This window comes from Numenius arquata, chromosome 10 (genome assembly GCF_964106895.1).
Source record: "Numenius arquata chromosome 10, bNumArq3.hap1.1, whole genome shotgun sequence".
Taxonomy (NCBI): Eukaryota; Metazoa; Chordata; class Aves; order Charadriiformes; family Scolopacidae; genus Numenius; species Numenius arquata.
In genome coordinates this window covers 30,510,706-30,654,884 of record NC_133585.1, presented here as the reverse complement: position 1 = coordinate 30,654,884, position 144,179 = coordinate 30,510,706, and the positions used below count along the sequence as shown (strand labels likewise).

General features: G+C 40.8%; 1 protein-coding gene across 1 annotated transcript; it reads right to left on the bottom strand.

The window, feature by feature from the left end:
* Positions 1–65,981: 65,981 nt before the first annotated feature.
* On the bottom strand, positions 65,982–126,334 carry SLC7A11 (solute carrier family 7 member 11). Its single transcript, XM_074155235.1, has 12 exons — positions 126,058–126,334; positions 122,937–123,063; positions 118,812–118,927; positions 109,394–109,519; positions 107,078–107,177; positions 103,979–104,023; positions 78,644–78,767; positions 77,357–77,460; positions 76,759–76,855; positions 73,498–73,647; positions 71,598–71,775; positions 65,982–66,049 (listed from the first exon to the last, which is right to left on the bottom strand). Exons 1-12 carry the CDS (start codon positions 126,332–126,334, stop codon positions 65,982–65,984), a joined length of 1,512 nt encoding a protein of 503 aa, XP_074011336.1.
* Positions 126,335–144,179: the final 17,845 nt, after the last annotated feature.

The window sequence follows — 144,179 nt, the reverse complement described above, 5'->3', positions numbered from 1 at the left end:
ACCCCATGAGACTTCTATACACCAACACCTGATTCTTCTCAGTTTAGAATCAAAATGGGCACCCCAACAGCTTCTTTGTAAGAGCTTTGAGGCAAGCTAGTTTGACAGCCAGGGCCCTGAAAGTTCGAGCAGTCAAGAAGCTATCACAAGCCTCAGAGACCCAGCACTTGGCAGTACCAGTGGTGGGGGTCTCTGCTAAGTCAGGAACTTAGCACCATAGCACGCAGATGTCTAGAAAAACCCATCTGGACACCACCACAGCTTTACAGAAATTAGACCTACAGAACAGATTGTCTCTGACAACTCAGTAGTTCCCTGGATGAAAAACACTCCAACATAAGATTTAAAGCCAGTCCTTCCTGTTTTATTCCAATAAATCAATGAAGGATTTTAGTGTGAACTTTCAATGACAGGCACTATCCAAAAAAAACCTTACAGACTAAGTTGTATGAGTAGACCTTGATAGAAAAAGCACAAGGCTCAGAAACTGGAGATGCGTTTGAGTTCAGTGATCTCACCATGGGAATGCATCTTTACAGCATGGGAATGGTACGTATTCAAAACTATAGTATATAGTAGTACAAAGTGTGTCAGTGGTCAGTTGTCTTAACTAAATAATGTATGAAGTTTTCACCTAGGTCACTTCTTTCCAAGTAGTTTACTGAACTTGTATCACAACTGTTTTTCACATGCTATGCAAAGGAGCTTATGGAAAATAAACCTGAGGTTTTTAGTGCTGTCATGCTGATTGTAAGGCAGTAACTACAACCTATTATTACATTGATAAATTTTAAAGAATTCACATTCATCAATGTTTAGCTTTAAAAGCAATTTGTACTTCAATTGAAAAACCTTCAAGAAAGTCCCAATTTGACCAAAGTTGATAATTTCAATTAGAGTTTTAAAGAGACCACAACATTTTTGCATCTGCTTCAGAGGTTGGACAAATCACCATGGAAGTAATCTCTATGTTGTTCTTTTTTTAATCATCTAAACCAGCAGCAGGGAGATGCACCACGTACTTAAGAATACCATAGCTGCACAAGGCTGTTAAAAAGTCTCCATACACGGTTCAAATGTCTCCATGCTTCCCTTCCTCTCAAAAGACAGTGGGTGGGATAAAGCAACCTATGAAAGCAATTCTAGAAAGGAAACAAGTTACACCAGACTATAGATAGTCTTGTAAAATCTCCATTTTATACACAGATTAACTGCATAATGGTGGAGAATAAGCCAGCTAACAACCAAAGATAGAAGACTGAGAATTAAATTATTGCATTTATGAGCTACAGGTAGGAAGAAAGTGAACACTGTTTCTGCAGGACAAGGAGTAAGTAATGAGACTGATAAAGACCTGAGCACCACTAAATCATTTGAAAAAAAATCTGGTTAAATAGAATTGCTACCCCTACAAACTAGCAGCCCTTGCAATTAAGCTTCATTTGTCTTAAATTCCCTAGGGTACATCCCAGTTAAACAAACTTCTTGGGCAGATGATAGGCTGCTTATTTCTATGCTCTCAGTTAAGTGAAGCGGCCTTAATTTTGAAAATTCATTTTCATCATTATTTTATTTTAACTGGTTGGAATATTCTGCTATATTTTTGTCATCTAAAGAGAATACAATTGCTAGTCACTCTTCAGTTCTACTTTGTACTATTGGTAAGGAAGAACATCTATATGTTACATGGAATGGAAGATGAGTTAGAGCAAGAGGACAATAAATCTATAGAAAATAATCTACTTTATCCAGCTGAAAGAATATATTAGACCCAGGGGAAAGGAAAATATAGTTAGGGAAAAAAAAGTGTCCTTCAAATGCAAACTTAGAATTTTGTCTCAAAATACACAATCACGTTAGATTAGGAAGTTAATCTTAAAGGGTTAGAGCTAGCCTAACTGAATGAAGCCTTTGTGACCCCCTCCATATGCATACTCAAGTAACTGAGAAGATTCTACCTTCCTAGCTAAGCAGCTATACTGACTCGAGTGCCAGGGTAGCAAGCAGCTAGTTGTGGCACTTGCTCCAAGCCTAAATACATCATCATCCACAGAAAATGAATGCTCCTTAAGGAGTTTTAATAAGCAAGACATCATACAAAACTAGAAAAAAACCAGGGGGGGGTGTTGTTTTTCTTTACCCCCTGAACATCATACCCGTAACTAAAGTACAGGTAATAAATTCTCCTGGCTTTGTAGAACTTTGCTTCATTGAGTTTTGCTGCTCTGGACATCCCTCAGATTTAAACCCCGAGAACAGGACTGAACATGTGAACTTCAGCTCATTATTGAGTACTAAACAAATATTCCCCTTATGAAATCTCCTCAATGTTGTAGGCTTAATATTTTGGCATCAAACTAATTTTACTTCCCAGAATTTTGAAGGGAACAACCTTGTATACAGCTGGAGTTGATGTTCTCCTTTATAACTCATTGGCATTTTTCTGTTCCAGGACTACCCAAACAACATTTTTGTTTCATGAAAAATTTAAGTATTTCCAAATGTGATCTCATCCCAGTGAAAGTGAGATCTTTTGGATTTTCTAAAAGAAAACAAACCGAAAAATAGTCAATTGAGTATGAAGGGAAAATACATTCAGAGTAGACTGCTCCAAATCAAGACAGAAGGAGAAAGAAAACTTGTTCATCCATTTCCCCAGTGACTCCTCCCAGAGCTGAGAAACCCAAAGAAAGTTTTGACTGAAAGTGATAAATATTCTGGTTTTGATGAGTTGGCCACTGGCAAGCTCCCCCAGGAGCTGCTGGCAAAAGATCCCCAAGCTGTTCTTACAAGCGTTAGACACATAATAGCTAGACAGCCTAATACTGGAGTTCATGTCTTGAGAGTGAGTCCTCTGACTTCATAGGTGTGTTGGACCCCTGCAGTTCACATCAAAAGGTAGCTTTATTTTTCCCATGGATTTGAAGTTTTTGGCTGTGCTAACCTTACAAACAAGCCTGGTTATGTAGATTAAAAATTCCTTCTCTCTGCATCTGTTTGAATTCATCAAAGACAAAAGCAAATCTTTACATAAGAACAATATATGGCAAGACTGCAACCTTTGATCCCAATTTCTTTAGTTGATTTTACATTTCAACTCCCAGCTCGCTCTTACTGGAATGAATAGTGTTTATTTTTCTCCGCAAAGCTTACACTGGCATTAAAGATTTGCTTCAAACAAGAAGTGGTAGCTCTCATTTAAGAACCATGTTCGCATACAGTCCACAGTAAGCTTACTGTCCATAAATCCAACTGGTATTTCTCCATAACTCCTCTCTATCTATTCTGCTCTCTCTTCTAATGCAAAGAGGAACTGTCAGACATGTTTATGGGTCAATTTTCAGTTTATTACTTTGGCTGACTAACAGGCTTCCTTGCTAGACCTGACCTATACTTGCCATTGTAAAATAATTAGAAGCGATGCCTCAAAGTATTTACTGCTGTGGGTTTATTTAAATTAAGTTTTCCTCAGGAAAAGCAGCAACATACCTAGCTGAAGATAAAAAAAACCTTCAATGAGGAAAGGAGACTTCCTCAGCTATGGGCTTTCTGCAAGTCATGTCCGTTATTAAACAATAATAAAAAAAAAAGAGTCTGTAAAAATTACATATTAACATTGTTGTCTTTGCTCCCCCTCCTACAAAATCCAAGAGGCAGAATGACAAGTGATGTAAAGGTCTGATATGGCAATATTCAGGGTTACTTGTACTGGCCATTACTCAGATAACACACAAGTCACAAGCCATTGGCAGAAAAATATTGCATTATAAACTGGTCTTTATTTTGTGCAGCTCACTTCACTCCCCAAGTAGCTACAGAAAAGGTGGTAGCATGCGATTAGGTGGTAGCATGCGATTCTTCCTAGTAGCAAAACCTGTGAGGAAGTCTGTGAAACGCTTTCAGTCTAGGTCTCCTAAATAAACTGTGTGACAGAAAAATAAAAGCAGAAGTGGAGAAGGCATCTCAAAGGTTTTGAAAAAATGGTCTTAAATGGAAGATGTTCTGATGCACTTTGAAAAGCCTGAGACAGCGAAAGAGAGCTCTAACATGCGATTGCTTACCAGCAACACAGTTTAATAAGGTAAGAGCATGTTAAACATACCAGAAACCTGCTTGTTGGTTTTGTAACCGTTTTAAAAAGTGATATCGCTTAGAAGGACAAAAAGCTCTTGAACCCGCAGCAAACCTCGAAAACTTCAATAAGAAAAGCACACGTTTATTGAAAGAAAAATATTTATGTGCCTGAAGCTTGCTTTAAAAAAAGAGGTTTTATAAAACACTACAAGTTGGCTCTAGAAATAGATTTATCCAGGATGCATTAGATGGACTTTGACGTGTTTTTAACCTGGTTAGCAATGATTACAGGGCCATCCTTTGCATTGCGTTGCGATTTCACCGAAGTATATCATTTGGAAACATAACTGTCATCTCTGAAGCACTCTTTAGCAGGGACAGTGACAAACATGTACTTAAGCCACTATTTGGCTGTTGCTAATAGATGAATGGGGAGTTTACAGGGTTGAAAGTCAAATGAGGTAGAATAGAAAGCCTGAACTTCTGCCATAGAAAAGAGAAATTGATCATTTCAGAGGTGATAGGGGACACAAAGATGCTTCAAAAAAATAATAATAAATCAGAGATATTTTTCTTCCAATCTCATAGCAGATCTATAACTTTTGCCCCAAAGGGTTTGACTCAAAATTTTAAACCTTTCATTTCACAAGCATGTGACACAAGTGATAGCCAGGTGCTGCCATTGGCCACAGCAACGTGTGAAGACAGCCTTTTAGCATGGCTCTAAGATATTGTCCACAGGGAAGAGAACTCATTTGGCTCAGTTTCATTTTGTAATCCTGCAAAGATATACTGCATTTACAGTCTGAAGGAAGTCTGTGGACCTCTGCAAATGGTCCTAAATTTTTCACCTTCCCATTTAAGGCACGTGAACTAGACTAGCAACAGTCTTTACTGCCTATTCACAGTCAATAAAAAATTAAATTTGCTCTTACCACATCCAGTAAACTGATAATATTTAAATGAATTTAGACATAGACACTAAGTAAATTTGTAAATAATTAGTAACAATGTGTATTGCACCACAGAGCAAAGAGCTGAAGTTGCTTCAGCAGTTAGCCTTTTTAATGCCTTTTCTGATACAAATGAAAAATATCATGTGTTTTAAATAGGCTGATACCAGAAGTTAGGCTTCTACAGGTTTTAGGTACACTCTCTGCCCAGGGAACAAACGTGGAGCAATGGGAACACTACGTACATGAATAGCTCTGGACTGGACTGTTGGGGTCCTGCAGGTCCACCAGTTCTACCACAGCGCTCGGGCTGGCAGCGAGCACAGGGGTAACTCATGGCAGCAAGTAGGGAGCTGAAAAGGGAGAAAAAGAGGAGGCTGGCTGTATTCACCAGTGAGGTCGTTTATACCAAGCCATGCTGATCCAGAATAATACCAAGTCTCATGCCACCAACTTGCTGCTCTTCAGGATGGGAGTGGCTTAGGGGGAACAATAGTGCCAAATAGCTAATTCTTCAAAGGTTGGAAATCTATTCCACAAGGAACTTTCAAATATTTTTTGTTCATTCTCATTTAATTCCTTTTGCCAGCACTAGAGAGCCTGGGAAGCATAGTTCTGCAGCGGATAGTATCTGCAGGGTTCAATCTCACACACAAACTATTTTGTGGAAGTACACGGATTGAAATGTGGAGCATTTGACTGCTGAAATATGAAATTTCATTAAGTGACAGCATGAACAAATTCTTCTCTTAAACATTTGCAGAAATTGAACTAAAAACAGTAGAATAGTTGAATTAATTTCTCTAGAAATTCCCCACAAGCCTACCCAGGAGTGTACGTTACTCAAGTTACATACATAAAATAAAAACACATTTAAAAAAATTTTGTTCTGATTTTCACACACTGATCAAATGCACTGGAAGGCTGAATTCATTTTTTGTTGTTTTCAAAACCAGCACACCATAATAAATATGTAAATGCAGACTAATTAATGAATTACAATTCAAGCTGCAGACAAGCTGTTGCTTTTTAGGTATTGTATTGATTGAATTCTCTGTGTCTTTTTTGTTTTGTTTTAAGTGCACCATTATCCTCCAGCAAAATGTTTGATTTATGATACAGATACAGTGGAAGTTTTAAGTTTTATCCCCAGATGTCTCATAAAAAAATAAAGACAAAGCAAGCATCTAAGTAGGAATGACACCAAATGTCAACATCCCAGCAGTTTATACAAGAAATGTACTCTCACATGGGTAGTGCTGCAGAGGAGCAAAGTAAAACAAAACTGATGGGTCATCCACAGGGGGCAAAAGGCCACTTAGGGATGGTTATATAATGCATTTTTTGTGGAAGCTTAGTCATTCACACATGGCTTATTTTCCAACCAAAATCAACATGTCTTTTCCCCACTTTGATTTGACCTCATTCACTAGCGCACAGCCATCCTGATAAGCAATTCTAAGTCAACAATACAAGTTCCATCATCACCTACATTTTTCAACCAAACAAGACTAATACACAGCCCAAATCTATGCTTGAGACCCTTGTAAACTACAATGATCCTTTTGTACGTGGAGATGCTTGGCAGCAAAGCAGTATCATTTGGGTTGTCAGAATTCACACAGTTAATTTAGTACAAGCATGAACCTGAACTTACAAAATGTCATATCAGAGCTAACAGACACGGCAAATTGTTATTTTAACCTTATAGTTAATAGCATAGTAGTTAAAGTCACTGAATAATTATTCAACGGCCAAGTAACTTTGCCTGGTTACTCAAAAAAAAAAAAAAAGAGGCTTAGCTGGTCACGATGCCCCACACAGTAACAGTCAAACAGAAGCCTGTTGTGCAGGGGTAAGCAATTCTAGCAGACAAGATGCACCTAACCACCGCAAAACCCTCTGCACAAAATGACAAGTACTACGTTTCGGTCCAGCTGCTGTGCATACACTGTCGCACACTGTGCTAGTCACAGAGATGTCACAGCCCATACCCACAAGGAAAATGAGCTCTTCTCTTAAGTCTGTGTGGTGTTTTTGTATTTATAGCTCAGCATAGAGAAACCTGCATAGTCACCACCATAACTCTCGAGGGGACACTACAGTGTCTCTGTAGAGCAGTCTCGTTAATGTTCAGGAAGGTGTTATTTCAACATTGAAGAGCCAGTCTATTAGATTGCCTGCTGATTTTACAGCAGAGAAATATCTAGATGCTCTCTAAAGGGTAAGTTTAGAGTCTTCTTTAATAAAATCTTTTTATTTGCATGGAAATAAACAAAAATTTGATCTCCAAATGGATCTGACAGACATTCTTTTCAGATATCGATGCAAGGAAAAAAGCAGCAGAGACATAATATGGAAAGCTGATCGAACAAAAAATAATCACAACCTAGAAATGTCCCATAAAATTGAATAACTTAAAGTTTGACAAATCTTTATTTTTGAGACAATCAAGAGAAAAAACCCACCAGTGTTATAGTAATGTCACAAAATTCTGTATTGACATTTCCAGAACAAGCATCTCAACATTTTCCCCAAAGTATTTTTTTAAATCCCCTATTACTGTAGAAATAAGTCAACATTAAAATTAAGTAATTCCTAGACCAAAGTTGCTTTTCCACTGGATTTGATTTGGAGGAGAACTTGGAACTCTGTGAGCTAATTTTAGGAGAAAACTAAGTGTTGCATTTTTTGCAAAGCACTTTAATCATACAGTTTAATTTAGATAATACAGCTTAGTAAGAGCCAAAAAGCAAACAGGAAGAAAAAAAAAAAAAACAAAAAACACTACATTGAATTGCTCAGGACAGTTGCTCCAGTGTGGATCCCTGCCTGACAGAGGACACCAAGGGGAAGTTCCAGTCTCAGCACTCTGCTGACCAGAAATTGATGAGGATTCACCACCATTGCCAAGCACAGGAAATTCCCTCCCAGCAGATCTGCAAAGCTCAGAATTCTATTTGCTCTCCACATGTACTCCAACACTTGAAATGTGTCCTTAACTAGACCTTTCCCAATGTTCTGACTGTCATGGACTTCTCAGAAGAGTGCTAATGACTGCATGCCAACCTACAGGGCCAGGCAGGAGAGGGAGCTCTGCTCGTCCAGCAGAGAAGCTGTTCATGGCATCAGTCACAGCCACAACCAGCAAGTGGCACTTGTAGGGTGGCATCTGAAAGGGTAAAAACCCCTTTACACACTAAAGCCGCGGGGAAGCAAGTGCTATAAAGCAGCTTTATAGCCCTGTGGAAAAGGAATGAAGTTCGCCCTTGCCATTGCTGTTTCTCCAAAGGCAAAGCTCCACAGAACAGAGGCTGACTAAACCTCCCAAATTCACTGTGTGGCTACGGGCAAGCTTTTTGGACTGGATTAAGAATCTGAACACACGGCTGTGATCAGAGGCCATGCAGAGGGACTATCTATGCCTCAGGCAGCCCAGTGTACTCCGGGTGAACAAAGAGCAGAGCAGGTTCAGTCTCCGCGCTTCAAATGGTGCAAAGTATGTCCCCACTAATGCTACTCATTCTGGTCCCGAAGCTAATGGCTGAGATTGCTGCTTCTACTTTTTCTGATCTTTGGAAAAGCTTGTGCCACTGAGGATTTTAAACCTCATGCTGAAGTTATGCAGAGATTGAGATTGTACTTAAATACTGCAGGAATAGGTGCAGATGTTAAGTAGCAGTGATTGGTTTGCTGTCACCAGAAAACCCATGTTTAATCTGAGTGCGAACACTCAGTTTTATCAGTAATTCAGTTTAGTTATTCACTTTCCTTCCCACTTTGAGGTAACTCCTTTTAAAAGCAAAAAATATATTATTACAGCTCATAGCAGAAGTGTTGTTCTTTTATCCAGTTTCAAACCGAGGGGCACACCTACCAGAATAAATCAGGAGTTAACTGGGTCCATTGAAAAGAGTGGGTCAAAAGCAAATCCCTGCCTGCTTACATTACTGCTATGTAAAAATGCCCTATAATTAGGTTTGTATATCACAGATACCAAAAAGGGGGTCATTACACCTGTTCCTCCCAAGAAACCTTGGTACTATTCACTAGTTAATTGTTCATTTCTACTTTCCCCAAAATAAAATGGTGGTTATAACAAGTATTTATCCTCAGTCTTTGGCTGCTTGACAAAGATTATTCAATGCTTAAAAATGCAAGGTGAAGTGAATTAACAGTTTAACACCTTTTTTTTAATTATTATTTTTAGTGTTGAAATGTCTGTCTTAAGAGTTCCACGCTTTTTCAGAATAGCCAGATGCATTTTCTTCACCCTGCTTCAGACTTGCAGTGAACAACCTGAGGGGGCAAGAGTGAAGGGATGAGAACTGCCCACACAGCAGGGGGCGGGGGGTGTGTGTGAGCAATTTAATTTCTACTTGCAGACACAAGCTTCTATCTCCTCTGCTAAATACCAGCTTTTACTGTAGAGAGGCAGTGAGCCACATCTATTCTTAAAGGACTTGTTTTGTGGTAGGCAGATGCAGGCTTTAACTTTAAAGAGGGAGAAAGTAATAAATATTTAAAAGCACCCACAGGTAGTCTGTGAATAGTAGTTAACGTCTGTTCAAGCTACAGAGGATGCTTCAGAGAGAGAAGGCCATAGGCAGTTTGCCCTTCACCACTTGCACAACTTTCACTTCAAACACAAGATGCTTCGCTTATTTTCCTGCAGTTACATCTGCCAATATAATTTGTCTGTTTGGAATAGAGAAATGGCCCATCATCAATGCCTCATTAAGTATCAAGAGCTGAAACTTCTGTCATGAACCATTTGAAATGCAATTTCTCCGACTCTGGCAATAAGATTTAGATCTGCAAATTTGATGTCTTAAGATGTTAAAGATTCCCCTACTAATAATATACAGGAACACACCCGAAAATAAGCAAGCCAAAGCCTTTGACATGTTCCAAGTGGCACGCCCTTTCAGGTTTGCCTTATATCCCATTTCTATTCCATGTGACTGAGATAAACATGGGTGAAAATGAGTGGGAGAGCATTGCATCAAGCGCTCTTCAGAATGAGTTTATTTCACTTATACTTTTTTTTTTTAGAGGCAAGATAAATAGTTTATATTTATAGGGCCTAGAAACTTAAGATGGAAATGGCTGAGATTTAGATCTCATCTTGTGACTCTGAATTGATGCTTGAAGACTGACAGTCTGCTAAGAACAGGTAAACATCAGTTTATCTCAGTTGGATTTGGTCACTTAAATGTTTTGGGAATCTGAGTTAGAGATGAGGATTTAACCTGCTCTTGCTCAAGAGAGCAAGTAAGGCAAGAAATATTGCAAACTTTCCCTGAAATGTCACTGGGTTCTCAGAGCTAAATGAATCTCTGAAATGGAAGGGACACACAGACAAGTTACACTGAGGGAAGCTTTAACGCTTTCAGCGGCTACTACAGCACATTTGCAAATGGCAGCTTACAGTCCTGCCACACAGTCCACGGGCCCCTGGCTACTGCTCAGGACCCGAACTCAAGGCAATGGAAGCTACTTGAAAGGTGGAAACTTGTTGTGGATTTAACACCTCTGTGGCTTCTGCAAACTTGCCTGTAAGGCAACATGCACAATTTGAGTTTGCTACAGCCTTTAAACCATTGCTGATGAGTTTTATAGACACAGTGGACTTCCTCAGGGCTATTTAGAGAGCAGAGAAATTTATGTGTGTGATTTGACCCCAGTAACATTCACGGAGTAGAAATATTTCTTTCTAGAGAGACTGAAGTGTGTATGTGTTCTAATACAAAGCTTGGTGAAAAGGAGTCGGTTGACTAGCTATGACCTTGCTTCTGGGTATTGCAGAGCACAAAGAACAATGCTTAAATCAGAGTCCATGATGCCAGGCGTTCACATGAAGAGCATGAAAGAGCCAGTTCTGGTAAAAGAAGCTCTGACACGGCACACACATAAAAGACCAGCCGATATGGTACATGCACTCCCTCGTCAGGAGAGACCACAGGCAAGCTGCGGGTTCCCCATGTCCTCCCTCAGGATGGATCTCCACTCGCTCCTACAGCTATGCTTTCTCCTTTGCACTCGAACCCCTAACTCCTTTTCCACCCACTTGGCATGAAGTCTGCCAGTCCCAAACCGAATAAGAAAACACTTACAAGAGGAAAGCAGAGGACAGCCACTCACCCCACAAAACAACCTGGCCTCAGCCCACAGAACAAGATCATTAAAACAAGAAAGCCCTAAGCCTCCAACCTGGAGCTCCCTACCCCTAACCAAGGCAGCCATTGCACAGAGCCCACCCAGTGCATCTTTGTGCAGCACTCTGTAGAAGGAATTGATGCAAGCAAGATGGACCCAAAAAAAAAACCCCAAAAAACCCTCTTACCCGTTCCTCCACTAGGAGTGTCTGGCTATACCTAAAAGTTTTTCCTGTGTTTGCAAGGCACTAGACATTTCAGAATTAAATATAAGCAATCTAAGAGACTTTGCTGTTTAGGAGATGCAAAATGTGACACAAATTATGAGCCAGTGAAAGGCATGCCTTACCTCTCACAGTTTTATTAAAGCATAGATCAATCTTTTTTGCAACCTAATAATAAAACATTTACTAAGTCTTTATAAGGTATAACATGAGACTACCATTATTCTGGTTGTGATTCATATATCTTGAAAACCTCTTTCAAAACATTGCTATTTTGCCTGTGGACTGCAAGAATCTGTTTTTCCAGTGAAGCATACTAAGATAAGACCGAGGGCTACTCTGGAGCCAGGTTTTCCCTGAAACACGCCAATGCACAGAAGTGGCAGGTATGCTCCTTTCCTTGGAATAAAATAATTTCTGAATTATAGCATACATATTACTAAAAATATAGAAAGATGAAAATTCAGTGACTGACCAACTGCTTTATTCTTCCAAGTCATCACAAGAGCAAAGGAAACTATTCAATGAGTAAGTTTGTCAGTGTACGTCTAAGCTTATTATATCATCTGGCTTTGGTTAAAATCTGATACTTAAACCATCCTGTCATTGCGATGAATAGGTCCCATAGCACAGAAAGATGACTATGGATGTCAGAAGACACTGTGCTATGAATTCATAAGCATCAGCTGGATAATGTACTTCTGAGTGTTGTAGAACAGAAGTGAACACAATATTTTCCAAAAGTTCTTTTCCTTTTGAGGAAGGTTAGAGGAGAGAAATAAGACAACAGTTAAAATGTTTGTCACCTGCATTTAAACGTTTTGCTGTGAAATGATAACATGACATTTTTCTGAAATTTCAAGCTGTGTGCAATAACTTGCTAGAATTATGTGAGAAAATACCTCTAAGGGTTTTTTTCCCCCAAATTATTGTATTTCCTTTATTACAATAAATATGTTTATCTTAATTTTCAGAGCACTGATTTTGAGAAATGAAAAGAGGGAGGGAGGCAGAGAAAAAGAAAAAGCAACCTTGAGTTCACTGCCATCACCAAATGCAGAAAACTTCACATGTTTTTAATCTAATGACAGCTTGCAGTGTAATTGTTGCTTCCACACTGACTACTCACCAGAATGACAGTAAGTGATGTTGACACAAGATAATGAGCCATGGCACAAAGCATCTAACAAACACAGAAAGAAAACCTGGGAAAGGGTGTAATAATGATAGTTCATCATCTTAATTCTGAGACAGCAGAGTTATTTGTGGATGGATCTCCATCTTTCGCCAAGCCACTCTGACTTTTCTTCTTCATTTTTGCTCCCTTCCCTTGATCTTTCACTTGCTCCGAACAAAATAAAGTGCAGACAAAAAGGGCTCCATCAGGAGCTGAATATATTATAAACTTTAGACTTGCCAATGTTAGCACAGACAACCGCTGTAAATGGAAGGCTGCACAGCATCAGAGCTCTTCCAGGGATCCCACGAGTGGTGGGACACAAGGTCAGGACTCCTACCTCCCCACAGAGGCCATCAGCACCAACGGCACACAGCTCTACCTCACTATGACAAGAGCAAGGACAAGGACTCCTTTGCTGAACTCAAGTATTCACAGGGGCTGTGGGCGTTTGTTTGTTGTTATTCTATTATTAATACTAATGACAACAGCATAATTATGTTTGTTTTTTAAAATATAAATGTGGAAATGAGATGCAAGAGCCCAAGTTCAGGTCTTCAAAGACAGCTAACCATATAATTCCATATAACCTGCCTCTGTGAGGCGGGAAACCTGATTTTGAGGAACTGGACCAATAAGGCTTTCACCTGAAGTCAGAGGATAAGCCCCCAAGCGACTTTAAAGCCCTACCAACACCTTAAGACTTTTACTAAAAAGAGGTATTATTTACAAAAAACACCCAAACTCACAAAATAAGTTTGAAAATTTCATAAGAATTAGGGTATTTCCTTAGTTTATTTTTCTCCTGATACCAAAGGAAAAAAAACAACTACACGCTAAAATTCTGAAATACTGCACTTGTAATAGCATGTGTTATCCCAAAGTATTTGAAAAACTAGTATATGCTGCTTCATGAAGATCACAGCTGGTTTTGCACAACACAGCAATACAAAATTAAGAGGACAATTTCAGTTGTAGAGTCTCTTTCCCCAAATGCAAGCAGTCCAGTCTTCAGAGTCTAGACCTACAGAATCCTCTAAAGCTCAAAAATAGTCAGTAACGACTTCATCCAACAAAATTTTAGGCAAAAGGCAAAATAAATGTTGTATCCCCCAGAGCAAAAAAAAAAAAAAATTGCATATGGCTGAAGGAGATGTTTTCAGTACTGTAGACCAAGGACTTCCATACAACCTAGCAACATTTGTTCCTCTACCCTCTACACTGTCTTTGAAGTCTCCCACCCAAGCACAGACCTAGGCAAGCCATGATTACAACAGCTTGTGAAATCTGTCAGATCACAGAACAAGGTGGGAAGGAAGGCTGCACATTTTCCTGACATGAAGCAACTGAGGGCATTAAAGGACGTTTCTGGGGTTCCTGAGAACTCCCACAAGGGCAAAGAGAACCCGCATGGGGACTATGGCTCCCCATCTCCTCAGAGTTAGGTAAATCTAATAGAAAATACAAACCTGAACAAAAAAGAACCACCCCACCCCCAAAAGCAAACCCAGCTGTAATTATGTGCTTGCAGTAAAAATTATCCACACTTATATGCCAGCCAAAGAACTAAAAAAAAAAATCAGGTTGAGATGAAGATGCAAGGTTTCCTCACCACTACACTGTTAGTATAGAAAAATATAATTAAATGCTTTAGACATACACCAAGTCCAATTTGTACTTCTTTCTCAGAAGATTAGAGAAATCGCACTCAAAGCAGCTTGTTAAGCAGTAAGTAACATTTTAAGAAAGGCATTTAACAATCTGTTCCTTATACAAATCCTTTCCAGCCAAATTGCACCTATAAAGTTATAGCAGAACTGCTTTGGAATCAAACATGAGTTGCATATTTTTATTACATGTAAGGTGGTTAGTGTATTACAATTCAATTAGCACATATATACATAGTTTTCTTTTACTGCACTTTATGAGCACTCCAGCAAAACCTTTTTATACACTTAAATGTAATTTCATACTGTAAGTATGAAATGTCCAATGTCAGGGAGTTGACACACACAGAGTAATGAGGTTTGCTTATCTTCTTTGCATTTTCCTGTTCACCTAACCTTCCTACGGGTTTCTGAATGTCCATTTTTAACATTTGCTTTAAGTTTCAAGAGCAATTTTTTTACCATGACAAGTTGGTGATTTCCAAAGCACTGTTACTGGCCCACTTCAATATACCATGGGCAGGCTGGGCTTTACAACAGTATCATCCACCAGCTGAAAGCACCAGGTCCCAGTGACCAAACAGAGAGAGGCAGAAAGTACCACAGCAAGCCCTTCCACTCCAGCATGACAGTTGGCCTGGAAAGGGCAGTGATGACCAGAGAAGCAGGGCTTAGAGCAGCTCTACTGTTCAGTCCCATGCTCAAGCATTTTCCTTAGGGCTCCTGTGGAATTTCTACCTTCAGACCAAAACCTTGCTCGAAGTAGTTCATTCTCTTTTAAAGTGGAATCTACTTACGCAGAGAGAAAAGACCCCAATGGTTCCCACAACTAACAATTCTTACAGTCAATCCCTCATCAACGCATAAAACGCCCAGGCAACCTGTGCCTGGGATTTCATTTACCCAGAGGCAGCACTGAGGTGCACATTTGCATCACTTTGTGCTAAGTTATTAACACTAAATACTGCTGGCTTTTTTCCTTTCATAAAGGGTCACTGGTACCAGTGTAGTGTAGAGAGTCTTTTTGTCTCATGAATAATCAATCAAAAAATCTGTTCTGCCCTTCCACAGACAAAGCACATTACGGATAAAAAAAAAAAATCCTTCCCCCATGTGTGTTTTCAAAACAGTTTTGGGCAAACTTCCCACTGGATCCTGCTTTCCAGTGGGAAACAAACTGTATTTGTGTTTATGTGGACATCTATTTGCACTTATCCATGTCAGGTGGGTGGTTGGAGAAGAACCATGGAATAGATCAGACTACTAAAAGCAAAGTGATCTTTGCAGTACTGAAGCTCGTTGTCACGTACTGATTATCCAGCATAAATTATGAATTGCCATTTCTCAAGCATCAGGTCACTGTTCTCATGCGCTCCCACATTAACTTGCAAGATAACCCTGGATGATCTGAAGACATCAGACATGCTCTTCCTCCATGACCTTGTCCTTCCCTGACACTCAGTATGTGATAGCACAGCTTTTTTCAAAAGTTAGGTAAAAAGAACTCATGGATGTGTGGGCAGAACTACAGGTACTGTCTTCCTGGTCAAGTATAATGTATGCTAATTCCTTGCTTTTGTAATAGAAATGGTCTTTCAGAGTGGGCACCAGCAACATCTTTTTCCCCAAAAATCACAAGGCTCAAAGTATTATGAAAATATATGACTAAGAATGAAACACTAGTCCTTTTCCCTGAAACTTAAGATGCACTCTAAAGCAAAGAAATCTTTTCTACTCTTAAGCCACGTTTGCAAAAGGCTTAGGGAATACAGAGCATTCAGGATCACAGAATAGCTGCATTAGTTCTCTTCATCTAGTTAAGTCATTTTTCAGCCCCTCTCAGCATAGGAATACCAAGCCTGACAGCTGCTCCAGGCAGGGAGATACCTAGCAGTTGAACACAGAAATATATATTCAACTTTGTAAGTGAATTCAGCCTAGGTGAAGTTTAGTTTCCTGGCGTTGTTGGAGGCAAAAGAACTTAATAAGTGTACTTGAGAAAATGAATGGAACATGAAGAAAAGTCTGGGCTTATTACTTCTGCTAAGTTGCTTTTTTTCTCTGAAAGATAATTTGTACTTTTTCAATCCTTTGGCTTGCCAGTTAAGACATGATTGGTCCAATATTAATCCATCATAATTAGCAACACTCATCCTATTGGAGCATTTATTGAATTACAAGTAACAGGAGGAGTCAGTGTATTATTCGTTTTGCTATTAAGAATAAACATAGAAACGCAGAAGTCTGAGAGCCAGAATTTCACTCTTCCACCCTCAGTTGTGGCAATTCATTACAGAAACTCACTTGTGTCAATTATTTCCCTCCCCCTCTCCTTTTTTAAACTATTCAGGGGAAGAGGATGCAACTCTAAGATGAGTTATTTCTGAATAATTTTGGGTCACTCTGATAGAGTTTCACATCTACAAACCAGTAAACACAGTAAATGTCATTAAATATCATTAGACATCTGGTTACGGTAGTAACCAGTGATGTGCATACAGTAAGTGGATTTCTAAGTAGGCAGAACTATGAAATTGCAATTCATACATTTTATAATAATAAAATTACTAATCTTTCTATAGTTTAGAATAGGTAATATCTTCTTAGCTAGCCTACTGTGCATGGTAGAAAGTTAAAATTTGGAGAGAGCTCCCTAGGAGCAATACTTCACATTTTCATCTGTGCTGACATTGTTTTACTGATGAGGGTGAAATCCAGAGAAATAGCAGCAAAAGGAAAGATGCAATGAGTTTTTAAAATCTAGCTGGACATTGAAAAGATAGAGACAGACAGGAAGCCTATCGGTCTGTTTGACATTTACAAATGCCACTAGGCAATATTTTTCTATTTTGTTCTGGAAATAATTTTAAGATTTATGTGTATACTATAATTAATGTCAATTAGTTAATGTTTGTAATCAATATTTTAAGGTTCGTGACTAAAACTACATATTCAATTTCTTAGCTGAAAGTAGAAGCTAAGCTGTATGAGATAAGGGTGTGCAAAGATGATAATTTGACAAAAGCCAATGAAAAACTAAAGGAGATAAACATACCACACAAAAAAGGGGGTGGAGAAAAAGAACCTGTTTTCCTTCACTCCCTGGAAAAAAAAGAAAGGGTTTGTCAGGAAACCAGTCTTTGTGCCCAAGAAACAAATGGAATTCCTTCATTCTCAAGCAGATGTTTCCCTGGGACTGGGTACATGGGAAATACCTCCAACAAACTTCTCCCCTAGCACTCCCATTTCAGGTTCTCTTTCTCTTACACCTCAGCATTCGAGGCAGGGAAAAAAATAAAATAAATCAATCAAAGTCTGGTAAGAGATAAGAGAAGAGAGGACACTGTTCCCCGATCTAGCAGTGTGTATCCTTCTTAATCACATCAGGATGAGTCATTTTTTGATCACTCATTAGCAACAGTGGAGTTTTCAGTACTCCATTACTTAGCAGCACTGCTTTAAAACTCTTTCACCTGTGTAAAGCTTCCCCAGTTTCACGACCCACGGGTCTGAGGATAGGTATCACGCACAAAAATAGTCAGAGATAATCATATATTTGTCTTGATTCAGAAAGCAAGGATATTGCTATAGAATGGGTCGGTGACCTCTCATTCTGCTGTTTGTCCTATTATAATGGCTATCACATACATATGAAATAGCTCTCAAACAAGAGCTGAGAGAAATAGAACTTAAAGAAATACAACCATGTGTCTCAGTAGCGTCATCATTCCGTGTTGCTAGACAACATCCTAATTCATCGGGACATTGAGTACATACTCAAGAACATCCCTACACATCTTAACATTTAAATACATACTTAAACACTACAAAGGACCTTCAGCTGAAGTTTGAAGGTAATACAGATGACAGTTTAGTGCTTTTAAGATGAAAAAACATTATTATATAATCAGAATTATCATAATTCACACCTATAACCTTATACTAGCACCTTCCAAACACTGCCAGTTATGATCCTCCAGAAGTTCCCTATCTTGATTCTCCAAGAGGTTAAAAGGAAGGCAAAGTTCATATACAGATCAATTAACACTGTTGTCTGAAAGTCTATATTAAGCCCAAGATAAGGGCAGTTCAACAGAATGCAACTACTTAAGTGAGCACCAATTTTGTTTTAAATCAATACTCAAATATTTCCTGCAGTCTTAGCCGTTACTTGCTTCACAGTAGAACAAATAACATTCTAACTGCCTATAGGCTGGTAACAAACCTGTTTTCTTATTTTGGAATTGTTTCTCTTCCTGGCACCCTCACACTTCTTCCTTGCTCCTGTCCAAAGACAGTCAAGGAATGAAAGGATTATACAATAATGTACATATAGAGGTAGAAAATGCATGTTTTGACCACAAAAAGCGTACTGGGATAATTAATAGCAAGTAGAGAAAGAATATCTGAGAAAGTGATAACTTTTTATCAAACACCACATATCTAATGGGTTTTGTTCTTTATCTGCAAAAGCATCTCAATCGCTTTTTCAAATTTAGGAAGAAAGTTGCACAGCTTTCATAACCTGCAGATTATTTTTTTTTGCATATTTAAGCTTTTACATATAGTTTAATTACAAACTAAAATATTACAAACTAAATTACAAACTAATTATTTTGAGGTAATTTAAACCTCAAAATATTGAAAGAGGGAATAACAAACATCTACCATCAGCCATAAAGTGAATGTTTTTTATCCAAAATTTCCAATGCCCATATCAGGAAAGAAATTGCTTGTTGGCATATTATTCCTACAACTCACAGAACAGCAGAAGTCAATACACAATGCTGCACTTCATTCACATCACACGAAAAGCATTAAAACATCTGCTCTGCCCTAAATGAAAGGACTCATTTTTCATTTAGAAACTTCATGCTTTCCCCATGTCATTAACATCACCTGTACAAACCTCTGCCATTACTTCATTTCTGCAGAAAACTCGCATCGATGCTTTAATTTCCTCTTTCCCTAAGTGGTGAAATACCTCCTCTGTTGCTTTCTCTACTCCAGCATTCTGCTAGGGCTTCAGAAATACATGGGCTAAAGGACTACATCAGCTCCCACTTTGAAGCAGCTCCGCTGCCCCCTCTTTTGTTGAGATTAGTTTGTTTGCAGGTTGTAAAGCCTGAATAGATTTCTCTGCAAGGACATCAGCTTCTGTGCTTAATTCCTTACCTACCCCACCCTGCCCTGAAAATTTGCATTCATGGCCTTCTCTAACCCTTATCCAGAATAGCCTTTCCACAACTCTTCACTTGACTTAATTACATCAATTGTTGCAAGCTACCTTAAAAAAAAAAACAACAAAAACAACCAAAACAACATACACCGCTGCTGTTTCTTGTCTAATGTAGTCCGTAAAATGTAGCAGGAGATGGATGATTAGGACTGCTGACATGATTCTACATGTAAAAGGGTAACTAACCCTGATAATACAGAGTACAGTAAGCTGCTTAAATTGGTTTTAATTAAAAGCGACAATAAAGGGTAAAACTAATTCACGCAACAAGTTAGGGCCCTTAATCTGATGCTCATGTCCAGGACTTCAACAAGTAAACTGTGACTGATTCTCAGAGTCTCAATGAAGATTGAAAACTCCAAAAACACAGTTTATCCTATTATGTTAATTAAAAATAGACTACAATTTGTCACACTGTTGCAAGTGCAAGTTGCAGCACATATGAGATTCTTATGTCTTCAAGCATTCCTAATTAGGACTTTGCAAAGCTTACCTGCATCTGACATTCTTAAAAAATAGAAGTTCTACGTATCTGCAAAACGTTCGTCCATTAGTAGCCACCAATTTCCACACAAACATCTAATGAGGATGCATCAAGGCTGATCTCAGAGGGATGACCAAACATAACTATTTTTCCAGACCAGCCTAACTTAATTCGCTTAAACTAGTTTTTATACTGTTACCCACTCCTGTCCTGTGCCCTGCCCTAGCCCCAATCACATCCTAGATGAGAAAGAAAGATTTCAGATCAAAAAACACTTGTTGAGAAAACACACATTTTCAGTAACTTCAGAAAAGAGAATTCAAATTTAAATCAGAATCTTTCTCACACCTTCCAAGACTATAAGCAAGCATTCTATTTAACATCTGATCTGTAAAATGCAGCTCTTACCTTCAGCCAACTTTAAAAATACTTATATCAAATAGATATTTTATAGAATTATTTAAGCCATTTCAGAGAATGGAAAAATTGTTTTTAAATTTCCATTATAAGCACATCGTGAACTACACCATTTAAAATAAAAATGACAGCATGACATATAACAAAAGATAAGAATACTACCTAGCACAAAGTGCACAAAAGTTGCTTTAAAAGTAGTTAGAAGTAGGTATTTTGCAAAGATGCTTTACCTTTTCATTTTTAGGGCTATTTTCCAATTATTATGTATGGAAAATATACACAATTTAAAGTTATTTTCATTGACATAGTGTAAAAGAAGAATAATTATAGTAAATCTGGGAAGAGGCTTCTGTATGAAGCAATACAAAAGAGAAAGTTTTACCTGGCATGCTTAAAGAGAAAACAAGGGGTTTAACACAACTTCATAGCTGCAAAGGGAATGCATCCTTCTGTAAGATTTAACTGTTAACGAACAGACATTTTGACTAGAGCTCTCTGAAACCAAACAGTAGGTACAGCTTGGGCAGCAAAAGCTTCCCACCAGCACAATTCAAGCTCCTTCTTGAGGAAGCCCAGAAAACATGCCATATAGGCAGGTCTCTTCAGACTGGAACAGAAGGGCAGATGCTTCTTTCCTCTGGAAGATTATAGATCAAAATGCTTACACAAATACTTCATGTTCCAATGTGATAGAAGTTTGTTTCTGATAATATATGTATAAGTCCAAATAAAGTTAGTTTCCCTCAAAGATTATCAAAATCCATTAAAAAGAATTCTCAATAAGCTGTCATTGAAAACATTTATAAATATCTTCTATGCTCTTTGTTTTGGCGATTGTTAAAAAAGCAAATAATAAATTATATCGCTACCTGGCTATCCTACTGAAGTATTAAGAAGGGAAAGATCAAGCCACTGTGTTTTAATAAGCTTAAAGGAATGCTTCTGACACAGTAAAGCAAATCTAATTATACTGAAGTAAAACTTGAATGCTGGGGGTTTTGTTTGTTTTGGATTTATTACATGGAAAAAAAATTAATCGAAAAATCCTGAAATTAAAGAAAGATGTTTTTCTTACTTTACTCTAAACAAGCATCTTAATTCTCATTGTCAAAACACGTCCTTTCAATACAAACTGCCACAGAAAGCTTAATTTCAGTACTTTCCACATTTTTGTGGTACAGCAGTGCCTCACAGGAGCTGTGGTCTGGAAGCCCTGTGCTTTGCTTGCACCACATCTCCCACAAAACATTTTCTACTTCACCACCCCCATGAAGTAACAGTTTTGCTCTAAGGCCATAGCTGCAATAAAGGGTACAGCTTAGATGATAGGGACCACTTATTTCATCGCAGCGTTAATTTGGACATCAGAGTATAGTTTAACTCTGTTTTGTGGACCTTTTTTCCTGGGGGTGGGGAGGTGGAAATCATTCAAAGTTAAAATTGCCAAGCAAATTTATTCTTACTGCAAACACACTTTTGTTGGCTGAAAAGATATTTGTCATGTGTCACCTGTACTATATTTATGCACTTCTCCCTCAGGATAAACATGCCTGCAGCTTGGACATCATAGCCACCTTGTAAATAATCTCTTCTATTTAAGAGTTACACAAGTGAAAACTTTTCATCGTAAAATAATTTCACCTGTGGTTCTTTAGGACTAGAAGAAAAACATTCTAATTAAATCTTATGCATCACACATGTAGGCTCAAGTATTGCCCAGAAGACAACCTAGATAACTATAAATAATACACGAGCTAAGGCAAAAAGTTTTCTTGATAATCACTGTCCTGGTCCCATTGGCTTTCTCTGACCCTCTACAGTAAGACAAATTAAAATTCCTCTTTGTATAAAAGCTTGTTGGATATCTGTTGGTGTCACATTAGCTCTTCTAGTCTTTCAGATAACCTGTGATAACTTTAGAGATGAGCTTCCTCCACCCTTTGCTACCCCTTCCAGCAAGCTGACCGCATTAATTTAAACGTTTATGCTTTCTCAGAATTTGGTGAATTGTTTCAGTCCATGTCGCCTAGTGTGACATGGACCACATCCATCCGACCTTCCAGCATGCCTGATTGTGTTCAGTGATGGTCCTTAATGATTTGTCTGTCAGTATTGGTTAGCTACATGCTAGATCTTTAGACAACATGCTCATATTGACAGTAGGACACATATACTATCATCGTACATAACACAATGGCTTTTATTGCCAGGACGGAAAGGTGATTTTTCCCAAGAGATTCTCCAGCCCAACACAACTGTCCAGCCCATGCAACTCTGGTCTGCAGCAAGAGTATGGCAGCTCTGCTGTGTATCAGAGAGAAATTACTTCAGTCCTCATGCATGTAATTGAGGGACAACACCCTCTGACCAAGGGCTTGGTTTAATTGCATTTTACAGCAAGTTTTCATAGATATAGGAGTACCAGAATGAAGAAAAATCAGATCCCAGTGGCAGGTGTCTAATGAAAAAAAAAAACTCTAAGCCTGTAAAATATTTTTGCAATACATTTTACCAAGTTAGAACAAATGGATAATAAGAAAAGTTAGGATAGAATTGCCATCAACACCAAGACAAGAACAAGGCATACAATCTTTCTGTTAAGAAACTAGAGTTAAGGGTTTAAAAATCAGCAATGCTTATGCATACTGTAAGGTTTTCTATTTAAATAGCCATTGGACCAATTACAACTTCAAAAGGACCCATTATCACTCTCAACTTCAGAAGGCAAAGCATTTATACAACATAAATTTATACAACATGCTACTCACTGAGATAAATTCATTAGGGAGAAACACCTCCAGTAGCTTTCTAGGTGGTTCCCAAAAGGGACTGCATGCAGTCACACCACGTTAATACAGAGTATGTCCACAAAGCAAAAGCGTCACCATGAACAAGCCAAGCAATCCTTGGAGGTCAACATTCTGGCTGTCTTCACATTGACAGGTCTTAAAAGTCCTTTAGACCATGTCAGTCCTTCTGCCTCATGCTGCACATCATAAACCTCAAAGCCTGCCACCCATAATCAGCTTTGACTCCAGACACTGTAGAATGAGTTGACTAGATCAAATGAAGGTCATATTCACATCTCAACTTCACACAAGTTAATAGCAACAAATAAACACTAAGTTACACAACATATTAAAAGGACTGAAATCAGCGAGGATACTCCCTTTTAAAATCCTGCCCAAGCTTGATACAAAGTACAGCCTTAAGGCACCACCAGCGTGTAATGGTTTCTAAACGGTAGCATATTAAGAGCTTTTCAGCTGTAATCATGCTGGGAAACAGTGACTACATTTACATGGCCCCAGTTTGACACCTAACCTGGTGAACTTCCAAGAACTTGGGAACTCTCTCAAAATAACCCACAATTACCCACTTTCCCTCCTGCTTGCAACACTAGTGAAATCTACCCCAAAACATTACTCACCTCTGCCCACCGTCTTGCTGCATGACCTGGAAATGAGAATCCACTGCTCTCGCATGTTATTCCTTCTGTCTGGAGCACAGACAAACCACCTAAGCAGATGAGCTTCCTCTGAAGCTTTATGAACTCCTTCATTTACATCAACAGCCAGGAACCATCAACCCAGTTTACTGACTGTGTTTCACCTAGCCAATTAAAAAGCAGAGAACATGTACCTATTTAATTACTTAAAGCTGTACAGGTGCACCAGGCTGGTGGATTTAGTCATTTCAGCTGTGGATGGAGGCAGATAATTAGTCTACAGCTAATTAGCAGAGTCCATCACTGCTGCTAGAGAGGACACAGAAGTCATTGATTTAGCTTAATTATTCTAGGAGACTTACTACTGATGGAAAACTTTTACTAAAACTTAAAAAAAAAAAAAAAAAAAAAAAAAAAGGCAGATTTCCATGTTCTATCTGAAATTCTCATCAGCTGTGTTCCTGCTTTTCAAGTAGCAAAATTCAACCAAAGTGTTAAAACACAAAATCACTAATTCCAGCCCTCTATGTCACTGTTCATCCTCACATCTCCATAAAGTTCTGATCAAAAACTTACTGGAAACCAGTGTTTAGCCTGCAGATTGTCCTGGGAAGGTACACACAGAGGAACTGACCTCCTAGGCTGCCTTTAGAGTCATTACCCCTTAAAGCTCACAAGTCTCAGAACATGTTAGCTCTCTCTGGAGTGACAGACAAGCTCTGTCAGGCTGTTGACACCTTGATGTTGCCCACAAACACCTGAGGTTCTGGCTGTCAGTGGTTATTTGTTAGAGCTGGCAGCCATCCTGCAGTTGTTTGGATGGGATATTCTGTTTGGATGCTCTTCTAAGCAACCTTTCACCAGTACATTCACAGTTACTCCCTAGGAAGAGTAGTGGCATCTGCTCCTCACAAAAAGCTAGAGTAGATTGAGCCATGCTGTAAATGCTCAGCAATTTTTTCTTCACCAGTTGCCAAAACAAATTGTTTCAAAAGACAATTTAAAGGTAACAGGAACAAGAATAACTCTTAAAATTGTGGGCACGATGCTACCTTTTCTCTATTCTTTCTTTCACTGCTTTGAAGTTCATTGATTTCACAATTACATGGAGAGTAACTACTGTAACTAAAATAGAGAAAAAAAAAGAACAAGAAAATGAAAAAAGTACAGTTGCCCCCCTTCCATGTGTATATGCTTCACATTTTTAAAATGTTTGTACCATGTCCTTCAAGCTTGAACTTTTCCACTCACGTGGATTTCTTACATAGTTAAATTTCAGGTTACATATATAAGGATAGTTAAGTGTGATCAGTGACCTGTTGGCAAGTAAGTGTCTTGTTCTCGACTGGTGAATGCAACAATCTCAAGACTTGTTTTATTTTTGGAGCATTGATAAACCATTGATTACATTCTCTTTACCTAATCTGAGAAAATCCATCTTTGGTTTCTAGACATGGTGAAGTGAAAGATGACCTTTCTCTTTTCCAAGTATTTTTTTTAATGATAAGAAGCAATCTCCAAATCATTATGGACCCTTTTTCTCCCTTGGAAAAATCTGTTGAGGATGTTCCCATGTTCTTTCTTCTAGATGTCCTATTTGTTCCATTCTGGATGGAAGCCACCTATTCATCAGGACAGTGCTTAGGATCCAGCCACCACTGAACTTTGTTTACCCACAAAAGCATGAGAATAAACTATATATAAATAAATCTAGACTGTATGGTGACAAAAAGCACTCAGTATGGATTAGTTAAGAGCAAATATACCCAAATAAAGGTTAAAATAAATTTTTGCTTGTGAAGAAGCTGCAGACAGCAAATAATAAATGTATCTGGTAGGATGAAAATAAATAAACTTGAGTGGAAGATAATGGGAAGGAAGGTTTTCTACAGGCAGCCTGAGGAATGTTAGTGCCAATAAATAGTAGCATAATTCCATTCTGTAACTTTTATTAATACTCTCCCAGGAAGTTAGGCATGATAAAATAACATTCCCCTTTTCCAGAAAACTCTGAGAGGAATTGGTAAAACTCAAATAATCTGAATCCAGACTCTTTAATTCAAACAGGAACAGTTACACAGTTCCTGTTTGAATTAAAATAAAAAAAAATACTTGTCTGGACTTTTATTAAATGCATTAATACTTTTTGATTTTTTAGGTGATTAGGTCATATGAAAGGATAATAGCTGAGAAATAGAAGGTATATAAAAGAACATAAAAAGAGCATAAAATGATGTTCTATAGCAAAAAGGAACCAAGCAAACCAAAACACAATAAATACAACACAATAAATAAAAAAAAAAACCCAAAACCAAAGTTGTATCACTCTTCATTATGAAAAAGAGTTTTCTAGGATAAAAGGGGACTCTGATTTCTTTGACCATAGAATCATAGGCTTGTCTAGGTTGGAAGGGACCTTTAAGATCATCTAGTCCAACCATCAACCTAACTGATAAAAACCCATCACTAAATCATGTCACTAAGCACTATGTCAACCCATCTTTTAAATACCTCCAGGGACGGTGCCTCAACACTTCCCTGGGCAGCCCATTCCAGTGCTTAATAACCCTTTCAGTGCACAAACTTTTCCTGATATCCAACCTGAACCTCCCCTGGCACAACTTGAGGCCATTTCCTCTTGTCCTATTGCCTGTGACTTGGAAGAAGAGACCGACCCCCACCTCTCTACAACCTCCTTTCAGGTAGTTTGGGTAATTACATACAGCCTTACTATAGCCCCTAGAATCTATATTCACCAGGTGGTCATTCATTTTTGTATTGAAGAGTTGCCATGTTTTATCCTGCAGAAAGCCACATTTCAACAGTTATGAATACTACTTGTGTATTGCTTGCAAAACACTTTGAGTTTTTAAAGCTTCACAGGGCTACTTGGTCATTTGTTCCTTATAAAAGATACAAGGAACATATATAAGGAAAGATATACTTTCTTTGCTCAGGGATCATGTGGGAAATGTCCCTCCATGACAATGACCATTGCTATATAATGGTAAAATAACAAATTAGTTATTCATTCTTATGAAGAACTGATGTTAAAGCTGCCAATTAAACCCTAAAATCCCCCAAATGGGAAAGGTTTGGAAACTGTTCAGTGGTTTTGGGTTTTCATTTCCTCAAAAAACTTTCTAATATAGCTTGTGATAGATTAATACAAATAACATAGCTTTAAGATTCGAGTAGTTTCATAACAGTCGATGCCACGTCAGATCACCTGCAGCAAGAGCAAACACATCATCATGATTTTCTTTTTTTAAATAAGCTCTTGCTGTTCAATAACAAAAACAGCAAAAAATTTTGCTATCCCGTGTTTTGCAGAAAGATCAAATTCTGGTGCTCTGTCTCCTGCCAAGAACTCCTTCCTGCACAAACATTTACTCTGACTTAAATGGGGCTATGCAAATCCTTGAGCCAGCAGGCAAACTTGAACTCTAGCATGTAAAGAAACCCCACTCAAGTCAATTGCCATTCTTAAATGTAAGCATAGGCATAAATTGCTTGTTCAGTTTTGCTTAAGATGATAGTCAGGACTGAAGAAATTCATTAGAAAGTTATTTGGATAAATCTAACAAGCCAGAAGGAAAAAAATCTTACTCTTTAACTGTATTTCAGATTATAAATTTGGTATCCAAAGACAGTGCACCTGCATCTGGTTCTGACAAAATACTGTGATATAGATATGAAACCTATTCCCCGTCTTTTAACTATCCTTTGAAAATATCATTATAATTCCAAATTTAAGTAGTTTCACAAAGTTCTAAAACATAATTCTTTTCCTTAGGACATAACTATGGAGGGGAAAACAGTAAAATAAAAAATTATGAAGATTTCCAAATACTGTTAGTGTAAGTAACACAACTTGAACAATGCATTGATCATACATAATACATAAATAAGTATGAAAAACTCAGAAAAAGTACATGAAAGTAGACACAGTCTTTGTCCCAAAGGCTATTGAACACACGAGCTATACACCATGTAACTTGGTACTAGCAGTATTTCCCTGTACTCCAGATTTCCCATACAAATGTAGCACGGTTGATTTATAACTAGAATTTTCATAGAAAATAGGATGAAGAAAGTGCATTCTCCCTTTCAGACAGGTGCAATGGAGAGGTACCCCCATCACAGCAGCCTTCAGGTCACTGCAGAATGAGAAGGCAGCCTCAGAGCACGTTCTCCTGACTGATCTCAGGCTGAAGGAGCCAGTCTGAAAACATTTTCAAGGTGGGTGAGTCTACATTTGTAAACATCAAAAAAGAATAATGCAACAGGCAACAAGGTTTTTATAAACCAATGTTCATTTTGTGTTGGGTTTTTTTTTTTTTTTTTTTTTTGAGGAAAACACTTGTCTTTTTGCCACAGTGGCATGGTTAATCAATCTAGTCTCTCTCCAGAGCTCCACAAGCCCAAGCCTTCCTTGTCTTGCTCAGTGCAGGGTAGCCTGTACCTCTGCCAAAAGCTGCCACAGGGGATGCAGCAGAGAAATCACAGGCTTGGTGACCATTTCCAGTGTCCCGGGGCACAGCAAGACATGAGGCAGGAGAAATTCAGCCCCTGAATCTCTGGCTAAGTCCCAAAAGAGGCACTTCCAACTACTGCAACTTTTAAAATGAGGCTATCCCATCCTCCGGCCTTGAGACCTAACCCAATGATTTTCCCTTCTCTTCAGCCAGAGCACCCTGCTAATTTCCTTAATGACTTAAATGCTCTCCCAGAAACCAGCATATACTAAAGGGTCCTTAATTTCCACAATGCCTCTACTAGCAGCAATATCAGAACCAAGGATGATAGCATATGTACTCTGTTCCAGAGTCACACGCTGTTTCTTTCTCTGAATTTTGACCTTCAAGCTCCCCATTAAAACTGTTGCTTTTGGCAGAAGCAAAAGCTCTTGACCACAAAATAAGGAGGAGGAGGGAGAGGAGGGAGCAGTGATAAAATGGAAAAAATCAAACATCTGACCAGAATTTAGACTGTTGGAAGAATAATATTTCCAAGTTTTTTTTCCCACCAGAAATAAAGGAGAGAAAGGCCACAATAGATTTTGAAACTGTAAGCTGCAGAAATGGTGGGATTTGTGGTTAAAAAAAAAAAAAAAAAAAGGAATCAGCAGTACTCATATTTCATCCAATGCTTTCTAAACTTTGTATAAAATTGAGAAGTGTTATCACTCCCTTGGGGACACTGAAGGGACAAAGTGATATCATGAAACAAGTCTGCCAGGCGACTTTATGCCTTCCCCTCCTGGACCTGCCACCCACCTCCAGTTCTTGCAGCAGCCAGGTGAGCATCCCCAGAGAGCACGGAGCCAGCCCGGGTCCCTCACCCCTGCACAGTGCCTTCCCTGCTCACTAGGGTTTACCCCAGCAGGAGGACCTTCTGCAAGTAAAATACATAGCTCTAGGTAATGCCTTACTCCAGCCTTGTCGTTTCCTGACTGCACCTGATTCAATGTCTCAAGGATGGTCTTGTAAAGATTGTGTTTTACCTACCATGGCCCAAATACAATGGGGGACATCAGTCAACACCTCATTGTTATAGTCAGATGGGTTTGTATCTCTCAAAGGAGGAAGTTGGGAAAGACGAAGGGAGGGAGAGAATAAAAGCGCGATTTTAAAAGATTGCTGGTTTACCGTTGCAGTCATTAGCCTGTTTTGCTAAGCTCCTTTGACTGCTGCTGCTGCAGGCTTCCAGCCAGTTCTTCTCGGCTTGTGCTCTGCAGGGCACACCTACTGCTTGGGGTGAGGTGTGTGCATGTGTTCCTGTGTGTGTGTGCGTGCATGTAGCTTTGCCTTTGCACCATCGGGGCAAGCCACCATGGCAGAAATCTATTCTCTCATTTTCAAGTGCTGTGGGGCTGGGATACACAGTAAATAATAAAAAACCCAACGTACCAGCTAAGGCGGTGCATCAGAAAGAACAGCTTTGGAAAGGAACGGGCCACGCACTGCTTTGAGTCTGACACTGCCTGAAGTTAACAGCTCACATAAGAAGAATAAACTGGTGGTGCTGTAATTGAATTTTTATGGAAATAAACAGGTGGCAGATTTACTATGGCTACGGGGATAGCAGGGGGTGAAATGCTGCAACCACATTAACCTGTTTAATTTAATAGCCTCTCTACTCCAAGAGAAAAAAAAAAAAAAAAAAGATACTGTGCAGTTAGTTCAGTCAGCTGGATGCCAAATGTAAATAACTACAATTACCCTGCTATGCCCATGTGCTGGATGGGAAAGGGGCTTTGTGCCAACTCTCACTTAGTTGTCATGTTTATTAATTAAGCTCCAGCAAGTTTAAAAAACCCAAAAAGTTTTCATGCAAAAATCAAGACACACAGGAGGGGCATGCATATGGCAGCAAGCGCGGGGTTTACCTGGGTCCTCTCTGCAGTGTCTCCTGCTTAAACCCAGCACCGCAGCCTGACTGTTAGAGAGATGTGACCCAGTCGGTAGCTTCATGCCAGGCTACCGCCTACTGGGCTATTGAAAACTGGTCAGCATTTAATAGCAAACTGTAATGCTCACAGGGAACCTGCATCAAATTAGCACAGGGAATCCAAAACCATTATGTATTTATAATCAAGGTAATTGTATGGGGAGGGCTGGAAATATTAGGTTTAGCTTCTTTCCCCTTAACTGCTGATGCGAAACAAAAATAGGCTGAGGCATTAGTAGGGCTATATTTGCATCCTGGCATGTTAGAGGTATATGAAAGAAATGCTGCAATAATACTTGAAGAGGGCTCCAGGGCAGCCTTATAAAATTACACATTAAGGGAATGGGGAAGCTGCACAGCTAGGCAGCCGCTGGCCAAAAATGGGTTCCAGGGCTCTGCCCCTAGTGCATATGGATGATGATACAGTCTTTAAGTCCATGATCAGTCTTTAATGGTGAAATATAATAAAAACACATTTCCTGGTGTGCTGCTCTCAGTAAATTTGTGTAACCTGCTACACATAGTAGCCATTAAAATATTTTATACATATCACTTCTTTTAATTCAAGCAAATGAATGTACTTTTCCAGAAAACTGCTCTGTTCAAGCAAGAGAGTTACATTCTCTGCTAGTGTGTACTGGCATTGGCCTTAATAAAGCTACAGCAATTTATATGCACTGAAGACCTGGTCCAGGTGATTGAGTAATTAAAGATTGCAATGCAATTGCATCTCATTAGTATGGCTGAGATAGAGCTTTAATTTTGTCACTACCTGCCTTCTGAGCAAAATATCTGGGTTTTTAAACATACTCTCACTGTGAGTCTTTATGTAATTTCCTAGCTATCTTCAGAAAAGTGTAACTGAAAACAAGAAGATCTCATAATTTGAAACACTTCAGCAAGACACAACTGGAAAAATGCACGTTGACCCATATCCATTCACTATGCTCTGCAATATACAGACTGCACGCAGAAGAATCCTTCCTTATTCCTCACTAATCTCCAGTAAATTATTGCCTTTTCTCATTTATTCATGGACAAAAAAACCCCTGCCTTCCCCTCTGAACATTTAACAGTTGCTGCTCAACTTACTAGACATCTTCAAAACCCTTCTCATCATACTGTTTTGCTACACCTGACACTAAATGACCTAAAAAGGTCATGAGGACAGCAAAAATGGAAAGGAGTTTTTTTAAAAAAATGTCTTTTGAAACACAACAGGTAACATTTGGCTTGGAAAACTGAAATTTTTTTTTTTTGGTTTTTTTTTTTTGGGGGGGGGGGTTTGTTTGTTTGTTTTTTTGTTCTAGGTATTCTCTAAATCCAAAGAAGAAATGAAGCTTGAACTCCTGGCTCCATTTTAAAATTGTACTTTCTGAAAGAATACTGATTTTGAGTAGTTATGGTGATAAAAGTACAAAAATAATCCAGAACAAGGGCCAGGTTTTCTGTCCCCAATGATGATTCTAAGCAAACTGTAAATATAAACACCAGTAAGGATTGCATGTTGCAAACTATTAACTGCTAAAATATACCTAATTCTGAGACATTATTAGCGACCCCCCTCTTAGCTGTGATCTACCTTAAACGTTGCAATACACAATTAAGGGGTGCAAAAGATAACAAGGGAATGAATCTGTAAACCAAGGGGAAAAAAAAAAATAAAAATAAAGTCTATTAGATCATTCTTGTCTGCTTTACTTCTCTGAACAGTCTTCAGCCTGATCGGCGTGAAGTCACTGTGGGTGCATCCCTAGTCCTGAGAGTCGGTTCCCCCCCCCCGATAAAAGCCTGTATCACCTTTCATGGTGAGACTCCCTCCCCAGAAGCAGCACGAAGCACGGCAGAACAGAAAGAGCACCGACTCCTTCCACCAAAAAAAAAAAAAAAAAAAAAGGCAAATCGCCACCGCAGCGACATTTCGGAGGCACACCCAGGAATGCCCACGGGAGCTTGAATTTGCAGCTGAGTTGATGCTACCACCTAGTGGGTATTTGTGGGGAAGGAACAGCAGCTCCGATGAGTCCAGCTGAGCAGCAAATCAGCGCAACCCTCTAACAAGCCTGCAATTTGACTGAAACCACAGTGAGAAGGGTAAAAAACAAATGGGCTACAGCTTAGCAGTCTGCAGGTGTTTTCTCCATCTCAGACAGGTCTCCAACCCAGCAGTAAGACTTGCTGGAAGATGTTTTCTTTGAGCAAAAAAATCAAGTCAGGACCCCTAAAAGCAGTCAGTGCTCTGTCATCCACCGATGGCAAAGGATGATCCATGCTCTGTGTCTTTGGACTCATGAGAAACAGCCTCAGGTCTGCAGACAAAACTGAGTATTTCTTGGTATTGAAGCTACCACTAAAATCCGGAAAGGTTACCACTACAATTGCAAATGAAAACAATATAAACTCACCTTATTGGCATCAAATCTGAATTAATTCTAAAAAAAAAAATAAATTAAAACAGTGTCGTGGGTTTTTTGGTTTGGTTTGGTTTTTTTCTTTTCCTGGCATTCTGTTAAACTTCAGGAGGGTTGCTGTTCTGGAAGAAATATCTTCAAGCTCCCCAGGTCCCTCACAACACTAGGATTTAGCACACAAGGCCAAGACGTTTTTATGGTCAAAATATGCAAAATATAGCACTAAGGGGGACCTTCTTCCTCAGAAACTTGTGCCTAAACTGGCCACTACAAGCCATAAATGCAGGAAAATTATGTTGCTCCTCACAATGGTATAGGATAATGGAAGTGTTGAAACTAGAAAAATATGATACAGGTATATAAGTGTCTTGGGAGTCTGAAGATATCATAAACCACTCACTCTTTTCTCTTTTTACTCTCAGAACCCCATAATGCCTACATAGTGTTTTATCACCAGTTTTTCCTCAGTTGGTTCTTTATATGTAATGGATACAAATAACTCTTATAGGTAGTCAAGTACTATTCAGTTATGTAGCACTGGTAACCCAAATACTCTGATTTTATTTCTTCTTCAGGGGAACTGTTTTTTTTAATCCAGGTTACTCTCTGGCACACTTGCGTGAGAAGTTAATATTCCTTTGAATGAACAAAAAAATCAAAGTAAACAAAAAAGCTACTAAAATAAATTTGGAAGGTTTTCCCCCCGATAAGATGAAAAATATTCTAAGGAACCCAGTTCTACATATGTACAGGAATTTTACGGCTGTTCTGATATGCATTCAACAATCTAAGCGTAAAAACCACTGCAAAAACAAAGGCCAAATAATTTTTTTGTGTGTATCTGCTTATCAAATTCCCCAAATCTTTTTGCATCTTTTGTGCTGTTGTCTCATCTCTTTCTGGCTGGCTTTTTTTGTTGTTATTTCTGTATTTGGTTATTGTCACTCAAGCAGCGCATGTTTATTTCCCAGAGCAGTATTTTCAGTCCAGAATAATGTATGCAACTTAAATTTAGATCCTTTGATACTGATTCTTGCTTTATTTTAGGGGGGGGTTAGTTTTTATTTTGTTACTTCCACAATGGAGTCTTTACAGCATTATGCTTCAAAACATGCCATGATCTCATTTTCAGAACTATATCATCCTGTTTACATTTTTATGGGTGCATGAGCTCCATAGAATATTCTTCATTCTTCCATTGCAGGAGTGCTAAAAAGCCTGTGGTTTTGGTTTCACAGATTTTTGGGTTGGTTTCACAGTTCTGTGTAAAATTTTCCTTCATCTCTAATCTGAATGAGCGTGATAGCCTCGATTTTTACTGTTCCCAAGCACGCAAGGGTTCTAACCCTACTGAAACTCTATCTGAACCTGAGTTTAATCTGAATTCACATCACCCCTATCCAAACTACTTTTCTTTTTTTTTTTCCCCAGCTATAGTTGTCCAAATTTTAGGGCCAGAATAAGTCCTATGCCTCTGAAACTTATTTCACAGCCCAAGTCTGAACCATCACAATTGAAGCACCACCACAATTTGCATGTTTTCATTTGTTTGCAAATATATCACACTCTATTAAACCAACCCAGGTGTGTGAATACAAACATGTGAACTCGAAGGGCCCAGAATCCCTGCTTATGAAAATCAGTTGACATCAGTGGAGTTGGTTAATTTACACCATTTAACCATCTGGCCCTCTGGCATTTTCTATCAAATACAGCTAGAATAACAGCCGAGTAGCTAAGCAGAAACTAACAGATAGTGAATGTATGCAAAACAGTTGTACATTTTGTAATTGGAAAGTACGAAGTAGATTTTCGTGATAACACTTAGCTCTCTGTCTGACACTGAAGGTGCCTTCACCTGAAATTTAGATGCTGAAAATAGGAAAATATGAAAATATAATCTGTCTGTTGGTGATACACAGGCTGGACACACACAGACCTACCCAGCATCTGTGCCATGGCAAATCCCATGGCGCATTCACCAGCAGGCGTTTCCCTCACCGCCTAGGGACATGCTGAATTTCTTCTGCTGAAGTGGCTCTGCTTGCAAAAATTGATTCAATATTAAACCAATGAGGAACCCCATCCCTATTTCAGGGAGTTAGCATCTCTCTTTCTCGTGGTGGTGGTAGGAACCAAAATCCCCTCAACGCCTCAGAGAGCTCAGAGTGACACTGGTGGCCTCTCCGATGTTCATTGGACTTCTCTGTTTGTTTGCTTGTTTGGAGGAGGGAGATGTTGACCAGCCTTTGCCCTTACCTCCTTGTCAGCCTTCACAGCTGTGCATCCTGAATGTACACAGAGACCTTTCCCTCCCTCATTTCTAAGCAAGGCACCTAAAACCTTCTCTTCGTTTCTGCTGGTCAGGCTAAACAGCTCCCAGCTCAACGTGATGCCTTTTTCAAACCCCAGTCTTAGTCATTTAAGGTGTGCCTACAAAGCGGTGGTGTTCAAGTCAGTGTGGGTATCAGCAAGGATCCAGCTGCGTCAGCAGAGCCCCCATCGATAACCAGGCTGGGCTGTGTGTGCCCAGGGAGGCTGTTGATCTCTCTCCCTCCACTGCTCCATCCAGCTTGCTGAGCAGGGCAAACTGCCTCTCCCTCTGCATCGCCCCTGGGCCTGCAAGTTTTTTCCGTAGCTAGAACATGCTTATTTGCCTGTTGATGTGGCAGTAAGAAAACTGGAATTTTTTTTTTGTTCTCTTTTGGAAATCTGCATCCAGACTTAAAAACCTTCCTCATGCTCCTATCACCCCCTGAAATCTGTTCCACGTGTCTGCCGAAGCCATTTGTCTCTGCTTCAACAATGACACCAAAATAATGCAGTCGTTGCCCAAATGCCAGTCACTGCCATCTTCTTAGTAGGAAAAAAAAAAGGATCTTTGATCTGAGCTAGTTATTCATCCTGCTCCACACCTACTACTACTGTTAAAAAACATAACACACTGGAGGGAGATTGTGCTATATTTCATGAACATTCATTGCTGGCGCTAAGGGACATACCCATCTGTTATTTGCTCTCAGCTTTGCTTACTGATAAAACAGGAAAGACAGCTTGCTGATGGGCTCTTTGAAGCAAAAGGCTTCTCTCTTTTTTACAATTAAAGTCTATAAATTATTTTTTCAATAGACGGTAAGCAGCCTACCTCAAATCAAAATTACTTCTATTAAAGTAAAATTAAATATTCTGTACATTTTTTTGTATCACATGATTTTTGAGTGATGGAACCTTACAGCAGTGTGACACTCCTTAAAATATATTGTATTGGACTTTTTCCCAGCACAATCTAGCTTTGTGTTAACTGGGTTTCAGACATACCTTCTAGTGTGGTTTGCAGCTATGCTGTCATATAAAAATGTGTGAGGGGGTTCGTGTGTTCTGTCTCAGGGACCCAAAAGGGAATTAAGGGCAGGGGCAGGCAGGAGGACGTAGCTGCCTGTAGGACGGAGGTAATGGCAGATACTGGGTTATGTCCTTTCAGGGGCTCTCTCTGCCCATTTTTATGGCTATCATAGATCCCAAGAACATCCTGGAACTGAAGACAGACAGCCTGCTAACACAGTGAGAGTGACCTTAGCTGTCAGACACATCATACAAATCCCCTCCAGTGGTTACATCATCCACCAGAACCACTGGAAGTCATCCTCCACTTTGGGCTCTCTCAATGCAACCAGGGGCACTGGGGTAGAGAAGGTCCTGTCAGAGCAAGTCTGTGCAGGGACTTGGGTCTTGCCACGATGAGCAGGCACTCCTATCAGTCCGTTTCTAGGCATCTTGCTGACCTTTCCCATGCCAAGTTTCTGCTCGTGACAATCTCTACTGTGCAGACAACAAACATAAAGACATAAAATTGATGCCAAGAATACACATCCCAGGAAAAAACATAAAAACCCACCCTTGTTTTTGTTGTGCTTCTACTCTGCACATGCTCAAAGACTTCAGTTACCTCACACTTTTCCAAAAGAGCAGTATTTATTAAACAGGGATGGTTTTCACCTCCAGGAGCATGTAATCAGGGATAAAGCACACCTTATGCACATGGGAATTGTGTGGGAATTCAGAGAACCAGTCTCTCCTTTTTGTTACTCAGAGTAATCACCACATCGCCAACCACCATCAAGCAGTCCATCAGCTCAGATTTAACATCCAAAAGTATTAGAAGTCGTGTAGAAAGCTTCCAGTTTTGCCAAACAAACCCATAACCTGGCAGCGACCCATCCAACATGTGGTACCTCTGCCACCCTTGAAGGCTTGTTGGTGGACCACTGGCCAGGCACTGTGTTCCTCTTTGCTCAGCACAGGAACATTTGGCAGAGACAGTTCTGAGGAATGGGAGCTGCTCAGTGGAAAGGAACACGAGTGGCAGATGATACACAGTTTCTTTTGATATACAGTTCAAAGCAACATTTAAAGTTTTGTGATGGGAAGTTAATTTTCTGACAGTATAATGCCTGCCAGTATTATACAACCAGGAAGCATAGGAAGAGCGATTCTCTATGATTCAGAGTCCATGAGTTCCGAGCTTTCCATATTTAGATGCACTATCTAATGAAGTGCAACAGTTAACAGCATGCTCTGTGCGCTTCTCAAGATATTTGAGACCAACTCATTGTTCTGACAAGGTCATTTCTACTGCTTGGACCAATTAAACCTCTTAAAGAGAAAAAAATAGATTGCCTGTTAGCACAGAAAATTCAGATGTAGATTCAAGATATTTCAAAACACCTGCATAGTTCAGAATAAAAACCCTTATAACATTGGATCAACTTTGCTAACACACACATCTCTGCACAAACATTTTCATTTTGCTAAATGTGGTGAATCTACAAATGCCTATAATGGAGTCCTTAGAGTGTGCAACCCCTACATACCAGATGATGCCCAAATAACTAGATCAGCAATCTTGTCCCATTCTTCTTCCCCATGTAGCTCCCCATTTTTCACAGCAATCCACAGCATAGGAGGAAAATCTGAGGAGGAGGGTAGACTGGTGAATCCCTATTGCTTTGGAAGGCTGGAGCTCTGCGTAAGCTGACTCACCATGCCACAGGTGCCGTCTTAAAATATCCTAGGAAAATATTCAGGGAGGAATACCGATGCTCTTTGGTTGTACTGCTATTCTACCTTTCCTACACCAGCAAGCCCTCAGAGAAGGCTGACAAGTACTATCTTACTAACACCAGCTGACTGTTTTGAGATTCTCAATGAAAAGCATTGCTGAAGTGCAAGCCTCATCACCAGCGAGAGGTTTGAGGCACTGGAGGCTGGCCACCAGTGCAGCTGAGCAAGCACAGCCCCCCAGCACAGCTGGAATCTATTGAGGAGCTTTGGTGTGCTTCAGGGAGGGGCAGGAGCACAGCTGCAGCAGGCTCACCTGGTTTATGCTTAAAAGGTGATTTAAGATGGAAAGCAAATACCATGCCAAGTGTAATCACCCTCTTTTGTACCTCTGGCTACCTGAAACAAACCTGGTTTGCCTTAAATGCACTGTGCTGGTGGGTCAGCTGGGCTCAGTTGGACTTTGGGGGATCCATCGGTATGTGCAAAGTCAGAGTAACCTCACAGCAGAAAAATCTCAACTGTGTTACTGCTTTGCCTGCAGCAATCATTGTTATCTCCTCTGTAAGCATATCTGTCGTTGATGCAGCTGTACGTAATTACAATAGCAATTTGTCTACCCTTTGAAAAAAATGTATAGTTTGCAATGGTGTGACTCTGCGGTCATGGGCTTTCTTCATTCCATTGTTCTCTTCCAAACAGCATGTTTACCATAGGTTTGTTGTTGTTTTTTTTTCCCTCTTAAGCAGAATAAACAAAAAAAGCACATAACAAAGCCTACACCAGTCCTGAGGCCCTTAATTTTTATTTGGGCAACATGCCTTTAAAGCTCAACTGATATCTGCCTCTCTTCAGAGGAACCAGCCCCAAAGGGGCAGGTCTGGTTTCTCCCCGTAGACTTCCATGTTCAGGCCTTCACCTGGGAGCACTGGAAGAACAGCATGGGTATACTCTCTCGTTATGAAGAAGACTGTCACCGTTGACCAGGACATCTCCTCTCCTGCTCGGGCAATGAGGACCCTCCTCTGGAGACGTTTTGAGGCCACGGTACGCAGTTCCTCTCCCCAGAGGCAGAAAGGGCCATCTCTCTCTCTCACAGTCCCACAGCATTTCTGAGACACCTGAACAGAAAAAGGGCTTAGGAGGCTTCAGGTGTCATGTGGAAAGGGCAATCTCCTATGCCCTTTTCCATGCTTAAGAAAATTAAAGAAGGGAAAGAAGGAAAGGCAGGCACATGCACAATACAAGTGAAAAAGTGTAGATTAAAAAGTAGGCAGAAATACCTATGCTTGTGCATTATTTATGATAGATTAACAAATCTTTTCATCTCTGGCCATCTAATACATCAAATCCTTGAAATACACCTATATGTGTGTACGTGTATATATATTTTTCCTAGCATAATTTGTTCATTTGTTAGCCTGTTTTTATGCTGTCGAGAGCCTTCTGGGAGAAATACTAGGGATTTCGTGGATGGTCTGAACTTTTCATTTCTTCCTTTCACACAAGGTCTATGGATTATTTATCCGTTCCCTTCAAGTGTGAACACATTCTGTCATACATTATTACATGAACCTCTTTAGGGACTATATAATGCAATTAGATCCCCTTCTGTCACCTTTTTTCTAGTCCTGGAGATATTGTACTCTCCAAACCTCTTCTCATACATAACACATTCATTTAATTCCCTGCAGTACACTTTTTGCCCTTCTCTGGACTTCCTACAGTATTTAAGTACCATCTTAAAACTTTTGTTCTGAGACTAGCCAACAAAACAGCACACAGAAATTAGTCCAATTTTTGGAGATGCTGTAGAGATGTTTTCTTTTCTTTGACTCGTAACAGTGCTCTTCCTGATCTTCTGGCAGCTCAATCCTTTGAGAAAAGGAGGCTCAAAAGCAAGCCATTTCTAAAAGAGAGCTACAGCTTGTTGCTTTCTCCAGTGCACTTCAGTCATTTTCAGGGCTGTACTGAGTATCCTGGGTTATATGATTTCCTTTTGCTCAAGCATGTCATCAGCATCTCGAGTCTGTTCTGGTAGTGTTACAGTCAGCATACAAACAGTGCAAGCAATGAATTTCAAAACAGATATGCTGGGAGCTAAAGGGCATTTTCTTAGTTTTAAAAGTGTTGTCACAATGTGCTAAAACCTTGAATACCTATCAGAAAGAATGAAAAGTCTGCTTAGGAAAGAAAGGTTATAATTTGTAACAGCAAGAGTTTCTATTTTAAAAAAAACCCAAAAACAAAAAAAACCTGAGGGAACAAAATACCAATCCCTCATCAGGCGACCTTCTGGAGATATCAGCTATCTCCTTACAAGCAATACCACTTATGAGCAAAGCATTCTCCACTTTTCTTTCTCAAATTAATTCTGTGCTCAATAAAAGCATGAAGGTGTGGTTACATTATGCTTCTTACAGTTGCCAGTGCCTAACTGTATTTAGCCTGCTTCTAAACCCTGTCAAGTTTACATTTTCCCTATTGTTAAACAGGCTATTCTGTGCAGTTTGTTTCTTCTGCACAATAATAGCAGACTGGTATGTGTCACTCCCATACTGTCATTCACAGCAGACTGGAACGAGGCCATACCTTGCTGGAGCAAAGCCAGACCAGAGAAGCGTCTTAATAAACGCCAAAGCTTGTCTGAGAGAATACTCCATACAGAGTGAGCCAGAAAATTTCCAGGAAAACAAGTTTTCATTGAAATGCATCAGGTTCCTCAAACACAAAATACTAAAGAGAAACATGATGATTTCGGTGAGAGGGGCCCTGAGAAGTCTGACTGGCTTCCAATCAGGTGGAGCAACTCTCCAGAACCCAGGATCTGTCCTGGACGTGTCTTTGCTATCAAGAGCCCAGCAGTTACTCCATGATTCAAACCCAGGAGCAGATCCCACTTGCAGGCTGCTACAGGTAAGGGATTCCATTAATTTCTCAAGGAGTTTTTTTTTCCCTAGGTTTCCCTAGTTTTTTCATTGGAAGTTTCAAACATATACTTCTTTTTTCCCTAAAAATAAAAAAAAAATAAAAATAAAAATAAATAAAGATCCAAAGCTCCAGGGCTTCTCAATACCTCAGGACTGTGAAAAGAAATCTCTGGTTTCCACTAGCTCTGTTCTGCAATATTGCCTTCTTTAGAGATCTCACAGTAAGTCTGAAATGTGGGTCTGCACATTGTAACATTCTGTGTGAGCACATACTTTAAAATGTAATTGCTTTGGTTTCCCTACAGGTAGGGGGGAACCACACTCATAATGGTGCGGTGTTGCCCACTCTTAGGTGTTTCTCATATTTCTTTCTCTTTTGGTGGAGTACACTAAGTTTCAAATTTTTCACTGGAGTCATCAGCAACACTGTACAGCCTCATAGCATGGGAAGTAGGGTCCTTGAAGAGTTAGCTTGGATTTAACAGTGGGTTTAATGGTCTAGCTAGTGTGCTTCAGTTCTTAATCCGACTGTCATTACAACTCGCCTGTGTGAAACAACATAAAGATCCAAAACAGATGAATCAGTACTATAGCTGGAGAATGAGTATAGCATTGAACTCTGGTCTTCTCGCTAGTGTAGAGCAGCACGACTGTAGAGATGACTTATGAGGCAATTCTTCTATATTAATTTAGATGACACGCTCTCCCCCTCAAAAATAACTTAGGCGTTCTTCTGCCCATGCCGCAAGTACATTTTGCTGAGTCAGCCTTTAGCTAGCTCTTTATTTCAATGCCATAAATTTCAACAACTACTGATAAAATATATGCTTTTTTCTTGCTGAGGAGTACCAGAAGTTTAAGGTCCACATTTCTCTAACCCTGGAGCTGGGTTTGGTCGTTACGGTGGTGCCTGGGGTTAAAAGTAATTCATTGTTCCTGACCAATACTTTTCCATATAAACTATTCACCAGTTGTATATATAAACATACATGTGCCTGTGTCAGAATAAAGCTCTTAAACAAGGGAAAAATTCAAGAGATGTGAAAAATTGCCCTCTAGTTGGGGGCAGAGGTGGTGCTGCTGACAGAGATATTTACAAATGAAACTATGGGGTTGGGCTTTTTTTTTGTTTTAAGACCCAAATTTTCCTTAACTATTCCATTAGCAGTAGCACCTACTTTTTTTTTTTTTTTTCAGAAGATCACTTTTACATGTCAAATCCTAAAAGTAAGATATTATTTTGCTATTATCCTGAGTCTGATACAGGCCTGGGTTGCTATTTCTGCCATTTTAATCCTCTTATTTGCTGGCCACATTTGCCTGGCATGTGTGGTGTCATGCCACACAGGGGGGAGAGATTTGCTTTCCCCTGGAGTACTGCAAACATCGTCTAAAGGTTCACAGACTCTTAATGGTAATAATTTCTAACGTCCCCGGTTCCCTGTCCTACTCACAGACTCAGTATCAGCCTGTAAGCCAGATTTCATGTCTAGACAGATTTTACATCCTTGGCAAGGACAAAAACATGCAGGTTTTATCTCTCTATTGTGTGGAGTATGAAGTGATCCTCAGGCTCAGATGGGCATTCTACCTAGCAAAATGCTGTGCTGTAGGGACCTAGGACACAGGTGTTTATGTGCACATCCATATATACATGTACATGTACATAGAATCTAATCTCAGTCTTTCTCTGTTTTTGTCTCTGGTTCTCTCCAGTGCCATTTCGTATGCTTCATTATTTTTGCCTTTGATTCACTTACCATAAGTCTTATGTTGATTATTGGGTATCAGAGTGATTTGTGACCTGTGGAGGCCGGTGACAAGTGGAATAGATGTTTTGTAGGCCCTTCAGACATCAATTGTATGGTTGTCTGTGATAGTGATCAGCTGATTCCCGCATTTCTAACATATTTGAGCAAATGTTAAATGCATCCTGCCCCTTCCTTCCCTTTGTTTTTCCTCTTAAAATGTCATTTGTAGAGTTAGAATTGTAAGACAGAAAAATCTGAAAATCTGAAAACATCTGATTTAAGGCTAAATTTACCTTTGCTCATGAATATCTACCCTGCAGAGGAAAGGACTGCAGCACCTTGGAGGAAAGAGAGAGCATCAAAACACACATTTTGAAGAAAATACATACCTAGTTTCACATAAAATATCTGAAGGTGTGGATAAGTATGTTTAATCTCACATTTAACTTAATGGGGAGAGGTTATCTTTGTTTTCTTTGTAAATATAATGAAGAAGCAATCGCAAAGGCATTGATTCAGCTCAAAGGTTGCAAATTTCACTGAATTTCACTGAATTTTTTTAGAGTTGGAAGGGACCATATAGATCATTTAGTCCAACTCCCCTGCTGAAGCAGGATTGCTTAGAGAATGCTACTCAGGACTCTATATTTCATCTCAAGCCCTGTAGGTGCAGTGGCTTGCTTGTTCTGAACCCCACCACTGAGTCAGCAACCTACGGAGCGGCGGACACAGTAAGTCCCTTGACTGGGCACTAGATCGAGGTGGACAGGGGGGTCCTGGAGCCAGGGAAACCAGAGGAAGAGCAGAGAGCTGGCTGACATGGCGAAGGGAGTATGCAGGGATGCAATGAGGAAGGCTAAGGCTCACTTGGAATTAAACCTAGCAAGGGATGTCAAGGACAATTAGTAGGGCTTCTTCAAGTACATTAGCAGTAAAAGGAAGACTAGGGAATATGTGGGCCCACTGCTGAATGAGGTGGGTGCCCTGGTGACAGAGGATGTAGAGAACGCCTTCTTTGCTTCAGTCTTTACTGCTAAAGCTGGCCCTCAAGATCCCCAGACCCTGGAGGTAGGAGAGAGTGCTTCAAGTAAGGAAGACTCTCCCTCGATCTCGGAGGATTGGGTTAAAGATCATTTAAACAAACCTGACACCCACAAATCCATGGACCCCGATGGGTTGCAACTGAGAGTGCTGAGGGAACTGGCAGATGTTATTGCAAAACTGCTCTCCATCATATTTGAAAAGTCATAGAGAATAGGATGTGTGTCTGAGAACTGGAAGAAAGCTGATGTCACACTAGCCTTCAAAAAGGGCAAGAAGGAGGATCCAGGAAACTACAGGCCATTCAGCCTCACCTCCATCCCTGGAAAGGTCATGGAACAGTTCATCTCCAAGCATATAGAAGGAAAAAAGGTTATTGGGAGTGGTCAGCACGGATTTACCCAGGGGAAATCATGCTTGACCAGTCTGATAGCCTTCTATGATAGGATGACTGGCTGGGTGAGCAGTGGATGTTTTCTACCTTGACTTCAGCAAGGCTTTTGACACTGTTTCCCATAACTTCACATAGGTAAGCTTAGGAAGTATGGGTTAGATGCAAGGACAGTGAAGTGGATTGAGGACTGGCTGGGTGGCAAGCTCAGAGGGTTGTGATCAGCGGTGCAGAGTCCAGTTGGAGGCCTGTAACTAGCTGTGTTCCCCAATGGTCAGTACTAGGTCCAATCTTGTTCAATATATTCATCAATGACATGGATGAGAGAACAGAGTGTACCCTCAGCAAGTTTGCTCATGGTACAAAACTGGGAGGAGTGGCTGACACACCAGAAGGCTGTGCTGCCATTCAACAAGACGTAGACAGGCCAGAAAATTGGGTGGAGAGGAATCTAATGAAGTTCAACAAGGGCAAATACAGGGTCCTGCACCTAGGGAGGAATAATCCCATACACTGGTACAGGTTAGGGGCTGACCTGCTGGAAAACAGCTCTGTAGAGAGAGCCTTGGGGTCCCGGTGGACAACAAGTTGACCATGAGGCAGCAATGTGCCCTTGTGGCCAAGAAGGCCAGTGGTCTCCTGGGGTGCATTAAAAAGAACGTGGACAGAAGGTCGAGGGAGGTCATCCTCCCCCTCTACTCTGCCCTGGTGAGGTCACATCTGCAGTACTGTGTCCAGTTCTGGGTCCCCCAGTTCAAGAAGGACAGGGAACTATTGGAAAGAGTCCAGCAGAGGGCTATGAAGACGATGAAGGGAATGAAGCACCTCTCTTGTGAGGAAAGGGTGAGAGACCTGGTTCTGTTTAGCCTGGAGAAGAGAAAACTGAGAGGGGAATTCATAAATGCTTATAAATATCTAAAGGGTGGGTGTTGAGAGGATAGAGTCAGGCTCTTCCCAGTGGTACCTGGTGACAGGACAGGGGGCAACGGGCACAAGCTGTAACACAGGAAGTTCCGTCTGAATATGCACAAAAACTTCTTTAATTTGAGGATGAGAGAGCACTGGAACAGGCTGCCCAGAGAGGTTGTGGAGTCTCCTTCTCTGGAGACATTCAAAACCCTCCTGTTCAGTCTGCTCTAGGTGAACCTGCTTTGGCAGGGGGGTTGGGCTAGATGATCTCTGAAGGTCCCTTCCAGCCCTACAATTCTGTGATTCTGTGAAATGTCCCCTAAGTGTAGAAGTCTATAGTTGGTGTCTAAAGTTAATCTTTACGAGTATTCCAAGGTGTCAGCCTAATGTAGAAACTTCAAACAATTGCAGACAGCTGAAATTAGGATGTTGTACTGGAAACCATTCCTGTGTTCAGCATTGTGTTTCTTCCTCTCTGGTAGTTCCAGTTTAATTTCTCTCTAAAGTATTCACTTCTTCTCTTCAAATGCAAGTTATCAGTATGCTTTTGTGGTGATGAAGGTTGACCACAAACTGGTAACACTGGCGGTAGCAACTCAAGGAAGTGATTATTCTCTTTTTAGCAGTTCTGAGACTGCATCTGGAGTGCTGTGCCCAGTTTTGGGCTCCCCTATACCAGCAGGACATGGACATCCTGAAGCAAGTCCAGCAAAGAGCTACAAAGATGGTTGGGAATCTGTGAGGAGAGGCCAAGGGAGCCACTCAGTGCAGAGAAGGCAAGAAGTCCTCATCTGTCCAGTGAGTGGCTTTACGGAAGAGAAAGCTAGATGCTTCCTGGAAGAAGAACAGTAAAAGGACAAGAGGCAAAAGACCTTGGGTCAAGGAACAGAATTTCACCACTAGGGTGAAACACTGGAGCAGGCTTCCCACAGAGGCTGTGCCTCCTCCATCCTTAGAGGCATCCAAATCTCCGCTGGGCATGGCCCCTAAGCAGCCTAGTGTAGAAGTTGCGCAGCTTAGATAAGGAGGCTGGACCAAGCAGTCTTTAGAGGTCCCTTCCAACCCAATTTTCTTCTGAGGTTCTGGTATGCAAATCTAAAAGTCCTACAAAGAGATGGAGCAACGTGCGAATCAACAGGCAGAAGTATAAAGAAAGAGAGAAAAACATGGCAATTTTAATACTGAGCTGAATTCCTCTGCCATTTGAGACGGTAAATGTTTTCATAAACATAACTAGGAAAATGGCTAGATCCTGAGGCCTATTTATAAAATGCACTGACATTGAAAGAAGTCTTCCAGCGCAACATCCTACCCCCCCTCACAAAATGTGCTTGGATTTTTGATGACATTTCGCAGGGGGACAGCCAGCCCTGAGACAGCTGATTAATTCCACTCCCCGTTCACTGGGGATAGGTTAAAAGCTGGAATGCAGGCATCTAGCCTAGCAATACCAATTATAATAGTAAGATGACTAATGAGATGAGTAATGGAGGATATCATGGCTTAAAATTTCACCTTTCCCAGAGATGAAAGGTTGAGGGAGATAGTTGCATTTATACTCTAATTCCTCCCATATAGGGACCAGATGGCTTTTAGAATTGATTCCATTGATTTTCTTTTTTTTTTTTTTATTTGACATTCCAGCAAGAGAGCTCTTCTTTCATAGCAGCTGTGTGACTTATCTTTGCATAGGCCTACAACAGTTCTTTCTTCCCTTTCCTTTTCCTAATCTGTGCTTTTTTTTAATAACCAAAAAGCCAATCTAGCAAAGTTTAAATGTAGCAGCAGTGCAAGACGGAAACATTATTCTTTTGCTTGTTATTAACATGGTTTGTCACTTATGCTAAACAAAAACTCTGCCCTCAGAAAAAAGGTTACTTGCAAGAGAGATAAATGGTGGCTTACTGTACAGCATGTTAAAATGTTTTGCCTTCTATTAGGCCCACACTTTGTCCAATGTTGTGTGTCTAAGTCACACCTGGGAAAGTACTTAAGCTCATACCTATTTATAGGTGGCAGAAGTAGTTTGCTAACTAGGAATGGACTACTCAGCTGGGGACTGCATTTGCAAATTGCACATTTATCAGCAAATCTGAGTAAGTATTATAAGAGGAACCATCTGAATAGCACTCATATAGTGCACAAATTGCCATGCCACCAGAAAGAAAATATATGGAGTGGTAATGATAATCACTATTATTAGTATTTTAATCAATGGAAATGACGTGTAACTAGTAATGACGTGCCCTACTGTTTTAATTTGAAAGTTTTTTTCTGAGATTAGGAGTTTTACAAAAGTTTGCACTTTAAAAGGCACTATTTTAAGAAGGAAGGCAGGCTTAATGCTGTATTTTAAAAAGCTCTGAATATCAGGATATTTCAACAGTTCAGGTTCATACAAGTATGATTTTGCAGTGCGTCATGAGGTGGCAATGCTAGATCCCATGCCAGGAGGTCCCCTGCTCCTTATGAATCCGTGACCAGTCCCTGCAGCAGTGCTGACTGCGCTCAGCTCTGCTATTCAGGGTCTCTCCAAGTGCAGTGAGGGTTTTGGAAAAGCTCATTATTTCACACTCTGCTTTAGACTTTTCATCCATTGACAGCTATTGAGGTGAATAAGTAGCTTCCAAAGAATTTAGCATCTGCATCAGCATCAGGCTCTCCTGAAAAGGGAGGTTTCCGGATGTTTTTAGAAGCTTTGCAGTGGAGATTGTAGCAGTAAACAAGTTTGTTTCACAAGGAAACTCTGGCCTTTATATCCCCAACTTCCCTCTGACAAGAAGACAGCTTGCAAGACTGTAACATCTGCTACCTCTTAGAAATAGGACGATAATATTAGCTCAGCTGTATTGTGAGGGCAGGATACTTCCATCCATGGAAATGCTGAGAGCTGACCACGGGGAGTGCACTGACCTCCTGAGTCATTTAGAAACTTTTGAGTCTTGCCCGTTGGGTCAGATCCACCATTCCCACCAGTCTTCTTTTGCCTCAGTGGAAACCGTGACAAGCGTGTTCCGAGTTTTTACTTCACAAAGCGAGACAGTGCATGGAGAGTGCCAGTGGTCTTTGCTAGGTGACTCAGAGTCTTCAACCATCTGCTAAGAAGTCTATCTCTCAATTTGGAAGGGTTTTTATGTTTTCAATTTATTACTCTGAGTTACTTTCAGTTAAATGGGAGATAGTTTAATGACCCGAATTTATAGGCCTTCTGCTAATAACTTCATCTGACTATGGAGTGCAAACAACAATGGTAAAGGCACAGAGTAGTCTTATAGCAAAATAGCTTTTGAAAAACTGAAGTGGAATTTATGCTAATATAGCTATAAATAAATGGAACTAGTCTATGACATCTCTACAGAGAAAAATAACACAGCAGGGGTACTTCTTACAGACTTTCTCACACCTCTTTTTGTGATTATTCAATGTCTTCAACTCCATGTACTTTAGAGAAGTGTAGCAATGCCTAGTTGCCATGGCAGTACTAAAAAACTGTTTCAAATTCACCATGAGTGTAGTCTCTTGCCTGTACAGTTTTTCTCCTCGTGGCATTGGTGGCCACAAGAGGCCTGGTCCTGATGAACGTATTGCCGATGGGAAATGCAGAGTATTTACCCCATATGAGTGCAAGAGGTGAACCCTCATGTGGGCTAAGATCTGGCCTCTATTAAACATCTCCAGGAGCCGTTTCTGTTTTCACCGGTGTAAGGCAGACCGATAAAACCACTTACAGATACTTTGGAAAAAGGGGCTTTTACAGCCCTTCCCTCCCTGTTGCCCTCACTTACAGACATTACCTAACATACCTGATAAAAACCAGATAGTCATATAACCATAGAACAGTTTGTGTTGGAAGGGACCTTTACAGGCCATCTACTCCAACCCCCTTGCAATGAGCAGGGACACCTTCAACTAGATCAGGTTGCTCAGAGCCCCATCCAACCTGACCTTGAATGTTTCCAAGGATGGGTTATCTACCACCTCTCTGGGCAACCTGCTCCTGTGTTTCAATGACCTCATCATAAAAAATTTCTTCCTTATATCCAGTCTGAATCTACCCTCTTTAAGTTTAAAACCATTGCCCCTTGTCCTGTTCCAACAGGCGCTGCTAAAAAATTTGTCCCCATCTTTCTACAAGCCTTCTGTAAGTACTGAAAGGCTGCTATAAGGTCTCCCCGGAGCCTTCTCTTCTCCAGGCTGAACAACCCCAGCTCTCTCAACCTGTCCTCATAGGAGATGTGCTCCAGCCCTCTGATCATTTTTGTATAGAAAGGAATCCTACCTGACAGCAATGACTTTATTTGCAGTTGACATTCGACATCACACCTACCTGTCACCTCCTCCAGCCACCCTTTGCTTTCTTTTGGAAACATGAAGCTTCTCACTTGTACTGCCCTTTCTGACTTGCCGATGGAGCTTTGACTGCAGCTGAACTTAGAAAAGTCTCTCTTAGCCACTATCTTCTGCCTTCCATAGCTATATTGCAGTTCAGCCACCGAAGTCTGATCCAACTACAGTATCAGCAACGGAAGAACCAAGAGGGCAAATTCAAAGTATCGTACAGGCAGCTCTGCTACATAAATATGTGTGTGTGTGTGTGCCTGTGTGCGCATGTGAGAGAGTGCACACACACACGCCAATTGCTAAATTACACTTTTTTCATAACTTCAGCCTGAGACAAATGAAATCACCCCCCAAAAAATAATGAAAACCAAATTGATCTCCTAAGTGGATCAATAGAAGCTTAACTGAAATAGATAGGGGAGTTTATCAGACCTGATGTAGTAAAACACTAATAAGATCACTTCCAATTCACACATATAGGACTAAATTTTCAGCACGAATTGATCTCATTGCCAAGGATGAATGGGAACCGCTAGTAACAGATTAGGGCTGTAAAGCATTCTTTTTCTATACAAACAGTAGATTTTCCTCTTATCCTTACTGATTGCGTGTTTTTAATGCTGCCTTTCTTCTGCACAAAACAGTAGATTTCTCTCTGAAGTGTTTATTTGTGTCAGAAAATGAACTACCAGGTCATCCTCTGCACCATTTTGCCCTGAATAGTACCTGAGAGGAGTATGGGAGTGAAAACCACTTATGGCCATGAATGCAAAAGCATTCCTCTCGGTGCTACCCCTGCCTGCAGTGACCGCATCAGGGGTCTGGGCGAAGTGGAGCAGCCTCAGGAGAAGGGACGGGGAGGGTCTCCAGCAGCACTGCAGAAGAGGGAAGATCTTAACTGGAGTTTCCCATTACTGGTGCTGACCACTGCATATTGGGCATCTTCTCCTTTAAATTTTTGGATTTGAGGTTGCCTGCAAGAAAGGAAAAAAAAAAAAAAAAAAAAAAATCCTATTTCCCTAACTCCTTGACAATGAGATCTGCAAAAGGCAGGTCTCTCCCTCTGCCCCAGTGACAGGCACCAAGCCACCTTTTTGGAGTGGGGATGCAGCCCCCCTTTCTCCACATCCCCCCCGGCTAGCGCAATGCTTTCCTCCCTCAGCACATTATCCTGGCTGCTTACCCAGGCGCATGTACTGCTAGTTGGATGGATAATCTCGTTGGTTTTTATCACTGCTACTTCAAAGAGTGGGATTTACCTCATCTATTTTCAGCCGCCCTGAAGTCCGATGTGTAGCTTCTGTTCTTCTACAGCCTAAGGCTATTCTCCATGGTCAATGGGGAAAACCAGACTCCTCCAGAGGGAGTGATGAGAACACCCACACAGCTCACATGTGTCAGAGTATCGGTGTGAAAGGCAGCAAAGCCCAACGGTACGGGAGAGAGAAGAAAGCACAACTCCACTAAAAGGAGAAGGCAGGCAGATAGAAATTCATCCTGCGTACACCATAGCAGCTCACATCGCTTCCTGGAAGGACCATTTTCTCTCCAGTGACTACAAAGATCTTCAACAGTAGCACTGACTAAATGCTTAGTTTTCAGATGGTTAGAGGCAAGTGAAACGAATACAGCTTTGAAGATCCAGCATCCACAGCTGTGAAGTTAGCTCTTAATCTGATCTTATTTTTTTTCTGGAAGGCTGTTCCTACAGCTGGAATATAACTTGTTTGCTGCAGGTTGATCCATTTAAAGGAGAAAAAAATAATGGGCAAGAGTAAACATTCCCTTTTCCATTTTCAGTTATATACATGTAAATAAATGTGATCAAAAAGGACATGACCCTTGCACAGCTTTATCTTTCTTTGTCTGACTCCTAAAATACAAAGAGAGAAAATAAAAGGAATCACCAGGAGAAATCTTCTTGTGCTATAGGACATGAAAATAAATTTTAAAAAAGCACAATAAAGCCTGTAGATGAAAAAACAAACCTGAGTTTTGACTATGTACAGTTTTGGTAATGTTAAGAGGTATTCTCTTTCTGACCCATTGTGCATAGGTTGCAGAGTTTTGTTGTAATCCAGTCTGAAGCTAGTGTACTGTCTGCAAAGTGATACCAATCATTTTGATACAGAGACATTCAGTAAGGAGTTTGGTGTGCTCTGGGATTAGAGGATCCAGAAGATTTTCAGCACCACAGAGGGAAAATGGCTGAATGAAGATGACTGAATATTTATATCCCAAAGTATCACATTTAAAACAACTTAGAGGAAAAAATAGGAATGAAATTATAACACAGTATAATAACAGGCCTTTCCTAATGTTTTTTTTATAAAGCAATATTTAAGAGGATCATTCGCGCTTTATAATTGTAGAACCAGCTATATATCATTAAAAAAATGGAATTCATAGATAATACATTTACAAAAGTATTCTACCAAGGTAATAATCTCTTTGTAAGGAAACCCTGGAGCAGGGAACATGAATGAACAGTGTCTACCAAGGAAAGCAGAACGATACTGAAAATTTCTGACAGCAAGACAACCAGGGACCAAATGCAGGGCTCTCAGCATTACCAATTTCTCCAAATAAATGTAATGAAAACCATACAGAACTGAAGAAAGATAAGATTTCCCGGATGAGAAGTTCTGAATGTGAATTGTTGTCTGAAAGAAGCATGTTGAATGTGGCATATTATAATAGATGGGCAAACCAACTAAAGTGGAGTTACAATCAATTTTTGAAATAACAGAAACATAAATAAAAGAACAGAAGTATCATGATACCCATCGGACCTGTGTGTTGCTAATGAGGAGTAAAGGATTTCTCCTTTTCTAAAGCAAAATAGGCTGTTAATGTAAAATCCATAACTGTGCCTAGACTTTAGATAGCTGTCTCTGGAATGATAGCTGCTGGTCTGCTCCTAGCATTGCCAAGAATACAAGAATATGAACTGTATCCAGAGTGCAGACAATAAAGAAAGCTTTTCTTTTTTCTTTTTTTTTAATTAACACAATCTTTTAGTAACAGACTCGAACTGCAGGCTTTTGCAGGCAAAAATTTCGAAGCAGTTGAAACCTAATGAGCAATATGGACACCGTTCCGAGGAAAAAGGATAAATTTACCACTCCAAATAGAGTCCACAATTTCTAAATTAATCCGGAAGCTCCTCGTAAGTCTGAAAATTAAGTTAAAAAACTATCAAATTAAATGCTCCAAAACACAGACAACCAAAGTCTGTTGCTGTCTTTTAACATTTTTTTTTTATTACTTCAAAGGTAGAATTGTAACTGAAGCACTTTGTGCATGCCTTTTCCATTATCATTTGCACTGAAATGTTTAGAAATAATATTAATGTGCCTGTCTTTATCAACTGCAATTTTTTTATGGATATAATTCGTCAACTGTAGACTAAAGAATTCAAAACAATATTTTTCAAATATGCTTGAATATCACATGACTCTCAGGGATCCACAATCTGTTAATTGATACAATATTAGCAGAAAAAAAGAGATACAACTGTCAAAACAATCATTAAAAAATGCATTGGCCATGTGTTAGTAACAAAACACATCAAAAAATTAATTTGTATTAATGCAGCTCATTGGGGGCAGGTTGAGGAGCCACAAATCTTACCAGACTAAATCTTCATGGTGAAGAAAGACAGGACAGAAGCAACTTCAAAAAAGTGGTGCTGCAGGGAGGGATTTTCCCCCCCAGGGAAAGCAATGCACTTTTACAAGTGAAGAGAGAGGTGATTTGGGTGCCACCTCGGAAGCACCTGCAGAGGAATACGGTGGGTGCCTGACCGGTGAACAACCCGTCTTGGGCCGTGTGTCACCTCCGTCATCAGAACTCAGAGGAATTTGTGCGAGTACCTGCTGAAGGTTCATCTCCACCCGGCCCACCTGCCAGGGCGTTGCTTCTTTCTTCACCTCTTTCCTGAACATTTCGCAAGACGAACCCGAACCATTCCGTGATGCAACTGACTCTGGTCATGGCTGTGGCCAGACGGATATGCTGTGGACTGGCATGTCATGAAGCTTGGCTCAGCCATTTCGGAGTATGAAGAAGGTTTCAGTGGGAAGTCGTTAACACTTGGTTATTTCTTTAAAGTGCTTTGCCTATGGCATAACTATCTGTTGGGTGTCTCTCCCTTAGCCAGGGACAAACTTGCATTTATTACACAATGTGTTAAAAAATGTTGTTGTCTCCTGTGAAACTTGGAAATATGTGGTTAGTCCTAATGATTAGTTCTGACCTGGAAGAAAATTAAAGTAAAAGAAACCAAAACAGAAACCAAAACCAACCCAAACCATTATTCTTTAAATTAAAAACATTAAAATGGCACAAACAAAAATGGCTATTTAACTTTCTTCCTAGATAGTTTGAAAAAGGCAGAGAGGACATATTTTTTGAGGCCATGTCCTTCACAGCTATTAAACACCCTGGTCCAGATGCAGTCACTGGCTCAGGGAGTCCTCTCCCCCTGGGTTGTTGGGAGGTAAGTCAGGGAAGCTATTGCTGTCCCTCTTTCTGATACTTTTTGTTCTCAGAAAAAAAAAACCACAGATAGGGGTAGGACACTAGGTTAGATTGGAATGGGTTAGGTTGGAACGGGTCAGGTTGGAACTGGTCCAGCGGAGAGCCATGAAGATGATCAGAGGGATGGAGTACCTCTCCTATGAAGACAGGCTGAGAGAGTTGGGGTTGTTCAGCCTGGAGAAGAGAAGGCTCCAAGGAGACCATATAGAAGCCTTCCAATATCTGAAGGGAGCCTACAGGAGAGCCAGAGAGGGACTCTTTGTCAGGAAAGAGTAGTGACAGGCCTGTAGTGACAGGACAAGGGGTAATGGTTTTAAATTGGAAAAGGGGAGATTTAGATTAGATACCAGAAAGAAATTCTTTGTTGTGAGGGTGGTGAGGCACTGGAACAGGTTGCCCAGGGAAGTTGTGGATGCCCCATCCCTGGAGGTGTTCGAGGCCAGGCTGGATGGGGCTTTGATCAACCTGGTCTAGTGGGAGGTGTCCCTGCCCATAGCAGGGGGTTGGAACTCAATGATCTTTAGGGTCCCTTCCAACTCTAACCATTCTATGATTGACTTTTGTTCTCAGCCAATACAGCAATTTTTATATTCATAGACCTGCATCATCCGTTTCCATTATTTAAAAAAAAAAAAAAAAGGAAAAAACTAAAAAAAAAAAAAAAAATTAGATTGCACAGATTACACAGAAACTCCTGGATCTCAATTTCTTGCTTGTTTTGGTAGCTGGAGGCTCTTGGGACATACACCTAGAGCTGAACCAGGCCTCATAGTGGAAGTCACCCAAACTCAAATACGTTTGTTGCCTGACCATAAATAGAGAAAAAAATACAGAACGTGAGTCAGAGAACTGGAGAGGTTTATATGAATGCTCATTCTGTATTCATACAAATGAATGCCACAACAGCTTTGACCTCTTCTCAGCTCAATCCTAGTCAATATAACTTGTCCCAGGCACCTCTTACCTGCCCTCAGGTTTCATCCATCAGCCATCAGTTTTCTCTGGCAAGGAGAGATAGGTCAGTCTCTCTGGCATCCTCCTGCAAGAGGACTTTAAGCCTGTGGTTGCCTCTTCAGTCACCGTGACTTGAAATTCATGGGGGCAAAACTCTGCCCATTCTTTCTTACAGGCAATGACTCTGTCAGTGTATTGCCCTGATCCTCAATTTAACCTGTCTCCCTACTGTTAACTTTCTTCTTTTCTCCAGCCTCCAACCTCCATAAGGTAACTTTTGCAACTGCCCTCAGGAAATACGGCTGGTTGATTTGGGTTCTCTTTTTTTTTTTTTTTTTTGGATGTGCTTGCCTCTCCAGGGAGTTAAATTAATTATTCGCTACGGAGACAGGAGGACAGAAATAGGCACAACACTGGCAGCACCGATATGTTCAGTTTTGGGGTCTATTTCTTTTATATGGCCTATTGTAGCTCGATATAAAAGACTTTATGGTTTGCAAGCTTCCAGTAGCTTAAATTTGTCACAAACACCAGTTCCTGGGTGGGCTCTCAAAAGCCACCTGTTTTCCCCCAAACCTTGCTCTCATTAAATTGAGCAGTCCCCCCGGATACAGCGAGAGCAGAAGCCAAGTACTGCAGGTCACGGCCACCTCTTCACGGGGGCTGGTGGCTTTCCCAGCCACCTTGCTTCTGATGATGCTCTGCAACTCGTCCCTCCTGTTTCTTGCACCCGGCTGGGGAAAAAACTACTCCAGCCAAATTTCTCCATGGTGGCAACACCTGAAAGGCTGGTACTCAGGAGGAGAGACATGAATATCAGAACAGCTTCCCAAAATTGTGGCAGCCGGTGGCAGGTAGCTCAGCCTCAGTAGACAGAGCACTGCTCTTACATGCTGCTTCCACCCATAATGCTTTATTCCCTCTGTCACACACACACCTATCCACTTTTATTAGAGTGAAAGGGTTTTATATAAGTCTGGAGGATTGGGTTTTATTTTTAAAATGTTTGCGGTAGTACTTCTGAAGCATCCCTATCATCTGGCAAAAAAGGGAATTTAATGCAAAACCATATTTCAGTCACTCTCTCGCCACCGCTGCTTCCCCTACAGAAATTGTTTTATTGAATCTGATTTTTTTGAGATGAATTTGGTATTCATGAAAGAGCTCAGATTGATAGCCAGGAAAGCGATGGCCAGATTTCCAGGCAGAAACCCAGGTAGAAAAACTGATTTCAGACCCAGCAATGACTGTTTGAAGAAGCTCAGTCTTTAAAGGGGTTCAGCTGGGGTTTTGGTTCTAATCCTCAGAGACAGGTTTCATCCATGTGCACAACGTCATGCAAGGCAGCGTTCCCACTGACACCCAGACTTCTTCCCAGGCTTATTTTAAAGGTTTGTTGCCTGGATAGGGCTCTGTCAGCTAGCAGGCTCCACGTTTAGGGCCTTTGGGAGGCAGTGTGATGACAGATAGTAACCAATAATATGGTCAAACAGTGATTCAAACAACTGATCCAACATCAAAAAGCTGATTTATTACCTGACAGAGTCAATCTTCTCTTTCATCAGTCTAGTTAGAAAGAAAGGAAATGGTTGTATTTTAAGAGCAATGTTGAAAAATACTTTACAGGTGAAATATGAAATAGAAAACTTTTTCATTCTTAGAGTATCAGAAATGACTACCTGAAACCTTACAGTAGTGGTTACACCCTCCAAAGGACTTCAAAGTTTGCAGCAGCATTTGTATCTATCCAAGAGCTGTGTTCACATGACCCGATGTACACAGCCACTTTGATATGAGTAAACACAGGTGCAGATTTGCATCAATTAAAAAAAAATAAAAAAATCTGTGTTATGTTCTTCCAGTAGCTCCCTTTTATTATCTTTCCCATTTCCACATAGCTTTGTTCCAAGTTCAAAATAACAAACCTTCGCTTCATGCACGGTTGTAATGTTTGGCAAACCGGGCCTGGTATGGTACTCACCAGTAAAGATGTTCCACGCGTAAGGAAAAGAGGGTCCATCTTATTTTGTCTCATTTATACTGGGGGAAAGAAAGATTCTGAAGTACCGCAGATTTATTGCAGAGAGCTTGAAAGAACCTCCTAATTATTATTCACTGCTTTATAGATCATTGTTAAAAGTGTTAATTTCAATTATCTAAATGTTTTTCTGGCTTGTATGTCATGTGCAATAAAATTACTAGGGCCAGATTTACTGGTGTACACCATTTGCTGTGTGCAATTCCAACCTCGGGTTTACGACTGCTTTGTGTTGCTGGAGTGCTGCACTGAGCTTTCTAATGATTCTGGCTTATTGCCTTTTCCTCACACATTCTATATCAATTTATTATTCCATGGTGGATGGTTATATGCTTTCTGCAATTTACTTTAGAAATAGTATTAAAAATGAAGTTGACATGCATTAAATAACACTTTATTGATTTTCTTAAGCTTGCAACACAGGAATGCACCTCTGCATCGTTAGCCCTAAACCGTACATACATATATATGTATATACAAAAAACCACATGTATAATATAAGAGAAAGCCAGATGAAAGCCACACAAGACGAATATAAATACATCTCAAATGACATCTTGAAAAATTGTGAGGAGAAAAAACCCAACATTGTACTGCACCAGTCTGCATTTCTATGCGGGCACATTCATAACAGGAATGAAATACCATTTTTCCATGAGTGCAGCTTCCAAATGAGCCACGTTGCTACAACAGCGACATAAACTGCTCCCCAATGAGCCCAGGAAGGGGAGATGGCCACATGCTGCTCCCCCTCGCCCCCTCTGCCCAGGGAAGTTGTTTGCTTTCAGACCCTATTTCAAGCACCAGTTTTGGTGCAGACATCCATCGTCAAGAGCCAAACAGTAACAAATCAAACCCGAATCTGTAGGACTAGATTGTTTCTGATACCTGATTAGACAGATTTTTTTCTAAAGCAGGAATAAGGGGAGCATTTGGGTGACCACCTAACCTTTTGGCTAACGTATAATGATTTCATTTCTAAAAGCAGCAACTCTAAGTGAGCACAGAGACTAGTTATTTTATTACCCACATGTGTCTGCTTTAGATAAAGGCTTTGCATATCCATTTTGGAAAGGATTTTGAAAACAATTTCTGTTTAAAATATGGGTAAAGGAATAAAAATGGGTCAAGGTGGATTCAGCACAAGAGATAATTATTAGCATGAGCTACAGCCTGAAGCATTTTAGAGTACACATGCCGCTAGATAAATATGACATTGGTGCAGCACTGTATGCTATCTTCTAAGCTAGCATGCTTTTCATCATCCAGATGCCTTTGTATGATCTAAAGTAGGGCTGCATGAGACTTGCAGTCAAATGCAGTGCTGTCAGAAAAGTATGATCAATCATCTCTGCCAAGCTGACAGCCTAGGATCTGATTTATCCTGCCTCTGACTCATATATTTATTATAAAATCAAAGGTAGCTAGAGTTTAGCATCAGTACAAAGTGCTGGAGTTTTGTTCAATAGGGAGCTATTGCATGTGGAACAAGCATCAAATCTCCCGACATTTAATGATTCATTTTAAATATATCTGGCACACGAATTAGCAAACAGAGCTGTGAAATACTAACAGCAGCCAAAAGTAATTTATGAATATTGAATTGCACTGTGCAGTATGTCAAGTAAAAACACCGCAAATACTCCCTTAAAAGCTTCTTTGCCTGTCCCAGCTTTCTGGTAATCAGAACACCTCAGAGCTGCACCAACTGTAATGCTCCAAATCTAGAAATAAGAGAGAAAAATATAAAAAAAAAAAAAAAAAAACAAACCCACAAAACCTGAAACATCCCCCAGAAATGAATACCAGAAGCTGTTGGTAATTGAAAATATGCAAGTAATTAGGTATACATACATGGCAAATCAAAAATTTCACTGCTGTGCACATAGTATTTCTGTTTTTCCAAACCTATCAATAAGCCCACAGGGCCTTCATAACCCCTAGCAGGGTTTGTCATGTGTCCAAATTCTCTAACGCAAGTTGGCCGTGTCAGGACCTCTAATGGGGTGTTGGAGTGCAAGGGCAAGGATTCTATTAAAACACTGCAGCACATCCGAGATACCCTAGAGGAGCCGAGTATTTGGCGTGATAAGCTTTAAGATCCTTCGGTTGCAATCTGCAAACAAAACTATACGTGCCTGTAAAGGAGGAGCTGTTTGGAAAGGCTTTAGAACCTTATGTGACCATAACTTGTGATTATGCTACTTTTTAAAGGTACTGTTACAGCCTGCAAAACTGGTTTTCTATGACATGACAGTTTTCAGATGAGGAAAAATATGAGGCTTAAAAAAATCGAAAGTGGATGGGCAACAATAGCACCCGGCTTAAAATTAAATACAGATGTCTCAAAAAGCTGGCTTGCAGAGAAGACACTGAGAGGAAACACTTTCAGTGAAAAGTTATTTGTAACCTTCAGTCAGGGTGAATGTAAGAGAAAGCACTGGGGAAACGGTAAGAATCATCATCTGCCTAGGAGTTCATATTTATACCTCTAAGATTTTTCCCATTTTCTCCCAGAAATTTTTCCAAGTGCAGCAGAATACACACATACAACACAGCCTAAAACACCTCAGGCTTTGCACACACTGTTTCCCAGGCTGTGTCACAAGCCCTTTTGAAACCCTCCATCCACTTGAGGCCAGAGATCCTGCCTTGATGCTTTTAAACAGCTTGATAGGTAGGTACCGTGAAAGCTCAAGTTCTCATGAAGACTTATTCATCTGAACGAGTCCGTCTACTATGCTATGCATATTCATTGATTAGTATCCTTAGAAATCAGCTGGATGTCGTAATTAAGACAAGCCAGCATTGCTAGCAGCAAATTATACATGTACTTTAGATCCAATTACACTGTAATGACTGAGTGGCAAAGAGATATATTGGCAGCTAAAACTGCATCAAATGGCTTTCTTGAGGCAGAGCCAACAGTACGGGGTAAAATTAGAAAACTGTCCCATAACATTTAAACTTCTTATAACAAAACAGGGAGAGGGGAAGGAAAAAAAAAAAAGAAAAAAAAAATCAAACAAAAAAAGAACCCAACAAAATTCCTAGGTAACAATTTTATAAAACGTTATGAGTGGTGATTGCAAAAGCCAACTACTTTATAAAAGCCAGGAGTCCTGCTCCCCTTGAACAGAACAAGCTCTGGGCTCAGCAAGGTGCCTGCCTGAAGCTACGGTCACTCGTTAACATCCAAAGCACCGACTCTGGGTGGTGAGGGGCACCCCAAAGGAAGGGACGGTATTTCCCTTTCAAAGGAGATCTAGCTGAATTCCTGGGAGCAGAAAAAGGGCTGCAGGAAAGCTTAGCAGTAGGAAGGTTTTGTAGCTTTGCGTTGTGAGAAGAGAACGAGCTACAGAAGCGTCAAACTGATTGTAGCCACAGCGCTTTTATGACCATGTTGGATCATCACCAATATGATATTTAGAAAAATATCAAAGCTTTGGTTTAGATCCCAACACGGTAGACATTCTTGTTACAGGGAATGTAAAGAAGATCCAAACTCCCTCTTTATAATAAAGTCAAGCCTTTGTTGAAAAAGGTGTTTTATCCATTTGGGTCTTTGCACTTCAAGGAAAAAATAATTTCAAAAGTTTCTTTGAATAAAAAGGAAACAAGAAAGCAAATGTAAACAGAATTGGTGTGTCAATTGTAGACATGCTCCCCAGCAGATCCTTGGCAAAAAGACAATAACAAATCAAATTAAACATGGACTAATGCACAAGAAAAACATGTAGGCTTCTGAACGCAAGCAGGAAATTCAACATCAGTTTGCCAAGTCTCAATGGGTCACCAGTAGGTGTTTAAAGGTAGGGAGACTTTCCTGAGTTACTCCAGACTCATCATCACAGGCAATTGGATAAATGAGTGCAGGGGGAATGTTTGAAGGGAAAAAAACCACAACTGCCATCTTCTGCAGACAAGAGTTCCTACCTGGGCACAGGGATACCTCCACCCTGCCATCTCCCTTGGGCAGCACCAGCCTTCCCTGGGGAGTGATCCTGCCAGGGAGAACAGCCAGGCTGAGGGGCATCCACAGCACCTTAGGCAGGACACAAGCTGGCATGGGTACAAGCGCACTGTCTTGGGATGGTTGTCCTCACTACTGTTATGAGGCTTGCTCAAAAACACCTTTACGGACTATCTATAGAGCATGAGTCAGTTTAAGAGAGCAAGCCAGTTCAAAGGTCTGAAGGTCCAGTGATGTTCCTGAACTGGCGTTTGGTACTGACCCCTTCTATAACAGCAGCCGTACGGACACGACAGTCGCTGCAGAAAAGACCCCAGCCTTAGGAAGCAGCCCTATAACCAAACAGGGGTTATCACACGTTCCCCTGCACATCCCCTGGACTGCTTCTTCCTGGCATTCACATCCTTCCCACACATAAATACACTTTTTGCCCTGGATTTCAGTGATTCTGTGTGTTCCCTGCTACAGTGTCTGCTGTATGAGCCATCTGTGCTCTGCTGGTCATTAAACACGACGTTTGATAGCTATATTGGAAAATATCTGCTTCCTCCTGAAAAAAGATCAACACTCATTTTTCTAAGACCAATACTGATTAAAATCTGTCTGGATCCTGACACATGTCTAATGCCTGCACTAAAATTTCTGGAGGTACTGAACGTTATGGAAAGTCCTTTTGCATCTTGTTGCATCAACACAAATAGCTGCCTGCCTTGTGGATACAGGTAACTTCTATCTTTTTCTGTAGAATAATGTTTGAAAAATATTCTTAACTTGAAGGCTGATTTTACTCTGAAAATCAAAAAGCAGGAGCATACACGTTCAGCCAAAGAGTTATATTTATATATATATATACACATAGCCAAAGGCAGACGAACTTCTTGCAAAGTTTGGTTTGGTTTTAATTCAAATTGGTAAATCTGGAAAAATGTAGTGTGTTCTAGTCAAAAGAAACCTTTATTGCAGTTTGAATTGAAAATAAGCAATTATTATGGGGTAATTGTGATCCTCAGTGTCAATCAGTTTAGAACATAAGGGGTTTTAGTAATTTTTTTTTATACCAGCTGCAATAACTTAGGGTTCATTTGACTCCTGTTCAGCTATCTAACAAGTTAAGCATGCCTAAACCAGTCATCCCACCTCCTCCTTCAAGAAAAACAGAGCTGTGAGCAATTCCAGAGATCAGTTCATCTCACCTACCTTAAATACCTGCCTTAACATGGGATGCATCACACCCTGGGGCAGCTTAGTTTCCTCAGGCTTGTCGTTCTCTAAGCCAGCTTGCCCCTTATGTTATGATGTAAATCAGATGCATATTTATATCAAATCAGATTAAATGCCTTTGTTGCCGTACACTTGCATTAAAAAACAACTTTTGAAATGCACAAGTGAGAGCAAAAATAAGCAGCAATTTCTAAGTCAAGTGAAAAATGTACCAAAAATTTTAAAATGTGGCATAAGAGTTATGACAACTACTTCATTTTGAATGGCTTTTCCCAAAATATTTAGAAGTTTTCTCATAAAAACATAATTTTAACACGTCATGACAATATATACAAATACATAAACATACACACTCCTACAAGATATTAGAAGTTTAGCTGCTGACGCCGCAGCTCTGAGCTACCTGCCTCTCCCCACTGTGGCGAGGCTCCAGAGCCAGCTCCTAAAACACCGTGATTGATGGCGCAGTATTTTAAGGGAGACCCAAATCAATGCAGGTTAACTTAAAACACTACGCGGCAAACTGCTGCAGCCTGGGAGCGGATTGACAAGGCAAGGAGCTGGGGACAGGCATCGTACTAAAGCATCTTTGCTCCTTGGCCACAGCCGGAGGCCGTGGTGTCCCGTGGTGGCATGGTGGCACTACTGCTTCACAAACTCCACACCGTCATGACAAAAAGCACCCCTAAAACTTTGCAGCTGCCAGTCACATCAAAGATCTCAGCGTTTTCCGTCTTGTATCAAAAATGTCCATGTACAAGGATGCAAAAAGGGCATAACACCTATGAAAAGCTCTATAGAATGGATCCGTAAGTACTTCACATGACATACACAACCCAGATTTTATCAGACCTTGTTTAAAAATTAGATTCTCTCTCACACGCTTTGATTTCTGTGTATGAAGGAGTAGCAGAAATGAATCACGAAAACCCTAGGTCCAGACAAGGAATGTATTGCTGACGTAGGGAAGGAAGAGGGGACCCTCTGGCTCCCATCCGACAGCGCCTCAAAAGCCACAAAAGACTCCAGGGCTGGGAGGGGACAGCAGGGTCAAACCTGCTGCACGTAGCACCAGAAAAACGGTCAGCCACACTGTGCCCAGGCAGAGCTGGGAGCAGGCTTCAGACATCAAAACGAGCCCCTCTGATAAAATTATGCCTTAGGCCACATAGCAGCCCAGATCAGGAGGCGCAAAGGTAAGTCAGCATCTTCAGAGGCTTCAGATGTTGAACTGTTTTTCTCCGAGAGGGGTTGTACTGAACCTTGGCAGGATTTGCTACTCACACAAAATGTTAATTTCTGTTGCCTTTGGTGGCACTTCTGCCTATACCCCAGAAGAGCAACAAAGTCAAAGAAGAAAACCAGCAGCACCCACCTAAACAAAAAGGAAGAAAGGAAGAAATATTTTGACAGAGCCCAGTTGATAAAAAAAAAAAATAATAAAAATTAAGGATCACTAAAATTCTCCACAGAAGTAGTCTCATTGGTCTGACTACCACAGGCTCTACTAATAAAAATTACATATAAGGTTCATCCTTTATTCTAGAATAATTTCCTTCATGATTCTGAAGACAATACTTTAAAAAAAGTCTCAAAAAATAACTCAATGCTTTAAAAAAAAATTCTGTAGCCTGTTTTTTCTCCATTTCTGAGGATATGCATCACTTCCAGGTATAAAAAAAGTCCTTAAAACTGACTTTTTTAACACAGTGGAAACCCAATTACAATGTTTTGTATTGCAATAGCATGTGCTAAAGAAACTCAACCTGAAATTAGAATCCCTGTGCATTTTCAAAAAAATAGTTTTTTATTTCACAGGTACATATTTTTTTTCCTCCTAAAATATACAGCTTCACAATCAATGAGTCATAAGATTTCCCTTGGGACAAATGAACCCCTTACATGAAATAAACCTGGTAAAATGTGGTTATTGAATCAAGTTTCAGAAACATTTCCAAACTTTAAAGTCCACGATGGGGAAATAAAGCAACATTCAGTTATATTTACAGAGCCCATTTATTTCCACAAGTTAACACTGCCTACATTTAAACTTTCAAGGAACGTGGCACAATAGGGGTGAAATCATGGAATTAAACAGTTGGGGCCGAAAACTTGGCATCCGCACTATCAGTGTTCAGGAGGTTTCGCTTTGGACTAGCTCTGGTGGGATCCCGTGCACTCAGCATCCATTAGAGGAGGAGTGCCTTGGGTGGACTCCTGGAGGGCATCAGGCAGTTTATTTTTATCAAGGAAAAATGCAGTTTGTGTACTCTGCAGATGCTCCACGATGACAAAGGCCAAACCCTGGTGAACTGGGGTGGCCTCGAAAGCAGAATTCTGACCCAACTGTAAATACTAATTAAACACGTGCACTGTCAATGTAAAAACGTCCCTCAAATGGTTTGCCTCAAAGAGTTTCAAATAACACTTTAAGTTACCGTAAACAGAAAACGTTTAAAGAAAAACTTGTTTGCAAAACGTTTTCTGTCTTAAATTACTGCTCTTGTACATAATCAGTTACTCCCATTTCGCTACTTCTATGAAATTCCACCATAGAAATAAAAGAAAGAAAAACATGTATAAATTTAAGACATTTTACTGTACACCCCTGAAAGGGTAGATATCTGGATATATACAACACATATACAATACACAGTCTCCCTTTACTGTAGTGGTCTGTCTACTAGTTGTGCTTTTCTCCCAGCTTAGGAAGTTTAATGTTGCTTAGTTCCATAAAAGTTTTCATGAAACACATGACTTGCTGATAGCAAACAGCTCAAAAAGCAGTGCATTCAATATTTAATCATTATATTCTTAAGAGTGATAACAAACCTTAATATTAAGGTTGAGTAGTCTTACACTAACAATACAAAACTGAATTTCCAAACATTAAAAAATGTCTTTATCTACAACTATCTTAAAAAAGAGGGCAAAACTTCAGCTCATATTTGAGCCAAATCTCAGCTCAAGCATCATTCTGAAGATGAATTTCATTTGATTTTACCAGTTTTGACGGCCTGTGTTTCTGCTGAGATAAAACCAGGAAGACAACATTGGCAGAGCACCTGTACTTGGCGTGTGCTCGAATGAAAAGCCCACAGATTAGGCACATATCCTACTCAAATCAAAAAATCTGTTGTAGCTTGCCTTATATCTTATTCATAAAATGGTATTGCATTTATTGCCATGTCTCTACCGTATTCCCACCAGTCACTATTTATTATTCATTTCTGCCCACTGATGATATAAAACTTGAAAATCAGGATTGCCTGACTTATTACTGCTGGTCCATATGCATCCAGATAGAAAATATTCACACAACAATGGAGGTCACATTCAAATGTTTTGACTCATTTGAAGGTGATTACTCGGCAGCTGTATCTCCTACAAGTATGTACACAAAGAAACATTGGTAAAAACAGTAATCATTTCCAGACTGGTAGAAACTTTAGCATGTAAGAAATTACTGCTCCCAGGTTAAAATCTTCCTGCCCCACTGGCAGAAATATTAATTCTCAGAAGATGCTTCTGTTGGCTATAGTATAACAACTCTGGAATGAAGAAACCTTGAACTTGCCACCACAAAGGTGGAAACGGCGTTGTGCTTCTGCATCAGTGTGCTGGTGCTCCCAGCGAGCCAAAAGAAGTCAAATTGGGCTGCTAAGTGGAGTGATGGGAAGAACATTAGTAAGTGAAACTCAGCAGCTTTATCTCACTCTTTTGCTGGTAAGAGCTGGGTCCTTCAGGGACAGCAAGCAGGATACATTCTTCACAGTACACCTGGCTATTACTTACACATTGCTTAAACCTATTTTCAGTGAAAACGCAACCAAAATCCTAGTTTGACAAACCTACAGTTTGTTAAAATATGACACTGGAACAAAAGAAATAGTGAAGAGATGAGTTCCCTCATAGCACAAGTTCCGGCTTTCTACATATAAACCAACCACATTAAAAAAAAATAAATTGCAACATCATAAAATCCAGTCCTGGTAACTGACTGCTCGGTTTCCATCTCAGCTGTGACTTGTTCCTCCAGTTTGCAGAATGTTAGGTAGTGGGAGAAGTCTCCCTACCCTCTTCCTCAGGTTGAAATGAAACACCAAGCCAAAAGCTGTACATGAAGATCATGATTTCTGGTCTTCCTCTGATGGGACGACTTCCAAGAGGATTTGCAATGCTATGGTTACCCTGTCTGCAAAGATAAAAGCATATACATGGGAAATTTTGGTGGAGATGGAGAAGGCAGAAGCAGCCAGGAAAATTATCTTAGCTGCTATACACTGGCACACACCAGTTCACTGTGGTCATATATACCAGGTGCATATATCATTTACATGTCTCATTCAAATTTCTTTTAACTATGTTTTCTTTGCCTCTGATCCAAGGCTATGCATATACAATAAAAATGGAAGGGTACGGAGGTATAAACTTGTTCAATAAAGGTCTGCATTAATTTAAGGCTATCTTAAAGCATGACTACTCTGCACAACTGCTTAGTTTGAATGAAGTTGCAACATTGAAATAAAAGTCTGAAATTTCAAACAAGTTAAACTTCACTCTGTGTTTTTGTCACTCTGGACATTTATTTCCTTCTGGTGTTTTTGGTGGTTTTCTTTTTAGGGTACTGATTCATAAATGGCACAGTTAATCTACATGTAGAATAGTAAAAGAGCATTCTCTTACCACTCCTGTCTTATGTCCCTCTTTTTTTTTTAGTAAGCCATTTTAAACAAACAGGAGCTGTTGTAAGAGAAAGCTCTGATTTTCCTTGTCTAGCACAACATGTCGGCATTTACAGCAGTGCAAAGCGAGAGGGGTAAAACAGAGCAATTCACAGAAGATATGAACCAGAACTACTCTCCTTCTCTCCTGTCTAAGGCAGACTCTACCAGCTTTTGCTCTTCTCTCTGGAGGTCACCAGTTCAGTGGAAAGCCAGGTTGCCCTCAGACTATAAACTGATGGGGTCAGAGAGGCTGAGAGTCAACAGGGACTGCGTTTTCCTCCCATCTCCCTCCCCTGCCCACAGCGGGGACTTCAGAGCTGGGCTGAGCACGGCTGGGGTGAAGGGCAGGAGGAAAGCCAGCAGCAGGAAGCCAGCAGGGCTTCGCCCCTGCCATCCCTCCCCTTCCAGGTTTGAGGCTGAGCAAAGGAAGAAGAAATAAAGCAGACTCTCTGTCAAGCTGAGCTACGGTGTAACAGCTCTTGGAAAAGGGCACGGTGGCAGAGGGAAAGTCTGGGCACCTTGAGAGCTGGCTGTGATTTTAATATCCTGTTCGACAAAGTGGACAGAGCCACCTGCAGCAAGCCCTTGCCCTCGCTGTGGCGGGAGGCGGCTGCCACTCTCCCATTTCCAGGGGGTTAGTTTTGCTCTGTGCTGGGATGAAGTCATGGAGGAGCAATCAGACAAGTTGCGGGGGGCTGGGATGCTTGCTTGGTTTTTTTGGTTGCAATATACTCAGAACAAGACAGCGTAAGGAGTATTTTCCCCCAAAAAATGTTCCAATCTGTCTCCAAGTGTCCCTATTGCCTGCTGGAGCAGTACCTGGAGCTACAGGACTGGATTCACATTTGTAAAAAGACACTTAACATGTCATGACAGTAAAGACAACTTACACACACACACACAGAGTTTAAACTCTAATTTTCCCTTTCAAGAGAAGAATTCAATGTAAATAGGCCCCAGGGGATAACCTTTATAAAAAACCTGGTATGTGTTTAAGCACCGCAAAGCCTTGGCGAGGAAAGAAAGCAGCAATTTACTGCATATGTATAAGACTGGACGTGAAATCTGCAACAGCAAAACGCTGAGATGATTTTCTGCGGATCCCAACATCACAAACTCGACAAAGAGAAGCAAACTGAGCACTTAACACTATGTCTTCAGTGAGCAAGTGTCATCCTCTGGTGTTTGTAAATAACCCTGAAAGAGACGTTTTGTTATATAAACAGATGTCTTTTCCAGCATGGGCTCAGGCTAGGAAGAAAGCAGGATTCACAGCTTTTAAGCTCCTCGCAATTCAATCCACTGTAAAGACATAGATGTTTTAGATATGAGTCTAAGGCTGGGGTTTCAACTGAGGAGGCCCAAATGGAAGCATTCTGGTGCTGCATGCTTTTACACACCAATCTGCTTCACAGGATTTGGTAGGCTTGACTTTTTTCATTTTCAGATTAGCTCTACAAAAAGCAAGAAAGTGGAGGTCAAATCAAGCCTGTACTAGCTGAAAATTATTTGTCCCAGCACATCTGGTGCTACAGCAAAATTTCTTTGGAAGAGGAGAGAACAAAATGTTATTCTCACTGCAAAATACCACCCAGACCCTATTAACCCCACAAACTGTAAAGTTACCTTTTGTTCACCACAGCAATTTAGTAAGGAGAATGGGCATGTAAATGCCATTAAGGACAGTCAAAACGTACAGAACAAAGACATTCAGCCTTGGAGAGGATTTCACAGAATCATAGAACCATTTTGGTTGGAAGAGACCTTTAAGATCATCAAGACCAACTGTTAACCTAGCACTGTCAAGTCCAGCACTAAACCATGTTCCTCAGCACCGCATCTACACATTTTTTAAATATCTCCAGGGATGGCGACTCAACCACTTCCCCGAGCAGCCTGTTCCAATGCTTGACAAGCCTTTCGGTGAAGAAATTTCTCCCAATATCCAATCTGCCACAACTTGAGGCCATTTCCTCTTGTCTTATCGCTTGTTACTTGGGAGACCGACCCCCACTTCACTACGGCCTCCTTTCAGGTAGTTCTAGAGAGCAGTAAGGTCTCCCCTCAGCCTCCTTTTCTCCAAGCTGAACAACCCCAGCTGTCTCAGCTGTTCCTCATAAGACTTGTTCTCCAGACCCCTCACCAGCTTCGCTGCCCTTCTCCAGACACACTCCAGCACCTCAATGTCTTTCTTGCAGTGAGGGGCCCAAAACTGGACACAGCACTCGAGGTGCAGCCTCACCAACACCCAGTACAGGGGGACCATCACTTCCCTAGTCCTGCTGGCCACTCTGTTTCTTGGGTAATCCATTTGAGGGCTCTGCTGCTGTAACCAGCCTGAAACCCTTTTCATAAACATACTCATCTTCAGGCTGGGTCTTTTACCCCACGACTCATTCTGACTGTTCAACCTCCCTCTCCTCTGATCCTGTCAAAACCGATTCTGAATATGCAGCCTAATGTCACGCGGGGCTGGTCTGTACCCATGTGGTTTTGCACCAGTGCTGTCCTTTTCTTAAGCAACACACATTCCACATGGGGTTTATGAGCAGCAGTCATCTCTCATCTCTGAAGCACATCTGGGGAGCTGAAGAAGTCAAGTTCCCCAACAAGGTGACTTTGCAAATGGGTAAAGGGAGTCCCGCACCACTCTCTTCGTGCGCTGAGCTGTGCAAATGAAGCAGCCTGGGAATAGTCCTGTTAGCACGGTGCTGTGTTCAGAATAACAGGCTTTGACTCCCCCTGTGGTACTACACAAAATGCTTTGTTGAAGTCTGAGTAGATTGGATCTATCACATTCCCTTTGTCTAGAAAAATCAGTTATCTTCTCAAAGAAAGTTGCCCACTTAATCTGGCAAAAGTGTGCCTCTTAAATGACAATCACATTTTTTCATGTTGTCCATTTACCTCATGTCTGGAATTACTCTTTCATGCCTACGTACACCTAATGCATATTGTTTCAAGGTTAGAACATCAAGATTGCAGCTGCCCAATGACTTTTCTATGTCTCACAGAGGTACCTTAAGTGAATTTATCCTCTTCAATGCCTTTGAAAAATGCTCTCAGGCTATACAGTGGAACTCCCTTAACACTCACAAAATCATGCCAGTTTAATGACTCCACACAGAAGGTTTATTGCTTCTTCTGAAGGAAAAAATATAAAAATCTTTTTTATCTAACAAGTAAATCTCCACCCCAAAACTGTCAGCATCAGTTTTCCATCATTACTGTTGTTATTTTGGGAATAATAATTACACAGCAAAGAAGCTGTTTCGCCCACTGACTGGCGTCTGCTGCTCTCCCCTCTGAGCCAGTACACCCTGTCCATCCATAGGTATTACGCAGGCACCAGGCCTTCTTTATGGGAGCAGAATTTTGTGTTATCTGAAAAACTAGAAGATTCACCTTCATTGTCACAGCTGGCAGAAAAAAGCTTCACATCTACCCAGTCTACCTTAAAGAGAATATTTTTTCTCTCATTCAAGTAATGCAGTTCAACACTGGCATCCTGTGGCCAAAGATTCAAGTAACTGTATTCCAAAACCTCTGAGACTTCACAGAAAATGCCAAAAGTCTCCTGGGTTTGATAAGGGAAAATTTCCTAGTCCCAAAATGTCAAGGCTGAGAAATTATAAACAGACAAGCCCCCAACTATTTAATAGAATGTCTTTTTGCATATAACTGTTTTTATTTGCACTGGAGCTTTCTACCCATTGCAAGTACAATGCAAGTAATATGCAATGGACATTGCAAGTAATTTATAACTTTATGGAGATAAAAGTAAGGAGACCGAAGTGTGCTAGTCTTAAACTTTAACATCTTTTTCTGTAAATACTTTCTGCCCTGTTGTCTGTGGACTTCCCAGCATGAATTGAGAGGGAAATTCATAGATCCTACAACAGATAGAATATAACTATATAACTGATTTTTATATAGAGAAAATACATATAAAAGGTTATAGTACAATAACATCCATATAAAAAACATGATTTTTTTTATTGTGAGCAGCTCATTTTAAATCATCCCTTAAGGCAGAAGAACAGAAGACAGTATGCATTTTTGATTCAGCACCTACACAAATAAGCTGGTTTTAGTTGAAAACTTTTGTCAGTTGAGGTTTTCTTTTGCAGCAGGAGATTTTCTTTTAGTTTTGTTTAATAAATTATCCATTATGCCTCAAATATTTTACTTATACTCGTTTCACGTTTTGAAAATTTCCTCCATTTTGGAAACTTATCATGGTCAGTAACAAAAAAGAGAAGAATTGGGAGATGATGAGCGATACTGACTTCTTTCTAATAGAAATGCTCCAAATAACCCTTCTCCAACACATCAGAACTTCCACAAATGCTTTCAAAAACTTTCAGAAATGGTATAAAAATGATTCCCAGTGTATTTTAGGTGTGAAATACTACAGCCAAGTCACTTGGAAGTCATTTTTCATGAAGCACAGAAACAATTTCCACAGAGGTGTCAGGCACAGCATATTTTGCCATCATTTTGTTGGGAGTCACCACTAAGGACAATATCCCCACACCAAGCCCAATGGAGTCTGTCCCATTCCAAATACTCCACAGACATGTGGTCTCAGCAGGGAGCACCAAGCCCATCCTGTCATCACAACTGTGATGTTTAAGTTTCCAAACTGATTCTCCTAGGAGCGAAATACTTTCTACACTAGTGTAGGCCAACGGAAAGGGGACGTATGTGGGTGATTTAAAAGGAATCAGATGTTTGTAGGGAAGGGAGGGGAGAAGGGGGCAGGGGGAGAGGCATCCAGTCATTTAAAGTGAATCACTAGCTGAAGAACAGGCTTGCTGTAAAAATATCTCGTTAGTTAGCGGACATTGATTGTAAGCGGCAGAGCAATGCTATAGCATGGACTGAAACGAAACTTGCATTGTCACCCCCAGCTCAGAGCAGCCGAGAGGATCGACCAGAAGGATTTCACAACATGGGGAGCCCTGAGAAATTCCCAGAACCAGCACGAAGGAGAGGAGTCCTACCGGGACTTACCTAGGAGCTTTCTGAACCACTTTGGCTTCTTGTCCCATACAATAAAGAGGTAGTAAGCAGGAACTCCAGTCAGGGTTATTGCAAATCCAATCCCTGTATTCACTGGATCAGAGTAAAGTGACAGTGCAACCATGAAGAGGCAGGTGAAGGAAAACAACGCTGGAATAAATAGAGGCACCTGAAACATAACCACACAAAGAACCATTACTTTACATTGACCTTATTTTTGACTGACTATGGCATTTAATGTTCCATGAAACGTAAATTGGATAAAACCCAGCAGTACAGGATAGTTCTGGAGAAATATGGGTATCTAGAACATGCACACAAGATGTCAGTCACTACAGAAACCAAGCTATGCAGAGTGCCGTGCAGTGAGTACCATAGAAGTCTTTTAATTACATACTAAAATACTGCAGTGGTTTATGTCCTTTAAAATGTAAGGGCTGTAAATAAGTTACATTGCAAAAGTCCTTTCTCTAATTCCCCAGTAGATAAGTAAGCAGCACTAACCACAGTAAAGATTTCCTTTTTGATAATTACCTATTAGAAAACATTTTAAAACACAGCCAGGAGCTCAAGTCACCTTTTAAAACTATTAAGAACATATTGATTTTCTTCCTAAGGTAAAAATCAAAATCTAGCAGGAAGAGAGCAAATTAAACACCAATTTGACTAGTGATAAAGATATTTGATAGCATTATGCAACTGATAGCTACTGAAAAAGCACTTTCTGACTGTATGACTGATAACATTATCAGTGTCACTGTTGAAAGTACAAAAAATAACAATATCATATTAATTCCCTCAATTTTCAAGAACACCACTACAATCACTGTGTTAGCACCTCTCTGAAGGAAACGCCTACAGGCAAGGCTTGTGAGGTGTTTGGTGTAACGGAGACTTGGAGAATTCCTTGGAGATTGTTCTCTTCCTTTCATGCCTTGAAGCATTACTGTTCCTCTTTTGTGCACTGTCAAAGCATTTTTTTTAATCAAACCAAAATAGGTTGTGCTGTTGACCTTCTTATTTACAGATACACCTACAAGAATGCAACAGCACACATTCTTAGTTCTTCACAAAATAGTCTTTTTGGCAATATATAAATAGGGATAGATTCCTCTCTTTTTTTCATGATGAACATAATCTTTCTGGATACAGAATGGGACAACTTGCTTTGTAAGATGTTACTTAAAATAACCAAGAGGAATGGCAGAATCAAGGCCAAAACAGCCACTGGTCAATGGGCCAAACTACTAGCACTTTCCTTCTGGGTTCACAATAACTGCATCTGCAAATCCAGAGACTGCAAGTTTCAAATATCATAATGATAGCACTACCAACTTACTTGCAGATCAAATTGGCATATTTGGTACCAGATAGGCAATAAAATAAATGTTTAATAGTAATGATTATGCTTGACATGAATCCTGGTTGCAAAATTGTTCAGGCCTTTAGGAAAGGAGACATTAAATAGAGGACTGGCTGAAAAATCAGGTTGGCACATGTAACCCCAATTTTTGCAGTTTGAACCCTATGTGACCACACAGGACTAGAGGTATTTTCACACAGCTTACATCACACACTGCCTCGATGTGACAGATGGGCAAAACTGAGCAAACACCTTCATTTTGGCACAGCAGCTTCAGTCACTGCACCCCAGGCACCAGGGAACAGGCAAGAATTATCTTTCAGAAGGGAACACAGCTGGAGCAGCGCTGAGGAGCTTGCAGGAAAACACTTGGAGACCCTTCAGTGCAAACAGCAATTTTCTATTAACTCTGTTTTTCAAGAAAAAAGAGGTGAGCTTTCTACATCAGAAAATACTTCTTTACTGTCTGACTACGTGATAGATAGGAAGGAGAAGGATTAATGTAAAACAGTAGAGAGCGGAGGTTACCTTGAAAGGACGAGGCATATCAGGACGTTTATATCTGAGATAAATCAACCCTGCAACTACTAGTCCAATAAAAAGCCACCTGGCAAAACTGAGGAAATTCAGGAGGCTGTAGAGATCCCCGTTGAATAACATTATCATTGTGAGAGGATGCTGCAAAAGAAATTCAGAGCATAAGAGGGGTTTAGTGGATTGATCTCTATTATTTTATAGCAGCGATGTCAAATTTTTCCACGAGGACAAGCAGCACAGCCTTTTGCAGAGACACCTGAGGGTCACAGATTTTTGTTCTGCCTTTCTCATTCCAGCCAGGTGTGGGACTGATACCTAGCTGTCCCCTGAGACCACATTTGATCAATATATATCTGTCCCGGGTGGCCACACGTGATCAATACATATCTGTCTCCTGTGACCCAAATACACAGGCACACAGCCCATTGTGTCACCAAAATGCTGGAGCATCCTGGGCACCATTTTCACGGAGCCTGAGAAATATATAAGCTCAGTGCAGTTTTAGTTGCTCATCATGGATGCAGATAAAAGCAGTTAAATTTTGGTCACATCTGATCATATGAAAGCAGAGGTTTCCACGTGCCTTGTGGAAGGAAAAAGTCTTGTGGTCCCCCAGGCTGCAAAAGGGGAACTCAGCAAAAAGGGCACGGTAAGGGGTAGCTACACACCATGGGATACCAGCTGGGCACACCTGTTTGCCACCAGCTTGTGTTTGGAGCCCACCTTTCAGGCTTGCAGGGCGTAGACTTATTGCACATCACACGTGCAAACACTTCTAAGCGGAGAGCAGCATTTAGCTGTCACTCAGTTGCTACTGAATAGCAACAAGGAGAGAGAACACTAGAAAAAATACATTTTGTCATTAAAAAGCTGTTCCGAGACACAAGTATTCTGTGAGGCAGGCAAAAGCTGATGTATAAACTAGAGTGTTGCACAGTGGGTTAGGTGATTAATGCGGGCTACAGGGATCTATTTCAGGGTAATCTCTGGACAAAAGCAGAGTATTTGTAGCTTGAATCCACTCTGCGAGGTAGCCCCGCGTGAGCCACCCTATGCCCACGATGACACAGTCCTTGCGTTCGGGGATGAAGGAATGAGTCAGCTTCACTGTAGCCCTTATTGTTCAGCAAGGGGGAAGATCCTGGCAGTGACAGCCTCTCTGGGTTTATAACGAGGCAACAGGTGAAATCAACTGCAGATGCAGTGAAATTCTGGGCTAAATCTTTATGCAAGAAAAAATAACTTGTATTAGTTATCAAGACTCACAGCCTCTCTCTCTATTTTTTTTTTTTTTTAAAGCAGTGAAGACAGCATGGATTTGAACCAGAAGGATCAATATTTCAAATATGGGTCTCTGACTTCCAACCTCTAATGACTTAAAAAGTGCTTCATTCTTTACACACAGATATTAAGCAAACTCCTTCCCTGTAAAGGTCAAAGGAAATTTTACCACTGAATTATATTGGGCAAGATTTTTTTCTATATAGGCTCAGTTCCTAAAAGTTTTAAATCTCGGTTATAAGTGTGATAGTGCAAGAAAGGGCCATGTAGAGTGAAGGAGAGCCATCAAAGAAAAAAAAATAATAAAACAAGGTTACAATGAGATTGTACGCACACATCTGTTTTTTTTTATCTAGGCTTTGAGCAACCTGGTCTAGTGGAAGGTGTCTCTGCCCATGGCAGGGATATTGGAACTTGATTATTTTTAAGGTGCCTTCCAACTTAAACCATTCTATGATTCTGTGATCTATCAAATATATCTATCAAATATCAGGATATACATACATGAACAGATTTCTTAATTCCTAAAAAGGTTTTTTTGTTTAACAAGCCTCAAACACTAAACATGCTCATTTGCTCAGTTTCTCCACAAGAACTCTCTCCTTTCTTACAGTGTGTAGACCTTGGCAGGAGAAATAAAACAGAAAAATGCTAAAATGCAGGCTATTGATGCAGAATATATCCTGCAACTACTCTAATTGCAATAAGGTAAGAAAAAAAAAATTACAATCTTTGAAGGAAAGCCATCTTCATATGAGAATCTGACTTTTTTTCAAAGGAAATCAATGCACTGGTGTAATAGGACCAGACGCAATAGCCAAAAATGTCTTTCAGAAAAAAAAAATATATTAATACATTTTGTGCATTTCATTCCACAGAAAATAGTCAATGCAATTTACTCAAAAGGTATGACTATTTCAGCCCAAATAAATAAAATGCAAAGTAAATGCTTATGTAAAATAAATTCCATTAGAACTTTTCATCATAATTCCATTGCGTAATTTTCAAAATTTGGATGCCTACAGTTGCATGTGCACACATAAAATTCAACACTTCAGCTAGCACTTCAGAAGTGAGCTTATAGGCATCTATAGCAAAAACTGATTTAAATTCCAGCACAAGCATCTGCTCTTACTAGCGTGTGCTCATAGATGCACATACACCTTCTGCTGTGTCTAGAACTCCCCACAGACGCAGGGGTCTGTCCAGATATATTACAGTCATTGGTCCCAAAAGAGGGGCTGAACACCCACGGTTATGAAGACTGCAAGTTAAGTGGAAATCTTCTTGGCACTATGCAAGCTGGGGTTTGAGGTTGGTATTTTGACATTTTGTCCTAACATTTTACTATACAAATTAGTCTGCAATGCAAACACATGGCCAACATTTAGCTCTGCCGCTATTTTAGAAGTCAGTAATAGGATTTCCACTATAATACTGGTGGTTTTCCTTAGACAATTCACAGACTATTGCCCAGGCACACGTTCCCTTATTTTTTAATCACCGCTACACTGCACTGCTGAGGGTTCCCCTTCCATTATCTCAGTGCATAATTGTTTGCATTTTTCACTGTAAGGTGGTATAATGAGCCTTTAGGGTGCCCCCAGATGCTGGTGTTTAGCTACACTTTCAGTTAAATGAATCCCTTTTTTGTTTGTTTGTTTAAATGGAATTTGTTTCTCTGAAAGGGAACTAGCTCATCACTAGCAGGTCCTTAGAAATAAAGGGCAATAAGACATGAATTAGGCTGCAGCAATAGGCAGTGAAGTGCTACCGACAAGATGGCAAGAAGATGATAGAATAAGAACAACTCCCAAATCTCATTCCTCTCTTTACTGTCCTCTGCCCTGCCCAAAGCCCACGTACACGTTAATAAATGGGACTCAAGCAGTGCCCAAATTCTGTTCGAATCCTCCAGAGCAAGCCTGTAATATGAAGTCTTGTGCAGGAACATTTGTTTGTATGATTTACCAAAACAATGACAGCTGGCAGAGGAGTGTGCTTGCGGACATGAATCATGGAGAGAATTTCCGGAAGGTGACCCTCGCGGGATGCAACGAAGAACATCCTGGTGGGAAATAAATGTGGACAGACTTTAAATGTGCTCATTACTGTGACTAGGCAAAGCGGCTCATGAAAGTCACAGAGCACAGCGGCACTTCTTAGGCTTGTTTGAGGTATTCTGAATGAAAAGACTAGCAGGAGAAACCCATACACAGAAATCAAAGTCATTTCTGAACGTGTCCCCTCCTTACCTTACACTATGATTGGTGTCTGGAATTAGTTAACATTTTCCCTCCAGTTTCCCTCCTTCACATGAAACAAAGCAGCCGTTAATTAAGTGCTACGCTCAGAGGGATCCATTTCCAAACCATTCAAAGGGTTTTTACAATAAAATACTAAATTCAGTGGGAACAAAGTGAGAAAAAGCCCCACACCCGGTAAACATTATAGTCATTTTTCATTTCCTGCTAAAGGAATAAATCCTACTCTCCCTTTCCCTTGCTTCTTCACTTTCAGTGTATATCTCATGCCCTTCACCCCCCCCCGTAATATTAGCAATGCTTACCTGGAGACCGCAAAAATGCCACCATTCATAGATCCAAAGCAGGAGAGAGCAACAAATACTGGTACAGCTAAAGAAAAGTTTCCCATTAGTCGTTCTGCAAAGGTCTGTTAGAGGAGAGAGAAACATACAGTGATTTTTCATAAAAAATGAAAGTAATTTCACTCTATCAACAATTATTAATAAGTATAGTAAGTTTTATTTATATCCCTTTTCTGCATCCCTCAGTGAAAGTTGCACTGTGCCTTTGTTACCTCTTATTTTGTGACACCAAGGCTACTGCAGATGAGGTCTCCCACCCTTACTCCTGACCCTGCCTGGTAGATTGCCAGTTGAGGCAATGTTCTGGAGGTGGAATCAGGCTCTGATTTATGTCAGTTTAGACCATTATGACTCCCAAAAAGAAGACCCAGTCTGAATGGATCAAGGTCTGATCTACATACCTAATTTTTTTTATACAGCCTTCATTTTACTTAGCTGATGCTTCCCAGTGGTATAGTTCATCCGTTCATACTTTGTTGTATTAGGTTACCAGAAGAGCCTTAATTGGAGTTTTGGGCACCACAGGAGACACACACAACTTTTTTCAAGTTTACAAAATGTTTTATTTCTAGATCTCCCATGAACTACAGAATTTGGTCATTTTTTAAATGCCACATCAATTGAAATAGCCACAGGCAGTGTCACTACTGAAAAGTAAACAGATTTTTTTTTTTTCTCATTGCAAGTCAGATACCATAAATATAAAAATGAGTATCATCACCAAAATTCAACGAGAACAATCAAAGCAGTATTTCCAAGCAAGGTTGCCTTGCAACTCCTTCCCAAATGAACTCCAGTTCTCACAGCAACCCCCTTCCTAAGTAGTCAGGACGCACGTTGTGTAGAGATAGCATTACTGCTTCTTCCTACAAAAAATAGGTCAGAGCTCCCACTTCCACTAATATATGTGTTTTCTGCTTCCCAGGAGTTTGGCCTACAATTTCACAAAGAATTTTTCAAGCATATACGTGTCTATAAAATTTAAGTCCTATTGACTTTGTTATATCAGGTCAATAAATATGGTCTAACATTACTTTACGAATGCTATTGATGGCCTTAAGTGCAATCCCACTCATCAGTCAAAAATCAGACTAAGTTCACCAGGATGCTAATATGTGGTGTAAAAGAGGAGCCATAGAAAAGCCTGACTGGATGTGTCCCCCCGATTTTTTTCCCTGGAAAGAATAATATATCAACACACATAACTGCAGCAGGGATACAGCTTTGTATTTTTCTTCTGTAACTTACCACTGCTACAGCTTTTGAAAGCAGCAATTCCCCAGCACTGATTGTAGTGAAATAAGCCACGTTTGTTAACACATAGCCAACTGTGACGATAATCATTGAAATGCATATTGCGAGGGGTATGTTTCTGAAATACACAAGGTAGCTCATTATTTTGCAATCTGGTTGCTATTCCCTGAACATGAAACAAATAACATGAGAAGAAGCCACTAATGATGGTGAATGCACATTTGGTGATCCCAAAATACCGTAATTAGAAACTACCAGTAAAAAATAACACACCTAAACAAAACCATCTACACAAAGTAAATAGGTTTATAATGATGAGGTGAGAAATCACTTGAGGGAGGAGTCCTTTGGGATGCCAACAGGTTGTGGTCCCCGTGCTTCCCATGCAAGAAGGATGGACCATTTGAGCTGCCTACCCATTTTGGCTTTCAAGCTGAGCCCAACAGGAAGGCAGCAGGTATCAGTGCTTGAACCAGCAACAAGGCAGATGACAGATGCAGGTGATTCAGCCCTCTATCAGGAGAGCAATCACAGTGGCATCTCCAGCATACCTACTGGCACTCAATGGCTGCCCACCTGGAGGTCGTTCAGCATCTTCCCCTGGATGCCAAAAAGTCTAGCATGTGAAATTCTGCCCTCTCCTCCTCTGTGCAATTCTTCCCTTGCACCCCTTACCATACCCCAATTATCTTGCTCACTATGCAGGGATACATGAGGGCACAATATGACACAGAAGTAAGTACAGTACAAATAGTACAGGCTAGAACAATTACACACAAATAAACAATAACACTGAACTTCTACATAGTATGCCCTCCCAGTGAGGAAAGCAGAAAAGCAGAATTATTTCTATTTTAAAGAAGAGATACAGAAGTACAGTGAATCTGTCTGAAGTGACACTGCAGGCAAATGTTCGAGTTAGGAACAAAAACCAGATGCCTCAAGTGTTGCTCTAGTCTCTTTCCACTTCATATCATTTCTTGATGGCATTGATATCTGCATCGCACCAATAAGAGACTCAGGTCTGAATCAACGTTTGTTCCTTCATTCCAAGGCTGACAGTCGCAGTTGGAAAGATGCAGTATGTATGTTCCCTCTGAGGACAGCTGAGAGCTCCTGTTTCATGGCCGGTTCCCTCCAGCTCTAAGTACTAAGGCTGCTTTTGAAGAGATGCAAAGATTGCTACATTTAGAGAACTTTGTTGTGAAGGTCACCCCATCAGGTGGTAGAAAGGAGAGAAAGAATGAGGAATTCTGATGTCCCAGAAGAGACCACAAACACAGTCCTAAAGGACTATTGTAATTACCTCAAAGGAAAAGGTGTTTTGAAAATCCACACAAAGACTCATCATTTTCTGATTTTTTTTTTCTCAAAGAAACACAGCTGCCTCAGAATTTAAGGATCCCCTTCACTACTGGTCCTTATTTCTCAAAGAAATCCATGACATGGCTATGTCTGTATAGAGCCGAATAGAACCTCAAAACTGAGACTAAATAAATAAAGCGAGACAGTATCACTGCTGCACCTCTTGCCCACCTTAGAAACCACGATGTCAAATACCGTCGTTAACCCAGGCACACAGGTAGGTAAGAAGAATATGCTGTATTGCAGCACCAAATGTGGGTAGACATGATTATATTGCCATTAACCCACTGCTACCTCATGGCCTCAGGTGAAGAAGCTGGAAGGAGGGGAGTCAGTCAGCTTGGAGGATGTGCTCCTTGATGGAGAAGGCAACGGCAAGGACCAGAGGAAACAGCCCAGAATACAAGTGCTGCTGTATTGCTGGAAAAACCACAGTTACTGACTCAAAAAATACTGCAGAACTGTATGTTGATAGTATGTCTCTGCAAAAAAATCTTTTTGTAGGTCAATTGCCAGATATTTTGCAACCAGTTTGGTTAAGTTTCTTCCCTGACCTGGGTGTAAATTGAATTCAATCCACTTCACATCTGATTCAAGGTAAGTAGGGACACATGGTTTCAAAGCCCCTCAGAAACGAAATTTTAATTACGTCTTCTGCATCACAGATAAATGCTTCAACCACCAAGCTATGGGATATATCAGCAATTATTCCAACCTTAAAAAAAAATTTCCAGCCAAAGATAGTAAATTTGTACTATTTTCACAAATACCATTTGAATGTTTGAAACTACATTGATAAACTTAAAAAACTCTCTTTGTCCATACTAACTCTTAACACACACCTGCTTGCTGTGTTCACTTCTAATTTAAATCCCAGTCTAATTTCCTCTAAACCAAAGTGGCAGTTCCAAAATAAGGGAAAAAAAAAAAAAATCACACTTCCAAACATGACCATTTTCTTAGCACTGCAGGTCCTGCCTTGTTATGCTGAAGAGCACTAACCCCCTTGGACAGTTAATACCCCCACCAAAAAAAACCCACCACAAAACAAAACCTCAGGAGAAGAGTAAAACCCAAAAAACAAGCCAAAACTAGTCAGGAAACACTATTCATTAATAAGCCTGCAGATCATAACTCACGCCTGGAGCAGCACAAGGGATGGTGTGAGTTCTAAGCTCCTGAGTCCTCATCTTCTGAGTGAAGTGAGCACTCAGGTTGCACCTCCTTTTGTTTCCTGGCAGGAGCAGGCCTTCAGAGGGTTGCCGTGCTTTCACACACGGCCCCTCCGACTGCTGCTTATTAGCCACTGCTTTCAGTAACAGATTTAGATAAAAATGAAAGGCCAGTTTCAAGATTTCAGAGGTGAGTAATATGGTATGGTTCATTTCTCACTGACACCTCAGTTGAGATTTACAGTTGGTCCTTGAATCATCTGAAAGCACAGACAGGTACGTACCAAATGTAAAACCACTAAGTGAAAGTTTTAATCATGTCTTTTCTATCCATCCAATTTAAGAGGCAGGTCCCAATTTGCAACATGATTCCATTATCAAACTCTCTGCTATGAGCTACCATCACTGCACTGGAATAAAAAAATGTAATGCCATTAACATTAAAGATTACCTCCTTTCCTTGGAGGATCACTGTACCATATTCTTGTATTTTAGATATTCTCCTAGACTTCCAAATCCTCTTTCCACATCAGTAAAAATGATACCTAAGTTCTATTCTCTGTTAAGTTGCCTCTATCGATGCAGATTTCCCCTTTTCACTTCTGTATCCTATGAATCAAACACAACACAGCGTTTGAGCACACCAATAAGCTATGTTTCTGATAATGAATATTCACAACTGCCACACAGCTAGCTGAAAGATTTGGACTAAAGGGAGTCAGAAAATTCAAGAAAAAGATATTTTTACTTTAAGGTTTTGATTCATTGAAGCTAAAACTTTTGATGGGAAACTTGACCATTTTGGTATGACATTTCTTCAGAAAAAATCTTAGAACCAAGACAGAAATCTTGTCCAACCAGTAAAGACCTCAGTACGGCAAATAACTTAGAAACCATAGCACTGTTGTGCCAAGAGACAATATTTTACTTACTTAAAGCAGGCCCAGGACTTGAACTTGCATTGAAATGGCTACTGGTTACTATGGGGCTGTACTTTTCTTTTTGCATTTCATCTCAGAGTGAAATCTCAAAAGATTTCAAAATCAAGAAAAACTATTTTCAAATCAGTTGGTTTTCTGAATAGGCCTTCAGGTGCTGAAGTTAGCCCCAAACCTATACAATGTCTGGAAACTGTCTCATGTGTTACTGTTAAGACTATATTCAAACAGTCTGCTCCTTGGGTGGAAGGGGAAGTTGTTGCCAGCAAAGTCTTTTGCAATATTCGTCTCTTCTCCCAGAACTTTGAAGAAAAACAGTATCAAAAAGGAAAAAAAAAAATCTGAGAAAATCTGATACTGACAATATAATTAACATAATTGAAAGTCTTTATAAAATCAGACGAGAGACAATTAGAGTAGCTTCTAAGCGTCTGAATGTTGATGAAACGGTTTAAGACTTATCCATCCCTAACTACTATTCAAAGCCAAATCTTCCCATTCTGCCCTATATACAAAGCAATTGCAATGAAAAATCACAACAGCTTAAATGAAGAGTGCATCTACCATATCCTTCCCAGAAAGAAAGTCGCTGAGGAATCTACCATCACAGAGAAATTCAGCATTAGAAATACAGTTAGTCCATCCTGTGGCTATACTGGGCTGAAATGCACTGCCAAGCTATGCTGTAAATGTCTTGGAAGCAAATTTCCTCCTTCTAGAGCCTGTAAAGGGCCCTGGGAGCCAGGGCACAGGGTTCAGTTAATCAGGATGTCCACTGGGTTTTGGATTTGACCTTCGGTGTTGCAGAATCATAGATCTTCTGATAATCTGTGCTCTGGTACTGCACTGCCTCCTACAAATATTTTTGAGAGAAAAAACGCAGAGCAGACCGAGTAAGAGGAGGGGGGGGGGAAATAGTAAAAGAGAGAAAGAGAAAAAGAAAAAGAAAGCCAGAGCAAGAAGCTGGGGACAAGAAGAACAATGTCAATAAATCAGCCAAGGATCATTCCCAGAAGTCTACAGCTCATATCCCAGCTTAATGACAACTTTTATAACAACAAACAGTGAGCACTAGGAGCTGTGGCCACTGCAGGCTGTTCTTTCTATGAAACAACAAGCACACAGTCAAATATGCCCGCGCTGGGTCAGCTGAGTTCACAAGTACGAAACACATCGTGATCACATCCTTTGTTGTTTAAAGGCTGTGCCAAAATCATTTCCTTGCATCCTTTGCAAATCCAGGTTTTACAAATGCTCAGTCCAAGTCAATTGTCCCGGGAAAAGCTGTGCCAACAGGACCCAGTTGGGAAACATAAATAATGTCTAAACAGATCAATTAATTACTGGTAAAATTAGGTGAAATAAATGACATCTTTATTGTGCTATGGAAATGGTGAAAGATACTGTTATATTTAAATTAAAAAAAAAAAAAAAAAAAGAAAAAAAAAAAAGGAAAAAAGGAGAGAGGAAAAGTCTGAATTTCCTTTACATGGTTTCCAGGCAAGGATTTGCTTGGTTTTCATGAGCATGACCGACCCTGTATATACTATATTTCTTGAGTTGAAAATTTAGCGCCACAGGACTTTCAAGATCCTTTCCAAAAGATCCCTTGTGCAATAATTTATTCACCATTTGCAATCTGTTAAGCAATTTTCCAAATGAACTGTTTCCAAATTTTGGCACTCTTAAAAAAATCTAATCATCCATTGCACTGTCCATAGGGCCAAAGCTTGGCAGAGGAAGTCACAAGTGCAAATTTATCCAAACAACCTGACACTGGAAAAAATAACCAAATACAATACGGAAAGCAGCAAGAGAGCCCTGGTAATTTAATATTCCCAGGACTTCAGTGCAAGACCAGAAGATGTATATGCTTGGCTTAGTAAGTGGTCTCTCGCCATTCCCAGGTAGTCATTCCGTGAGCTGTGGCAATCCCAAACCCTAGACAAGAAAGCATTATGCTTTGATATAAACTTACTTATCTCTGATGCATGTTTTTCAAGCAAAGAGCAGCCTACAAGACAGCCCATTACACTGAAGGGATCAAATGGTTCTCACAATGTCAATGTGTGAAAAAATTACAATCACACCCATCTGTTCGGAGAAAAGGAGGATGTAAAACTTAAAAGGAGGCCACCTCCCAGGGCAGAATCAAAGCCAGGAATAGAGAGGCAAAAGGGATGGGAATCATCACAGCACCTCCCAAAGCCACGTATTTGTAAATGCTAATACGGATCTCAGCAACGACTGACTTTAGCAACGAGCTGTTATTATTTTGTTCATCGTAGCGAAGGTTCTCATCAGCAGATCACTGCTGCTCCCCCTTCACTGCCTCCCAATATGTTCCAGCCTTATGTTCCAGACTGGAGCTGCTGTTTGTGGGCTTGCAGCTCAGTCACTATTAAATGACATGGCTTCTCTTCATCTTCTTTTGATTGTGATTTTCCAGGGGAGAAAGGAAAGAAAGGAAAGAATAGCTATTAAGCTGCGCTCGCATTTACGCCACCACACGCTGCAGGGATGTTACTGCTGGAGCGAGCGTCGAAGAGTTCCCTTCTCCATTTTCTTGCGTGGGTTCTGTACTTCTGACACCTGCACCGACACAGCAGCACGACACTGGGATAACAGAGGGAAGAATCAGGCCGCAGTCTGCATTTAAAAACCTTCTTGCTTTCTATCCTAGCAAGAGAAGAAAAGAGCTTCTGCTGTGCCTAATTACTTGCTTTCTTCCTGGCGTTTGACTTTACTGGTTTGGGCTATAATTGGTTCCAGTTCATAAAAGGGGTTTTCTGTGACCAACTGACTTTAAAGGGTCAAACTGTGTTACAAGTATGCTGGGAAGGGCAGTAGATTTTCTTAACTTCTCAAATGTTTTCAATACCCTTTCCAAGAGGCTTTCCTAAAAAGCGAAGGAAAGTATTTATTCCTAAAATACTTTCTTGGCTAAAACTTGAGAACTAGAAGGGTACAAATTGCACAGGGTAACACTGTTCTCCACAACATCGCCTTCCAGGCAAACCCTCCCAGCTGAAGTCCCAAGCAGAAGCAGATCTGCCAACAGCCCTGGAGAGACTGAGGATAACTATTCTGCTTGCAAGGCAGTTTGCTTTGCTTCAATAGCGGTTTGAACCTGGCTGCGGTCACATCGTGTACCGACTCAGGTTGGCAAGCCAGATCTCACCAGAGTGCTGTATTCATTTACACCACGGCCCAAGCCCAAACTTGTCAGGCCGATGCCTTTTATGAAACACCTTTCTTTAAAAAGCGGAATGGATTCCTCTGAAACTTGGGACTACCAGCTAGAGAGACCCCTCACGTTCAAGCAGAAACCTGAATCTTTTCACATTCCTGGCATTCCCAAAGAAAACTAAGCCCAGACAGCAGATATTAAAGATGACAGCTAAATCCACAAGGGACTTTCGAGGTTACAACACTAAATATTAGTCACGCTTAGCCATGCGTGTTTCTCGTACAGCAGGCGCAAGCACTGCTAGGAGCCAGAAAGCGAGCACAAGAGGCAGCACACAGAGCTGCTGAAATAATATGAAATGCAAGTAAAATGTGGGCTTAATTTTTTTTAAAATATCTCTTAAAAAAAAAAAAGAAATGGAACACAGATTTGGAACATAAGACAGAAATCATCCCCTGTGACTTCTCAGTCAACTCTTTGATAAACCATTTCCATATGTCCATCAAGTGCCGGTATCCCATATCTTCACTTTACCTCATTTTTCAAACTCATTGTACAAAGTTTATGAATGTTTCCAAGCGATGTATGAATAATCAGACCTGGCTTTTGTTTTCCACTGTAACTTGACCCCAAGTCATACCCCTCCCAAGGACCTAAGCTGGCTTTTCTTTCTGTTGTAATAATCAGGCTGAGCCACCCCTGCACAGAGCTAGGCTTGCCCTGGAAACTCAGGCATGCCTGTCCTCAGAGAGCCTGGGAGGCTTAACTGGAGAAAAGTCAGGTGCCTGGAAATGTGGGCAGCAGCTGAGCAGGATCTCTAGCAAAGGACATACATCTAGCATTTTAGAACCTAAAATGACAGTGAAAATGCTTGGAGGAAGATGCTCATTCATCTAGAGTATTGCGATTAAGGTGTGGCTTTGGTTGGACCTGTAATTAAAACAGTGTCTGCCACCCTCTTTCAAAAAAGCTTGCCTTTTAAAAAGCAGCATAGTCTAAATTCAGAGGATTCAGATCTCCTGAGTCTAATGAATGAATTCCATGCTTCTACCTAACAACAGTGTTTTGACATCCTCCCTTTATTTCATTTGTGGGAAACTTTCATGTACTCTAGGAAGTTTGTGACCTTTTCCACCAGAGATGCAAAACCTCAGATTTGACTTTAATTGCCTAGCTCCCGCTCAACCAGGAGATGAAGGGAGCACCTCTGCTCTTTCACAAGGCTCCAGCATTTCATTTTCTTCTGAGCCCTATTTGCTGGAAGTGCCTACAGCACTGCCAGTAGCGTAGATTACGGTGAGAAGCAGTAGTAAATCATGGTGCTTGCTTGGAGGCAAGGAAGCTATAACCACAAACCTGACATGGGGCTGTAAAAACAAAACACCTGCCTGCACCAAGCTCACGTGTGGAACCAGAGGGGAGCGGGGCAGAGCTGAGATTCAGATCGCTTCCTCCAAGCTGCCTTATCTAGCACAGGATTGCGGGTCGAACTTCCTCTTAACTGCTCTGCACAGACACGTACCTCACCGCCAGACTTAAAATAAATGTAAAAAGAAGGCTGTGACATAACTGTGTATTGAAAGTAGTTTTATTTACTACTTTCTCCTGACAATTTGAAATTATTAATCCTCTGAACACCTGATTTACGAATGGGGTCCACTTTCCCAGGGCAGAATCACAGTTTGTAGGAAACACGGAGCCTCCTGAAGTTCCCTGCAGGCTTACAAGCAGGCAGAGCTGCCGTCCTGCACCACCACTTGCCCATGAAGCACAGAGAGCAGTCGGCAGAGCACCGGCAGTAGTTGGCGGGAATATTTAGCATGACAAACAAGGGAACTTGAGGTGGGAAATGAGCAGATCAGGCCTCATAGCTGGGAATCCTAAACCAGCAGTGGCTACCACGTAACAATAACATCATGGCCAGGGAAAGAGATCACAGTGGCTACCGAAGGAATCCCACTAAAAACCGTGCTGCCCGTGACAGCACCCTTCCCATACCATGGCAGGAACCTGAGCATTTGCAGGCAGCAGGGTTGGGGTGGAAGCGAAGCCCTGACTCAATCTGTATATATTTCTATTGTCTCTACTGAGGACATACGTTTCTGATTTATGGCACGGCAAATGGCAAAGTGAGACTTTGAGTAATGCAAGGGAGCAGGCTTGCGAGGCTGCTATCATTCCCCAAACGAGCTGCTCAAGTTCAGAGCATGGGAACAAGCAGCCTGAATACAAAACACCTCGCTCAGCTCAGGCAGAGGGTGCAGGAGGGAACGCCGCCCCCTCGGCCCCGCAGCTGAACTTTCTAGGGAGCATCGCTGGGAGCATATTAATGACTCCTTATGGTAACAAGGGAAGACAAATGCTTGGGTGCAGAGACGGATGGAGGGAGGAGCGTGTGTGTGTGTGTGTGTGTGCATAAAAGGAGTCAGATTTTTCATACTTGTTAAATTCCTTGACATTTAATTTTGAGCAGGAGAGTTTCCACAATGCTAAGGATCATAAAGGAACAATTTGCTGCTGTATGTTACCATTGATATTTCGGCATGAATGAAAATTGCACCATTCGGTGATGAAAAGAGCAGATACTTGCAATAAGGAGCACCATGGAAACTAAAATATCATTTGCCAAGAAAGGCTCTTCTTCTGAAGGAATTCAAGATGAAAAAAAATGGTAACTCGGGTGCCTTGAAGCATTAGCATTTTGAAAGATATAAAAGGGTTTAAACAAAATTAAAAGGAGATATCTTAACAATACTGTGCTGCCATGAAGGGGGCTGTCCAGCCAGATAAATAGTTTTCTCTGCAGAAAGCAAGGAAATGAGGCTCTTGGTAAGGACAGTCTAGCAGACTGGCTAGAGATGTGGGACAGTCCATATAGCACACTGAAATAACTCTGTAGAAATGACTAAGTTCTGACACAGAAGAGAAACCCAGAAAACTCCAAGTGTGAGCTGAAATATGCCTTTGTAGTGTGCAGTAACTGGAGGCACTTGAATAGAGTTCAAATGGGAATATCAACATTTTCTATTTTATTCTATTATTTTCTATGTTATTACCTTCAGTGCTTTGAGAAAGGAAATATCAGCAAGCCGAAATCCTCTCTTGCTAGAACTTCATAATACTTGAACTACTGTCACATGCATAGGACAGGAGCATATCCTTTTTTTTTTTTTTTTTTAAAGAAGTGATGTAGTGTTGCCATGAAGAGAAATATGCAAACTTTTCCAAATCACCAGTAAGGCTGGATTTTCCTTTTTCTGTGTCCAAAATGAGAAATCTTAAACATAACCCTTAGAGATTTAGTACTGAAGCCCTTCTGTTAATCAAATTCCTTCCAGTTTGGATAGTGATGTGAAATAGCCAGAATTCTTAATCTTTTTCAATGATCTTGGACAGCATGGTCAATGAGACTTAGGATTTTATGGCTGACTATCTTTGCAATTGCACGTTGTTCAGTGTTCTGTCAATGATGTGCCATTCTTTCATGCTTAAGTCTTAAAATGAAAGCGATAATGAAATGATGGTTTATACAGGACTTACTGCACTGTCTCTTATTCTGACCCAGAACGAACCTATTAAAACCCACATACTGGTGCCATCAAAAAGACCTACAGCCTGGCACTCGATAGCACACTGTCCAGTACCAGCCTCCCTGACATCTGCACCCAAAAGTAAGCCTAGAAAAAACACCAGCTCTGTGGAGCAGGACAAATTTATGTGCTAGTTTAGCAAAAGTGCTTGCAAGGCTTGTTTCAGTAACCAAAATAAGCACAAAGCAGATGGCAGGATTCGGGCCACTGTTGGGGAAATTATTTTTTTAGGAGCAGAGAAAATATGTGATTGACTATGCTCCAGGGTAGTTCCTCTAGGACAGCATCCTGACTTTGGCAACGGTCAACACCATGCCCAGGTGGTCTACAGCTGGGACCTACCTGTGTCTGGGACAGCCTGCAGCTGAGAAAAAGACTCTCCTCATGGCCTTCACAAGAACCAAGCAAGAATCCTAAAGTGATTCTGCTTATTTTTCACACCTATGGAAATATTTTTTCCTTAGACCCAGAAGTAACTCATCCTCTAATGAAGTTTTGCCCAAGGAAAAGGAATTTCATGGTCTTCTATGTTCTTTGCGGATAAATCTTTACTTTTATCTGGTTTTGCTTAACAGCTGGTTGGTTTTTTTCCCATAATAAACAGATAATGGAAATATAGAAGTGCCTGTCACTGTAGGATAACTCTAATTCTTCTTTTCTCTAAAATAACCCCACACAGAAGTTAAACCTCTTGTCATACTAGAGTGCTCCTATTCTCTGTCAGTTCTCATGATCTATGGAGAGGTCTCTCCATTGCTGTTAGATCTTTTCAAATGATGATATCAAAACTACTCTTCTAAGGGACATTTCATTCCATCATACTTCAAAAAATTAAATACTGTTATTATATAGTCCATTTTTTTGCAATGAACAAAACATAATGACAAGGTGAAGATGCAAATAACAGTACTTGCTCAACAACAAGTGTTACAAATGAATGAGGATTGACATAATAGACCACAGCAGTGCAACTTGTAACATGCAGATTATTCACTTCACAGCTCCTCTGGAGCCATTATAATCTTATATAAATCCTCTTAGTTTACAGTCCATGGATATAGGCTGTACTGCAATTTAAATGATTGAAAACCCTTATGGGTTGTTAGTTAAGAATATTCTTTTCTTAAATAAAGTATCACTGTCACTGTATATTCAAAATTCCAACACACTCACAGCCAAATATGAAAGTATAAACTACACTGTAAGCCATCCGCTTCCACAACATCAGTAAACACATAAGCACACACATAAAACAGCTGCCATGGAGGGAAGGGGTGTGCAGGGGAACAGCAATCTGAGCACATGCTGGCTAAGAAGAAGCTACAGCCTCCTCTGATGGAAACTCTGCAGTCACACAGAAAGGGTTATGCTCCTCTCCAGGAAACATACACAAAGCCAGATTGTCTTGTTTTCATACAACTATTACATATTTTAAATGCAAGTCAGCAATTTCACTACTTATGAAAACTGAACAATCAAATAAGACAACCCCAATGAATGTCTCATCCAAAAAGATGGTGTAGAAATCGAATAAATTATTCTGCTAGCTGAACCAAGTGCAATACATTCACGTTCTTGTGTATAATACCATTGCTATTGATATTTTGACCATGCTGTTCTAAAGGATAAGTACTCTTGATGATACGGCATCTGTTAATAACTGTGCAGTTATAAAACTCCAATCTGATGCATGTTACTATAATAAAGAACATACTACTCTTGCAATTTTAGTAGTCCATTCCTTTATTTGTATGTTTATACCATTAAAAAAAAAAAAAAAAGGTATCTCACTTTCTCTGTCAGTTAGTTGCCAGCATCAGCCTAGAGAAGTTTTAGATGTTGCTGTAGAAATGGTTACTCTTAATGGCATGCAAGATGCTGCTACCATTTCTGGTGTAACACTGCACTCACCTAACACAGGCTTAGCACTCTGCACTGTGTCATTTTGGAGGCTCAGCATTAAAGAGGAAAAGGAACCAAAAGGGCAGAAAGAGGCTCTTGCTCTTCTGCAGCCAGAAAAGGATGCACCATGGTACAGACCAAAACATCACACGGTGAATTAAACTAGCAGTCTCTGCCATATCTAACTACCCATAGGTAGTGGATGTTGGCTTGCTTTTACAAATAACAGGAAAAATGGCTGTGAGACTCTCCTTTTTTCTATATGCAGGACGTAATCTCCACCAGCAGTACCCATGAGCAAAGACTGATCTACACCTATGCAATTTCTTAAGGAATTTATTGGCTTCTGCTGGGTTTTACAGTGAGATTTCAGTGCTAATTAAAACCTAGATTTAAATCTCAGACCGAAACATTAAGCTGAGTACTGAAGAATTGCCTCTCCCACAGCTAATGCCATCAGTAAATAAGGATATAAAGGCACCAGCGTCAGAGGAAACCAGGCTCCTGTTTTACAGTGGGAAGGGGAAAACCCAGGAGAAGTTTGCCTACACTGCAGAGCAGCATCAGCCCCAAAAGTTGTATAAACCACGTTTACTTTCTTTCACAAAGAGTATAACCTCCCAAGGGCCCAAGCTGATAAATGTCCTGGCGGCCACAGGGGAACCATGGTGACAATATCCAAAGGCAGGGTCTGAACCACCCCACCTGGGCACACACTTTGTCACCTTCCCCACCTGTTAGGCCAAAGCAGAGTCTGATAGCGGCTATCAGCCAGTGCAATCGGGGGGTTCAGGCATTGCGTTGGCATACAAAGAGGCAATACGTCATGGTTAAATGAAAAACTGCTTCTCAAGCCAGTAATTCTTACGTGGACAAAATGTTTGCTGGTTTGGCCTGATATGTTTGGCAGGAAGGACTCAGTGCCATGGCTGACGTTGTAAGTGTATAGACACAGCTTTATCTGATCCCTACTTGGACAGTATTTTTCCCCCTCATCCAGTTATAACTGATTTGGTGAGTTTACTCTCTTTTCTATCTACCATAGATGCACTGCTGTCTCACCTCTTTTCCAGTAAATTCAGTCAAGCCACCTGCTTATGAACCACTGAAAACGAATGAAAATGTCTAATGAGAGCCCAGGACCTTCACTGTTGCCAAGAGAATCTCTAGCTTAGCCCTGGGAGAGCCATGAGCTCTCCAGTAAAGCACAGTATGTTTTACAGCTCTGGACCTTTAGCAGTACATCAGTCTTGCAAGAGATTTTTATTCCTGCAATGAATATTCCGCTGAGCAGCTCGGGGTTCCCATGAAGAGGTTACTGTCACCCTTCTGTCCAGGTACTGCTGTGTCCCTCAGTGCAAGAGAAATAGATGTTGAAATTAGTCTCCCGTGTATTTCAGGTGGAGAAAATGAAGGAAAAGGCAAGGCAGTGGAAACTTTGAAGGTTACATTGTTCTGTTGTTACGTTTCGTTAGCCCACTGCTAAAGCAGATTAGGATTTTGCCAGCTACCTGGGGAGACCATGAATAAACGTTTGTTTTACTTCCTTAGCAGGGCTGATTCATAGTAACAATGATTCACATAAACAAACAGAAAAAAAAAAAAAAAAAAAAAAGAAAGAAAAAAAAAAAGGGAAGGCAAACACACCTCGCACTCGGCAGGTTATCACAGCAGCAAGCGAAGCAAGAGGAGCGAGCAGCTCCGTAGCGATGCGATGCTGATGCTGCACACCACCAGCCAAACAGCCACCGCAGACAGCCCGAGCGGCCACAGCCCCGAGCCCAAGCCAGCACCTAGGTTCATTGCAACCTCACACCTCGGAGCTACCAAAGCTCTGTGAAAAATCTGAGCCAGAGGTGCTGCAAGACTGTCCTCCACAGCCAGCCAGCTCCTGCAGGGCTGCGGGGTGCTCAGCACCCCGGGGACACGCCTCCACTGCCGGGGAGAAGGAGGGAGGGACAGGAACCTCCAGCTGAGTTCCCGGAACTTTGCTTCCTCGAAAGACGTGCCACAGGCTTGGCAGAGGATGAGAAACTTGGTTGAGGCTTTGCCTCTTAAGCGTTCCCTTCTGTGTAGGTGTTTGCCTCTTCCGTGTACGCTCCGGGCAATAACTTCACCCGGTCACGACACCTTACATCCTCAGCAGTAAACTGACAAAGGCAGTCACTTCTAAAAATCAAAATGTTGCAATATCTTCATCCCCTCTAGAAGCCATTAGCCCAGACCTCCTTTCTCCACTACTCTTGGATCAGAAAAAATAAGCCTACGCATCATGGCAGCCCAGGGACCTGCTTGCCCGCTCCTCCCACCAGCCAGCCTGCAGGAACCTCTCCCCTCCGGGGGACACCTCTCCTTCAGTGGGGGCCTGCTCAGACGATGCATTTTCAGACCTACAAACAATCTTCAAAAAGTTTTGAGTGTTTCCAGAATTCTGAGTGATTTCATTCAGTCATTTTGCATTTCAAGTTGGGCCTTTTATCTTAAACCACAGAGTCTACATAAACAGAAGCAAACATATCAAAGCAATAGCTTCTGAAGTACTGCCGTAAATGCTGCCTTAGTGGGAAGATCACCACGAAGGCAGCCTGCTCTCCCATCCTGCCTTACCCTCCTCCCTCCTGACAGCCCGCACAGGAATAGAACCACTACTAACCCTTTGTCCTGCCATATATGAGCGTGGTATTATGGCCTCTGCAATTTATCTCCCCCCCCCCGCCCCCGCCCTCTTTTTCCTTCCATCCTCCAGCTATGTTTGTTGAATATCTTTGATTTTTCAGGTAGCTGATTACCTTCCTGATGTCCGTGTTAATATCTTTGCAATATCTTTACTACATTCTTGAGACAGAAAAGGAATTGGAGTCAGATCCTGTATCAGACCATTAGGAGAAAAAGAATAGTGATAGCACTATTAATTTCAGTATACGTCTCCACAGATAAAACCCAACACAGCAATACTGATCTAACCCTGCATCTGTAGCATTCATGTTTGTTCTTCTGTTTTTTCACTCGCTCTTCCTTAAACACCCAGGCCAGATATGTGGTGCTACAAGTTAACTTTGACTGTTTGAAATAATAAATCATGCTACAAAAAAACAAAACAAAACAAAAACAAACAAACAAAAAAAACAGAACAAATAGAAAAAGACAACTGTACTTTTTTTTTTTAGTATGCCCTCAAAGCTTAGGTATGGAGTCTGCATCCCCTAGTCCTGGACGTTTCCATGGCCATCAGCTTGACTTTTGTGAGTAGGAGCATTTATACAAGGAATACAGATGTTAGAATAGGTAATTATACAAGTGACCTTGCCTTTCTTCATTCGATAGTGAATTATTAGTCTCCTCAACTGTAATTTTATGAGACATCCTTATTGTCTTAATTAATGATCAAGGTACATCTTTGAAACCTTTACAGACACTATAGATTACATCAGTCTCTTTTCTAATTTACACATATTGACGAGCATATCAGTTTAAACCCTGTCACAGGTAGCTCTTAACTGCAGTCAATTTCTAAACAGAACGTTTGTGGGTTTTTTACATTAAAATAGAAAGATAATAAGGTGGAAGTAGGAGACAGAAAGACTGGAAGTCAGCTGCACCAATTCAAATGCTAAATTGGTGTTTAGAAAGCAGCTGCCAGTGACAAAGATACTGGTGCCTGAAAACTGCCCCCGGGGATCATATCTCTCTCTCTCATGGTGTGGGATTGCACCACAGGACTCAGCAGTGATATAAGCACCAAAAACCACGGCGGGGGGGGGGGGGGGGGGAGGGCGCAAAAAAGAAGAAGAAAAGGGAAAGGGAACAAGGGGAAAAGGAAAAAGAAATAATGACTTATGTTGAATGTGTGTCACGTACACGTTCCTGGATTAGATTGTGATATCTATCAGGTGAGCCCCTAAGTAAATGTGTAAGGAAAACATGCAGCCTCTGGAAAGCAGCAGGCACCCACAGCAGCTACCTCCCAGTGTCTGCAGAGGGGAGGCAGAGCACTATTGCTCAACGAAACTCGCAGCCTTTTTGTTCCCCTTGCTGCTGAAGCCTGTGCTCTCTGTGATCCCTATTCCAGATGACAGGTGAATTCATGCAGCGAGTCATCTTCCCAGCCCCTCTGCTCTCTGCATATACCGCTCCGGTGAATTCAAAGCACCGCTCAGACACAAAGTGCACGTGTCAAAGACAAGGCAGGGGATTCAGGTTTGCAGTGTCTTTCTGCACAGATCTGGATCACTCCAGTCTCAAACTGCGTGGCACACTGTGTTTTCCAATTGTGCCCTCCGTTTCCACTGCCCTATGACACAGCACTGCTGGTGAGGAGGACCCCCCTGCACCTGTGGGGCAAGGGATACCCAGGTGTGGTAGGAGGAACTTGTGTTCAACAGCTTAGAGCAGGGAAAATAAGAACTAAAGGACTGAATCCACATCCTCAGTTAATTAAGAGATATTACATGCGGTAGCTGGTGTGCTGGAACTCTTGAAAATTTCAGGGACAAACAAAAGTCTGCACTAAAACAGTAAGGGATAATCTGCATTATCAAATCCAAAATCCAGTTCAATGTAACTGAAGATAAAAACAAAAAAAAAAAAAAAGAAAGAAAGAAAAAAGAACCCAACTACCTGAATTTTAATTTGGGTTACCAATTTCAATTCCATCCTGACCTTTTCCCTGTTTTAGCTCAAGATGCTCACACAGTTTCCCTCATTCACTCCAGCTGGTTGGGAAAATTTTGTGGATTCAGTGATTCTCACACCAAATCCTGTCACAGACAGGCCCCAAGTATGGCTCACGAGCAAGTTGCAGCCCCTGAAACATTTGCATGTCTCACATGTGGCTCCCTTAACTGCATCAATCCTCAGCAGAACCAACAGATTGTCAGGGTTAGGGCTCTTACAGCAGGTCTCACCGGGGATGGGATGGAGGGATGAGGGAGGGAGGAGAAGCTGGAGCCAGAACTCAGCTGACTCTGCCACAGCATCTGCTGCTCCAACATGGACTTTTCCTTCAAGATCCTCTGACTTGTGACTCTAAAAGTTCCACTCATTGACATGCAGGACAGCGCAGCAGCAAAAGCAGTATGTCCTGAAGGAAGTCTGGTGGTTTTTTATAAAAGATTATTATTGTTTATTGATCTACTGGCATCCCCGTTAGGAATTAGGAAGCATTACAAGAAAATCTGACTGCAATACTACATTTAAGCTGAGGTCATAGCTGGCCAAAGAGTATTTTCAATACTTTCCCCTCCTCGGCTCCAGCTTTGTAACTGGTTTTAAATTCAAGCTGCCTCAAACTATCAGCAAAAATTAGCTGAGATCAGGTGCAAAATTAAGTAATAATTACTCCTTCCTACCAGCAAGTTATATTTATGGAGCGTATCATGTCACAGCTAATGCCTGCATTCCCTCCCACATAATATTTTGTCAAGCAATTCTCAGCCTGATGTTGTACCCATGGTCTTCAAGTGACACAGTTTGGGAAACCTCTTTGTACGAAACTAAAGGACAATTAAAGGCTCCCAAACTAGGGGTTTTAGTGAAAAAAGATTATAAATAAGAACAAAGTAACTCAGAACATTTTAATCCCACTCATAGGAGAATTTCTGGCTTGCAGCAAGAGATGCAGCAGCATCCATTAATCAAAAAACCTCTTGAAGTGCAAAACGTAGTTCCTATACTGAGATTTCAGAAATCTGAACCCATCAAAAAACATGCATCCAAGACAGAAATACTTCATTTCAGAAATTAATTATGAGTCATTTCTAAAAAACTATATAATCAATGAGTTGATGATGTAAGGCATGTAAGCAGTACGCAGTTAATAAGGTTAGTGAGAGAGCAAAAGTAAATTTCATTTTATGAAGAACAGTTTCACGCTGGTGAGCCAGGTCTTCCATGAGCTAGTAATCGTCTGTTTCTCCCCCTCAAACAAATACTACCGAATTAAATTCTTAACTAAATGCTTTTTTCATACAATTTACAAATAGCAAAACACATTCTTGGTTTTGTTTAAATGTATTTGATCTAGTAAATTAATTTGTTTTCTTTATTTGGCAGAAGACATGATTGTGAATCTATCAATTTTATCCCTTGCAAGGGGCGCTAGTAGACTGAGGAAAGTGATCTTGGCTTCACCACTGCTTGGACACCTTTTCTTCTGAGATGCTTAGCAGATAACTGAGGGAATTTAGGTAGCCTGTTATGATGTTAGATACAGCAAAATTTAGAAAGAATAAGATTTCTATTAAACTGACACATAAGAATAACTGGGGGAAGGGTAATTACAGCATCCTCATTCTATGATGGAGAAAAGCATTCAAATAGAAAAATAACCCAAGACACAAATTATATATTGAAGACAAAATGCAAATGCTTACTTAACTGACCCGGCTTTCCCTTTAAGGTAATCTGATGAATTCACATGAGCAAATGGGTTTTGCAAAAATATTTGTAAGATCAGCATTTGTCTTTTTTGATTATCTTCAGATAAAATATCACAATGCAATCCTATAACTTTTCTGCACTGAATATTTGGAACTGTAGCTTGACATGAAGAAAATGAACTGGTGTTAAATGTATCTTTTACGAGTAAGTGGAAGAGAATAACGCAAGACAGAGTTCAAACTCCAGGTACAGAAGCTACTCTGCTATATCTAGGCAGGATACCTGCATCCAGTGTCAGACTTAAAAGGAAGGAACTGTATTGATGCCCAGCTGCTCTGTAAGAAAGGCTTGTCCAAAGTTTATTTAAAAATAAGATAACATCCCCATGGGGAACACCCCCAGGTGCTACCTACTCGCATAGGGACCTACATTCCTTGTTCCACTGATACCGTAAGAGATTTCACAGGACTGGGACCTACAGAAGCCACACCTGGGCTTTAATAAATCTGCTAAAGCCTTCAGTTCAAGGAGTAGGCACATAGATTTTTACATCCAAATAAACCTTTTTTTTTTTTTTGGTTCCCCGTAACCCGTGGCTTGTCCCTGACCTTGGAAGGACATAAATACTCAAAAAAAGAAGACAGGAGGTGATACCTCCCACTCCATGAAGTGGATAGAGAAAAGAAGGGGAGGAGAGAAAGGAGGGAAACTGGAGGAGAAGAGATGAAGTAACCCTCCGTTTTCACAGCAAGTTCGTGCCTGAGCCAGAACTCCTGAGTCCCTGTTCAATGCTTCAACTATATCATCTGTCTTTCCTAAATAAAAAGCAGTGATGAGATGTGTTTGAAATGATAGACAGCATAGCTGCAGGGAGATAAACTCTGGCTTTGTTCCTTTTCTGGTGCCTAAGATAATCAATATCAATATTAACACTCCTCTTCAGAGTAGGGCATGTCTTTAATGGTAAAATAACAAAAACGAACAAAGAAGCAGAGGAGCGGAAGTGGCAAAGGCTTGCATCCTCTCAATTAACATTAAAAATATTTTTCATTGTTATGATTACTAAGAATAACTAGTCAGAGTCTAGATTGGCATGAGCAACAGTGCAATTCAAGTTTCTGATTGATTTTGGAAGGGGTGTACATGCTAATATTAAGCACCAAAAATCAGATGGCTACAAACAACTCAGGAGCTGGAAGTTTTAGTGTCTTGGCCACCATTCCCCTACCATCCATCTGCATCTCTATGATGCTTAGACACCCTGAAAAAAAACTCTAACACCACATTTCTCTCACTCAGTCCTCATAGATGCAAAGTGTGACTTTAAACTTTAATTAATACAAATGGGTGGTACATATTAGATTAATTAGACATGACACTCATATTATTTAAACCCAATATAAAATCAGATTATATCAAACATTTTGGTACCCCAATTTTACAAAATGTCTGATGACATCAAGCCTTGGTGACCTGCTATACATCTACTGCTCTCAGTTCCTTAGAAAAGAAGGAATAAATGAAGTGAGAAGAACGCTGGAAAAATCTAATAGACAAACTGACTAATCTCAGACCCCAAGGTCATAGCAAAGCAATTCATTTCTTGGCTTTTCAACAGCACAAGACGTGATTTATCAATCTGAGACCAGGCTTATAAACACTATACATCTCAATAATATGTTCTTTGCACTGTGTAACTTTTTAAACAATGATAGATTGCCTGGGCTGGACCAAAGTTATTTTACAACAGAAACAGAATATTTGCAAATGAAGTGGCCCAATAAGGGAAGAAAAAAAAAAAAAAGAAAAAAGAAAAAAAGGATTATGTCAAATAGCAGCTATACTTAACTGCAACTGCAAAGGAATCTAACCTTTTGCTGTAAAATATTTTCAGAATCCATGTCCTTTAAAAATCTCCTATCTATCATTTTATACAACTGAAATTGAAGACACCTAAAGGAAAAATATTTCCTAAGTTCAACAAAACTAACAAAAACTTACACTGCCAAAGGAATAGTATGATTTTGAGTTAAAGGAGGACTGTGAATCACTACCTCTAGTTGCCCACTTGATCACAGACTTCCTTGAAATCATTAAGGAGTTCAAGTCTTAGTTTCCCTTTCCTTAAAGTGAAATAATATTTTCTTTCTCTTCCAAAAAGAGCCCAATCTTTACAACACAAAGTGTTTGGGCTTATCATCTGCTCATACTGAGGATTGGAAGATGAATTTTTTTAAAGCAGGATTCTCTTTGGCCAGCATCTGAGACAATCTGGCCCTGACTTTGACGGGGGTCTGAAGACGTTGCTTAATGTAGAACCACTCCTATGTTATTTTCTCATCCGGAGTCTGTCAAAATTCCTGACAAACCAGAGCGTTGATCCTGGACTCTGCTCTGCCTGGGAAGGGAGGAGGGAAGTGCCATTCGGGCACAAGCTGCTTTTAGGGTCTTGATTGAAAAAGCTTGGCCTGTTTTCTTGAGAGTACAGGGTGGATGCTCAAGAATACAGATGAGCTCAAAGACTATGTATAAGAAATGAGTTTGAAAGTTCAACATGCTTGATTTCCAGTCCTCTAAATTTACTGCTCCAGGCAACACGGCTCCTGTCAATTTTCAGGTGACAAATTCTCTCTCAGAGACCCGGCTGTTCCTTCATTCACTTATTATTTAGACAATACAATAAGACCTCAGTTTGAGTAGGGCTGATCCTTATAATGTAAGAAAATCAAAAAGATCAAAGCTGTATGTGACGTGGCTGCATGAGGTTATTTTGGTGAAGCTCTGCTTCAAGGATTATTCAGATATTTCATTTCAAACAGCAATCGCTACTGACCCAGCACACATATGAGAAGGATAATTTTCAAAAGTAAAAGAAATTTATTGTTACACTTCCACGTTGTTCCACATATTCTTGGTAATAAAATTATTTCAGGTTCTTTTAAAAATATTGTACATTAAAGAAGCTGAAAGCTGCAGCCATAGCTCCTTGTAAAATAAACATCAACTTTATGTTGCTTCAGGTCCCACTAGTGCTGTATGAGGGAAGCACTTTAACAAAGAGGAATAAAGAAATGAGTGCAGGCTTAAAAATGAGACATCAAAAGTGGGTTTATCAGGAGACAGAAACAGCTACTTTTACATGTCATGATAACTGGGGTTATAATAATGTCCTTTCTCTTATACAAAAGAAAAGACTGTGACATTTCCAAAGTGAGAATTCAGCACTGCTTCCAAAAATCTGTTCAAAAAGTAACGGCATTCACTTTCAGGCTGGGGTTTTTTTGTTTTTTTTTGTTTTTTTCCTTTTTCCATTCTGCCTTCTACAATTTAAAGGGCACTTCCTCTCCATTTGGCTCATTTCCACCGTCGCTGGGTCAGCTCTCTCTATCTAGGATTTCATATCACCTAGGTATCTCAGTGCCTCAGGCCCATAGTATTCACCCTATTTATAGACCTAAATCTGCAATTTATTGCACCTGGGCAGACTGCTGCCCCTTCACAGGCTCCCACAGCCACCAGGAGCCCTTTCTGCCTGTACAAATGGCCGCGCTGGAGCACAAAGGTGGCTTTCAAGCTGGGCAAGGTCACAAGCATCCCTCCCTTCCCCTGCCTCCCCCCGACGTTTCCAATGGCACTTGCTGTACTCCAGCAAGCTCCCCTGGTGCAGTGCACACCGCAGCAAACAGAGCAGGCTGGTTAACGCGGGGACGGTGCCGATCATTCATCCTGGCACCGGCTGCCAGTTGCTGTAAAAGCTGCCGCACACCTGGAAACACGCAACTGTGACTGATTCTCAGACAAACATTTACCTTGGCACACGTGGTGCAGGAGGCATCGGCGTGCTCACCTCTGTTGCTCTAAGTAATTTGCGTCCCTAACCACTGGCAAACATTACAAATTGCACACCTGGAGCTATTACAGACTCTAAGTGTTTCAAGCCGATACTTCCCGCTTCCCTTTTAAAAACAGCTACATGATACCTCTGCAGCACTATATGCAACCTTTAACATAAGGCCTACAAGAAGAATGAAAGAAAAGAGAGCGTTTTAGGAAAAAAAAAAAAAAAAAAAAAAAAAGTAAAATAAAATAAAATAGCAGGTGAGTTCTAATAAACGCCTACAACAGCAGGATAGTTAGTGGCTCACCTAACGCCTGTACTCTTTGGTAGGAGCAGACAAGTTGCCCCTGGGATTGGTCCACACTATTATTCCCTTGCCCTGTATCTTTGGGAACAGTGGTGGAGCAGGGCCCCACTCAGCACCACATCTTCCCAACAGAACCATTCACAGGTGGCAACTGGATAAAAACAAAAAAATACATTCCAACTGTTTCATTTAGTTGCTTGTTTCAGGTTAACGGAGTCCAGCATCCCCATTTACAGGTGGCACAGAGGTCTCCTGTCAGCACAACCCATAGCAAGCCACTTGCCCTGCCATCACCTGCCACTTCTTTAGCAATGTTTATAATCCCAGTCTCTTCTACTGTATATTTGTACCTCTACGTGGAGACTGTGATCCCAGGCACCCTGCTCTAAACACCAGGCATCTTCCCTTCTTGTCCTCTCAAAGTGCAAACCCCAAGAAGAAGCGTGATGAAGGGAAGCTTTAACAGCCTTGTGACAGCTTTTCACATGTAACATCGAGCTGCTTTTTCCAGAGTTGTCCCAAAATACACTGAACCAGCAAGGCCACGTGGCTTGCACCCCCTGGTCCTGCATCCCCACTAGTAGCACATTTAACCTCAGCAGCTCTCCAAGGGAGACCTGGAGAACAGAACAGCTCTCCCAAGATGGGGGCAGAAAAGACAGTGTCTCCCTCCCTCGCATTCCAGCTGCAATGAAGAAAACTCCAAAATCTAACCCACGCCACTTTTCTTAGCTGGGATACAACATGCTTCAATGGGTTTTTTAAAAAAAAAAAAATAGAAGGAGCTATGACTTTCTGTCCTACGCAGCAGAGGGCAACATGTTCAAAAATATGCACTCCTCTGACTAAGACCACAAGAAAAAAAGAGTCAACATAAACCAAAATAGCTGTAATGAAAATTACCAATAATTTCAGTTAATCACGATACAGTTAAGAGAAAGAGAAGTGTATGAAAAGTCCCAAAGGGTGGTAGGCATGTGTATGTTGAAAAGCATCACAATATTGATGGTAACCACATGATAATTTACAAATTATACTGCTTCTAGAAAATGCTTTTGATCACATCACCAAGACTCTGGCTCCTAACCCATCCCCAGAACTTCCTGAAGCAGTAGAAGTCTTGGACCAATCACTCCACTCCTTTATTTAGATTCACATTTCTTTTCAAGTCAGTCTGCCATAGAATGATTTTTCAAAAGTAAAAAAAAAAGTGTGGCTTTTTTTTAAAAAAAAATAAATCTGCTCTCCCTGACTTCATAAAACACACAGATCCTTGATAGTTAAACCCAGACTTGCTACTAGATTATCTAGCCTGAGTTCCTGTGTGTCCAAGGCCTGGGAATCATTAGCCAGCTGCTCTCCACCAAGCCAAATGACTTGCATTTTACTAAAGCATGGCTTCTAAAAAGGTGTTCTGTCCAAACTGAAGACTACCAACAAAACCAACAAAAACCCCAATTGTACTTGTGCTAACAACTAGTCAACCACCTTGTTAAATATTAATGCTGGATTTTCTACCTGCATTTGTCTGTTTTCAGCTTCCAGCCATACATTCCTCGGTATACATATCCTGGTCGCATTCAAGAGCCTGTTAACTTCCAAGACCCATCCAAGACACTGAAACAATGGAAATCTGCCAGTCTTTCTGCCATCCTCATGTTTTATCATAAATTTCTTTACAATTATTTTCAGGTTTCTCAAGAAAATACCGAACAGTACCAGGCTTGGTTCAGAATTTGAAGAAACCAACTAAAAACCTTCTGCGTGCTCCCCATCAATGACTTTTTGGGGATTTTTTCCTTCCTCTACGTGTCTCAGATATGTAGCTTCATATTCCCTGAGAGTACAGTGGGGGTCTTTTTAAACAGTAAGTTATTTGGTACCTAGCCAGGTATCTTATTTTAAAAACCTAAGAAAATGGTATCTACCCATTGATTTTTAATCAAGAAAATTGTTGATTTTCCCAAAGAACACAATTTCATCTGACAAGGCATATTTTCTTTAATTTTTAGAAAAGTTTAATATTGTTTTGTTACTGGCTGCATGTACCAAAACATATCAACCAAAATAGATCTGCCAAATCAAACTCTCCCTAACAGGACAGCTTTTCTTTCCATATTTTACAGACAGGCACTGTGAGAGTATTCGTCTCTGGTTTGAAACAGACTCCCACCAATATCCCCCGTTCGGCTTAATTGGATCGGATGCTGTGCTATGTGTATTCAAGATCCCGCAACTCCAAGACATCTAAAACAAGTAGAACTAAGTGTTTGATTAATATTTAAACATAGCAAAACTGCCAAATATTGCAGCAGATAAGTTTCTTGGGCAAGATTTCCCTGACAGGATACCAGTAACTTCCACTGAAAAGAGCCACTGATAGTTACTTGTATCCTGAGGGGGAGAGTCGGAGCCCTGGAGATCTACTTAGTTTTCTACTTTCTGTGCACATAAAAGCAGAATACATAACAAGGTCACGACAGGCCAAAAATAGCAAATCTTCAAGCAGTTGCAATTCAAATAGATACCAGATCTGCTGGAAAGCCAGCAACTTCACCAGCATGCAGAATTTCTGACGATCACAACTTTCATAGCATTTTAAATTTTATGACAATTTTTCGAAAGTCAAGAAAAATAACAGGCACATACTTTTCAGGGTTTTCCACTTCTTCAGTAACAAAATTGAGGTAAAACCTAGAAAAGAGTTATAAAATGTATTATAAGGGCTTGGTAGATTTTGATTCTGTATTTCTTTCCCAAAGAATCAGGAAAGTGATTTTAGTTAAGTGCTGCTGTTAATTATAGTAGACTTTGCAGACTCATGTTTGGATTAAGGAGTGTGAGATTTAACCTTCCCTCATCCCCACACTTAGGAAGAGAATACTCAGAAAAGACAGCAAAGCAGAAAAAAGACAAAAGCCATGTAATGTCTGTGTGGAATTAAATTATTTTTTTTTCCCCCCAGTGCACTATTCAAATTATGGCTTACCCTAATCCTATACACAAATGTACAAGCACCCTCAAGCCTCATATTGTAGCCTTTTACAATTTCAGGTTATATTGGCAAAAATTCTCATCAGGGTACTCAGCAAGGACTTCTATACAATAAAAATAAATGAAGCCTCAAAAAACCCCTTCCTAAACCCAGGATTTTGACACTAGCATGTTGTATATGATCGCAAACCCAGGCTGCTAATCCTGCATGCTCTTGCACAACCTCCAGTGCAGGTTGCACCCCCGTCATATTCCAGCAGTGTGCAAGAGACGGCTACGTATGGGAATTCATAGGAACTACTCGCCGGGCACAGCCCTGCATATAAAGCAACTGTAAGCCTCAAGGTCACTGAACCCTCTGTTCTGCATTTATTAGCACTAGGTCTGTGCGTCGCTGGATCACACAGATGTGCCTGGCTCAGATACGGGCACAAAGTCACATCCTGGCTAATTAAACAGAGCAGCCAATACAGTGCTTATGCTGGCTTTCTACTTCTATACAGGAAGACAAATGATATCTGACCCAACAGTGCTACAGTGAATAAACAAATGGTACTTGATCTGGCAGAAAGTCTGGCAGCTTCTCTCTGTCACAAGCCTTGGGCCAGATATGGGTTAGCACAACGGGTTAGCGCTGGCTCACGGTCTTAAAAAATGTGATTTTGTGACCGAGCATGAAATTCTGTAAAACTAGATTTGCCATCTTATACAACAACCTCAGTACTTGTTTCTAAACTTGCTAGTGCACAGAGCACAAAAGAAGAGACTGGGATAGTTCAACGGAGAGATTGCTTCTGCCAAGTAAGACGTTCAGCTACTTCTTTCTGGTCTTAGTCCTGCTTCTAGACAGAAGTAATTTCACAGCCCTGCATCAGTCCTTTTATTGATGCAAAGGCATGCTTCTTTGCATTCGTTTCTCTACTCGACTTTTTTCATCCAGCATTTTATATACCCAATAGTCTACACTTGCTCTTCGCAGGATGAACCCACACATATAAGAGATAGTACCTTTGCTTTGTTCTTTAAAGCTGTATCATTAGAAGTTAATAGCCTCATCGGCTATGCATAAAATTCTGCCTGTGTCCCTGGACACAACACCAACACTTGCAGCACTCCTTCACATTCACCTTTTTGGATTGATTTAGCCCCACGAAACTGATAGTGCAAGGGTATTGACACTCCACTTAATGGTCTGCTCTTCAGTGCTCTGAGGCAATCAATTTGAGCTGGTGACAAAGACAAATAGGCAGCTGGGAAGAACCACTAGCCAAATTAGATCTTTTTCCTGCTAATTTCTTTTATAAGTGGCAAATAAGGACCTTGAAATAAAAGTCAGAAGGTGTAAAGGAAAAACAGATGATTTTTATCGTAGGGGTTTGGAACATTAGGTGGAAAATGGAAAGAAATAGGAAAGAAGCAACAGAATAACAGTACTTTTGACGTAGCATATTACAGTAAACAAACTGTACCTTGGTGATGAATAATATTAAATAGCTTTTAAAATTGCCTTCATACCAAAACATACCGTTAGATTAATATTTTAGAAGTAAGAAACCATCACATGTACGGATATGAGAGACAGAGGCAGTTATATGAGAGAGGGAAGGAGGTAGAGACTGTCTGCATAACGGGTTCAATTTCTTTGAGGCTTCAAAATGCCAGGCTTTTTTCTTATGTATCTATCACAGATAAAGGCTTTAGACTCTCTGGGGTTCCCCGCCCCCCCTCCTTTAATAGAAAAGTTCTGTTCAGTACTTCAGTGTGCGTGTTTATAATGCTCCTGCAACCAGGGAGTTACAGACAGGCAGAGAACCCATTGTCCCCCCCGAATTAAATAAATAAAGCCCTTATCTCTCAGCCCTCGCCTTTTGTGCAAGGTAAAGAACTTGGCTGCCTGTGAGGCTATGGAAAGGAAAGGGAAGACCTGCAGATAAAGCTATTGCAAAATAAGCCCTCTCTGTGCATTGTAGTCTTCCCCCCCAGCCCCACACTGCCACTGCAAAAGCGCCTTGGCACTGTGCTATGTGGAGCCCTCGCTAAGCATGAATAAATCGTAAGGCAGATTCGAAGAGCGGCGACACCTTTCAAACCAGCTGCTGTGTACTTTGGTGGGGGCAAGAGAAAGAAATTGAAAGAAAGTTCTGAGGAGGATACTTGAAGGCAGATTCTCATGCCTTTGCTCACAGTCAATAGCACTTGACTTCTATGGAAGCCAGTTGCACTTCATGTTAAGTGAGGTCCAGTTGTCTCAAAGCAAGAGGCATAAGAATCTAGTTTTTTTACCATGTTTTGTGGTCTACACTGATATTACTGTGGTTTGCTTTTCACAAAGCAAAGGCTGAGGTCCACACAACCTTGTAACAGTTCCTAGATTTGTTTTTCATGTAATTACTGGCTTGTTCAACAAAAAATAAAGCTTTGTTATCCCTTTTATCCTTTTATCAAAATATCTAATGAAAAATTACGAACATTCCTTTCTTGTTGCCTTTATTTCTAGACTTAAGAACAGAGATAAAAGTCTGATTTTTTTCAGTGTTCAGTGCATTGTACACTGGGGAAGAAAAAAAACCTTTCTTTTGTAGAGATGTTTGCAGAGTAACTGCTGAGCACAAGGAATAGTGGTGAGATCTACCCTTATTACATGATGCAGTTTGGCGAAAGATGTAGAATGTGCTACTCATTTCTTCATATAAATTTTTGTTAGAGCATATTAGTGTTTGTTTTCAGAACAAATACTTATAGGTGTCAACTTACCATCCTGAATAGGCATACATTCCTGAATAGAAAGCAAGTGGTAATCCCATAACACTGGCATCATTCCCCGCAAAGGCATTTTTAAAGTGCTGTGTCTCTCCTGCAACATCAACAAAACCAATATTGAAAAACAAGCTCTTTGGTCACCTACCACTTTAAAACAAATAAATATATCACACCATGGAACATTTAATCACCCAGCAGTTCACTGACTTCAAGTTCTGCCCTTGACCTTAATTTCTGACCCAACCCTGGCAGCCCTACTCTGCCAGCAATTGTAAACAGTTGTGTGGCGTCCCTAGTCATGCAATAGCAGAATTTGACCTATTAGTTTTTTTCAAAGCATTCTGGGCTTGATGAGACTCACCGTGCTGTCATCTCCAGCAGTGACTTACATCAACATGAAAGAGCAGAATGAGCTCAGTAGTTTTTGCTGTGGAAAATTTCACTTGTTTAACATTTTAATCAGAAGGAACACTGCTAACATTTCACTCACAAGCAACATCTTTAAGGTAAACAAACCCAGTACCTTAAACATTTCTGCCACTGAAAAAATTCAGTATCTCCCCACCACATTACAGTCAGTACTGTATTAATGTTACACTAAGTAAGAATTACCCATCTATAAATGCAAACACGTAAGAGTCGTGTTATGCTCTTATTCATTTACAAGGTGCTCTATGGTTTGTAAGACGTCCCTCCGATATCCCAGATTTCCAGAGAAGCAATGATCCTCCACCAAAAAGGAGCAGGAAGAAGCAGAATTAATTCAGGCTTATATTAGCAATGGTTCAAATCCCCTATCCTTTACTCGGTTTTTACTGAGCCCGCAGCCAAAATTCCCACTGAAATGGAGGCTTTTTGGGTAAGGGAAGAGCTGTGGCCAAAGGAAGGTCACAATGGGGAATCAGGGATACTATCTGAGCTACTCAGGGGCAGCAAACCCCATCCAAACCTGGGTCTGGCCTGCTCCAAAGGTCTAGCAAAAATGGGGTGAATGGGAACAGAGAGAAATTTTGCACATGACAGGAGGTGAGGGAAGAGGCACTCCAACTGCCAGGAAGGAAGTGAAAAACATGAAAACAGAAAGAATGAATCAGCAGAGCGCTACACAGGAAAACTTTTATTTCAGAGTCTATTGCTAACCACAGCTTGTCCCTCAGAAACTGACCTCACTGCAGAGCCTAGCGTGGTGCTGTTGACTCAGATGGGAGGCCTTGTGAAGCATCATAAAAGAGCATCCCCAGGGACAGAGCCGACGACTGTAATAATTTCTGTTAGATCAAATCTGCCACCAATTCATTATAAAGTGCTCCCCGTTTTGACCCTCTGCGCTGAATGGCTCCTTGTGCTTTTGGTAGTTATTGTCTAGCGTTACTGTAACGAGAGAGAGCTGGGGCTTGTCACCATCTCACCCCCCGCTGCTGATAGGGCTGTAATGGAAAAGCCTCTTAAGGTGGCTGAGCATATGTCAGTAAAAAGAGTTTCTCTGCCAGCATGGCTTTACCCAAACGACTTCCAGAGAGCCAAGGAGAGGCTTGTGCAGCCATATCCATGCTGGAGAGAACAAAGGTGTGTTTTCACACACCTTGCTTATGCAGCAACATTGATCAAGTCCGTAGAGTAATTCTGGCCCTCCAAACTCTTCTGCTTTCCTTTCCTGCGCTTGGGTTCCCCCCGCCACCTACTGCCTTTAGCTGTATGCTTTAGTCTTTCACTTGGAAGAAGTAAAGCACGCAGGCAGCATGAGCATCCAGTACTTGCAGGCAGGAAGCCCATGAAAGCAACAGCTAACTACAGGTTCTCTGGCCAGTACAGCACCTTTAACTTCGCAATTTACATCACCAAAGGGGTAGAACAGCACCCATGATAGAGTTTCTTTCATATATTCCCCAGTTCTGAGCCCCACCCCCACCACCACATACCCAGTATTGAAGAGGACTAGGCACTAGCCCAATTAAAGGAGCCTTTCACGTGCTCTGGGGAGAGGTGTGCCCATCTGTCAGTAAAAACCATCATGTCCCTTTCACAAAGTTCACGCCAAAGGCAAATTACAGAGAAGAGCAATCCTGACGGTCATTTGAAAATCGAGTCTGATCTGAACAGACTCATTGGCATGCTGAAGGAAATACCAGTTCATCCCAGTGTAGTTCCACTCCTAATCAATTACATGACAGTACAGAGCTTCAGTTAAACAAGCACAGACTAATTAAGAGATTTTGCTGCTATAAGCACTATTTGGTGGAGGCAGGTGGGGAAAGACTTGGGAGGGTAAAGATAAAAGCACTTTAAAAGCATTTACTTTTCATTTCATACCTTTAATTAGCTGGATAACTCCGGGGACTATAATTATCAGAATTGCTACAAGCTTGCAAAAGGTAAGGAAAATCTGAATGCGGGCACTCCAGCTGACACTCGTGCTATTCAGGACCATCACCAGCGCTGCAAGGGGAAAAAGAAAAGTCAGAAAGAAATACTCATGTCGCTGAGATTGCCAAAAAACCCTTTGCCAGCAGAGAGGCCACACACACAATAGATCCTGATGCATTAAAGGAAATACACCCCGATAACCTCCTCCAGCTGCTGCCTTCCTACTTCTCACATTCCCCTTCCAGACGCCGCATGAAACGCTCAAGCTGAGCCCCTCTGTCTGACCCACTGCGCAGCCCATCCGTCTCTCCAGTCTCTGCCTGGCTCCCTCCACACCAAATTACAGCTTTGTTTGCCCAGAATCGTTAGCTGTTGGTAGATGATGGGCTGGCAGGACCCTGCCTTGGATAGAAGAAATTAATTGCCCAACCCTTGTCACTCCAGATTTCTGTATCAGTGCCGGTTTGAGTAGAGATTTGCATTTTCAGAAAATAATAAAAATTAATAACCATATTAAGCTTTCTCACCCCCATTGAGGCCCCACATAAGTTTGTCACTCCCTACCTTATTTACCCCTGCTCCTCTTTTTTCCACTCTTTCTTCTCCCTTATTGCCGTACCACCAGAGATGCAGGAGGGCCAGAGTGGAAGTAACATGTCCAAATTTGTTGGAAATTGGTGAAGAAACAGAGATCTTTTACTTCTTGAAAACAGAGCCCAGGTCTGCTCCTCACCAACACATAAAAAGATAAGTGAGAAGGGTTTTTATGTCCTGCCTGCTCAGCTTGCATCTCTTTCTGGCTTAGGGAGGGCACCTTCTGGCCTTTAGTACAGCACTGACTGACAGGAGGACAGTAGGTCTTACCATTTGAGCACCAGTTATTCTAGCTTATTTAAACAATTAGCCTGGCAAAGCAGAATCAATAAAGTAGTTTAGATATTAAAAAAAAAAAAAAAAAAATCACCCAAAACATATTTATCTAAAGAACAGAAAATGTGAGTCATTTCACAAGATAAAAAGTCCCTTTCCCCCTCTGGGTCAGGGAAAGGCAAACATAGTGAAACAATCCTGCCCACTCATCTTCTCTTTTTTGCCATCATATGGAGTTAATGAATTAAGTCCTCATCACAGTCCTCCCATACTTAAAACTCTCTCAAGAGCACCGTTTTTTTCTGTACCATCACCGTATCACACATCGTGGGATGCATAAAAACAGAAGTTGCTATCTCCCACCAGAGTCCAGGAGCTAGTTTGTATGACCTAGCACTGTAAATCTGGCGGGGTACAAGCTTTTTGGCAGCAAACCCCACTGATTTATCCCAACTCTTTTATATAGATTCTGTATAAATGACTTTTGGCAAGGCCAAAAAATATATCTGAAAAATTTTTCCTGATTAAACCAAAAGTAGCTTTGGTTTAATAGAAAAGGGAGAAAATTCCAAGTAATCTGGATTCCAATATAATTTTTTAGATATTTTTAACAAAATAAAAATTCCAGAAAAAAAAATTAAAGCTTTTTCTGGAATTTTTATTTGGCAAAGAGAGGGCCCCACCCTCAAATGAACAATTTTACTAAGTCAACATAAACTCAAAACATCATTTAATGTGAATTTTTCACCAAAAAAAGATCTTAAAGGTTAAAATGTTTTCCCAGTTCTGTATTTCACCATATTTCAGAACCGAGACATTCTTTTCTAAGTCACAAAGAAACCACTTGCACTTGTGCAAAGTATCACTTGAGATCCAAATACTTATTTTTCACTTTATTACTTCTGTGTATACCTATACTTGGCAGGAACAAGAAAATCCCAGGGGCCTGATTCATTACTCTGTTGCCTCTATACTGCCCTGATATATCTTCATTTATTTAAATGTTGAAAGAACCCTTTAGATTGCTGCTGAATATTAGTGCTGATTGAGGCGCCTCCTCTTTTCCTAGGGCTTGATTGCCAGGAAGATTAACAACTGTCATTTAAGCAAAATACATATAAAATATTCATTTGACCAACAGCGTTTAAGTTATAAATAAAATCCAGTGCCATAAACAAGCAGGAGTATATCTCAAATTTCCTAGAAAGTTCAGGATAATGTACTTTTCTTTCCTAAAATATGAAGCCCAGGCAAGGACCAGGCCACAGGAAAATGTCAAGAAAATATTTTATGTGTAAGAAAGGATCTGTAATTTGACATTCAGCTTATTCAGAGTTCAAGCTGACTGCAGCAATTGGTCTGCTACCTTACACAGGTCTGAATAGGTAAAGTGAGCATCCTCCCTGCAGAGAGTCCTCCTTGCATTTTTTTTAATGCCTGGGTTTCACCCTCCTGATGCACGTATGAGAATGTCGCTGGATGGCAAACTAGTACAAACGCTTGTGTCAACTCACAGAGAAACTCATAACCTTCCTTGCTGGCCAGCCACACACAAATCACAAGACCCAAATCTGTAAAAGAGCTACACTTGGGCTTGAAAGAAAAAAAAAAAACGCAGGTTGGTATTTTCATGAAGGTAGCCTGCTTGCGAGCAGGCTGTGTTAAAACCTTCTCTGTCCCCAACTGTGAGTTCAAGCCAGCCAAATGTTTCATCTGAGGCTTTCTAATCAAATAGCAAAAGCAAAACAGACACCGCGAGGACTTTCATTTAATCAGGAAGCCAAAAGGACGCTACACCCGCAGTCAGTCCAGGGCACGTGCTGTTAGTTTCGATGGTCCTCTATAAGAGTAAGTCCCTTGCAGAGTATACTGCAGACTCCCTGCACAAATATAGATTCATAGATTGGTCCAGGCCAGAAGGGACCTCCAAAGGTCATCTAATCCGACCTACCCACAGTCAGCAGGGACACCCCCAACTAGACCAGGTTGCCCAGGGCCTCATCGAGCTTCACCTTGAATATCTCAAGGGAAGGGGCCTCAACCACCTCCCTGGGCAACCTGTTCCAGTGTTCCACCACCCTCAGAGTAAAGAACTTTTTCCTAATATCCAATCTAAATCTCCCCTTCTCCAACTTAAAACCATTGCCCCTCGTCCTGTCACTGCAGGCCTTTGTAAACAGACTCTCCCCAGCCTTCCTGTAGGCCCCCCTCAGGTACTGGAAGGCCGCTATGAGGTCTCCCCGGAGCCTCCTCTTCTCCAGGCTGAACAACCCCAGCTCCCTCAGTCTGTCCTCGTAGCAGAGGTGCTCCAACCCCCTGATCATTTTAGTGGCCCTCCTCTGGACCCGCTCCATCAGGTCCATGTCCTTTCTATATTGAGGGCTCCAGACCTGCACACAGCACTCCAGGTGAGGTCTCACCAGAGCAGAGTAAAGTGGCAGAATCACCTCTCTGGATCTGCTGGCAACACTTCTTTTGATGCAGCCCAGGATGTGATTGGCCTTCTGGGCTGCAAGTGCACATTGCCTGCTCATGTCCAGCTTCCTGTCCACCAGCACCCCCAAGTCCCTTTCCTCAGGGCTGCTTTCTGATATCTCATCCCCCAGGCTGTATTGATAGTGAGGATTGTTTCGGCCCAGGTGCAGGACCCTGCACTTGCTTTTGTTGAACCTCATGAGGTTCATCTGGGCCCACCTCTCCAGGCTGTCCAGGTCCCTCTGAATGACATCCCGTCCCTCCGGTGTATCAACACCACCACACAGCTTGGTGTCATCTGCAAACTTGCTGATGGTACTCTCAATCCCTCTCTCTATGTCGTTGATAAAAATGTTAAACAGTACCAGTCCCAGCACAGACCCTTGAGGGACACCACCATATAGTAGTTCAGGTTGCAGGGCTGAGGCTTAAGTTCTTAGAATTTCATTTTAGTGGACTTTATAGGTTATAAGAATTTACAGTCATCTTTAGATCAATATTGAGAATTAGCAGTTCTATTTGCATAACAGACATATAGGGATGTTGGGCTTAGCGTGGAATCATAGAATGGTTTAGGTTGGAAGGGACCTTAAAGATCATCAAGTTCCAACCCCCCTGCCATGGGCAGGGACACCTCCCACTAGACCAGGTTGCTCAAAGCCCCATCCAGCCTGGCCTTGAACACCTCCAGGGATGGGGCATCCACAACTTCCCTGGGCAACCTGTTCCAGTGTCTCACCACCCTCACAGGAAAGAATTTCTTCCCGATATCTAATCTAAATCTCCCCTCTTTCAGTTTAAAATCATTACCCCTCGTCCTGTCACTACACTTACTGCTAAAGAGCCCCTCCCCATCTTTCCTGTAGGCCCCTTCAGGTACTGGAAGGCCGTTATAAGGTTTCCCCTGAGCCTTCTCCAGACTGAAAAACCCCACTCTCTCAGCCTGTCTTCATAGGAGAGGTACTCCAGCCCTTTGATCATCTTTGTGGCCCTCCTCTGGACTTGATCCAACAGGTCCATGATCTTCTTATGTTGGGAGCTTACACTGGTATTAGGTATTGGCACCATACTGGTTGTCTTAGCAACTGGATAGTGAAAGGCAACAGAGAAGAGGAGTCATGAGGAAATCTGCTAGAGAGCAGGAAAAGAATATGACAACTGTGCCAGGATTCAAGAAGTAAATTATATCTTGGGACTATGATCATTATTCAACACCTCCCTTCTATGAATAAGGCCTTATGGAAATAACTCAAGAAACTGCAGACGCTTTGATACAAGATCACAGCAAAGATCAGAAGGAAGCAGCAACTGCCCAGAAAAAAAGGACAGTGAAAGGACTCATCTCTAACATTGCTAACTAAAAGCCAGGCATCTGGTGTGGCCGCATCCTCAATGAAGAGACAGTTATCTCCAGAGGATGAATAATAGGCATCTGAAAGAGATGCTATCTCAGATGAGATGAGTTGCCTTCAGGAAGAGTCTCTTTCCCTCTTTCTCCACTAACTCTATGGGGAGCATAGACAATTACCTTAGACTAAACACTTAACTAAAAGCAAGATGAATCCTAACCAAGGGGAGCATGGAGGGAGAATAAAATGGGGTTCATGAACAATCAAACACCAATCATGTTGCTTTCCACAATCTCTTTCCTTCACACAGCCACAGCTATATATGGCTAATGAAACCTAATGGGACAAACAGCAGTAAGCATTACATCCTGGCCTACTTTTCAAGAATATATGTCAGTATGTATATTACCTCAGCAGGAAACCAAGGAAACTGCCCTCCCCTAACTTGTCAGGTCAAAGCATTCACACAGAACAAAAAATACCCTCAATTTGTAGATCCTAACGCATCAATTAAAATAAAGTCACAGGAGGCACAAAAGTACCCATCAGAGCAGCTTTTGCTATCCCTGTAAGCCAAGAGATGTCTTAATTTAAACTGCTTGTCTGAAAACTGTCTGCGGTAGAGAGCAATGTCTGTAACATCTGCCACGATGGGGGGAAAGAAAAAAAGGCAATTAACTATAGACTCACATACACACCAAATTTATACCAATGAAGCTTTTGGCTGGAATATTTGCCAGCAAGCACTGATAGATCTGTACAGCTGACGTTGGTTTTCAAGCGTAATATTGCCTGTAACAGCCATAGTTTGGGGTATTTAAGTTTTTCTGGCAGACCTCCAAAAAGGGGGGGGGAGGGAATTTTACATTATTGCAGTGAAAAATGCCCCAAATGCACGTGAATGAGTGTAAAAACCTTGAAAACGTGTGAGTTGGTAACCTGTTTTCAGTCTCACAGTTTTTAATAGCTGAAACCTGTTTATCTGCTTTCTGATACGGAGGCCAAGTGAAAAGATTAGAACAGGCTCAGTTAAGATTGCGTATCTATTCAGGTTACATATTGATAGTACGATTCAATACCTTTGCACAGTATAATTTATCCCTTCCTGTTACCAATATATTTAAGTTTACCATTAGGAGAAGAACTAAAAATTACAAATAAAGCAATACATGAATATAGGTGTGTTTTGCACTGTCTATCACCATGCGTTGTAGTCATAGGGATAGGATGTTTCTTCATTGGAAGAAACAAACAAAAAAAAGAAGGTGTCTACCAGCTTCCACTTAAAGAGAGAAACTAATTTTTAACTCTTTCTCCTACATTACCCGTCTTCAGCATTAGAACAAAGGCAATTGGCATTGCTTCTTCTTTGTGTCCTGAGGCTGTTGTGTTCAACTCAAGCCAAGTTGGGCATTTAGAAGGCCTCATCTCCTGTTTGCATTTTCTTCAGCTGTCCTTTCCTGTGCTGGGGCACATCCAGGTTCTCTCTCCTCTACCTGGGCACTTACTCTCGCAAAAACTGTAGTAATTAGATATCTTTGAGATGTCTGCTCTTCTCTCAGGTACAGTTAAATTAACTGAGTTTAGAAAAAGTTCGTGGCAGAACAACAGATAGACTGAGATATGCATATCTGTATTTGCTTAGGTTTTCCTCATAACAGAGATTTGCTTGAGAAATATCAAGTAAATTAAAGTGATTTCTAAGTTTGAAAAGAACAGGCAGCCTTTGCTTCAGGGGTTCAGAAAGCTGGGATATCTGAAGAGAAACTCCACACAACCACCCTTCTCTCTACCAAGCCATTGAAATGTCCAGACTCTTTGGTTCGTTTTTTTTTATCTCAAAAAAAAAAAAAAAAAAAAAAAAAGGCAGGCACCATATTGTGGTACAGAACATTTGCTTCTATAGATTGTTCAAAATTCCTCAGAACAGATGTGATTACGAGGGGAATTTTGTGCCCAGCACATGCTTTTTTCCTACAAATAATAAACCAAGAATGTGGTTTTTTTAAAGGTCATCATCTCCAGTAGTTCCATTTTAGCTCTCATCTGGTCTTCGTCTTCTCTGCAGCACTGTTGTTCCTTTTTCACTGCAGAGGCACTGAGGTGGAATTAGTGCAGAGCAGAATGGGCTGTAGCCCCTCTATGAGAAGTACATGTTTTCAGTTGCTACAGGAGCAACAGTATTTGCCACTCCCCATTGTAAACCTGGTTGCATCCATCTCAGGCAACCTTTTAATAATAGGCTTAAATTGCAGAAAAGGAGATTTAGGTGGGGAAAAAAAAATAGTAATGAGAAAAGCTGTCTTGTGACAACAATAGAAAAAACTGGGCAACAGTATTAGGTGAGGCTTTAGAAACTCCTTCACTGGAGGTTTTAAGATCAGTTTAGATAAACACTTGTCAGAAATGGTTTAGATATGCTGATTGTGTATGGGGGCAGGAGATCACCTGGAGATTTTTCAAAATCTCTCCCTTCCCTTTCTAGTGTGATCAGAAATGACAACATAAAACTGCAGAACAAAGTCTCACCCAAGGACAGCATTTAATGGCGCTTCCCACTACCTTTCCCTCGTGCAATAAAGAGAGATAAGCAGCACACACTCTGTCATTATGCACAGGAGGGAAGAGGGCCCAGGAGTGGATAAGACAAAAGGCACATCGGTTCACTTTCTGATTAACTTAAAATTTTCAATGGAAGCAAACACTACCTTTGGCACCAATTAAATTGGATTATAAGATCTTCCGGGCTCCAATGTGTCTGTTCAGCTCAACAACCCCTTAATCTTACCTATCATCCCACCTACATGCACAATACAAAACATTCACAACAATTACCACCACAACAGCTGGTTCTTACCATACAAGAACAGCAGTCATACATTCTGGGATCCCTGAGTTTAAGGATCATATGACCAAAATATGATCAAAAACTACTACAAATGAAATTCCACTGTAGAGCATAATGCAAAGAATAAAGATAAAGCCTCAGCCTGACACGTCACTCTTTTCCTCAGCATTATCCCATTCACCGTTACGAACTTTCTACAAGAATCCCTTCTTTGGGTGAAATGACGACTCATCCTACCTGTGCTGTACAGACCCATGCTCGCCATAAGAGCAGTCTGCTGTGAACTTCTCTCTCCCTTTAGGCTATAATTATTTCAGCATAACTCCACACACCCCGCTGCAATGCTACTTCTTTGTTTAATTACTTTGCGAAGCCCTGGCTTATCACACAGATTTTCAATTAAATTAAAAGCAATAAAAACCTATTTTAAATTGTTCACTTATTGTGCTTGAATCACATGCACTTAACAAAATGCTTTGACGGAGTCCTCACTTAACGTTCCTTCTGTCTCAGTGACCTTGAAGTTACTGAACATCTGTTTCACCCTTACCTTGCACTGAAATATTTCAGACAGATGTAGCTATAAAAAGTCATTGACCTCAAAATTTAAGCCCTTAATTCAATTATTCCTATGAAACCTATAGTTTGTGCATAATTAAGTTAGAAAGAAATGCGGTCACATACTGATATTTTTAGTACTCCTGGTCTTATCAAGAGAGCTGCTGCAAAAAGCCACAGTAACCTGGAGACTGGAAATTTCAATGGCAGTTGAACTCACTACCCCAAAGAAAGAAAAAGTCATCTGATCCTATTATTGTGCAAAACCAAAGGGGTCTCCTGTGTGCCTTTGATCATTTTGCATGTCTTAATTCCTTTTTCCCGTCCTTTTTTTTCCGATATGTGCACTGGCCAAATTGAAAGCAACAGTCTGTTACCAATTACCCCGGCCTACTCTGTACTCTCCTCCCAGCGCAGCTGAATGCAAAGGTGTGCAAGGAGCATCATCACCAGTGACCAGAGAGAACTGGACCATGGCCTTTAGCGCTGCAGGCACATGGCTCCAGAGTCCCATTCGCTTCATGATTTGTGTCCTCCCACACCAGCCCAGGTACGCCGTAAAGCTCCTGGTCTCAGGGTAGCCTCCCTCCTTCCACTGGCAATTATTGGTTCTCTGTAGCCCTAAACGGCCCCTTTTACACTAATTGTAAGGTTAGCAAGAGTAGGACAAGCTGCCGAGAACAGACATGCATTTTCAGCGAGCCGCACGCCCTGCTCCCAAAGTCATCAGTTGGGTTCCTGCCTCCTGAACCACAAGTGCCTTGGTAAGTTTTATTGCTATGAAGGACAGAGTGGGACTTGGGAAGATGATCTCATGTTGCCTGTGCTCCGCTCTAGAGAACTACATTTCTTCATGGCATCATACTTGGCACTCGATTGCCTCCTAAAACAGAGGTAGAGCAAAGCACTTAAAATCAGGTAATCATTCTTCCATATCTCTGGCACTGGCTCACCATCTCTTAGAGACTGAAATTGCTTCCACAAAAGTAACGAGAGTTCTGCCATTAATTAAAGTGGCAACAGAATCAGCCTTGGCAATAGATTTTCCCTGCCATTAATAAAGTCTGCTATTCTTTTTACTACTGCGTATATTCACAAACGCACATACCCAGGCAAAAAGTCGCACTGATGCCCTTGGCACTGGATGCACAGTCATTCTGTAACAATTCGCATCAAACGACTACCTGTTCAGCATACAATTACTTTTTTTTTTTTAATTTACATCATCTTTACCCTTCCCTAAAACCTAAAATTGTATACTTACTGATGCCAACAGCTGTAATGAGTTTAATCGCGAGTTCTGGGATTTCACACTGCATAAAGAAAGGTTCCAAAATATAGCGTCCAAATGCCAATGATATCACTGCTGTGGCAGCAGGGCTAGAGTAAAAACAACAACAACAACAAAAATCATGAAATTAATCTGCAATAGTACATAAACAATATTCATACAGGATCATGCTGTAACTTTACTGTCACAAAACCGTGAGCCATACTTAATTTTGGTGCCTGCTTGTGACTGTGCTACCGTGTATTGTGATTTCTGACTGGTGCAGGGAACCATGAGAAGTTCAGCTTTGCTCAGTGGCTCCCATCTTGACAGAATCACTTCTTACCAGGTTCGCTCCTATAACTGCCACGTTGTGAAGCAGCCATAAACAGAAAGGAAAGGTATCGATACAAATCTTCCTTCACTCAAAGGGAACGTGGCCAGAATTAGACTACATGGGCAAACCCCCGAGTAGAAGTCATTGAGGACTGAATTTTGGTGGCCCTGAGCGGTATATCTCACCCTTCAGAGACACAAGGGAATTAATTTCATTCAAGCTGAGAATTCTGCTTTACTGAAATAGGTATCCAAAACCTACCCAAATCTGTTATTAAAACCTGAGACAATGCAAAAAATTAATGAAAATGGGATTTCCTAAAAATCAAATAGAATTTGTTCCTTTTATTGACTAACAACTTTCTAGCTCTGTAAGGGAGAGCAAAAATCCTTGAAGTACAGAAAGCACCTATCATGAAACAGAGAAATGTGAAGGAATGCATGCAGTTGTTGTATTTACAGATTTTAAATACTCATAATATTCATACAGCCATTCTCTTTGAGACAAGCTAAATGTTTGCCAGAAGCCTTAGCACTGACACATATTAGCAGCAAATCACCCTATGCCTTGGATCAGACACTGTCAGCACATTACAGGTCTAGTGGCCTGTTAACGTTTGGTTTGGGAGAACACTTTCACCCTTCCTAGGACAGCTGGTGGCATCTGAGCTTCACCACACACTCACACACAATAAGGACAAAAGGGCGTGATTCTGTCTCAAAGGATTTTTGAGTTAAACAAGAATCCAAGCAAATTCCTTGTGAAAAAACCTACAGCATTTAATAACATAATGCCTCACCCTTCCAGAATTTTAATAAAAACCTAGTTGTCAAAAATGCTACAGAACAGTGTAAAAATTCTGCAGAGAAGTTATTATTCTCCATTAAGCGATAAAAGAATTTTCCACCAGAGAGTTTTGCCCTTGAAACAAAACCCACTTTCTTAGCATTATGACTCAACCAAAATGTCACACATTGTGTTGGACCAAACTGCAGAGCAGCAACGAACAGAAGTATCTTCCTCAGAAAGTCTTTGCGTGGACAAGGGAGGGCAGCTCCTTGTGCAACCCCCTGCACGAGGACCGTTCCTTTTGCTGGCCAACAATTGGCTTTGCGACCTTTGCCTTCGCTCAGGGGCTGAATGTCCTCTGTGCTGGATTGACACAGACATTTACTGACTTTACCTCAGTGCATTATTTCTAATTTCCATAAAAAGATCACCAGGCTTCCGGCTTTTAAGCACTGCAGCCTGCCAAAAGTAGTTTGAAGGATCCTAGATCAGATGAAAGATCAGATCTTTGGAGCTTTCCCAGGCTTTTTTCCTCAGCCCCAGCTCCTTTTTCCAGAACTTGGATTTTCCCCTCTCGTTTTAAGAAAGGCCTTTTTAAAGCAGCAGTCACTGCTATCCACACCGTTATGTTTTTAAAAACGTAGCTCCTACGTTATACCTCTAATAAATAGCTGTGTCTCTTGTATTCCCATGTTTGGGGGAAGATGTTGCTGGCAGTGTAGTCAAGCCATGGAGGTGGAAGTCGAAGGAGTAGGGGATTGATTGCAGTCAATTCCTTTTGACTGCAATCCTGAAGACAGACTGGCAGCCCCCTAACAGCTGTGCGCTCAGGAGCGGACAGAAAGCGCGTTGCCAGCTTTCCTGTAAGGGCAAGGAGCACAAAAAGCCGCCAGGAAAGGAGCAGGTATAGTGTCCCAGCACACACCACAGGTGAGTGAGCCACTTGGCAGCACACTCTCACCCAACCTGTGTTTAGCAACCACCACGGTCAAGCAGTACAGACAATGCATTCACACAGTCATGTTCAGTTCCTACTTGTACTGGATGAGGAAGGCACATCTAAAGAGCAGGTGATGCTGGCACAGTTTAATCAGCATGTGGGCAGAGTTTAAGTGTGTCCCAGACTGTAAAATAGCGGCTGAAAAGATATACAAGAGCAGGAAATGTTTATTTTGGTTACAGCTGCTCCACCAGCCCGTGGGTGTGATAATCCTCCAATCCTTCAGAGTTAAGAATGGCTTAGCTGAGAAATGTATGTGCAACTTCATCTCCTGAAAAAAGCCTAGTTACATATTAGGCCTCAACTTCTTTGATAGCAGCAGCCAATTAGTTTACCAATGCAGGAGTCAGATATAAAACTCTACACAGAGTTTCGGCAGCGCTGCTCTGATCATCGCAAGTTGTAACAAGTACGCCTCCCTTGCTGCCTCTCACATTTGATGATTAAAGAATCCACTGATGTTCCTTCCCATGCAAGATGATTATTTTCTGGGTGTGGGGCAGATCACGATGACTAAGAGTGTTTTCATGACACTCCTGGGACACTGTCGTATGTAAAAAAATAATAAGTTTGCAAGGAGAGGAATTTATGAAGCCTAGTTTCTTGTGGCTATTTGTCCCACAAGAGGGACCCCACAATAAGGTCCCCCTGTCTAGTAAGGTGTAGGTTAAGAGGGGGATTTCTAAGGCTACTCTCTTTTGTTGATTCTGTGATGTGCAATGACATAGCTACACTCACAGCACTGCTCACCACGAAAACACAGGTCTGTTTCCTCTGTCTGGTTTTCCTTTTTGGCAAAAAGTTAATATGGTTAAGACATCTTCTCTTTCATCACATTTGATAGAAATTATGCAGTTAATTCAAAGGTTACGTATGGGTGGGGAGGATGGAAGGGACCATCTGACACACAAAATTATTTCCTCCGGAAACAAGATAAGGATTTACGGATTCATAATGACTCAGCAGTGCCAGTGCTCTTAAACTCAACAGTATATGCTAGAACTTGTCAATATTATGTAAACATAGTTGTGATTTGAAATGAGGCTTGTGCTTTTGTGACTAATTTGCTGATTGCAAAAGAGAGGGAAAAGGAGTGCTAACTAGCCTGAGGCAGGAATGCAGCATTCCTAAACTCATTTTGCATAAGTGAGTTGCCCTGTTCTACACATAACAAGCTCTCCACCCTCAGAAATACTGTAAAAAAAAAAAAGATAAAAAAAAATTCAAAGGGCCACACTTAAGTTTGATAAAAAAATCCATTAACATTATGAAAATCTATTTGATATGTTTCAATGATTTGGCATCTTTGTATTGTAATTCACCTATGCAATATCAAAGGGCTGCATGAGTCACAGGCTTACACACCAAAACAATACTGTGGACATTTTAGATATCTAAGGACTTTATGTTGCTTTATTTGGCCAGTTAGTGCTTTTCATAGTAACCAAGAGTTAAGTTCTCCAACACACTATAAAAGCAAAAAATGGGATCTTGTATTGATATATAAAGAATACATGGTACCCCCATATCTGAAAACTACTGGGCAGTAACTTCACCAAGAGTTATTCCTGTATCCACAGACAACAGCAACTGCTGCAAAAGCTAGTACCAAGACTGAGAAAATGTAAAAGTGACTTCCCTCTTCCACTATACAATATATAGGTATGGCCATTAGTATTGTTAGTGACAATAGTGGTTACAGTAAGCCTAGCAAAATTAAAGGCAGTAGCTGAATTTGTGTGACAGGCAATTGTCACAGAATCGTTTCCCCCCAGCCCCCCCCGTACACACACATGTTGTGTGTGAATGTTTCAAGGCTGATGAGCAAAAGAGTGTTGCTAAATTCTCTGAAGCAACCATACTAAAAGAACACAGCTCATTGATCAAGATACATTTGATTTGTTTTGCCCATCATGTATTGCAGATTTTTCTTTATGACTGGAAAGTGTACTGCCATCAGAAAAGAAGCACAGAGAAGCCACGATACACTTACCGAATGATGAGTAATTCAACCCAGACTCTCACAAAAGCAGGTAATGGGCCAAAGGCCTCCAGGATGTAGGTGTAGTGACCACCCGATTTCTTAATGCATGTTCCCAGTTCAGCATAACAGAGGGCACCTGTGAGAATTAAACTGTGGCATCACCAGAAATATCCAGAAATACCTTTCAAAGTGTTTAATAAGCTAAACAAAGGAGCTGTCGTGGTATCACAACTACTTTGGATATAAAATATATTTTAAAATATATTTAAAAATATTAAAATAATCAATTTTTTCAAGCAATTGTTTGTTTTACTCATTCAGCTAGACTTGCAGTTAAACCAAACTGTACACATACCCAGTTACATTAAGCACAAAGCCACTGAACAACCTATTTGCTATCAACACATTTCATTACGCAATTGTATCTCATGAAGACGGACAACAAAATGCTGTGTCACCCCAGCTGCCCAGCCAATCTAACTGTACTGCCAAGTGAAAGCCTTCTGACACATTTCCTTGTTATCAAGTGATGATCAGTTCCTTTCAGCCCTAGAGATGCCTGTCTCAGCCTCTGAGGAAAAGCCCTGTAGAACTGGGGGGACTCTATTCCCCCTGCTGAGCCACAGCTGAAGCAATTGACTGGCCAAAATTTGGAGCAGGAATTGCAGTTTAAGAATTTTGCTTAATAACTCTCCCAACATCTTACATACAAAATTCGGGAGATGGCTTAGCCCTGGCTTTTCAACACTGGTGCAGTGCTGTTGTGTACTCCTAATGCAATGAAAGCTCAGTTCCTTCCTGCATTGCCTTAAATACAGACAACTCCACATTTTCATAGCAGAAGGCTCACGTCATCCTTTGATGCATTTACACTGATTAAAACAAAACCCAAATCATCCTCACATTGCTGCATCATTTCATGCAGAAGCGGTTCAGGCCCCTTTGGAACAACGTGCTAGTGGCATTCCCATCGAGAGGGAGCTCTGAGAGCTCCTCGAGGCTGCTGCCACCACAACGTGTGGCCTCTGCCGTTACAGAGCAGGCAACAGCACGCTGCAACTATGAGGACCTGTGTGAAGCCTTCTTCACCCATGCACCATCTGCTACTGCTGCTTAATGAGCCATCACCCAGCCGTAAAGCCAGTGGATTCTTAGCTCCACGGGTGGACCACAATAGTAGAGAAGTGCACCACCTCTGATAAATGTAGGCAGCCCTTTCAGAAGAGTCTGAGAAGCCAGATAAAAACAGTAATAAAGTTTATAAACACCGCATCACATAGACTTAAGATCAGCATCGTATATGAACTCATTTCGGCTGTGCTCCCTGCACGCTTTTATGCTGCAGCACTTTAAGATGAAAACTACAGTTGTGAAAACCACATAACACACACGAGCCCATTAAAGCTGTACCACATTATGACAAATTCCATCCCTGTTCATTGACTTTGTTTGGGGCTTTGCAAAAACGTGGCAGCTTTTATCTGTTATTCTTCAGCTTACCTGAAGATGTACTTAAAGGAATTCTTACAGCCACATTAAAAAAAAAATAAAGCTATTGATGGGTTTTCTCTTGCCAGCCTCTTCTGTTGAGGTTCAGGATTAAATGAAATTGCATTTTGATACATTATACACACCACCTCACAAGACCTTAAGTGATCTTTGCTTGTGATTTTACTGTAACTAAGCCATGCAGCGAATTAAAAACACCCATGGCATAAAAAATATGAAAAAATAACTGTAACAGGTCAATTCAGAGAAAGAGATAGTATCTTTTGCTGGGCCAAATTACACAGTTCTTCATATCTTGAGATTTGTAAAATGACCTAGAAAATCCATCTGATAAAAGAGATTTTTTTTTTTTCCTTATTGTACAGACTTTACTTCACAGCCAGAAGATTACTGCTATTAAAATTAAAGCCAAAAATGCAATTCTTAAGCAAATTCTGCTTTGACTAAATCTAAAGACCAAGGTCTTCTGACAGGGTTACAAATTGTATCTGTGGCCTTTCTTTAGTGGGGAATTTTGGTTATAGGCAGGACTTCCACATTTGTACAACAGATTATGCTGCACATTGTACCAACACATTTAACATTTGACCAAAACTATCCTAACTCGCTTGCACTATCTGTTTGGCTTGGGTGGGCTTAGTCTTGTAAACAGTCCATGTTTCTTTTAAACTCAGAGCCAGTTTACACAGGGTGGCATTTGCATGTTCCACCTATTAAGCAGACACGTGTTAGCCTGTGTTTGTCCTCTTTACCTCCTGCCAGAAAACAAGTCATTTCTGTTTTAAATAAAGCCAATATTCATGTTAGTTCTTCAGCTTCTTTGAGATTAACTCCTTAAGTAGGTCAATGGACCCTCTGTCCCGCTGAGGCCAGAGTGGGGTTTTCCACTCTGAATGAGAACTTTGTGTACAGAATAAAAAAACTTGCATTCTTCAGAATTAAATACTCTTCAAACATATACAAAGTTAGTAAAAACTGTCACGATCGGCAGGCCAGCAATAAAACTTGCATTACAGATTTGTTTCCATCACACTGCTTTTTGCAGCGCAATCTTTCAAAGCAACATTGTGAGCGAGGGACAAAGTAAAGAGCAGTAACACAAGACTGGGGAGAGGGGGCTGTTATTATTTTGCTGCCTTTCATGCCAATACAGCTTATGTCCAGTGGGAATTATTCCTCTCAGACCTTGCTCAAGCCTCTAGGGGACTAAGTCGTGCTGTCTAAACATTTCACCGGTGTTGGAGTGGAGCGACCCACATCCCCAGCTGCCGGGGGCCTTACAAGCAAACCATAAACTACCTGTTATAGCCAGAAGAAAAACACAATATGTACAGCACATTGTATGGCATAAAATGGACATTTACTTTTCCTGTTCCTTTAGGGACCCGTAAGAAACAATAATTTATGCTTCCAGTCTCTACCCACCAGGCGCTGGGGGGACAGGGGTTGCATACCTCTGTGCCCTCCATGCAACCTATCACGCAGAAAAAATCTTCTGTAGGCCTATTGGTCCCTCAAGCTCCGCACTCTGCCTTGCTATCCAATGGCAAAATCAGGCAAATGACAGCAATAATCCACCAACTGCCCCTCTGGACCAATTAGAAACTTTTAAGGGACTTACCGAAGAGCGAGAGAATACCACACACCGTCCAGACAGTCAAGGACATGCCCACGCTGCCAGTGTTCTTCAGGATGCCTTTGGGAGAGATGAAGATGCCAGCTCCAATGATAGTGCCAATTATGATGGATATCCCCCTCAAAAGTGTCACTTTCTTCTTCAGCACAACTTTTCCCTCCTGGCCTGGCTGTTCGCTGTCCACAGAGGGCAACCTGCCATTAGCCTGCCCCTGCAAGTAGCTTCCATTAGAGGCGGTGGTTACAGCAGCTTTCCTAAACATGCTACAGTGCCACCAGCACACCGATAGCAAGCGCAGGCAAAAAAAAAAAAAAAAAAAAAAAAAAAGTTTGCAGCAGAAACTCAAGGGTTGTTGTTTTTTGGTTTTTTTTTTCCCCCCCCCTCTCTGTGTAGCCAACTACTTAGTCTCTGCCCTCGCTTATCTTTCCGGCTGCTCCTATGCACAGGTAGCGAGCTCCTAAAGTGTGTTTGAGCCTTGCCTGCGGTCTGAGCACTGCTCCGGAACACCTGCGCCTTCACACTGCGAGCTGGTACTGCCCTATCATTGGAAAGTAGCTCAGCTTCCGCGTGGACTTGTATTTAAGCTCTTGTCATACCAAGTTACTCCAGCTGAATGATGATGCAAATTCTCCAGGTTTGCATCAGCCATTTGAGAAACCTCTGGCATTACTCAGCACTTCTTTTTTTTTTTTTTTTTTTTTTTTTTCTTCTTTTTAAATGGTAGGGGCATGTTGCACAACTGACCTGAGGGTGGTGGGAAGAACAAAGCACTCGCAAGAAAACCGAGCCAATCAAGCTAAGCACATCACCCTCGACACCCCGAGACACACTCCCAAATTTTTTTTTTGAAGCAAGTCGGAGCCAGAAACAAAAGCCTGCCTAAACACAAAGCTCGTCAGAGCACAAGGGGAAAAGAAATCAAACAGGATACGTCATCCTTGGGTCTAATCCAATTTCTTTCTCGAAAAACTCCTCTTAACGAAAGTTAAGTTTGCGGGGCTTAACTTCTTGTGTCGCAGTTGATCAGCCCCTCTCACGCATATGTTACTTACCTGGCAATCTCTATAGGGACCTGTACCCACCTAAAGAATACATACAACCCCCTTGTTGCCCCGTGTTGCCTAGCAACACACCCAAATCAGCCTAATGAAAACCCAGGGTTATTTCCGCAGCATAGTAATTTTCACACATGCAGCGTGTTTCTGGGATGTCGGTAAGCAATTCTGCAACGACACTTCCCCTTAAGAAATATTATTAACGTTTACAGCCACCTCGCCTGTGTGATCTGGCAGGAGGAGGGCAACACCCCAGAGCACGGGATCTCCAGGGGCTCCAGCACGAGAAAGGTGGTTTTGTGTTATCGTATAGCTTCCCTGACCAGATAAACAAGTAATCAGATGCATAAATACTTTTGCTTCACAACCCAATCATTCAAAATTCAAACCCAAGAACCTAAACTGTTAAAAAAGAGAAACGTTCTCATAAAACAGAGCAAAAATCAATAGCCTTCAAGCACTTGTAACCTAATCGAGGGACGGGCTGTGCAATATATGCCAAAGGGGAAAAATCCTTCGTAGCATAACTATTACAGCTGCTCGTGGTTTCAGATTAGATCAGTGCAAAGAGAAATCATTACTACAGTTACCGCTCTTACAGTTACTGCTTAATTAGAACCTAGGATTGAAGGGGAAAAAAAGATAGCAGTTAAAACTTTTTATCATCTGAAAAGCAGGCACTGAGCTCAGAGCACTACTGTGCTTTCAAATTTATGTGAGAAAGAGGAGATTCTCCAGTATCAACACGCTGCAGCTGTAAAACTTCAGTGTTTTTAAAGCCTCATTATTTTCAGTTATAACTCACCTGTAATAATTTGCACTGAGATAAAAGAAGGCATAAAAAAAAAAGCTTATCTGGCTTAAATGCACACAGGTAAGAACCAAAGAGATTGTAGCTGTTGACTGGTAGTGCTTGCCTATTTTCTGAACGCATCCTGCTTCTCCCTCCATCTGCCGATGTGCGCGGCAGCCCATCCCTCATCCAGCTCCGTACAGCTCCCACTCCCCTTGTCACCGCACCAAGTGCCCGACCTTTTGGGGAAGCCACTGCCCCTCCAGCCCCAGCCATAGGCGACTGCACAGACCGACTGCGGGCAGGACCTCCTCTGGTCACTGCACAGCGCAAACCAAGCCGATTTTCATGGCACCGGTTACACGCAAAGCCGCGAGTAGGTGGTGTGCTACGCAGAACCGTTTTCCCCCGATGTACAGCTCATAGGCTGCCCCCCGATAGGATTATAACTGCCTGAAGTAACTAACTAGATGAAATCAAACCAGGGAAAAGTGTTAACCACAGAACTGGGTTGGGCTAATGGCCTTTATTTTAATTTTCAAAGGCTGTTTAATGAAGAAACACATGACATCTTAAAACATCTAATACTTTAAGGTACTCATTCTTAACTAATGCTTACCCTTTATTTGCACAGGGAGATGGTTCCAAGATCAAACCAAAAGCTCAGTAACCTCCCAGACAATCCCGAGGCAGCTGTCTGCATCAGCTCTTCAGTAAACACATTGGACAACATAATGGCTTTCAAATTTCATTTGACCACTAGCCAAAAGAATGCATGGTTGCCCGTTGGACATAGCTATTAATGCTCTCCCATGCAGGGAAAAGGGTGCTTGCTTCTTCTGTGATATACAGATAACACACGTGCAAAGCGTAGGACCATGTGAAATTCCCCATTAGATGTCTACGGTGGGAATTAAGGAAGTCTGGATACAGAAAACTTTTATCTAAATACTGAGAGCTTACCAGTGATCACACTATTTGTAGCCTTCCCAGTAAGTACTGTCACGTGCACCACTTGTCAATGCTATCCACCAAAAATAAACAAACAAAAAAAAAAAAAAATAGGAGCACTTTTTCTCCTTTGAGTTCTTACTTCCAACTATCAGTTCCACCCAGGATAGGGAATACTTACTCGGTGTTGGGGGATTACTTGTTATATTCTGGAAATTTCGTGAGAATTCTCCACCACCTGGGCCCAGTCCCAAGAAGAGCACGAAGCTGGAGAAGGCCCATTACTGTCTGCTGCCCCCCATTATACAGCACACTCACAAAATCTATTCCAATTATTTGTAGTCCACCAGCCCCTTTCATTTGAATTGTTCATCACAGAGCAAGGACCATGGTATCACTATGCAATGGCAACACACGACGCTCAGCATCTTTTCAGAGAGGTCTTCCAAAAACACAGGGCTTAACCTGTCCAACACTCAGAACACGCCTGTTCTTCCATAAAAATCCATGCTAAAAACAGAACGAAAAGGTATAATTTTCTTTAGACCGATGAAATTATTTGAAGCAATGTTTCTAAAAATGATGGTCTGAAAACAAACCTTCAGCCTCTAATGGCTGCTGGCATTATGCACAGCCTTTAATTGTTTCTCTCTAGTTGTTTGGTTGGGTTTTTTTCCCCAATCCATAGATGTTTTCTCTTGAACAAACATTTTAAGGCATAACTGAGATCATCGCTACGAAACGGTTTCCTTTTGAATCTCACCATCAGCCCTCAACTACCTATCCACTGTCCATTTCAAACAGGAATTCTTACTGGCTGAGCCTGCAAGGGCTCCTACACCCACAAGTCCTCCTATGCCTACACCCTGCAAAGAGCTAGCCCAACCAAGGAGCCAGCTCACCGTGATGGTTGCCTGCTGCCATCGGTGGGCTCTGGTGACCAGGACCAACCATGCTGTTGGGACCTTTCAGGGTGTTTAGAACATAATCTTTCTGTCGGCCGCGCCGCACGGTACACTCCAGCAAAGGAAATACTCAAGCATCGCGGGGAATAACGATACTACAGCGTTTCACAGGCTGAACACACCCGATGCAGGGGCACCCCCTTTTTTCACACTAGTAGAGTTCCTGCCAAATATCCAGATACAGCAGTATCCCCAATTCCAAAGAAGCCACAATTTTGGTATTTCCCCTGGGGAATGCTACGAAACGCACACACACAGCATTCCCTTTCATGGGAACGCTACAACGTGCACACACAGCAAAGTGAAGGACCTAAAATTCAAGCCTGGACTTGAGTTTCTACTTCTCAAGCCCACAAAATCTCCTTAATTTCTAGGTGTAGCGAGCATACCTTGACAATCCTTCCAGGTGTTTGTATATCAGTATATTGCATCGAGCAAATCCAGAGTGTCACAAGACAAGCCTCCAGGCCGCACATTGCCACGCTGACTGGAGACAAGGGAATGAAAAAGGAAGTGTATCAAGACTGAAGAGGCGAGGAAAGCCCCAAACTCTTTTGTGTGGGCAGCACGGCATGAAAAAGTTGTTTAGAAAAATCGAGCTGAGTCTTCTCTATATAATGCCGAGCTGTTTGTGAATCTCAGAAAGCAGCCGTGTAGGAAGGCAGTAGTCTGGTTTCAAATGTCAAAGGAGGGCAAAATACCTAAAAGTATTTGTTTCATGTAGATAATCTAGCCTTGAAAAGTTTTGACTGGGGATTTTCTGCTCTTTTTGTAGCGTTGAGAAATAGTTTAATACCGGGGGGGGGGAAGAAATAATCTGTAATTTAAGAACTAAGGTGTAACTGCCAATTAAGTGTGAATGTTATCATTATGAAGCATACAAAAATCTCAGTAGATTGCAACAGGTTTTTAAGTTATAATGCAAAACCAGAACTGTGAGAAGACTAAAACAATTTCTTATTGTCTCTACTACAGGTCAGGGCTAAAAATGGAATTACTGAGAATGTTGGGGGAAGTGTTATTTTGTAGTCAGAGACTCACAAATTACTTGGTTAATTATTTTGCATTCCACTTTGTGCCAGATACAAAGAAGATACTTAAAAGAAAAACAAAAAATGAGAAGGAATGAAATACAACTTCCAGCTCAGAGGCTTTAAAAATGAGACAAAATCCTATAAGAAATCCAAGAGCAATTCAAATGTTATTCCTTGTATTTTCAGCAAAAAGCTTCCAACAAAATGCCTATGCAGTCAGCAAATAGAAGTCTGGTTCCAAGAAGACTGCCGACAATGATAGCAGTTTAGAAGGCAAATACTTCTGAAAGTCTCCTGGTCTCCAATTTGCTGATAGCTGCCAGTCAATTTTCAGCTGGAAAAGAAAAAAAAAAGAGGGGGGGATTTCAGAAATCTGTCCTATTTTTCTCACTATTAAAGCTTTATTTCAAAAGGCATGATGATTTCAGCTGAACAGTTTGACACTTCAATGATTTTTATTATTTATTTTTTTTGTTAAGCAGACAAGAATCATTAGCACCCGGTACCAAGCAAGAAAGCTCCACATGAGAGAAAGCCCCTTCTTACTGAAGCTTGTGCATGTGAAAACATGGTTGTGTTTTACACCATCTCATTTTTCTTATTCAGGTGCTGTACATAAATATTATTCTGGAGTTTTCTGAGTTTGCACTTCTCATCAGCAGAATAAGACACCAATTTTCAGAGTCCCTATGTTACTGTTCCTCAGCTTTTGGATGTAAGCATTGAGATACCCCACGGCTTTCAAGAAATCAAGACCTTAGAGTAAATTTCCATCAAAATTTCATGTGCCAGCTACCTGGCACAATGGTGAGATTGCTGCCGGCTTCAGGGAGTCAGGATTTTATGTGAAGTGTTTTAGGCTAGGCTGGGCGTGTGAAAAGAATTAATCAGTACTTCTGAAAAAAAACTTAGGACTTCTAAAACAATCAAGATAGAGACAGAATTAGCCCTGAGAACGTTTTCTTTCCTAGCTCATTTCTCCATTTTCCTGATGAAAATCCTTCACACTAGATAAAAAGCTTATAATGTGAAGAAATAATACAACTGCCTAAATGATCAAATTTAGGCTTGGTTATTTAATTACTTCCTGTTTGCTTTTATTGCATTTTTCATACCATTTATACAGTATCATGTATACGAGAACCAGAATCCGGAGGCATTTGACTTACTCCTTTATTTGGCCAGACCCTGTACTTTATGTGAATCATTTTTTTCCCACCGTGAATCAAATCTTTCTTTTTTTAAAAGGGTTAATGATACTTATCCCATATCACAGGTGTGACAGACAGATTCAGCCAATGAATTCTGTTACCAAAATAATCTTTCCGAAATCTTGGAAAAAAAGGAACTTAAGCAAAGTTTTTATTTACTGACCACTCTATGTGGAAATCTTTCAGATCACTTGTCTTAATCTGAACTCCAGTTCTTTATTCTCACCTGTAACAGAAGGTCACCCTTCTTTCCTGTCAGGTTTAGCAAGCTCATCCTGTTGCATACAACTTAGACTAGATGGAGCATACATTCAAAGTTATTTGATTTTTTTTCTGAAACAGAAAACTATGCTCTTACCCAATAATAATTGCAATGGGATTTTTAGTTCCCTTCTCATTCCTCTCTCAATTGCCACACGCAGCAATAGCTGCATCTATGGATCTCTGTTGGTTCATTTAATGTAGCTTTTTGTCTGGAGACCAAACAAGTCGTGGCTGCAGCCTCTTGCAGGTCACGAATGCAATAAGGTCAGGCTGCAGTCAATAAACTGCCAGGTGGTTAGGGCTTCTTAAGCATCATCAGCAACAGCACAACACGTGCATCGGGAGAGACAGACAGAAGAATCTCCATCAAGGGTTGAAGCGGTGACAGAGTTTATCACAAGAAGGGATTAAACTGCAGAAAAGCAAAAGCACATGTGTGCAGAAATGCTTCAATGGTGATTGATGGTCAATCATTCACACTGCCATCATAATTTAGCATTGAAATGCGGCCTGCGGATCCTACAGGGAATCATTTTATTGGCATCTAAATGTGCATACTATGTCTTCTTGAAGTATTAAAAACTCCATCAGAAAGAGCACTCGTTTGGAGCACTGCCAAGGCGCTTCAGCAGTTTGTGCTAGTGCAGCTCCATATATTATTCCCACATTTCAATGGAAAGAAGCATCTTAGTGCTGAGGTCAGCCTCTGTTTCTTCTTTGAAAGCAAAGTTCCTCTTTTCTACATTCACAATATATTCTCCGGAGACACTGTCTGTTCAAGCATAGTAGTTTTTATCATGTTTTGTGATACTAGTAAGATTATGAAGCCAGTGTAAAGCGGACACATGCATTGCATGGGCATGAGGATGCTATCTCTGTCTTGTCTACCCTAGAATTTAACATTTTGTGCGAATCTGTTACCATGTCAGAATCTGCCCTTTTCCCCCTCACCACAATTGCAGGGAGGTACGGGTTATCCAGAGCCTTAGAAGTCTCCAGGACAACAAAAATTAGTGGCGTGGTTTTCTAAGCACATTTCAAATTCATGCTTCACATAAGCTTACAAATAACCAACAGCTCAACCCACCCTGTGTATCACGTACCAATTCTAGTCTTTTTCCACCCCTCCCACATTTAATCTAGTCCAAAGACTAAGGGAGAAAGCTCTTCTACCAAATGCCTCTACTTTTATCATAGGCTATTTTACGACAAAAGAGACACTAATTTCAGCATTTTTTCTTCTTTGTCAGGATCTTGTTTGCACTTCAAGGAGGTAAGTTGAGAGGACTCTGTAAGACCACATTTTGAGGACTCCTGCCTTAAAATAAGTTGATACAACCAACATTGCTCACACTTTTCCAGAGGGTCCAGGGTGCTCACCATAGGGACAGCAGCAGAGAGGGGTTCAATGGGACAAAAGACTCCCACTCCCCTCTCACATACATGCCACTGAAATTTGGAGCTCACACACAGAGTAGAAAATTTATGGAGTCAGCCATCTCTACAGCAAAAGCAAATCCTGCCCACTGCATAACCTGTCACACACAGAAGGGACCTTCCCCTTAAGTACACAATCCTGAGTACATAAACATCTCCATTACAGGGTACCCCATCAGCTTTATGAGTCAGAGTGCAAATTGTACTTGAGTAAAAACAGTATATGAAGTTAACTATGGTCATTTTCAAGTAGCACAATACCTCCTTGCAAAAGTTACTCCTGCATACAGAAGGTTTGAAGACAGACGACAGAAAGGTGCTGCGCTGTAAATCATGTCAACACTTACCAGGGAATAAGTCAAAGTACCACAGAAATTTAAGTTGTGGGGCTTGAATTTCTATTCAAGTTACACAATGCGGCTTTTATTTATCCTTAATTTAAGCAAAAAATTGGAATAAACTTCTATTTAGACAGGTGTATAGTCTAAGCAGAGAGATCGTGTTAATCATCTGAGTATATTTTTTATTAATAATTAATTAACTTCAATTTATTAAACCCTGTCAGAGAAACTAGGGAAAATATCCCAATTCACTTTTCTGGAAACAACATAGATTTAAAGGGACCTCTGCAGACATATCACTGATGAGTTTGGTACATGAGGGGTATCTTGCCATTAGTTGTTGCTCTATTTTCATTTTTCATCTTTATTTCTCACCTTTTCTCCCACTAAAAGCACACTCTCTAAATTCTGAGCTAAAGTAAGAGACATTCAGAATTTCCTTTTATTTTTCCCTTTTCCAGGGGGCAATGAATTCCCAAGTCTCAGTGAACGTCCATGAATAATGTAGCCTTCACTCTTTGACCCAGGTACCCATCATCATCCCAGATAGCCAAGGTAAGCCTGCACTAAGCAACACAATTTAATTGAGAGCTTTTTATTCTTCTGCTATGGGAATGGCTTCATTACTCCTTTATCACCAAGGAAGAACAGAAGAGGGACTAACAGTCAAACTACCAAAACATACTGTAGCCAGAGTAGAGAGTTTTTTGATGGGCTCTCCTCTTCGTACAGACAGCCTTGCTAATCTTCACACCATGGAGCACAGTGCAAAAGGACTGAAAGGTCAAAGTAGTAAAGAATTTTATTTTATAGAATGTATTTCACGTTATATTTCTAATATTGCTTCTCCTGACAAAAGCTATTCTGAACACACTGGGAGACAAAATAGAAATTCAACCTCCTGACAATTACTCTGTCAGAGAACTGGAAATGAGAAATGATGCTCTGAGCCACTGTCCATCTTCCTAACTCTCCCTTCGTCCCCCCCATGAAGGGTACAAAGTCCAATTTTCCTGGAAGAGTTCCCTTTTCTCTTGTCTTCTGCATGGCACAGACATGCAACCATGTATTTGGGAGTCTCTGCAGCAACATAAAGGAGCCACAGTGAGAGACGAGTCTCTCCAAGGTTTGGGTGAGCCTTTTACATACCCTGTTTTAATTTTATCTAGTGAGTTTATCCCACCCCAGCATTATCTATCCTCATATACATATTCAGGATCTCCTAGTAAATGAATTCATCCTGTTCAATCTGAAAATGAAGCAATCTTCCTGCTCCAAACAGTACAATGTATCATCTGCTTGGTCAGTACATTTTTGGTTTGATTTAAACAAACAATACGTATGCAATTTTCAATCACTTAGGCTAAAGACTGAAGCTAAAACTCCTCATCTCACACACACCAGGGGCAGAACTTCTCCCATAACCTCTTATGCTACGCTAAGCATAATAAATTCAACAGACATGAAATCACAATATGTCTTGTTAGAAAGAAAGCTGCGACTCCTTGGGGTAAAAGACCCCATACATTTTTATTTTCTTTCGCATGGTCTTGCATTCACTTCCTCTTCTCCAGTTCTGATAATTACTGACTTAGGAGGGCAGAGAGCAAAGAGAAAGATGGGGAGAAAAGCCAGGAATTGTGCCAGTCTCTGGTTTGAAAAAGTTGTTTTCTCCTCTATTTTGGCAGTAAAGTTTTGCATTAGTTTTCTTGCATTCCATAACTCTAGCTATCACCGACTTAGTTTACAAGGGGAAATTGTCAGAGTATGCAAAAGTAATTCCAAAGCTAAAAAGCAGGAATGATTCAGCCTCTATATTCTGGGTTTTCATATGTCTGTTGGCAGTTTCTGTAATTGAAGCAGCAGATTCAAAACTCAGCACCACAATACATATAATGAGGTGTAACAGTACAAAAGTTTAGTGGGAAAGGAAACCTGCAACTATTTTGTTCAGCAAATAAAGCCTGAAAGAAAAAAAAGGAGAAAAAAAAAAACACAAAAGAAAACCGTGGGAACAAAACCAAATATGTATTGGTTTGTTTTTTCCTTGAAAATAAATGTCCAGGTGCTTAGCTATCACCCAGCGAGTGAACATTTCGGCACTCCAGGGACTATGCAAGTGTGAGAGGACTATTGGCTCCTTTCTCTGCAACCAGTTGACAGGCTACTCTCTGTGTGTATTTTAGCAGAGCCTAGGGAATATACACCCTTGTCCCTGCTCAGGTATGAAGAGCCAGCCATACCTGAGGCATTGCTACCAGGACTGCAAGACCGAAACAGCAGCCAAAATGGCAGGCAGGAACCAGCACCACTCCAGCATGCCCAGTGCAGAAGTGAAAAAAAACCCTAAACCTCTATTTCAGTGGTCACCTTGCAGTGTAGCCTATCAACTTCAGGTTCAGAATCTGCCCCTGCATAAACTTTGACCTATTGGCAATATCTATCACATTAAGAAAGGGGCTTCTTTCTTTCCTTCAGACAAGACAGATGTGCAGTTTAAACCTCTCGGTTACCAAAGTCTCCTTCCTACCTAGGTGCCAGCTAAACTAGTCAGCTTTGCACAATAATCTGATAACACGAAGTACCATACAACATCTCTGGTATCTTAAAATAAAGATGCTGTTACAGTTATGTAACAATACTTAACTTTATCTGCATGGCTTTTCTGCTTCCATACTCCTCTTCTTGTTTCAATTTACAGAAATTTATTTGCATTCCTCCACAATATATTCTTTTTGGTTGTTTTCCTGTTCGTCAGAAAGATATTTTCATCTTCTGGAGTCTGACACCATCCTGAAGAGCAAAACATTATAAACAGATTACAAGCAGTGTGCATTCAAATAAATTACATGTTTAAATGCGTCAGTTAAATTACAATGCTCAATTAGACAGCTAATTATGTTGAAAATGCAGTTGTGTGCATAAATTGACGGCCACTCCCCCAGCCTGCCTGGCTGCTTCCATTCATATATTGTCCCTTTAAAGTTTTATCTTTCAAATATCACCTGGCAGAAGGTTTATCTAAATGCGGTCATACACTGCTTTACTGTTACTTCATTTTAAAAAAATCATTTCAAATACAATTCAACATTCGCACTGAGTTTTATTACCTGCCATCAGAATTTTAGTGGTGGTAGGATTTGTGGACCAGGTTCTCAGACTTCCTGGGGTCCCGTCCCCAAAGGACTTTCACTCTGTTTATGATGTCTCAGTTTCCAGGATGTTTTTTAATCACTCTTCCTCCATCATTTTACAAGGAAAAAATACATTTCTTTTAAATTAACATGGACATGTGAATTTTCCAGATGACATTTTGAGTTAACAAAGAAGATGTGCATGAGACCATAACTGACACACTTATATTTATAAAACACTGTATTAAAATTTCCATTGCACTCCATTGCTAGGACCTGGAAATCCAGTAGGAAGAAGAGTCTGTCAGCATCAGTTAATCAAAATTTGACTTAAGGATAATACTTAGGTATGACAAAATACATCCTCATACATATTCATTATACCTCATCCCACAATCATCACAAAAATAGATCTTTTCAGATATATTCTCCATGTTTCACCTTTTATTCAGTCTCCATAGGTTTACAATGTTTATTGGCAACGAATCTAACAAAAGCATTTACATACAGCAAATCCAAGTTCTCATAATTGATGAGATCTGTGAAGAGCTACATGACTTTTTGAGTGTTATACATCTCATTTCTTAAAATATGAAAAGAATAATCAGTAAAGTTCATCAGTATCCCTGTGTAAAAAATTTAGGCAAAATAAAGACTATGATACCACCAAAGAGATAAAAATGAACTCCACTCGAGCACAGCATACAGTAGTATTTCAGGCAGTCAGCTGTTCTTTTCAGTTCTTATGCTTAGATAATCCAGAAAAATTAATGGAAAAAAAAAAAAACCAAAACCCAAGCCTGACCATTTTCTTTCTTTTCTAGCTTTTTGGTCTTCCTTCTGAATTGTCAAAGGTTTCACTTTAAGGTCTAAAACCATTGTCATATAGTTTCTCCATACTGCCAGGCCATAAGAGCCATAATTATTTGTGAAAGTGTTCTCAGTCAGCCCATATTTCCTGATAATCCTTTTAAGATATCTCCCAGTAAAGAAAAAACAACTGAAATAACCCCATGTCTGTAGCTCTGGGCATATATGGTAGTAAAATCCAGCTCCTTGAGACATCTAAAATTAATCTCGATAAGTACGGCAGATGACAACGTATGAACCTCCTCCAACTTCGACAACAGAAGAGACAAAATGATCTATTGTACTACTTTTTTTTTTTTCTAATTTATTACCTCTATGGTCGTTTGAAAGGAAAAGCCTTCTTAATTATGCTATGCTTTATCCTTTGAGGACTTGTAGGAGCTTCTCTGAAATAACAACTGAAATCAGGGAATTCCAGGGTAAGTTTTTTATGGCACATGCTACAAATCATTAAATTCCACTTTGAAACTAAAAATCTGTTTAAGTCTCTCTTAAAAAATGGCATTAAAATCCACACATCAATTTTTGATGTGTCATTTTGAACCATGGTACACAGACTATTTGAAATATGTAGAAGCAGGGTTGGTATTTATCATTTGGTCCTAAGTCTCTGAGCAATACCAGTCTGCCAGCCTAGAGTCTGAGAGTGACACTGAGAGGGCTAGAAACTGCTTAGAGGTTTTTAAACGTTCTTATGACTGTCACTAAGCTCACTGCTCCACAACAGATTGAAAAATGCAAGAGGTTTTCCAGCTGAAGTCACGTGTGTGTTAAAGAGGATTAACATGAACAGCCAACTAGCAAATACCAGTTTCTTTCTTTCCATTTTTTTAATCTTCCTTCCTTTCTATCCTGCAATAAACCTTTTTTTTTTTTTTTTTTTTGACTCCTACTCTATATATTTTCCTCCTTTTGGAATAATGCTTAAAGGAAGCCGGAAGTCATTTAACAGATGCATCTAGCACAACGATATTCTGCGCTACAGATTCTGAGGATGCAGACTGCTTAGTAAATCTCACTCGAAGCAGTGAGTATTAAATCACAGAACCACTGAAACAACTCAGGGGCACAACTGTTCATTTACACAATTCAGTTGTTGCACGCATATCTCTGCATTCTCTCCTGTCCCCAGTGTGTATATGAACAAAAACTGTTTGGTCAGAAAAATACCTTTGGGTTAGCATCCAAAGCCATTGCAGACAGAGGTACAAGAGAAATGCAGAGAGAGGTGAAGCACAGTAAAAGGCAGCCTTCAGAATGACACCTCCACCAATGCAGAACACAGCACTGCTGCTTTTGGACGTTGTGCAGCCTCGTCCCACCAGCTGGCCAGCTTTCACCCTCATCTACATCTCCAAAGCATTAGTGACATCACACTTTGGCCCACCTCTAGAACTACGATTCACACAGAGCAGGTTGGCTGAGCAGGGCAAGAAAATTGGAGAAACAAACATTGTAACTAAAGATCTCACCATTTTTCCAGGTTTGAATAATTTAGTCAATTAGTTACATACTTCTTCATGTTGAAGCCTTTCCATGATAACATGATGTGTTCCCTTGGTGCACTCTCAACTAAAAGCTAAGGGAAAGAAAAAATACAAACTTTTTTTTCTAGCGGAAAAAAGTGAGACCAGAGGTCTGTAGTTAATACTGAGCCAGTATTATTCACCTTTCTGTTCTAGGAACATTTCTTTTCACAACAAAGAAGTCATTTCCAGTTACCTCATTAACTGCTGTACACCAGTTCAATGACGCTACCACCGCAGTTCTTTAAGGTTCCCCAACAAACGCCATCCTCCTGCAGGCCATGAAGTGTTGACTACAGCTGCAGTTCCAAGGTTTCTTGACACACAAAAAAAGTTGTATCTGAATTATCACTGTTTTAATTGCCAGAACACATCTCCACCATGAATTTGCAAAAGCCCTTTTCAGACATACTTCAACTCTGGGGAGAAAAAAGAGCTGTTTTCCTTATTTTTGCTTGAGTTTTTTTCTTTTGTTTTAGGCCACCTACTCAATATTTAAAAAAAGAAAAAAAACCACACACAAAGCAAAACACCACACTGTGTTCTTTAAATTCCTTGCTTTCAGATTAAAGGGAAGTTTTCCAAAATGTATTTTTCAACAACTTCAAGGAAACATATGAAAAACAGAACACACAACAACTCTTGATCTTCACTAATTTCTATCCTAGGATATTTCTTTTTCCATTAACATTGTTGAATGTCATTCACAAAGCTATTTGACATCTGCATGCACTTAAATATGAACATCTCAACATTTCCCTTTTAAATTCCTCAGGAAGTAGTGGTCAAATTTAAATGCCAAAGATGAGGAAGATAAATTTCTGAATGGGACCTCTGGGAGACAGATTACAGCACATTGTAACTATTACATTAAGGTTTCTCCAGTGGGGAAAGAAAAAGCCAAAGGTAAAGACCCCTGGCTCTCTTACACTGTTCATTTAGGTCAGAAACCTTTGTAGTGCTTAAATATTTCAAACTAATTCCCCCAGAAAAACCTCATGCAAGTAGGATATCAATTTTTTTAGCAAAACTCTCTCAAAGTACAGAGCTGGCTGAGCCAGTCTGAGCTGCAGGCAGGAAGAAGTGGTGCGTTAGTACAGTGAGAGACTGGTCCCACTAAACTTACACTTTAGTGAAATATCTTCCTCTCATGCCCTTTTGTGAGTGAACTTGATTTGGGCCAACTCTGCTCTCAGGTATGGCTCCAAAAATGTAGTAATTTTGATGTCAGAATAAAATAAGCAGGATTTTTTCCACTGTAGATGTTTCAGTTCTTATAATTCATATATTCTTCATTCAATTACCTTACTCCAGAGAGTCTATCTATATTTCAAAGCACGTAATACCCTTCAAGAGGTACCTGTTTGCTGTGTTTAAGGCATTAACTATTTGAATGCTATTCAGTTCTCACAGAGATCTTAAACTTCTGCTTCTTCAGGTAGAGTTTTCTAGACATAAAAAGCACCACTTCAGCAGATTATCAGTCATGAACTTTTTCAATATATATCCAATAGCAAATTAAATATAAAAAAAAAAAAAAAGAAAAAAGCATTCAGACAGATTTCATGGATCAAAATAAACTTGGCAGCTTCGGTGAATTTGTAATTCTACTGTTGCTCCCAGTACGTAGGTTACATGTAAAAAACAGAGAAACCAAATTGAAAAGGAAAAAAAAAATTCATTTTTATGTTCTCTTGGGAGGACACAGGGATGAAGGTCCACAAACAGCTTCTTGCATCCAGTTGTTCGAAGAAAAGCGCATTGGCTGCACAACAACCTCTGTCATGAGCCATCAAGAAAATGCTGAACCTTATGATATAAACCACTTCCACTGCGAAAGTAACTCTACCAGGTGGCAGTAGTAATCATGAATACAGTAAATTTATTTATTATGCTACACAAGCTGCTATGCTACACAAGAAAAAGGGAAGCAATCGTTACATTTACTTTCTGCACAGCAGTGCAGAAAGAAATGCATGGCCAAGTCTATGTGATTTAACTACGGTTATTCCAGAATCTCGTCCAATGAAATTATTACTGACTAATCTCAGCATGTAACAGCAGAAACACTGATGGCACTGATTATTTTTTTTTTACATGGCTATCAAGCAATTTGTTTTGCTTTAAATAGAAAGCAGTCCACCCTCCTTTGTCTGTTGGGTTCAGTATACCCATTATTGATATGTAATTTGCTTCTACTGCTTTTTTGATAACCTTCATCCTAATCTTGTGCTTGTCGCATCACTATTTTCTGTGAAAATGATTACAAATTAGTGAATTATAAACATCAAAATAGGCTATTTTAGAGCACATCAGGTTTCTAATGTAAAATTTCAGTAATTTTCTCAAAACTTCTCCCATGTAACAAACAAGAGGGAATTTTTTACTCTGCTTTTAAAATGAGGAAAATAATTTCTAGCCTCCAAATGACCGTGGACTATAGGAGGATCCCGGGACTTCAGTTTTCAGCACCTGCCACTTCCCCCTTTCTTGTATTCACAGCTAACATGGCAAGTCCCACTGCCTACCCAGTGGTTCCTATCCTTAACTTTAATCTGTTAAGTACTCCCATGTATTTAGGCTCGTAGGATTTAGGCTGCATACCGTTTCAGGCAGGGAGTGGATCTTTAATTTACAAATGTAAACCAACCCATGCAACAGAAATTCCTCAGACCGCTCTGTACACGGGCACACACAGGCATCTTCTCACCCTGGGTATTCGTGCTGCTGTGGCTGCTCCGGTGCCACTGTCCGTCCACACCGGCTCATTGACGTGGCGGGCATCCCTCCCATCTGTATTATAACCACAGCAACAAGACTCGGTCAGTTCTCAAAACCCAGCTGGACCCACTGTTATGGTAAATAAAGCCACATGGTACAACAAGCTTCCTCACCCAGCTCTACTGATGGACCAGAACCAAAGACCTCCTCATAGCACGGGAAGCTGAGCAAGGTCACCACAGCTTCACTGAAATTATTGCAATCAGCTATGTAAAGATGGGTGACTACTAAAGCCTGTGTTAGCCTCTGTCTCTTCCCCTTCCAATATTAGATGTGCAGAAGTGGCTCTTTAGGCTTCCCATTCTTTTGAGAGGACACTGTCTATACATCAAGTTTTACCATTACAACTACACCCACTGGCAGTGGAGAGGAGAATAAATCAGTTTGTCAAACCCAAAGATAGCAAAAACCTTGGTGTAGAAAGAAATTCACTGACAGCTGAGTACTTCTGCAGGCTTAGGTTATGTCTTTTGTCATTTTTTTGTACTATGCAAATACTCTGCACCTCTGCTAGACAGTGTCTCCACCTTTTACCATGTTAACATCATGACATATGCTAACGTATGTTACCATAGCCTTTCCAGGGCCGGCAAGGTCACCATGAACGCTCAACAACTCCAACATTGCATCTTTTCTATGAGGGATAGAAAGCCTGCCTGGAGAAGATGCGTTCGTGACAATACTTCTCCTTTTCTTCTTTCAGGTATGGGTCATCGGAAGCAGACAGAGGTTAGACTGGGCTCATAAAAAGACACAGAACATGCAGAGTGCACTGCAAGAACTGTCTTGTTTTCACCCCTTGCCCTATTCTAAGTTAATATGAAAACTATGTGTGATTAATTTTTAAAAAATTGGAAAAGATGATGCCTAAGGCATCTCTAATCAACTTGCTGGCAAGGTACATACAATTCTGCTGCAGTCCTGCACAGCAAATAAGCCACATAGAATTTTAATACAGCAATTACCGCCTGCCACTTCAAGATAATGATTACCTACCAACCCATTTAAGACGTGTGTGTATGTGCATCAACACGAGAGATAAATTGCAAGCTCCTTCAAAAGAGAGGCGGCAGAACGAGGTTTTTACCAGATGAAGTACCCCATAACACTCAAGGAGGGTAAAAGGACTCATCTAGGTGAGGTAAACTTACAGCAGAGCATATCTGCTACAAGGCCCCTTTACAGTGCACCCGGGTCAGAAAATGGTGGCACAGCAACAAGAAGAAACAGGACCACTCATCCGCATAACAACATCTAAAGCCAGTAGTCTGCCAAATATACTGTCATAGATATATCCTTAGGCAGAGAAAATGTTGGTAACTGAGGAAACAACACTGGGAAAAGTGGAAAGAGGGTTTGGAGGGCATGCCTATTACAGGGATAAGAGGAACTTGAAAGAATTGCATCATTTCCCCCTCCTGTGCTTGTCTTCTGACCTGTCCCCTGAGCTCCTCTGCTTTTCAGACACATTCATATAATCCGTCTGGGCCATGAAAGGCTCTCCCAACAAAAGGTGGTGTAGTTCTTCTGCTTATCTAGCATTACACAGTCCAGCTTTAAACCAAGTGCAGCCAGATTGAGAGTCAGAGGTCACTGGATATTTTTAAGCACCCTCTCTCTATGAAAAGCTTTTCCCATGGATGTTAACTATCAGTTGAAGTTGTGTGTACTCTAGTGTATGTCAAGACATTATTATGCTAGATCCAATCTTCAGCAAGTTCTCCCTAGCCACACAAAAGTAACAC

Excerpts from the sequence above, each read along its gene's own strand:
- SLC7A11 (XM_074155235.1), bottom strand. The coding sequence starts at position 126,334 with ATGTTTAGGAAAGCTGCTGTAACCACCGCCTCTAATGGAAGCTACTTG. Across the intron at positions 73,648-76,758 it reads TGCCAGCTGTCATTGTTTTG|CATCCTCTCACAATGATAAT; the intron begins GTAAATCATACA and ends TTTCTTTTGCAG. Across the intron at positions 71,776-73,497 it reads ATATGCCTCGTCCTTTCAAG|GTGCCTCTATTTATTCCAGC; the intron begins GTAACCTCCGCT and ends GTTATGTTTCAG.